At 35.6% G+C, this 144,179-nt stretch overlaps 5 protein-coding genes and 1 long non-coding RNA gene across 7 annotated transcripts in view; 3 read left to right on the forward strand and 3 right to left on the reverse strand.

The window, feature by feature from the left end:
- Positions 1 to 19,355: 19,355 nt before the first annotated feature.
- LOC121412177 lies at positions 19,356 to 22,800 on the reverse strand. The gene is made up of 3 exons (XR_005969563.1): positions 22,761 to 22,800; positions 20,040 to 20,159; positions 19,356 to 19,499 (listed from the first exon to the last, which is right to left on the reverse strand). It is a non-coding gene; the product is annotated as an uncharacterized LOC121412177 (long non-coding RNA).
- A 1,198-nt stretch (positions 22,801 to 23,998) lies between these two features.
- On the reverse strand, positions 23,999 to 30,551 carry LOC121411962. Its single transcript, XM_041604872.1, has 6 exons — positions 29,813 to 30,551; positions 29,324 to 29,584; positions 29,116 to 29,190; positions 28,854 to 28,973; positions 25,662 to 28,713; positions 23,999 to 24,012 (listed from the first exon to the last, which is right to left on the reverse strand). Exons 2-6 carry the CDS (start codon positions 29,576 to 29,578, stop codon positions 23,999 to 24,001), a joined length of 3,516 nt encoding a protein of 1,171 aa, XP_041460806.1. The 5' UTR covers positions 29,579 to 29,584; positions 29,813 to 30,551.
- A 2,180-nt stretch (positions 30,552 to 32,731) lies between these two features.
- Positions 32,732 to 68,496, forward strand: LOC121410202 (5-aminolevulinate synthase, erythroid-specific, mitochondrial-like). The gene is made up of 11 exons (XM_041602129.1): positions 32,732 to 32,882; positions 60,132 to 60,383; positions 60,795 to 60,926; positions 62,222 to 62,320; positions 62,998 to 63,229; positions 63,703 to 63,887; positions 64,066 to 64,245; positions 64,584 to 64,748; positions 65,596 to 65,735; positions 66,595 to 66,723; positions 67,791 to 68,496. Exons 2-11 carry the CDS (start codon positions 60,215 to 60,217, stop codon positions 68,133 to 68,135), a joined length of 1,776 nt encoding a protein of 591 aa, XP_041458063.1. The 5' UTR covers positions 32,732 to 32,882; positions 60,132 to 60,214; the 3' UTR covers positions 68,136 to 68,496.
- Positions 68,497 to 77,577: 9,081 nt separating this feature from the next.
- LOC121410203 (mitochondrial potassium channel-like) lies at positions 77,578 to 88,303 on the reverse strand. Its single transcript, XM_041602130.1, has 2 exons — positions 87,970 to 88,303; positions 77,578 to 79,511 (listed from the first exon to the last, which is right to left on the reverse strand). The coding sequence occupies exons 1-2, from the start codon at positions 88,159 to 88,161 to the stop codon at positions 78,708 to 78,710; spliced, it is 996 nt and encodes a 331-aa protein (XP_041458064.1). The 5' UTR covers positions 88,162 to 88,303; the 3' UTR covers positions 77,578 to 78,707.
- Positions 88,304 to 88,373: 70 nt separating this feature from the next.
- LOC121410205 (protein ABHD14B-like) lies at positions 88,374 to 112,003 on the forward strand. Its single transcript, XM_041602131.1, has 6 exons — positions 88,374 to 88,468; positions 96,494 to 96,719; positions 104,409 to 104,564; positions 106,356 to 106,497; positions 107,014 to 107,234; positions 109,498 to 112,003. Exons 1-6 carry the CDS (start codon positions 88,374 to 88,376, stop codon positions 109,681 to 109,683), a joined length of 1,026 nt encoding a protein of 341 aa, XP_041458065.1. The 3' UTR covers positions 109,684 to 112,003.
- An 11,102-nt stretch (positions 112,004 to 123,105) lies between these two features.
- The window catches only part of LOC121410206 (protein arginine N-methyltransferase 6-like), a 21,149-nt gene continuing 75 nt past the window's right edge, over positions 123,106 to 144,179 (forward strand). The window contains exons 1-14 of one of the 2 annotated variants that reach the window (XM_041602132.1): positions 123,106 to 123,255; positions 126,438 to 126,503; positions 127,008 to 127,073; positions 127,551 to 127,618; positions 130,724 to 130,765; positions 131,809 to 131,909; positions 132,817 to 132,864; positions 133,461 to 133,529; positions 135,806 to 135,879; positions 136,606 to 136,688; positions 138,682 to 138,791; positions 141,293 to 141,420; positions 141,839 to 141,949; positions 143,805 to 144,179. The exon at positions 143,805 to 144,179 is cut by the window's right edge and continues 75 nt beyond it. In XM_041602132.1, the coding sequence (XP_041458066.1) occupies positions 123,191 to 123,255; positions 126,438 to 126,503; positions 127,008 to 127,073; positions 127,551 to 127,618; positions 130,724 to 130,765; positions 131,809 to 131,909; positions 132,817 to 132,864; positions 133,461 to 133,529; positions 135,806 to 135,879; positions 136,606 to 136,688; positions 138,682 to 138,791; positions 141,293 to 141,420; positions 141,839 to 141,949; positions 143,805 to 143,889 (1,116 nt within the window). In that variant the 5' untranslated portion in view covers positions 123,106 to 123,190 and the 3' untranslated portion in view covers positions 143,890 to 144,179. The remainder of the gene's footprint in view (positions 123,256 to 126,437; positions 126,504 to 127,007; positions 127,074 to 127,550; positions 127,619 to 130,723; positions 130,766 to 131,808; positions 131,910 to 132,816; positions 132,865 to 133,460; positions 133,530 to 135,805; positions 135,880 to 136,605; positions 136,689 to 138,681; positions 138,792 to 141,292; positions 141,421 to 141,838; positions 141,950 to 143,804) is intronic. The other variant, XM_041602133.1, reaches the window with a different exon arrangement.

Below are 144,179 nucleotides of genomic sequence, written 5' to 3' on the forward strand. Positions count from 1 at the left end.
TGGTTCCCTTGTGGCAGCATCATTTCTGACGTCATAAACCACATCATCCTTTTCACTTAGGTCAACCTCTTCATAATGACTTATCTCTTATCTAGTGCATGAAATAAAGATATCATGTTTGGTATCAATTCAAAGCTTCTATGGAAAATTGAATGTACATTTATACAAAAATAAAACACATGCCAAGTTCACCTCTAGGTCATTTACGCTCGTGAAAGGTCAAAAGAAGGCAGGGGTTTATCAGTACATAGAAAGTGTAACATTTTTTGTATCTAAACAATCCATGTGATTCCAAATAATAATATACAATTAATGTAACATTTTAAACCATATCATATGCGGGTTCATATGTCCCTCGCTCAACTTTTCTTTGTCCAATGCCTCTTCGTTCACACTGCAAAAACTCCAGTGTCAATTTAACACCAGCCCGGAGTCTATACAGCGCGTATAAAATCGGACAGATACTTTTTTGTTTCAAATCATTATATATATTTTGGTGTCAATAGGTGCGCTGAAGTCTTATCCTTCAAATGCCATTAAATAATTTTGTTTCGTTCATGCTTGAGCGAACACGGAATGTTTCTGTCTGGGGCTAAAAAGGAGAGTTGCGCCAAAATGGCATGAAATTATGAATAAGATGGTCGGACTTCTTTCTCTTAACCTTTTCATTATCTTTGCCATAATTTTCGAATTATGCGGTCAAAATTTATTTCCAAACCTATTTATTTGCTTAAATAGTTCTGTTGTTGTTCCATTTTAATGTGTTTTTTTAGCTTTGAATATTCCTTCTTTAGGTCTTTAGGCAAGAACAATCTTTTTAACCCGAAGTATGGGAGAGCGTGTTTTTTTTCTTCAATTCCTTTCATTGTGTGCTACAAAGGTTACGATGTCTTTGAACAATGGCATACTGATGGGTAGGGGTCGGGGTGCTCTCCCCCCCCCACCCGCACACACACAAAATAATAAAATAAAAAATCATGACAAAGAAAAAAAAGTGGAAAGGAAAATAGCAGAAAACATAGAAAGTGAAATGTGATATCATTTTCTGAATATTATGTCTAAATCACAAAATTTGATATTTAAATAAAAAAGTGGAAATTTTTGCTTGCTCGCTTCACAACTTTTCAGTACATTTTACAAGATCTGCCATATCTTGCTCCTTCAAAATTGACTCAATACACCATTGCCATTGAAAGACATTAATCCTTTCCCGTTTGTCCTGACAAGCACATAATTAAATTTGGTGAAGGAGTCAATAACCCCTTGAAAATAGCGCATACATTCGTAATTCCGAAGCTTCGTTATCTCGAAGGTTCGGTTATTCCGAAGGTTCGTTAATCCGAAAACGAAACAAGGATCGTAATTCCGAAGGTTCGATAGTCCGAAAACGAAATGAGGTCCGCAATTCCGAAGGTTCGTTAATCCGAAAACGAAATAAGGTTCGTTAATCCAAAAATTAAATAAGGTTCGCATTTCCGAAAATTAAATTAAAGGGATAAGCTGGGCTGAAAGTATGTAGACAGTAATAAATAAAGTAGAATTTACTGAGCGAAATGCCAAATATTTCATCAAAATCGGATAACGAATAACAGTTACTGAATTAAAAATTTAGCAATATTTTGTGAAATCAGTCGTCATGAATATTGGTGGGCTGATGATGTCAGATCTCCACTTGTTCTTTTGTATTTTACTGTATGAAATGAGGTTTATTCAATTTTTTTCCTACAAGAACCAGGCAAATTGGATTGACAACTGATTTAGTGCATTAGATACATGTTATTCACACAAGAATGAAATAATGCAAAAAATCTGGTTTTATATAAAGGCCTGGTCACACCGCCCAAGCGTTGTTAGAGCGGTCGTGGAGCGGTAAGGAGGAGAGAGGGTCGAATTTCGCTCACAAAAAGGGGGAAAAATCGAAAGAAAACAAATCGAAAAAAAAACAGTCGAAATCGCAAGTGGTGAACGGTAGCGAGCGGTGATGATCTTTTCTCTCCGCTCCACGACCGCTCCAACAACGCTCGGGCGGTGTGACCAGGCCTTAATAACATAAGAAAACGGAAAGTGGAGATGTGACATCACCTAATGAATATTCAAAACAACTGTTTTCACAAAATATTGCTAAACTTTAAACTGCAATAACTTTATTTTTGTTATCCGATTTTAATGAAATTTTCGCCATTTTGCTTAGTGAATTCTACTCTATGCATTAAGAGATAGTTTTTTTTTCATCCGGACCATCCCTTTAATTCATTTTGGTAACAAAACGGTGTTGTCATTACAAGATAACACGATATTATGCAATAATTTTTTTGTTGCAATAATTTTTTTGTATTGAGTAGTTTTTATTGACAACTTCAATTCATATACGAAATAAAATATATATATAACAAATAGAACTTTGAAACATAATATTTTCATGAATGTTACAATAAAACACAATGTCAGACATCTTCCAATACATAATTATAAATAACATTGGTGATAATTAAATGCATCAAGAAGAAACTTCTACAGAAAATTCCAACATATTGATTTTTTTCCAGTGTCAAATAAAAAACATAAGAGAAATTTTCCAAATACAAAAGTAAATAAATAAATCATTAATAAAACCTAAACGAATTGAAGCCATCAGCATATATATTTTTAACCCATCACCTCGGCCTCTTCACCCAAATAAATTCAAACACAAACTCAGCCCTTGTCATTTTTATACAACAGCTGTTCGTATATTTCTATTTTTTTATAAACATTAAATTAGTCGTTTTCTTACCCTAATTGAAATCGATTCCAGAGTTATGCTTTGCATTTATTTCAATATTGTTCTTCCAACTATTCAATTCAAGTTCAATTCAAGTTTATTCTACCATAAAAATGTGTATATATAAATCATACATAATTATGCAAACAAAATATGGCTATAGGACCATAAAAAAGCAAACTGCTTGTAGATAACTAATAGGTAAACATGCATAAATATGCTTAATCTTTTCAAAATCATTTGCATCTAAGTTCAAATTAAGAAACTGTGTATCACATTTTAGTTTACCGTTATCATCCAAAATATGATGCAGTCTATAAACCCCTATATCGTATAGAATCTTATCAAATAGACAACTCCCTTTATATCGAATAAGCTTATTATCAAAAATCACCACTTTCCCAAACTCTGTACTTCTAATACGTCTTATATTTACCCACTCTTCTAATAAGTACATGTAAAATTTGGAAGCTGTTACTTTCAATAAACCTGGTATAGTCACATGAAAATAACAAATCTCCACCCAAATGTTTAGTGGCAAAATTAAAGTACCGTTTCCATTTCATATCTCCATCTTTATTTAAAAGTCTTTTAATCCACATTATTCGCTGTGCCTTTACCTGTACAGGGAAGTTTAACATCTTTAATCCTCCTTGCTTATAGTCTAAAAACATTGTATTCCTATTAATTTTGTCTTTCTTACCTTTCCATAACAAATCAAAAGTTAATTCATCCAATGATTCATAAACCCACTTAGGAACAGGAGTAAGAGACGCTCGGAAGAGGACTTTAGAATAGATATGCACCTTCAATAGTTGAATTTTCCCCATGAGCGTTATATCCCTTTTAGCTTCCAAAAGTTCAAGAGTGTTTTAATTTTGCTTTATAATTTTTCTTTGTAATTTAGATCTTCTTTCTTATGTTCATCTAAGGTGAAAAATACTCCTAAAACTTTAAGAAAGTCCACGGTCTCGCCGAAGGAGAAGTTTAAAAGTTCTGTTCGCGCTTCTTGCTCGCAGTTATTATCTAGTTACATAGGCATCTCGTTTTGAAGATCACAAACATATTGCCCATCATATTAAAATAAGAAATATATGTAGTTTGTGCTTCGCGCTCGCGTTGTTTAAAAAGGACTTAATATGATGTTATTACATATTTACTTTATTTTATAAGAATAAAGCTAATTAAAAAAAAAGGACTAAAAAAAGGACTACCCTTTCAAAGAAACAAAACAAAAATCAACTTTGAGCTGCTGATCGGGGAAAATATGGTGAAAACATTTCGCACCCCCCCCCCCCCCCTATTGGCAAAAGTTGGATCCGCGGGGGGTCAGGGGGCATTTTTACCTCAAAAAGAAAAAAACAGGGAAATTATATTTTCCAAAATTTGAAATACCCTTTGAAAAAAATGTGCCGTTTTTCGAAATGAAATACTCTTTTTAAAGTATACAATTTAGATTAGTTTTCAGGCTGGAATATTACAAATTTCCAGCTCACGCTTCGCACTCTCATTTATTTGATTGGTGGCATTGGTGTATCCCTTTTCTGGTCGTATATTTAAGCTCGCGTTTTGCGCTCGTTTTTAATGACAGCAGAACTTGAACCTGCTAGGATTTTTTTTCTTCATTTCTTATTGAAATGCCCTAAAGTTTTGGCTCGTGATTCACGCTCGCAACACCTCGCAATTTTAAGAATAATTGACCCCCAAAAAGACTTTACAACTTAAGCTTTGATTTTTTTTTCCAAGCCGCTCGCTCATTATACTCTCTCGCGAAAAATAAAGCATAAATATACATCTTTCCGTAATCAGAAGTCACTTCAAAAAGCTTTCTCTTCTTAATTACTATATAACACACAATGACTTCACGCAGATGATAATCTCAATTAAGGTGAAAACATCACCAAAGTGCCCATTTTGACGTATGAATTTCATTTTTGGCTTTGCCCCCCCCCAATGAAAATTCGTTCGCCCCCCCTTGCCTTCCCATCCTTAACACAATTGAACAGCAACGGTGTCACCCCCCCCCCCCCCCCCTCCGCCTCTGCCTCTGCTTTCTCGGTTTTCATATTTCGGATCAACGAACCTTCGGAACTACGAGCCCTATTTTGTTTTCGGATTAACCAACCTTCGAAACAACGAACTTATTTCGTTTTCGTATTAACGAACTTTCGGAACAAAGAACCTTATTTTCAGTGGCGTAGCTAGGATTTTTTCCTGGGGAGACACTGGGGGTCCTTGCTTTTTCAGGGGGGGCACCATTTTTTCCGATGTGTGTATGTGTCACAAGGGCGGATCCGACTTTCGCCGATAGGGGACGGTGCCCGAAATTATCTTCACCTATATTTTCCCCGATCAGTCACTTCTTAGTTCTATTCTTATAAAATAACATAAACATGAAATCATCTCATAAGCCTTATAAAAAGTGCGAGCGCGAAGCGCGAGCGATTTTTTTTTACTTTCATGTATTTTGTCTTGAAAATTTAACATTCTGGGCAATGTTATGTGTGATCCTGGACAAGATTCGTATGTAACTAGATGGTTACTGCGAACTAAAAGCGCGAACAGAAATTTGTATTAATAGCATTATCAAAAAGGGACCTGTTAAGGACTGCTTACAGTCACCCACGAAGACGGTTTATATTTCAATAATGCGAGCGTGAAGCACGAGCAATTTTTTTACCTAAATATAGTCATTCTAAGCACTTTTTGTATTAATAAATGGGATAGGTATGTAACTAAACAATTGATGCGAGCGCGAAGTGCGAGAGGAAGAAAATTGAGATTTTAGATATAAAAGCGGGACACTGTCTCTATTCATATTTTGTAAATCATGAATAGGATATAGTTAATTGGGTATCATTAATAATGCGATCGTGAAGCGTGAGCAGACAATATTATTGATATTCTGATGTGAAACTGGAAAATTTAAGGACATTTTAAATAAAGAGCATGCAGGCTATCGCGCAAGCTTTAGATTTAGACCTCGAATCTGGGCATTCTGAATACATTCGTTTAATGGAACATTATGGAATACACGAAGACTATATATGTATTGGCAAATCAAACAATATAGGGGCATTCTAAGGCTTGTATGTAGGAATTCACTAAGACCCTGCGTATTTCACTAACCAAATGATGCGAGCGCGAAGCGTGAGCTGAAAAATTTTGATATTTAGATTAGAAAAATTTACATTTTAAGGACTGATTTTAGGAGTTCATTGAGAGCATAAATCTCCCCAATCGACTAATGCAAACGGACAGGAGATTTTTATATCAAGACCTTAAATAAGTAGTCATGAAAAAGAAGAATATGTCAGTACATAAAACAATAACTCGAATTGGGAGGAAATATATTTGTTGTATATTGATTTGAAAACGGGAGGTCTCAGAACAACGGGATTATATCTCGTTAAACAGTCTAAACGAGCACCAGGAACAATGAAGACACAATGAAGCAAATAATGTTTCATAAAGTTATGAAAAATGCTTCTTAATATGTAATATAACATGATATAATATAACATTATAATGAACAATAATTTCTTCTTTCCCCACTACGTTTCTCTTCCTTTTCTCCTTTTCCCCGTTTTTTTTTTGGCCAGCCGATTTGGGGGGGGGGGGGGGGCACGTGCCCCCCATATACAAGCCTCCAGGACAAGTCTATATCATAGGACTATATTAATAAAATGCCAAGCAATAAGCGCCACTTCATAAGCTGATTACGCAGCGTAAATTTCTCCTTTTGGATAATGTTTCTGATATTGGTGCAAAACCAGAGGCGGTGGGGGCAGTCAACATCCTCTCCTCCATATAAGTATACATGAAAACCAGCCCCCCCCCAAAAAAAAAAAAAAAAAATAAAAAAAAAATAAATAAATAAATAAATAAATAAAATAAAATAAAATAAAATAAAAAATAAAAAAAATAAAAGATGAAAGAAATAAGACGTACATAATGCAAACAAATTAAAACAAGCAAAATAATGAAATTTCCATTTTTTCAATGTACGTTACTGAATATTCAAATTTTGGATATTGGACGTTCCAAGTTGGCTGTTTAAGGTAACATCTTAGGGAACCAAATAATGCTGGGACAGGCATAGAACCCTCTCAGAACATTTTTTTTCTGAAACAGGGTTTCAGGGGGCCACAGAACGGTTTCCAAAGTGGGGGGGGGGGGTGGCGGAGGCTGAGTCAAAAGTAGGGGGGTTGCTGACCATGCTAAAAATCACAATCATATGGTCATTTATACGTTTTTGTACACGGTTTGGGAAAAAGTGCCCCCCCCCCAGCCCCCGGTTCCGCGGGTCCTGGTTTTAACATGATACTAGTACTGTAACTTATTTCATTAAAATACGGCGTATATAGAAATAAATAAGTAATTATAAGATTTGATGAAATAAAATTTGGAAAAATGGAAAATGAGACAAGTCACATGTACACCATCAATTCATGAACATGCATGGTGATAACATGATTCCAAAACTAATTGAATTTACAAAACTTGGTTGTTTCAAAATCGGCGATTTCAAAAGAATGTTCAGTGTGTTGCTTTGTGTGGGTTTTACACTGTTAACATGATTATGCGCATTTTGTAATTTCTACCTAATTTTAGATTAACATTTTCGGAACACATTCGCAGCCCAACTCTTTCAAATTCAGTTGTCTTTGAGTCTACTTGATTATCTTTAATAAGTACAATTAAAAACCCCTATAAGTTATTCTAAGATGGGGGAGCATTGACCCCCTCCCCCACGAAAAAATATGAATAAATAAATAAAGAAAAGGGGTCACACTCAATTATACATTGCGCTTAAAATATTAAGTTAAAGGTTAATCCATCCCAGAAAAAAAAGTTGATTTGAATAAATAGAGAAAAATCAAACAAGAATAATGCTGAAAGCTTCATCGGTTCAAATTCAAATTCAATTCGGTTTTATTAAACAGTACTCATCAAAAAGTCCGAAGACTAACAATGTGAGTTTGCACTTTAAAAAATACATAACATAGAAATAAATAAATACATAACATGCAGTGACCATTTAAATAAGAAAACATAATATACATTATGTTTAAAATGAATAACAATACAAAAAAGAAATAGAATGAGCAGATGCATGTATATAAGACAGATTTAATTTATATATTAAAAAAAGCAGGTGAGGAGCAAGAAAGGGGAGCAAGAATGGCATGAATAAGCACGGCGTGGAAAGGGTGAGAATAGAGAGGGAGATGTTGCAAAAAATAAAGGAAAGAGGGGAAAAAAGGAATGAAGGAGGAAGAAAGAAAGAAAGACTCACAAGTAAAATAAGGTAAAGACATTTTAAAATGTCGCGTATTTTTCACAAAACAGTTCTATGCTCAACTCAGTGACATGCAAATGAGAGTCGATGATGTCACTCACTCACTGTTTCTTTTTTTTTTATTGTTTGAATTATACAATATTTCATTTTTTACGGATTTCACAATTATGACCATCTTAATTGTTAGAGATTTAGGAAGTCCAAGTAAGTGCACAAAGGGCAAATTAGCATAACAATGGAAGATGACGTAATAGTTAATTTGCATAACGATGGAGTGTATGAATGGCAAGATGACGTCACACGATGAATATTCATGAGTAGAACAATGGATAAACAAAGGGAACAATGGGAGACCTCCTCGTCCAAGTAGGTGCACAATAGAGGGTCTAATGAATATGCATGAACAGTCGAAAATGAAAGTAAGTGCACAATAGAGGGTGTAATGAATATGCATGAGCAGTCGAAAATGAAAGTAAGTGCACAATAGAGGGTGTAATGAATATGCATGAGCAGTCGAAAATGAAAGTAAGTGCACAATAGAGGATCTCATGAATATGCATGAGCAGTCGAAAATGAAAGTAAGTGCACAATAGAAGGTGTAATGAATATGCATGAGACAGGGTTGGTGACATGTCCAAGGTATGTTACCTAGCAACAAGATAAACAAAAACCTAGCAACAAGGTAAACACAACTGATGAGATGTATTTTCTGATGCTGTCCTTTCATCCCAGCATGCTTTTGTATTTGGAGTTGACTCTGTATTGACCGTAGAGATTATTTCCACCCATCAATGTTTTTGTATTCGAAGTTGACTCTGTATTGACCGAAGAGATTATTTCCCTCCATCCAGACATGGGCGAAGGGAAATGACCGTAACCAATCTTCTCTTACATGTATGACAGGTATTTCAATCATTGTAATGTAAGTTGGTTGATAGTTGTCAAGGGTGTCTAGTGCCTAGTAACAAGGGCTGTGTATTGACGATGGTTTAGTCGAGAAGTTGTTTGTTAGTTGCCAAGGGGGTCAACTGCCTAGTAACAGGGGCTATATATTGTCGAGGCATTATTCGAGATAGTCACATTCTTCAGGATAACTGCAGAGACAAGCGAGCTCCATCCATCGTATCAAACCGTATCTACTTTTTTGACACTTGCAGTAAGTAGGAATTTTACTTTTCTATCTTGAATTACCGATTACTATTTGAAACAAACTATTTAGAGTCGATTTATTATACGATACTGTTTTAAATATTCTGTGCACAACATGATTTAACCCGAGAAGATGGAATTCTGTAAATGGATGTTACTTTGTATCGATATATTATTCATAAATGTCTCATCTGCATTTCTAAATCCTAAAACAAAATATATATGTCTGTTTCAGAAGACCATGGCTAGTCAGTGGACATCTCAGGATGAACATCAATATGTTCAAGCTAGGCAAGTACTTGCCAGCTTGGAGGAGCGACGCAAACGACACCAGGCAAGGAGGGCCAATGAAAGGGCGGAATTGCTAGATGCAAGACGCGGAATTTCATCCGTTCGGTCCTCGCCTTCTTTGACCTCGGAGGAGTATCCCGTCATCCCTGAAACTCCCGATGACGAGGAGGAATATCCTGTTATTCCTGAAACCCCTTCTGAAATGGTAAGTTTATCATTTAATATTTGAGTCAGTGTATATAGAAACAGAAAAAGATAAAAGCTTGAACAATAAAAGTAAGTGTTGATGTAACCAGTCTTACCTGTCTGTTATTTTTTTTCTTTATTTCTACGTTACAGATGGTGTCTGAAATCACTACAAGGGATGAAGAGGAACGCATGGAATCCGAAAGAGATCCCTCAGATTCTGAAATGGTACGTCCCTATCCTTGCTATTGTATTACCGTTCTTGAAAACTATTTTGGGAAAAAATATTTGAAAAATGTATGCAATAGATATGTAAGCTTTAGCCTTGTAATCTACTCCCGTTTTATTCTTTTTCATTTATACAATTTAGATTCTGCCACATAGTAGTCCGGATCTGTTTGACTCTCAGAAAAGCAGCGCCCTCGATTCGAATACTCCCGAAAGTGAAAACAGCAGAGCCCCTGAATCGGATAACACTGCCTCCGAAGAAGTAAGTAATTTCAATTTTTTAAATGGACGTTACCTAACAAAGCAATGCTAGAGAATATCAAATGACTGAAAATAAGAGTATCTAATATGCTTACTCTAATTCCGCTTTCTTCCTTTTTTTGTGTGTATGCATATCCACAGGTAAAGATGGAACATTTTTACGATGTTGTCGAGGAGCAAGAAAGAGATGCACCCCGCTTCGGAGGACGCGTGACGGATTTTAACATCGTCGTGAGGCCGTTGCATCGGCTTGTTGAGGAGATGGGCTCCCTCGAAGTTATAGGTAGATTATTTTCGAGTATTATTTCACGTCTAACGGAGGGTTTTTTGAACGGTGATCTTGTAGGTTTCATTCTGTCAGGTTCCAATCTACGTCAGGATGTAGGCATTCCTCTGACTCGATATGATCAACTATCAGTCGATCGAATTTTAGCTTTGTTGGAGCAAATTTTACAATCCAACGAAGATTTTAACATCTCGGAAGGATTCAAAATACGTTTAGTCCATATTCGTATGCCGCGAGGAGGTAAGGGATCGGAAAATATGATTCTCCTTGACAAATTCATTCACGAAAAGGGTAGATTTATCCAAATTACGAACAAAGATGAGCTTTGCCTTGGTAGAGCACTGGTAGTAGCCATGGCACATGCTCATAAAGAGGAGGAGCCTACTAATTTTCATCAAATCACTCACCCTAAAAAATACACGACCCAATTTGATGCGGCAAAACAACTCTTTATAGACTCTAACGTACCGGAGGGTGTTTGTGGAATTCCGGAAATAGAAAAATTTCAAAATATCCTGACAGAGCGAGGGTACCAGATTGCCGTCTTTGTCAATGGTGGAACCCACGGCCGGATATATGCCGGACCACCCAATAGGCATTTTCTTTCTTTATTCTATCACAACAACCACTTCGATGTCATCACTAAGATGCCAGCGTTTCTTCGCAAATCCTATTTCTGTAATACCTGTCTAAAGGGATATGATATGAAGCCCAGGCACAAGTGCAAAGATACATGCAGTGCCTGTAAGAGTGAGACAAATTGTGTATTGATTAAGAGAACAATGTGTGAACGATGTGGGCGTGTGTTCAAAAGTCAAGAATGTTTCGACAACCATCTTAAACCGGTAAGTGGTAATAGGAGTATATGTCAGCTATTTTTCAAATGTAAACAGTGCAATGTAATGTTAGATAGGACCCGAGGCAGTGACAAGACCCATGATTGTAGGTTCGGGTATTGTGAACGATGTCGTGATACGGTATCAAAGGAGGGTCATCGATGTTTTATGACTCCTCTGCCCAAGAAAAAGAAGGACGAAGCAAAAGATCAGAAGAGAGGAAGAAAGGAGACGATACCCAAAAGTTTATTTTCTACGACTTTGAATGTCGTCAAGATGACAAAGTCGATGAAAATGATCACGGTTCAGTCTTTAAACATGTACCCAATCTTTGTGTAGCAATGAGAGTGTGCGGGCAGTGTTTTGACAAACAAGATGCATGCCCTGATTGTGGGGTACGTGAACATGTTTTTAGGGGGACAGACACTTTGAACAAGTTTGGGGAATGGTTATTTGGCATAGAGGAAAATCACAGGGGGGTTATTGCCATTGCTCACAATGCTCGATCCTACGATTCGCAATTCATTCAGGAGTATTGTCTAAAGTCGGGGGTGGTACCTCAAGTCATCATGAATGGTGCTAAAATTCTATCACTCTCTCTAAACGATGTAAAATGTATAGACTCACTTAGTTTTCTTGCCATGCCATTGTCTTCTTTTCCTTCAACCTTTCAACTGAAGGAATTGAAAAAAGGGTTCTTTCCTCACTTTTTCAATACCCTCGAAAACCAAGATCATGACGGACCGACCTTGCCAGCTAAAGAATATTACGATCCAGATGGGATGTCAACCGAAAAACGGGACGAGTTTGACGTTTGGTATTCGCACCATCAAAACGACAATTTTAACCTTCAAAGAGAATTACTAGAGTATTGTCGTTCTGATGTCCAAATTCTGATGGAAGGTTGCATGGCTTTCAGACGTCTCTTTATGAGCGTCACGGATAACATCGACCCCTTCCATAACATAACGATTGCCTCAGCTTGCAATACTGTATTTCGGACGCAGTTTTTGAAGGAAAATTCCATAGGTCTCATCCCGGTCCAAGGATACAGACATAAAGATCGACACTCAATCATTGCCTTGAAATGGCTCGAATGGGTTAGTCATAACGAGGGAATTCAAATAGAGCATGCGCGTAACGGTGGTGAACACCGAATCGGAAACTACAGAGTGGATGGTTACGATTCAGCAACGCGGACTTGTTATGAATTTTTAGGGGATATTTGGCATGGGTGTCCACGTTGCTACAAAAGGCGTGATATACTTGTTCCTGGTTCCAGTACCACCGTTCAGGAGGTATACGACCAGACAATGTATAGAATAAATGCATTGAAGAAACAGGGATATCGCGTCATCACGATGTGGGAGTGTGACTTTTCAAAATTAAGACGCGAAAACAAGACGCTGCAGACGTTTTTGGAAAAACTACAGTTTCGGGATCCTCTCAATCCTCGCCATGCTTTTTACGGGGGGAGGACAAACGCGGTGAAATTGAGTCATAGAATTCAGGGTAATGAGCGAATCAAATATGTAGATGTTTGTAGTCTGTATCCTTGGGTTTGCAAGTACGGTAAATATCCCCTGGGTCATCCCGACATTATCACAAAGGATTTCGAGGATATTCAGCGCTATTTTGGATTGGTGAAATGTAAAGTCTACCCTCCTCGACAACTATTTCACCCTGTTCTCCCATACAGGAATGAGGAGAATAAGCTTCTCTTTCCGTTGTGTCGCACATGCGCAAACGAAAAGCAAACTTCAAAATGTTTGCATAGCGATGAGGAAAGGGCCCTTGAATCTACGTGGGTTACGGAGGAAGTAAAGAAGGCAATAGAATTGGGGTACAAGGTTGTAGAACTGTTTGAAGTGTGGCATTATCCTCACTTTGACCAGTACAATCCTCGAACCCAGGAAGGAGGACTCTTCAGGGACTACATAGATCTGTTTTTGAAAGTCAAACAGGAATCAAGCGGATGGCCCTCCGAATGTCATTCCAATGACGACGAGGTATCCGCCGATATACAAGAAAAGCGCGCAAATTATGTTAGACAATATCATGAAAGAGAAGGTGTGCTCTTAGACCCTTTAAAAATCAAAGCCAATAAAGGACTTAGGGCTGTGAGCAAGATTTGTCTTAACAGCTTTTGGGGCAAGTTTGGGCAGCGAAATAATCTTCCAAAGACAGTCTATACGGTGGAACCTGAAGAATTCTTCTCACTGATGTCGGACCCCAAATTGATCATTAAATATGTCGACTTTCCTACCTCCTATATGGCGCACGTGCAATATGTTGAAGAGGATGACTTTTTAGAAGTCCTCCCCAACACAAATGTGGTAGTGGCTGCCTTCACCACGTGTTGGGCTCGTCTGAAGCTCTATTCGTACCTGGAAGAGCTTCAGAAGAATGTGCTGTATTTTGATACAGATTCTATCATATACCTCAAGAATGATGAAGTAGAAGATGTCCCCACTGGGAATTTCTTGGGTGATATGACGGATGAATTAGAAAAGGATTTTGGGGTGGGTAGTTACATTACGGAACTTCAGGCCTTGGGACCAAAAAACTACAGCTACCAGGTTTTCTCAACCAAACACGGAAAAGAAATGCCCGGAGCTTGCAAAGTACGTGGTATCACGCTAAATTATAGAAATGCGAAGCTGGTCAATTTCGACACACTCAACAATTGTTTTTATTTTTAGACATTTTGAATTGTCAAATATACAATGTATAAGCACAGGGTATAAAAATATATATCTTGATTACATATAACAATATACATATACATCGTCGTTCAAATTGAGGGTGGTGGATTATTTTCAATACAATATTTCACGTCTAATCGAAGGCGAATAAGGGATACGATTGAAAAACCCTCTCTCTCTTGTCCTAAATATGCAAACACACACTCGCAGAAGTATGATCAATTAACTGGCAAGAATTTTCTTAGTATATATTGCACCATTCTGAAATCCTTATATTATTATTATCGTTTAGACACTACACCAATTATCAGGTAGCACCGAGTGCTTACAATAATATGACACAAAATTTGGCATTGAAATATTGGATTTATAAAGTATTCTTTGTAGCGCGTGAATTAAATATAACATGGGAAAATTTGGAGGTGAGATACAATGCAAATATAGAATGTTAGAAGGTAAAGAGTATCAAGGGTAGAAATACAACATATATATCTTAATACCCATATGGAACAGTGTTAAAATCGGAGAGACGTACCCTCTTATCATATACCATACGATGGATTTTATTTTCCACGCGGGATACAATATTGTGGGTACGCATCCTCGCGATTCTATGCGTGTTTGTTACGGTGGTGTGAGTGCGTTCACCATGCACGAGCTCGTTGAGTGTGTCGAAATTGACCAGCTTCGCATTTCTATAATTTAGCGTGATACCACGTACTTTGCAAGCTCCGGGCATTTCTTTTCCGTGTTTGGTTGAGAAAACCTGGTAGCTGTAGTTTTTTGGTCCCAAGGCCTGAAGTTCCGTAATGTAACTACCCACCCCAAAATCCTTTTCTAATTCATCCGTCATATCACCCAAGAAATTCCCAGTGGGGACATCTTCTACTTCATCATTCTTGAGGTATATGATAGAATCTGTATCAAAATACAGCACATTCTTCTGAAGCTCTTCCAGGTACGAATAGAGCTTCAGACGAGCCCAACACGTGGTGAAGGCAGCCACTACCACATTTGTGTTGGGGGAGGACTTCTAAAAAGTCATCCTCTTCAACATATTGCACGTGCGCCATATAGGAGGTAGGAAAGTCGACATATTTAATGATCAATTTGGGGTCCGACATCAGTGAGAAGAATTCTTCAGGTTCCACCGTATAGACTGTCTTTGGAAGATTATTTCGCTGCCCAAACTTGCCCCAAAAGCTGTTAAGACAAATCTTGCTCACAGCCCTAAGTCCTTTATTGGCTTTGATTTTTAAAGGGTCTAAGAGCACCCCTTATAAAAAAATTTGAATGGTATACCATTGACTACCATTTATCATACACCATTGATATACCATTGGAATACCATTCGCACAGCACCCACCATACACCAATGGTATACCATTCAAGCCTCAATGGTATACCATTCAAACTAATTTAAATAATTCGGACATTACTATTACCATATTCATGAGCACCATTTACCATTCATATACCATTGATCAAACACCATTCACCATTGATCTACCATATGGCCACTATAGACAGGTTTACCATTGACCACCATTCACCATTCAGCCACCATTCACTGGCCTACCATTTACCATTCAGCCACCATTCACTGGACACCATTGGCCTACCAATTACCTTACACCATTCACCATACACCATTCGCCTACCATTCAACATACACCATTCGTGTACCATTCACCATTCGTGTACAATTCACCATCCGCGTACCATTCATCGTACACCATTCACTGTACACCATTCGCCGTACACCATTCGTGTACCATTCACTGCTCACCATACACCATTCAACTACCATTCGTCGTACACCATTCACGTACCATTCAAAGTACACCATTCGTGTACCATTCACCGCTCACCATACACCATTCAACTACCATTCGTCGTACACCACACACCATTCACCATTGATTGACCATTCACTTTACACCATTCTACCATACACCGTATACCATTGACCTACCATTTACAGTACACCATTGGCCTACCATACACCATTGAACTACTATTCACCGTACACCATAGGCTTACCATACACCATTGGCTTACCATACACCGTACACCATTGACCTACCATTTACCATACAACACTGTCATACACACTATACTATTAGTCAACCATTCAAATAACACCATTGGTCATACACTATAGACCACAAGTTCAATGGTAGACCAATGGTTTACACTGAATGGTAGACAGTAGAACAACGATGCGCAATGTATAGTAGGCTAATAAAGTACAGTGAATGGTAGACCAATGGTGAACAGCATATCTCTGGGGTTAGTGGTAGGCTTAATAATGGAATAAGTATACACAAGAAAAAAAATGAAAACAGTTACTTATTTCAAGAACGTCAATAAAATGTTTTTACTATAAGAAGTTTAAGTACAGCATAAATGGCACAGAGTATTCACAAGTATAGACTTTATAATTAAAGCACATAAGTTATTAATATATATGACTTAGCTACTCGTTGATATCTATACTCTGTCAATCTTGTTATCTAAAAATAAACATGCATCAAGACAGAGTTTGATTGAAAAACACAACAAATGAAGGCTAACATTTCCAAGAATAAACCTGTTCTCTCATATTGCTTTTTACATGGATTGAGTACTTGGCAAACCACTGTTCTGCATACAAACCTGATACTTGTAATACAATAAACTTGATGTTAAATCTGTTGTGTGTAATTGCTTTCAACGACATTAATAAACATTTTTTACTAATAAGTTCAAGTACAAAAGAGTATTGACAGGTATGGCATAAAAGCACCATATTATGAATACATGTGACTGTGCGACTCCACAAGAGATCAATGATTGCACTCCACATAAATATTATGTTAATCTTCCTATAAACAAATTTACATGTAAGACAGAGTTTGGACAAAAAACAAATGAACACCAAATTTCGAAGATTAAACTCAAAATGTGTGATAGCCTTCACATGGCCAAATGAATAAAGGGTACCACACCTAGAAGAAATGAAATATCCCCAAAAGGGGGGAAAATAGTACTCCCAAATTGGTCTCTTTTTTCTTTTCACCTAAAAAGATATATCAATGGCATGTTTCTACAAAGAATTGTTAAAAGGTATTACCCGCCTAAGTATCCAGAATCCCTGATAACTTTCCTGTAGAAACAGACGCGATGCGGTTTATTGATAAATTGCATCGCGCAAAATACGGTTTCTCATAACCATCTCTCTGAGAGGCGGTTATTGCCATGTTAATCTGTTTAACTTTTCTGTATAAAACACGGGGCAAAATAGCATACGTGTCTGGCTTAAGTGCTTGAACCAAGAAGTGCGATCTCACAGTAAACATATATTCTGGCCGTTTTTTATCTCGCCAGCTGATCGCAAAACGTGTACCTGCTACAATGAGTGAGATCTACCATGAATTTTGAAAATTTTCCTAACGAGATGCAATTTTTGACATACCAAAATGCAATGTGAGGTTATAGGTTGAATTTCCGATTTCCACCGTATTTGCGACGCGAAATGCAAGTTAATCAGATTATTCAGTCTGTAGAAACAGGTTGGTTTAAGAACGATAAGGTTATTCGAGTCCGGAAAAGATAAACTGTTTTTTAATGATTTACTGTAGAAACACGCCAAAAGTTTATCATAAATACAATAATGATACATTAAGAAATAAATAATATATCACACATAGAAAAAAAATGTAATGAAAATAAGGAAAGAAAATTATTCAATTTGGAACACTAAAAAACAGAAGAAAAATAGAGACCTTTTTTGCAAAATATATAGAAAATAATATATACAAGATACCAACTTATTTCTTTTCTGTCTATTTTTGTTGTGTTAAATATGTGTGAAAAAGATTATAGTCTTACACAGTAAATTAGTAGTCAATCGTAATTCGAGTCCGGAAAAGATAAACCGTTTTTAATGATTTACTGTAGAAACACGCCAAAAGTTTATCATAAATACAATAATGATACATTAAGAAATAAATAATATATCACACATAGAAAAAAATATAAGGAAAATAAGGAAAGAAAATTATTCAATTTGGAAAACTAAAAAACAGAAGAAAAATAGAGACCTTTTTTGCAAAATATATAGAAAATAATATATACAAGATACCCACTTATTTCTTTTCTGTCTATTTTTGTTGTGTTATATTGTCTTACACAGTAAATCAGTAGTCAATCGTAACTTTTTACAACCGAGCTTGGACAAAATTTAAATTCATATAATACAAAAAATATATAAATTGTGATCTTGTATATTCATGAGGACTTGCAGAGAACAGTTTTAGCAAAAATAACAACTTTAATTCGTCAAAACTTTGTTAATCCTAAACAAATTTGGATGAGATTTTCAGTGTTTTTTGTTTGTCTGATGTACACTTTGAATTATATCACATAGCTTTCAGTCTCGAGTACCTCTAGCCCTTCAATCAAATTGGTTGGACGACCGGTTACACTTTACATATAACATAGTTATAAGGAGAATGAAGAGGACCATAGAAAGAAAGCATGAGAAAAGGGAGATTTTGGTAGGGAGAGAATGAATCAGAAAAGGATCATGCTGAAAATTTCATTAAAATCTGATAATAACAAAGTTATTGAATTTGAAATTTAACAACATTTTGGTAAAAAATTAACCCAATGTACACACGATCGTCAGGAATATTTGTTAGGCTTATTCTATAAAATGAAATAATTATTTCATATTTTCATACATGTGTGTATGATATGTCCCAAGTATCATATCATTATTTCCAGCAATGCATATCTTCACATTAAAGGTCTAGTCCACCACAGAAAAGATTGTTTTGAATCAACAGAGAAAATCAGGCAAGCATCATGCAAAATATTTCATCTAAATCGGATGCAAAATAAGACCCTCACTTTTTGTTTTGGTTTTCATTGTTTGAATTGTAAAATATTTCAATTTTTTACAGATTTGACAATAAAAAAATAAAAATAAAACTTTATTTCATAGGACAATGAGGAGAAAATTATAATATTTCATATTCAAAAAACAAAGAAAAGTGAATGAGTGATGTCATCAGTTCCCTCATTTGCATACCGACCTGGATGTGCATGTAACTATTAAGTGAAATTGAGCGAAACTTAAAAATGTCATACCTTTCTTATTTTTCATCCGATTTTTATGTTTGATTTTTCTCTTTTTAATCAAATCAACTTTTTTGTTAGGGTGGACATGTCTTTGAAATAAATTTTCACTCCATTTTTTATAGTTCTCGGAGGACAAAATGTAAATTAGCGCGACTTCTTGTAATAAAATACAAAAGAACAAGTGGGGATATGACATCAGCTGGGAACGTCGTGGTCTAGTGGTTCTGACTCTCACCTTTCAAACAGAGGGTCGTGAATTTGAGTCCTAGCCATGGTGTGTTTTCCTTCAGCCCGAATTTCATTCACACTGTGCATCACTAGACCCAGATGAAGTGAATGGGTACCCGACAGGATTAATTCCTTGAAGCTGTAATAAGAAATATTGGATGAAAACAATGCAAAGGACAGTATATTAGCTAAGGGTTCAAAACATCAATGCTTGTCGTGTGTGTAAGCTTTCTTTAGAAGTTCATATATTTTTTTATATATTGAGAAATTTGCAGTATACTCTACCATTCAATTGAATGATACCAATTAACAAATATCAACAAAACATTTTGTAAAATATGATAAATAAATTTATGTTTAACCATAGATGGGTAGACAATAACCTATTATATAATGGGAGGTTGCCCCAATGATGACAAATACCACAACAAATGAATACCTGGGGAAAAAGTGTCCACCCTTCCCCCCCCCCCCCAGCCAACATACTGATTTTTTTCTGGGGGGGGGTGTCAGAAAAGACGTGTGCTCCTCTAAATAGGGATGACATTTGTCCTTTCTAAGGATTTTTTACCATTCCTGACAAGGTTTTTTTTTCAGCTATGCCACTGCAGGAATACAATCTGTTTTATCTCATGAAGCTTTGCATTTTTTCTACTGAAGAAAATTCTTACACACCTACCTTTCATAAACTCCAATTGTTTCTTGTACACGGTACGTTTTCTCTGTTCAACACCCGTCGTGTCATTCCAAGATAAGGCTGGATCATCTACCTTATCATCCAGTGTATCCGTCGTCCAAACTTTGAAAATGAAATAAAATCAATTTAAGTGTTGTAAAATCTGCATGTATGTGCAGATACAAACAAAAATAGAATACTAATATAGTAATAGAAAAATAATGATCTTAGAACTTTAATGTTAAAGATATTTTTCATGGACCTCTGATTACCAGCCCAGAATTTAGGATAAAAATAAGGAAATGTGATAGTATTTCAGCGTAGTTCAGACAAGGCTGTATTATAACTGTGCATGCTTTATACTAGTAATAGCTATGTCATCTGAAATCAAATTTCTAGAGCAGCAATTTTCAAGAGGGTAATCGATGACATAAATTCCATTTTTCTGGTATTGACAATCGCAGAAGCAGATCCAAGTGGGCACATTTGACCTGTGCCCCCACTTTGAGAGCAATAGTTGATGTGTTTGATAAAAATGTGGCTTTCTTACACAAGTGTTCTCCCCCCCCCCCCTTCGAAAGTTACAGCAAATATTTATATTAAAAATATTGTCTCATACAAGAGGATCTCCTTTTTGGTTTGCTTGTTATTTAAAGTTTCCTTGGGAAAATGTGCCCCACTACCCCTTTGAGAAATCATGGATCCGTTCATGGACAATCATATGCCAGTGGATGAACTCCAGACGTTTTTTAGGCAAGTTTTGATCAGTAAATAAATAAAAACAGATAAAATGTGATCACAGGACAAACTTAACGTTAAAAGAGGATAAAATTTACTTTAAAAATTGATATGCCTAGCCCCATGAAAGGATCTAAGAATACCCTTCGGCACTAATGCAGTTTCACACCAGCCAACTCACAGTGAACAATTGTGTACAACGGATAGCGGAGCGTGAACGTAGCGGTCGTGTACATTTTTGCTTATTACATGACGTCATCCAGCCACTGCCGAGAACCAATTTATGAATGAAAATATAGTAAGCATGCGCAGTGCAAGCCTTTTGTTTCCCCACACAGAATTCCACCAAAACAAGTGTGCAATTCCCTATCACCTCGTACCAAAATCGACCTAGAATTTCAATTTTCCTATATTTTATATGAATTATGAAAGGTATTCTCGGAGGATCTATTTTCTCACCGATACCGCACAGGTAAGCGAATTTTGAATACTTCTTGCTTTTCCGTCAAAATCTTACGAATTAGCGTCTATATGTCATCGTGTTCCTTGGAATTTGTAGAGTCTATCGCAACGTGCACAAAGTCAATTGGCTTCCGGGTTTCGGAGCGTCGCGTGAATATGCATGAAATTGCAGTTTCGATAATTTTCAATCGATACCGGAGCGATCCGATCACGAACCAAGACCATTTACCGTGTACACAACATGACCGGATATCGTTATCGATACTTCCGCACGCAGTCCAAAGGAATTATTTTTGGGACCACGTGGTCATGACGTGATCTGCGCTATTGACCAATCAGCGGTCTTCGAATCGCTGTGCGGAGACGATCTATCCGTTGTACACAGTCTATGGACAATTGTTCGTTGTGCATGCAACTTCAAGCAAAACTCCCCACCAGAATTGTCTACACACATTTTGAGATCAATACACAATATGCCCACCACTTTTCAAAATATTGTGGATTGCTTGGATTCGCCGTCATGTTGATATGGACCGAAGTTATGCGATCAAAAGATTCGCATGCGGCATGCTGGCAGTTTGTTTGCCACATGTTAGCATGATTTGGTTGCTAACTTCAGTCCATATAAACATTACGGCGAATCCGAGAGATCCGCGAAGTGATGTCTACGGATTAGATCAACGACGTCGAGATCGAAGACTAAATACAGCCATTCCCAATATTTTGAAAAACGGTGGGTATATTAACATCGAAATGTGACTGAGAGACCTGTCATGACATTTGGGAACAAGTTTTGGTGATGAGGTATGCTGGTAATCGGCCGGTGCAAAACTGCATTAGTGCCAGTTTTCTCTGCATATTTATTGCAGCCTCTGTAGAAAAATTGAATAGGAATCGTTTGTCACTCCGTCCAGTCACAGTTCCACACACAAAGTGCACATTTTACCATTGAAATAGTATGTGCAATGAGTGGTGTGTACAGTGTAGCTAAGTTATAGACCTGCGTAGCCTTTATCATTTTTTAAACTTTAGGACCCTTACCATGTTTCACCTCCATTTTATCTCATTTACCAACATCTATCAACAACAACAACAACAAATTATAGGCCTAATTTCAAAGCAATATTTGTCGGCAAGTTTTCAATTTCAGTAAATTAACGTGTGCAGTAACGGTCTATTTATTCACAATTAAAACTTTGACAGTCTTGACATTAGCATTAACAAATCATTCATTCACGAATTCAATGTATTCAGAGATGGTTTTTGTAAAACATTGACAATAAACATCAGGCAATATGAGCGAATTACTATTCAATGCTCGCCGATCTTAACTCTGCCAATACAAAGCATAAACCATAAGCACTCCCTATCGTCAAAGCCACGTCCCGGCCCGTAGAGCAGCGGCCAGCGCTAACGGGGCAGTGACGGTGGCAGTGCAGTGGTCGTGCATGTCGTGGCAGTACGACATCTAAAATTTTGAGACAATTTGAGAAATAAATCAAAGAAAATTGTTATAGAACTTACTGTTATAGCCTTCTACAAATGACTTTGAAGTCGCTCTCCGAATCTGACCCGTGTTCCTTTAGTTTTTGATGAATTATCGACGGACTTATCAACAGCAAAACGGTAGTACCGGTAGATCGAGTATTCTTTTTCAAATATTGCACTTGGCGGTTAGACGTTCGCGCGTGCGTAGTGCGAGAACAACACGTATAATAGAGCTACCTGGCAAGCAGCCAAGCGGCCCCTCTCGCCACAGCATATGGGGGGGGGGGATAAATTATGACAAAATATGGGGGGGAGGGGACTTCTTCGCCAAGATAAATACACATCCCGATATGGGTGGGGGGGGGTGAATTAAAACCAAATCAGGGGTGTCTTCTTTTTCCTCTCGATTGGTTCTGTGTTGGAAACCATGATGGCGTAAGTGCATGCCACTGTTTTACTTGGATCTTGGAATCTATGAAAAAAGTTTTCGATCCCTTCACTTTTTTTTCCTGTTCTCTCTCTTATTTTCTTTTTTATTTTCGTTTTCTTTTTTTTCTTTTCTGTTAATCTTTCTTTTCTTTGCCTTTTTTCTTTTCTTGTTTTTCCCCTTTATATATATATTTTTTACTCACTCCTCTTCCCTTTTAATTTGCTTTTGTAATGATTGAAATTGAGATTTCATTCAGTAGATTTCTTTTCTGTTACATTGTACTATACCCTGTATGGCGGCAGGGAATTTTGATAGGGGTGAGGGAGCAAGACCATGTGGATAAATCATTTCAATCAAGTAATGCCGGCCTATAGAATAGCTCTCCTCTTTATAAACGCCGTCCACAAGTGGGAAAGAATATTTAGAGCCTAAAATAGAATTAGAATTTTGAAAATATCATTTGTAAAAAAAGGGTGAAATAATTCATGATTGGAAGCAGCTATAATAGCGTACAAATGGGTCAGATGGGGCTTTTGACGTTGCAGACAGACCAAATCAGGGTTTGCGGATGGGAATTTGATAGAGGTTGGGGGACCAAGACAACCAACAGTGAATTCATTTTGAGCAAAATATGGGGCATTGCAAGAAACTTGCAATCGAAGCAATCGAACGCAAATCAATTTCAGACTCCAAAATCATGAGAGTCATACTTTTCATTGCAAACTTGCAACTGATCCATAAAACAATCCAAATTGATATGTTCTAAATAAACTTAATGTATCATCACCTGTAAATTTGCATCTGATCGAATTTTGGCATTGATTGCAAATATCTTCTCGGAACACTAAATATATAGTTCTTTTTATAAAAAGCGGCCATAAACAAGCAAAATGATTATAAAAATTGAATAAAACTTATTAATTAAAAATTAAAACCCTTTTTATCAAAAAAGATTTCATTGACCGATTGATTTTATTTTTGCACCCATTGCATCAGATTTAAATTTATGTACAATTGTAAAATATAACAAATTTATAATATTGTATCATAACCACTGGATCAATAATATTTAAACACATATAGACCTTTTACTTAATAAGGACAAAGACAATTTAAAAGAATGCAAGAGACCATGTTTACAATCATGAGCGATTACACTTGATTTGGGGAAGCTGCTCGCATAAAAGTCACAGGTCAAATATTTAATTAACTCTAAATACCTTTTAATCTTTGATATATTTTCTTTAAATCTTCGGAATTATGTTAATGGGTAATGCAATTGGGCATATCATTCACCATTAACACAAATGGCATTCATTAGGCAAACACCACTAAGCCACTATAGCTTTACAATTATCCAATATGATTATATTATATTACCACTAGGCACATACTACTAAGACACCATATTGATACCAATCATACCATTATAGAGGCACATACTACTGAGACACCATTGAATACCACTGAGACACCATTGTATACCACTGAGACACCATTGGGTATATAATGGTATACCATGCAGTCATACCATTAGAGGCACATACTACTCAGCACCATTTGACACCACTGAGACACCATTGGGTATATGGTATACAATTCATCATACCAGTGATACCATTATAGAGACACATACTACTGAGACACCATTGAATACCACTGAGACACCATTGTATACCACTAAGACACCATTGGTGCATGGTATACCATTCATTATACCAGTCATACCATTAGAGGCATATACTACTGAGACACTATTGAATACCACTGAGATACCATTGTATACCACTGAGACACCATTGGATGTATGGTATACTATTCATCATACCAATCATACCATTACAAGCACATACCACTGAGACACCATTGAATACCACTGAGACACCATTGTATACCACTGAGACACCATTGGGTATATCATGGTATACCATGCAGTCATACCATCAAAGACACATACTACTGAGACACCATTGAATACCACTGAGACACCATTGTATACCACTGAGACACCATTGGTGCATGGTATACCATTCATTATACCAGTCATACCATTAGAGGCATATACTACTGAGCACCATTGTATACCACTGAGACACCATTGGTGTATGGTATACCATTGATCATACCAATCATACCATTACAGGCACATACTACTGAGACACCATTGAATACCACTGAGACACCATTGGATGTATGGTATACTATTCATCATACCAATCATACCATTACAAGCACATACCACTGAGACACCATTGAATACCACTGAGACACAATTGGGTAAATGGTATACCATTCATCATACCAATCATATCATTAGTCACATACCACTGAAACACCATTCGGTATATGGTATACCATTTACCATTAAATAAACTACCAATTACCATTAAGAACTTACCATTGAAACACCACTTAAATACCATTCGCGTACCATTTACCATTCAGATTACCATTCAACTACCATTCGGCACCATTCAAATACCATTGGCGATTTTTATAAGGGACACCTTCTCTTTCATGATATTGTCTAACATAATTTGCGCGCTTTTCTTGTATATCGGCGGATACCTCGTCGTCATTGGAATGACATTCGGAGGGCCATCCGCTTGATTCCTGTTTGACTTTCAAAAACAGATCTATGTAGTCCCTGAAGAGTCCTCCTTCCTGGGTTCGAGGATTGTACTGGTCAAAGTGAGGATAATGCCACACTTCAAACAGTTCTACAACCTTGTACCCCAATTCTATTGCCTTCTTTACTTCCTCCGTAACCCACGTAGATTCAAGGGCCCTTTCCTCATCGCTATGCAAACATTTTGAAGTTTGCTTTTCGTTTGCGCATGTGCGACACAACGGAAAGAGAAGCTTATTCTCCTCATTCCTGTATGGGAGAACAGGGTGAAATAGTTGTCGAGGAGGGTAGACTTTACATTTCACCAATCCAAAATAGCGCTGAATATCCTCGAAATCCTTTGTGATAATGTCGGGATGACCCAGGGGATATTTACCGTACTTGCAAACCCAAGGATACAGACTACAAACATCTACATATTTGATTCGCTCATTACCCTGAATTCTATGACTCAATTTCACCGCGTTTGTCCTCCCCCCGTAAAAAGCATGGCGAGGATTGAGAGGATCCCGAAACTGTAGTTTTTCCAAAAACGTCTGCAGCGTCTTGTTTTCGCGTCTTAATTTTGAAAAGTCACACTCCCACATCGTGATGACGCGATATCCCTGTTTCTTCAATGCATTTATTCTATACATTGTCTGGTCGTATACCTCCTGAACGGTGGTACTGGAACCAGGAACAAGTATATCACGCCTTTTGTAGCAACGTGGACACCCATGCCAAATATCCCCTAAAAATTCATAACAAGTCCGCGTTGCTGAATCGTAACCATCCACTCTGTAGTTTCCGATTCGGTGTTCACCACCGTTACGCGCATGCTCTATTTGAATTCCCTCGTTATGACTAACCCATTCGAGCCATTTCAAGGCAATGATTGAGTGTCGATCTTTATGTCTGTATCCTTGGACCGGGATGAGACCTATGGAATTTTCCTTCAAAAACTGCGTCCGAAATACAGTATTGCAAGCTGAGGCAATCGTTATGTTATGGAAGGGGTCGATGTTATCCGTGACGCTCATAAAGAGACGTCTGAAAGCCATGCAACCTTCCATCAGAATTTGGACATCAGAACGACAATACTCTAGTAATTCTCTTTGAAGGTTAAAATTGTCGTTTTGATGGTGCGAATACCAAACGTCAAACTCGTCCCGTTTTTCGGTTGACATCCCATCTGGATCGTAATATTCTTTAGCTGGCAAGGTCGGTCCGTCATGATCTTGGTTTTCGAGGGTATTGAAAAAGTGAGGAAAGAACCCTTTTTTCAATTCCTTCAGTTGAAAGGTTGAAGGAAAAGAAGACAATGGCATGGCAAGAAAACTAAGTGAGTCTATACATTTTACATCGTTTAGAGAGAGTGATAGAATTTTAGCACCATTCATGATGACTTGAGGTACCACCCCCGACTTTAGACAATACTCCTGAATGAATTGCGAATCGTAGGATCGAGCATTGTGAGCAATGGCAATAACCCCCCTGTGATTTTCCTCTATGCCAAATAACCATTCCCCAAACTTGTTCAAAGTGTCTGTCCCCCTAAAAACATGTTCACGTACCCCACAATCAGGGCATGCATCTTGTTTGTCGAAACACTGCCCGCACACTCTCATTGCTACACAAAGATTGGGTACATGTTTAAAGACTGAACCGTGATCATTTTCATCGACTTTGTCATCTTGACGACATTCAAAGTCGTAGAAAATAAACTTTTGGGTATCGTCTCCTTTCTTCCTCTCTTCCTGATCTTTTGCTTCGTCCTTCTTTTTCTTGGGCAGAGGAGTCATAAAACATCGATGACCCTCCTTTGATACCGTATCACGACATCGTTCACAATACCCGAACCTACAATCATGGGTCTTGTCACTGCCTCGGGTCCTATCTAACATTACATTGCACTGTTTACATTTGAAAAATAGCTGACATATACTCCTATTACCACTTACCGGTTTAAGATGGTTGTCGAAACATTCTTGACTTTTGAACACACGCCCACATCGTTCACACATTGTTCTCTTAATCAATACACAATTTGTCTCACTCTTACAGGCACTGCATGTATCTTTGCACTTGTGCCTGGGCTTCATATCATATCCCTTTAGACAGGTATTACAGAAATAGGATTTGCGAAGAAACGCTGGCATCTTAGTGATGACATCGAAGTGGTTGTTGTGATAGAATAAAGAAAGAAAATGCCTATTGGGTGGTCCGGCATATATCCGGCCGTGGGTTCCACCATTGACAAAGACGGCAATCTGGTACCCTCGCTCTGTCAGGATATTTTGAAATTTTTCTATTTCCGGAATTCCACAAACACCCTCCGGTACGTTAGAGTCTATAAAGAGTTGTTTTGCCGCATCAAATTGGGTCGTGTATTTTTTAGGGTGAGTGATTTGATGAAAATTAGTAGGCTCCTCCTCTTTATGAGCATGTGCCATGGCTACTACCAGTGCTCTACCAAGGCAAAGCTCATCTTTGTTCGTAATTTGGATAAATCTACCCTTTTTGTGAATGAATTTGTCAAGGGGAATCATATTTTCCGATCCCTTACCTCCTCGCGGCATACGAATATGGACTAAACGTATTTTGAATCCTTCCGAGATGTTAAAATCTTCGTTGGATTGTAAAATTTGCTCCAACAAAGCTAAAATTCGATCGACTGATAGTTGATCATATCGAGTCAGAGGAATGCCTACATCCTGACGTAGATTGGAACCTGACAGAATGAAACCTACAAGATCACCGTTCAAAAAACCCTCCGTTAGACGTGAAATAATACTCGAAAATAATCTACCTATAACTTCGAGGGAGCCCATCTCCTCAACAAGCCGATGCAACGGCCTCACGACGATGTTAAAATCCGTCACGCGTCCTCCGAAGCGGGGTGCATCTCTTTCTTGCTCCTCGACAACATCGTAAAAATGTTCCATCTTTACCTGTGGATATGCATACACACAAAAAAAGGAAGAAAGCGGAATTAGAGTAAGCATATTAGATACTCTTATTTTCAGTCATTTGATATTCTCTAGCATTGCTTTATTAGGTAACGTCCATTTAAAAAATTGAAATTACTTACTTCTTCGGAGGCAGTGTTATCCAATTCAGGGGCTCTGCTGTTTTCACTTTCGGGAGTATTCGAATCGAGGGCGCTGCTTTTCTGAGAGTCAAACAGATCCGGACTACTATGTGGCAGAATCTAAATTGTATAAATGAAAAAGAATAAAACGGGAGTAGATTACAAGGCTAAAGCTTACATATCTATTGCATACATTTTTCAAATATTTTTTCCCAAAATAGTTTTCAAGAACGGTAATACAATAGCAAGGATAGGGACGTACCATTTCAGAATCTGAGGGATCTCTTTCGGATTCCATGCGTTCCTCTTCATCCCTTGTAGTGATTTCAGACACCATCTGTAACGTAGAAATAAAGAAAAAAATAACAGACAGGTAAGACTGGTTACATCAACACTTACTTTTATTGTTCAAGCTTTTATCTTTTTCTGTTTCTATATACACTGACTCAAATATTAAATGATAAACTTACCATTTCAGAAGGGGTTTCAGGAATAACAGGATATTCCTCCTCGTCATCGGGAGTTTCAGGGATGACGGGATACTCCTCCGAGGTCAAAGAAGGCGAGGACCGAACGGATGAAATTCCGCGTCTTGCATCTAGCAATTCCGCCCTTTCATTGGCCCTCCTTGCCTGGTGTCGTTTGCGTCGCTCCTCCAAGCTGGCAAGTACTTGCCTAGCTTGAATATATTGATGTTCATCCTGAGATGTCCACTGACTAGCCATGGTCTTCTGAAACAGACATATATATTTTGTTTTAGGATTTAGAAATGCAGATGAGACATTTATGAATAATATATCGATACAAAGTAACATCCATTTACAGAATTCCATCTTCTCGGGTTAAATCATGTTGTGCACAGAATATTTAAAACAGTATCGTATAATAAATCGACTCTAAATAGTTTGTTTCAAATAGTAATCGGTAATTCAAGATAGAAAAGTAAAATTCCTACTTACTGCAAGTGTCAAAAAAGTAGATACGGTTTGATACGATGGATGGAGCTCGCTTGTCTCTGCAGTTATCCTGAAGAATGTGACTATCTCGAATAATGCCTCGACAATATATAGCCCCTGTTACTAGGCAGTTGACCCCCTTGGCAACTAACAAACAACTTCTCGACTAAACCATCGTCAATACACAGCCCTTGTTACTAGGCACTAGACACCCTTGACAACTATCAACCAACTTACATTACAATGATTGAAATACCTGTCATACATGTAAGAGAAGATTGGTTACGGTCATTTCCCTTCGCCCATGTCTGGATGGAGGGAAATAATCTCTTCGGTCAATACAGAGTCAACTTCGAATACAAAAACATTGATGGGTGGAAATAATCTCTACGGTCAATACAGAGTCAACTCCAAATACAAAAGCATGCTGGGATGAAAGGACAGCATCAGAAAATACATCTCATCAGTTGTGTTTACCTTGTTGCTAGGTTTTTGTTTATCTTGTTGCTAGGTAACATACCTTGGACATGTCACCAACCCTGTCTCATGCATATTCATTACACCTTCTATTGTGCACTTACTTTCATTTTCGACTGCTCATGCATATTCATGAGATCCTCTATTGTGCACTTACTTTCATTTTCGACTGCTCATGCATATTCATTACACCCTCTATTGTGCACTTACTTTCATTTTCGACTGCTCATGCATATTCATTACACCCTCTATTGTGCACTTACTTTCATTTTCGACTGTTCATGCATATTCATTAGACCCTCTATTGTGCACCTACTTGGACGAGGAGGTCTCCCATTGTTCCCTTTGTTTATCCATTGTTCTACTCATGAATATTCATCGTGTGACGTCATCTTGCCATTCATACACTCCATCGTTATGCAAATTAACTATTACGTCATCTTCCATTGTTATGCTAATTTGCCCTTTGTGCACTTACTTGGACTTCCTAAATCTCTATTGTTCATGTTATTTGAACCACAAAATGTTAAAACAATCGAATTCCCCATGTTTAGGAGGAAGGACTCTTTGTTCACATGACAATGAGAAAAATTCAAATATTTCATATAATAAAATACAATAAAAGAAATGGTGAGTGGGTGATGTCATCGGCCATCGGTCCCCTCATTTGTTTCCTCACCAGGAAGTGCATATAGTGGCGTACCGTGGGTCACGGCATGGGGGGGGAACCAGAAAATGAGTCACAGTTGCCAGGTATGCTGCCTTAAACTGACTTAATAGAGACATTTTAATGAGAGTGCCATTAAACAGATATGTATCTCGCTAAACAAACAATGCGAGCGCGAAGCGCAAGCTGAAACTTTTGTATATATTGACCCCAAATAGGGACATTTTAAGGACCATTTTTTAAGGAATCCATTAAGAGTACACATATCTCACCATAGTCATCTAAAGCGAGTGCTGATTTTGTTAGAATTACTAAACACATGAAGCACTTCTTGTAGTCATTGTAATACGCATCTCATTAATCAAATATTGCGAATTTTGGAAATTCAGACCTGAAGAGGGGCATTCTAAGGCTTGTTTGCAGGAATTCACGAAGACCATGCGTATTTCACTAACCAAATGACGCGAGCGCTAAGCACAAGCTGAAAATTTTTAAAAATTTAGATCAGAAAAAGAGACATTTTAAGGACTGATTTTACTCCATGGAGATCAGATATATCTTACCAATCCGCTAATGCGAACGTAAGCACGGACAGGACATGTTTTATATTAAGTCCTTAAAATAGGTCTTAATAGCATAACGCTGTTTATTGAACTACATGAACACTTTATATTGACTGGACAATTGCACATGGAAACAAACACTCTTTATTATTAAGTTCTTTGTTTTGATAAGTAATGCATCTAAACATATTTTATACCGATTTTATTTTTGTATATTTGTAAACCCCGAATAGTGAGGAGGGCTTCATAACAGAAACTAGTTTTTCTTTTAGCTATCCTCAGGCACTATAGTCGGTGGTAATTTATTCATCGTCTACATATTCTTGTTGTCTTTTGCCTGAAAATAAAATATATAAATAATAAAATAAAAATAGGGCAATCACTTTAAGTAGTCATGAAAAAGAATCATATGTCACTATACATAAAACAATAATAATTCGAAGTGCGAGGAAATATATTTGGTGTATATTGACTTGAAAACAGGATGTTTTAGTACAACAATATTATATATCTCGTGAAATAGACAATGCGAGCACCAGGAACAATAAAGACATAGGCCCTGAGCAAATTACTTTGTTTTAATTTTTATCATGTAAAATAACATAATTAGATTATAATATAATAATAAACGATAAGTTCTTTTTTCCCACTACGTTTCTCTCCCTTTCTCCCTCTTTTCTCATTTTCCCCGGTTTTTTTTTTTTGGGGGGGGGGGGTACGTGCCCCCCATGCCCCCCCCCCCCCCCCCGTTGCGCCACTGTCAGTGCATATATTGTTTTGTCATGTGAAATTTAGCAGAACTTTAAAATGTCATAACTTTCATATTTTAGATCAGATTTTGATAAAACTTTCAGTGTGAGTGTTATTCTCGTTAGATTTTTCTCTTTCTATTCAAAACATCTCTTTGTTGGGGGGTGGTCCTTTAAAAATTTACTCAAAGTTTTTGTTTATGTTATATCAATTTCTACTCATTTTCAAGCCAATTAAATTATGACAGATTATTTTTCTTTAAAAAATAATTAACATTATTCAATTGACTTTTCTATTCGAGTCTTCAAGGCCTTGTATTGGAAAATAAATGACCTCGACATATTTTGGACAAAACATTCTGCAAAACATGATAAAAAAAAATGCGAAGTGTACTTTCACGTACGTACGCACCGTACGTAGGTGTGTGCGCGCGCGTACCGGTCGCGTCGCGCGCGCATCAATGCTCATTTTCGATGATTGATATGATGGACAGATAACAACGAACCGAACCACAGGATTCTGAAAGAAAAACCATTGATTTCGTCGTTCTCAGGGAAGGACACGAAGTGGTTTTACGAATTTCAACATCTCATGTACTTTGTAGTGCTGAAATTCGGTAAGTTGCGTTATGATATGCCTGCAATCAATCTGTTCTGTACGAGCAAATGACATGTAGCACTCAGGTACCGTACCGTGGGGTCCGGACAGCCCGACCACCAGACAGCCCGACCATGGACAGCCCGACCCGCTGCCCTGGACAACTCGTCCCGGTCGAGTTGTCCAGGGTTGGCTCTGAATCGGACAACTCGACCACTTGAATTCTTCTTCAAAATTTCATTAAATAAAATTTCAAACTTTACTTCAAAAGTATTTTCCCGCATAATCCATGTTTCTTCAATACATTCTCGACAGAAAAATTGACATTTCAGTGCACTTTGAGCTATTTTGAAAGAAAATATAGCGAGTTCCCTTGCAACGAGAATAATCCGATACCGCCGGCTAGCCGTGTTCATTTAACTTGCAACTTGCAAATTTGAGTTGATTTTTTCCGTCACTTTACATATTTTAATGGTAAGTGTGTGCTATTTTGTATTTTCATATTCCATTTTCACATTTCCTGTACTTATTTAAAGTTATTGCATTTCACAAAACTGATAGTTAATGCAAACTTTTTGAGATAGTTCACCTGGAAAGGACACCGATGCGGTGCTTTTCCTCGCCGGCCAGCCAGCTGGGCGACCGGGTGTGCTGTGATTGTGACTGAGTGAGGCAGTCGGCTCAAGTAGCTATGCGAAGTCAACTTAGGCCTACTTATTTTAGTTAATTTTTCCGTCTCTTGACATATTTCCCATTTTCCAATGGCGAGAGTGGGCATATTTTTACACTTCTACTTATTAAAAAGTTTTTTTAATATCACTAAGCTGATTATCATTAGGACAGTGACTGCGTGGTCTGAGAATGCGCTTCCTAATTAAAGTAACCATCCTTGACGCCCATTTTTGGAGGCCTTAAGGCCGCTGCTTCCAACCAACATCTAAACCAATTGCTTGTGCGATTGTTTGCGATCACTTGGTCACAATATATGTTGCACAGAATTGCAACGGTGAAGGGTCGTAAGTAGTCGCGCAACCAATTGTGAAAGGGGCTTTAGACAAAATTAAGCCTGGGGCAATTGTCGCAGGAGCAAATGTTGTGTCAAATGGTAATCAGATGGAGATGATTGGAGAGATGAGATGGGGGGGGGGGGGGGGAGGATGAAGATGGTGAAAGGTGGGATGGCCATGAGTGATGGAGTTGAGAGGGGTGTGGATGATGAGTGGATGGAGATGATGAGAGGAGGGATGGGGATGATGCAAGGATGGATGGAGAGGATGCAGGGAGGGATTGAGATAAGGTTTAGAGATGAGGATGGAGATGGTGAGGAGTGGTGGAGATGATCGAGTAGAGATGATGAGGTGAATGGAGATGTGGAAGGGTTGACAGGAGTAGGGGGTGGAGATGAGAGGAGAGATTGAAATGAAATAGGGATGGAGATGCGAAAATGGTTGGAGAAGACGGGAATGGAGATAATGGGGGTGGAGATGTCAGGAGGCGTGTTGATAATGGAAGAAGATGAAAAATGAAAGGGCGGGGGGGGGGGGGGGTGGTCATCATCACAAACATTATTGCCTCCACCAACTTCATCATCATCAATATCATCGTCATTATGACATCATCATCACCACAAACTTCATCATTATCATTGGCGTAGTGAGTAAAAGATTTTGAGGGGTAAGATATGGCCCATCATGCCAAAGTTATTTTTTTTAAATTGTGAATGAGTAAAATGTTTGACATTTTTATTACACAAACTCATTTTTTTTTTATTATGACATCATACTAAAACTCTTCTCTCTTTTCGTTTCTCTTTCATTCTTTTATTTTTTTGGTATTTTATCTTCTTTTTTTGAGGGGGAGGGGGGGGGTGCTCTTGCCCCAAGACCATGATCCCCCACCACCTGTATTCCACTGTTCATTACCAACACCATCTACTATCGTCATTCATCATCATCAACACTAGCTTCATTACCATCATCGTCATCACTAACATCACCACCACCATCATCGACATCTCTATCATCACCACCTCCCATCTCATAACAATCACCAGTCCATAGTTATCTTCATCACATCATCATTATCTTCATCACCACAACATCTTGATCGTCATCATGGTTATTTTATCTGTGATTTCATACACAGATTCTAGTACTTATGTCACATTATTCATCTCTTACTGTAAGATGGACTTTACGTATCACCCAAAAATGACATTTCAATCATTGTTAGTAAAAATCAATGAATTATCTCCCTTATCAAATCAGCGCGTGTTGAAAACGCTTTGAAAAGGGAACCAGATAAATAATAATGTATTTCATAACTATTAATGGGAATTAATGAAAAGTAAAATGTCAAGATTCAAACTCGCAGCTAAAGAAGTCATATTTGCGATTGACAAAAGGAATATTTCAAGCTAAAGCTGTTTGTTGGAATTCTTGTAGAGAGTTGGTATGATTATCATTAAAGGGGTGGTCCAGGCTGAAAATATATCTTAATACACAGAGTAGAATTCACTGAGCAAAACGCTGAAAATTTCATCAAAATCGGATAACAAATAATAAAGTTATTGAAGTTTAAAGTTTAGCAATATTTTGTAAAAACAGCCGTCATGAATATTCATTAGGCGAGCTGATGATGTCACATCTCCACTTTCTGTTTTCTTATATTATTACATAAAATCATATTTTTTTCATACTTGTGAGAATAATATGTCTCCCTTATGATGAAATAAGTTGCAGCAATAAATATCTAATGTACTAAATCAGTAACTGGTCAATCCAGTTTTTCTAGTTCTTGGAGGAAAAATTTGAATAAACCTAATTTCATATAATAAAATACAAAAGAACAAGTGGAGATGTGACATCATCAGCCCACCTAATAGTCTGGTCTGTTAGCGTCAAAAATGCCCTACTTGTGGACACGGTGGACAAAAGCATGATTTTTTCTCCAGACCTTTGTTTATGTATAAGAATTAAGAATGGGGTATGCTCCAAAAAATCTGGCTGCAGGAACAGTGAAAAAATGGGTGAAAATGTCAGAATTTATGAGTTCAGATTTGTCTGATATATAGACTAGCACTAGTGCAAAACTCAATAGCAGTGCATTATTTTGCATTGGATTAGTTCTTGAATTCAGACCCTTTTTGAACAGATCTTCTGTTTGTCCTCGCATCTCAATGCACCAAATATGTGAATGAAGATGCTAACCAAGCCGAAGGGTGACGGTGGAGGGGGTTGAATGTTGGTGTGTGTGTACATATTTTGGTCTTGGGGTAAAGGTGGGCAAGACACATTTTTTGCATGTGTTGGAAATTGTGTTGCCATGGTAACAGTGTATTATTGCAAAAATAAGGTAAAAATCTTGCAGTTAGAACCACTTCCTCTGTTTTAAACCGATTCTCATGAAATTTGGCACACACATTGGTCTTGAGGTTAAGATGTCTAAGACACACTTTTGTGTGTCTTTCAGAAATCTTGTTGCCATGGTAACAACATATTATCTGGTGAAAATTGGGGAAAAAACCTTACAATTCAAACTGTTTCATCAGTTTTCAATCAATTTTCATGAAATTTGGCACACACATTGGTATTGAAGTAAAGATGTACAAAGCACTTTTTGTGTGTGTTTTCAAAATTGTGTTGCCATGGGAACAACATATTATATGGCAAAATTTAGGTAAAAACCTTGCAATTTGAACTACTTTGTCAGTTTTTTGTTGTTGTTGTTTTGAACCAATTCTCATGAAATAATTATGGCTCACACATTGGCCTTGAGGTAAAGATGTGCAAGAACCTTTTGTCAGAGAGTGCATTGCCTTGGTAACCACATTTAGCCAGAAATATGGGGAAAACTCATTGTGGATCAGTCTACTTCTCAGTTTTCAGCCTGTGCTCATAAAAGTTGGCACAAATATTCATTTTGGGTAAAGATTCATATTCAGTATTAAAAGGGAATCAAGCCTTGGTCATAATGTTGTGTGCATGGAAAAAGGAGAAAAATAAGAATGGTGAAAGTTTTAAAGAAATCGGACAAGCAAAATATAGTTATGGCTGCTTTAAAATTAAGATCCCTAAGGATACTAGTATGTAGAATTCAAATTGGCAACTGAGTAAGTAAATTATGACAAGAGGTGGGGCCGCAAGGACAACTTTCCCTTAAGACTAGTAGTTATCAGGATTTTTGGTTTTCTCCTTAAATCCCTATTCCATTGGGGCCGTAATATAAACCCCGGTAGTATGTTTTATGTCCTCATGAAAGAAAGATATAATTTGAAGTAAAACTTGTGAAAAAAGAAATTTTAGCTAATTAATATTCCAGTACATGGAAGAGTGGTCCTTGCCTTCTTAAATCACTGTGACATCACATATGCAGTCAATTTGAAGTCTTCATGAGTATAGTGATTACCAATGTTTATAACTTTAATATGTTCACATTTTTGTTATGGTTTGTCTGATATTGTTCAAACTTTGACCTATAAACTTGTCTGATTTTTTATTTTCCTCTAAAAACAAGTGTTTATTTGGGTTTGATTCCCCTTTATAACGTCATATAATAGCGCAGGGTATTAATCATCTTCAATAATATTTATAGGCTTTTTTTGGGGGGGGGGGGGGTGGAGAAGGTCCTTAAAACCTGACAACATAAAAATATAGAAGGTTAAAGGCCATGACCATGAGGAACTTAAACACTCTTAAAAAAACACCCCTTACATTTTTTATTTGGGGGGCTTTAGAAAATTGCCACATAAAGATTAAAATGAAATTATAACTTAACCCCCCCCCAAAAAAAGGGAAATCCTTTACACTTCAGCATATTAATTTAAAGCCTCAAACATTCTGCTTTGAAAAAAAAAGTTTCCGGTGTCCAATTAATGTTTTATTTGAAGCATGAAGCAGGGGCTGTCACAGAAATATACTGAAAAAATTAAATGAAAGAAAATATAAGGCTAAAATCTATTGTGCACATAGGTGTATTTTTGATATGGTATGTTACTGAGTCATGGATTTGCAAGTGAATTTCTAAAACAAGTGCAGATATTTTTGTATATATTTATATTTCTATAATAATTAGTTGCATGATTAAAGGTACACTTTAAAATATGTCAGAAAACATATACTTAGAGACAGGAAACAGAAGGAGATGGCATGGTGAAGCTCAAATTCAAGAGTGATGTGAAAGTTAAAAAGAAAGAGTAGGAATGGAATATGAATAAAAGACTGAGTAGGAGAATATAAATAAACAATGGTTAATTGGGTACTGTAAACATTTTTTTTATCATATCAGAATGCATTAAGCTTCAAATGAATGGTCTGAAGTGCAGAGGACTCTTCTTACCTTTGAAGGGGGGGGGGGCATTTTCTGCTAAAAAGTATTGTCAGCCCCCTATTTTTTCGGGGGGGGGGGGGGGGGGGGTTAAGTTCCTAGTCATAATCCTTTAACTGTAATTTTAATGAGGTCATTTTCTAAAGACCCCACCCCCCCAAAAAAAGAGTAATGTCTAGCTTTAAAAATGCATTGACCCCTGAGGGACAAAGGTGTAGACTGGTTTGAGCATGGGGAAGTAGAACTAAAAGTGGTATGGGGAGGGGTGCACATCTTGGGGAGGTGGAACTAAGGTTTGGAAAATCAGCTGTTGAAAGTAGAAGGGGTACACATTTTGTTTGCTTGCCAGTGTTGGAACTCCTCTGCTTCAGCGGAAGGTTTCATATTCACCCAGTGTACCTCCAGCCTATATGCCCATAAGGGGATGCGTTTTTTTAAGAGTGTTTATCGTTTTTATGTTTCTAATGGCCACTGCCTTTAACCTTCTTTGATGTCAGATTTAAAGGACTAATCCTGCCCCTTCCCCCCAAACCCAGAAATATTAATGAAGGTGATTAATACCCCCACATTTTAATGCAGAGAAGACATTTAGAATTTAATATGAATCTTTACCCTAAGATGAATATTTCTTCGAATTTTTATGAGCACTGACTAAAAACAGGGGAAGAAGTTTGATCCACAATAAGTTTTCCTACATTTCTGGCTATCATATGTGGCTACCCTGGTAATGTACTCTCTGACAAATGCAAAAAAAAAGGTTCTTGCCCATCTTTACCCCAAGGCCAATGTGTGAGACAAATTTCACGAGAATTGGTTCAAAACTGATGAAGTAGTTCAAATTGCAATTTTTTTGCCTAAATTTTGCCATATGATATTTTGTTACCATGACAACACAGTTTCTGAAACACACACAAAAAGTGCCTAGTACATCTTTACTTCAATACCAATGTGTGTGCCAAATTTCATTAGAATTGATTGAAAACTGATGAAGCAGTTTGAATTGTAAGTTTTTTCCCCAATTTTCACCATATAATATGTTGTTACCATGGCAACAAGATTTCTGAAAGACACACAAAAGTGTGTCTTAGACATCTTCACCTCAAGACCAATGTGTGTGCCAAATTTCATGAGAATCGGTTAAAAACAGAGGAAGTGGTTCTAACTGCAATATTTTTACCTTATTTTTGCAATAATACACTGTTACCATGGCAACATAATTTCCAACACATGCAAAAAATGTGTCTTGCCCACCTTTACCCCAAGACCAAAATATGTACACACACACCAACATTCAACCCCCTCCACCGTCACCCTTCGGCTTGGTTAGCATCTTCATTCACATATTTGGTGCATTGAGATGCGAGGACAAACAGAAGATCTGTTCAAAAAGGGTCTGAATTCAAGAACTAATCCAATGCAAAATAATGCACTGCTATTGAGTTTTGCACTAGTGCTAGTCTATATATCAGACAAATCTGAACTCATAAATTCTGACATTTTCACCTATTTTTTCACTGTTCCTGCAGCCAGATTTTTTGGAGCATACCCCATTCTTAATTCTTATACATAAACAAAGGTCTGGAGAAAAAATCACGCTTTTGTCCACCGTGTCCACATAATTCCGCTAACTGACCAGACTATAATGAATATTCATGACGACTATTTTTACAAAATATTGCTAAACTTTAAAATTCAATAACTTTGCTATCTGTTGTCCGATTTTGATGAAATTGACGGCATTTTGCTCAGTGAATTCTACTCTATTTATTAAGCTATAAATACTTTCAGCCTGGACCACCCCTTTAATCAAAAAGTGGCACGAATATTCATCTTTGGATAAAGACATGCAAGATTCATTTTCTAAATGTGTTGGAAACGGCATTACCATGGGAATAACAAGACAGGGTATTAATTTCCTTCAGTTCAGTGGTATCCCTTTTCTGCACTTTTATTCCTTTGCATTATTTTTTCCTTTTTTTCATTTCTTTATTTGCGCCCCCTAGATACGACCCTGACTGACCTGGGTACAATACTAGTTTTATCTACTTGATGGTAGCTCCCCAAAATCTATCAACTTTTGACATGGCTGCCGAATAAAAAAATATATCACTTTGGGGGGGGGGCCTACATATATGATAAAGCCAACTTTCAAATGACACCAAAATGTGTTGAGCGAGCACTTCCCACTTAAACAAAGGGTATATGAAAATTAGGCTGGGCAGGAAATAGCCTTCCAATTTCAGTCAGTTTTTGAAAGGCAAATCCGTTAGAACCTGCAAAGTTAAGGGCGTTGTGATAAATTAATGATCAATCGTGGCAAGTTTTGGTTGTTAAAGCAAATTTCATAAATTATTAAATTGAACTTTAATGCATGAGTGAAGTTCAACACACATTGCATTTTTGGGGGCAGCATTTTAACTTTATTATGTGGATCTCAGCAATGTGATCAAACATTCATTTTTTCAATAAATTATTTAATAAATCATCATCGGCCTAATCAGTCAATTTCTTGGTAATCATTTGGCACCCCCTAGATCAAACATCAATTTTGCACTCCTACATGGATAGAACATGGCAGCGGATAAGGTTTTAATATCAATGACACCCTTAAAAATGTTATGAGGGAATGTGGTGACCGGGGAGAAAATCTTTGAATAATTTGAATAGTAAAAACTTAATTGATTCTAGAGCAAATTGATGACATGAATGGAATAGTACATTAATACATAATATGGCCCATTATATAGCGATCATTTTTCTTTGTGGTCGAAAAATCTTGGTAGGGCTTGAGCGATTTTTTTTTTTTTTTTGGGGGGGGGGCTTTAATCCCCCCAAAAAAAAACGCACCTGAAGAAGAGAAAAAGGGAGGGAAAAAAGAAGAGAAAAAGTGGAAAGACATAGCGAATGAAACAGTGGAATGGGGGAGAAAGGAAAAAGAAGGGGAAAGAAAAAAAAACAGAAAAGGCGAGAGAAGAGGGGAAGAGAGTGACGATCCTACTTAAGGCCTTTTGAGATATCCTAATCGTGTTTTTGAGAATGAAATTATGATTTTCTTAAACTTTGGTCTGCAGGACTATCCCCACAACATATTTATCTTGGTGCCCCCTACAAAAGTTCAAGGCCCCCAGTGCACCCAAAGCTGAATAAACCCAGCTACTTCATGCACTGATGAGATCGAGTCAATGGATTGCATCATTTCCAAGAGGTTCTCAATAATATTCCTGAGATGATGAAAAGGATGTTGGTGGCGACGGTGATAATGATGAACATTGGTGATGACGGTGACGACAGGTGGTGATGATGATATTGGTGATCATGATGATGATGCTGATGATTATGATGGCGATTATACTGGTGATACGATGACAATAATGATGGATGATGTTGTGATGATGGTGGCTATGATGGTGATGTGATGAAGATTATGGTGATAATAATGATGGCGATGATTATGATGGATGAGAATGATGTTGGTGGTGATGATGATGATAGTGGTGATGGCGATGATTATGATGGATGAGAATGATGTTGGTGGTGATGATGATGTTGGTGTGATGATAATATGATGATGGTGATGATGATAGCGATAGTGATGATAAGTGATGATAATGATGGCGATGAATATAGCGATAACGATTGTGGTGATGATGATGATAAGATAATGGTGATGATAATGATGGCGATGATAATAGCATAGTGATTTGGTGGTGATGATGATGATGGTGGTGGTGATGGCAATGATTGTGACGATCGTGATGGTGGCGATGATAGAGATGATGTTGGTGGTGAACTGGTGATGATGTTCCATTCCTCCTCTACATCCCCTCATCTCCATCGCCTCCTCATCTCTGCTCCTCTCAGCTTCATCTCTCATCGTCATCCCCTCCATCCTTTTCTTCATAATTTCAATCCCTCCTCTCATCATCTATTCCTCTCACCTCCATCCTTCCTTTCATCTCCATGCCTCCTCTCATCATCTCTATCCCTCTCATCTCCATCCCTCCTCTCATCATCTCCATCCTTCTCATCTCCAACCCACTTTTCATTACCACCCTTTTCACATCACCGTCTCCATCCCTCCAATTTCAACTTCATCTCTCCCAAAATGTCCACCTGATCACCACAGCACTTAACAGTGAAATGTTCAGCAGAAAAAAATACATGGTAGTAATAGAACCCAATATTCACAATACTTTTTAGTAGACTCTTTATTTTCTATGTAACAATGTGATAAACTTGATCACAACTAAAATTACTAAGTAACACATAATTTTCTGTTATATCTTACATACAGTATAGCATAACAAAACATGGTCTTGTTATGCTGTTGAAAAAAAAACATACATAAAGAAAATCAAATAGAGCACCATTCCTGGTATATTTGTTTACTATTTATATATTCACAAATTCATGTGTGCCCAGTCATACTTTTGCCTCTTAGTATAAAAAGCAATTGCCAGTCCAACTTCAGACAAATAATTCCTGCTATACTTCCTTAAAGCCTGCTATATTTGTATACTATTTGTACATAATCACATATTCAGGTGTGCCCATACTATATTTGTTGATTTGTAACTCTGATTGAGAACAATATCCTCTGCTTTGGGTGCAAATGTAACAATATAGACAATCTAAAAACTACAATAGTAACCATACAAATTAACATGTAATAATTAATTGCCCCTTTGGTTTAAGAATATACATTTCAAAATTTATTGCATATATATTTGATTACCATGACAACTAACTGAACCCTAACTTACGTAGAGGGCTCTTTCAAGGTTAATTAAGTCCACCCCAGAAAAATGCTAACTTGAATACATAGAGAAAATCAAACTACTATAATGCTAAAAATGTCATCAAAATCGGATTTGAAATAAGAAAGTTATGACATTTTAAATTTTCGCTTATTTTTCACAAAACAGTGATATGCACAAATAGGTGAGTAAGTCGATGATGCCAATCACTCACTATTTCTTTTTTTTTATTGTTTGAATAATGAATATTTCATTTTTTAAATAGATTTGATTTGACAATAAGGACTAACTTGACTGAACCATATTAGCATTAAACAATGATAATTCCACATGTTCAGGGAGGAATTAACCGTTGTATCACTTGACAATGAGGAGAAAATTAGATAAAATACAAAAGAAATAGTGAGTGGATAACGTCATAGTCTCCTCATTTGCATACCAGCCAGGATGTGCATATGACTGATTTGTAAAATTACCAGTAAGCGAAACTTTAAAATGTCAAGACTTTCTAATTTTACATCCGACTTTGAAGAAATTTTCAGTGTTATGCTTGTTGGATTTCTCTCTTTTTATTCAAATCAACTTATTGTTAGAGTGGACTTGTTCTTTCAGCACTTCCTTACAATTTTGTTTTATAAATAAAAACAAGTGAAGTACGGTTTGCAATCCATGTTTTCTCAACTAAGTCAAACAGCTGGAAAGATGAAATGAAGTATGAAATGAATTAATGACAAAATTATTGTAATTTCAAATATTTGAAGACAGGGGCCTGTTGCATAAAACTTTTTACCTGAGAAAACTCTGGTAAAAACTGAAAACTAAGGTTAGTCTCATATCTGCCATTGACTTTAATACAGGGCAAAAACTCTGGTAAAAACAACCTGAGTTTTCTCAGGTAAAAAGTTTTATGCAACGGGCCCCTGCAGTCTGCACCTCTTGATAATAAAAGAAATGAGACCATTTTCAATCTTCACCTTGTCTTGAACAATTTAGAAGGAAATACAATTTTAATATATCAAAGTTAAGTTAATTTGCTAAACACACTAGAACCATACCTGGTATCTTCTGGAAGATTTACATAACATAAAGGATCCACATAAATTTCGCATTACCATACCCAAAAATTGATTTGAAATGTTACAACTTCTACGAAACCTATAAGTAAATTTTTTGTTCAATTCAAACAATGTATAAAGAAAAAAAAGTAAATTCATTATTCAATTCAATTGTCCTTTCTTTCTTTTAAAGAATTTGAAAATACAAAAAAAAAAATCCACTTTGATATGCCTGCATGAAGTGCGCAAAAATTGATTTATTGTATCTATAAAGCTGTTATTTATCTCATCGATCAGGGGACTGCCGCTCTGATGCCCAAGTCATTGGAACTCGGTAATATTTCTGCTCGTGAAAGAAATGGAAAGGCCATCGCTTGTCGAGTATGAAACCTCTTCTCCTCATCCCTGGTACAGCCCAAGTGCTTGTATCCTCCAGAAGACCCACTGTTACCAATGGAAGTTGCATTAAAAAAAGCTGCGACAGTAATCGATAACGAAAAAGCAAGTTTTTAGATTTTTGATAAAAAGTTAAATTTTTCAATTTCGGCAGAGTACATTTCATTTTTCAATAAATTATTCAATTTTGATAATTATAAATACCCAATATATTGTCAGTTGTTTACCCCCCCCCCGCCCTTCAAAACTTCGAAAACAATAAAGAAATTATAGTTATTTAAGAACAAAAATAAACAATGACACTTTCCTACAAAAATTGTAAACTTCATAACTAGTTACATGTACATATGCCGGCTACTGAGACATTTTCAAATCTATTTCCTTTTTTTAGTTAGAGACATAAAAAAAACCTTTTTAATAAGTGGAAGAAGCGTAAAAATACAAAAATAGCACACTCTCGCCACTGGAAAATGAGCAATATGTCAAGAGACGGAAAATTAACTGAAATAAGTAAGTTGACCTCGCATAGCTAGCTAGTTGAGCTGACTGCCTCACTCAGTCACAATCACAGCACAGCCGGTCGCCCAGCTGGCCGGCCGGCGAGGCGAAGCAAAGTACGTACCGTATCGGTGTCCTTTCCAGGTGAACTATCTCAAAAAGTTTGCATTAAGTATCAGTTTTGTAAAATGCAATAACTTTAAATAAGTATAGGAAATGTGAAAATGGAATATGAAAATACAAAATAGCACACACTCACCATTAAAATATGTAAAGTGACGGAAAAATCAACTCAAATTTGCAAGTTGTAAGTTGAATGAACACAGCTCGCCGGCGGTATCGGATTTTTCTCGTTGCAAGGGAACTCGCTTTATTTTCTTTCAAAATAGCTCAAAATGCACTGAAATGTCAATTTTTCTGTCGGGAATATATTGAAGAAACATGGATTATGCGGGAAAATACTTTTGAAGTAAATTTTGAAATTTTATTTAATGAAATTTTGAAGAAGAGTTCAAGTGGTCGAGTTGTCCGATTCAGAGCCAACCCTGGACAACTCGACCGGGACGAGTTGTCCAGGGCAGCGGGTCGGGCTGTCCAGGGTCGGGCTGTCCGGTGGTCGGGCTGTCCCGGAACCCGTACCGTACTGTGTACCGGTACCGTACCGTATTTTTGATTGTTGCGAAACCTTCGAGTATCGTACGTACAGTACTACTACAGTCCGCAGCCCTTGCGAAACGCGTATGCCTCCGTGGTCATGCATAGCCAGGCCCAGGAGGCTTCAATGTTCTACATAGTAAAAATCATTTAACTAACGTATGCTTACTCTCAACGAAGCCAGTTAATTATTCCTTCCCATCCATCTGCATGCCATGGGAACCCAACAACCACACCTGAATTTAACGGCATTATTATTATATTAGGAACCACCGTTCACTTGATACAGCACTCGGCAGCGCTTTTATTTTTAAGACTTAAGTCACACGCACGGTACCCTAGTATATTTCCACATCCATTCACTTTGTACACTAACCCAGGGAACTCCCGCCCGCATAGCGGGCAGGAGCCCAGGACCTTACCGTGTAATTGACCATACTCACGAGACTAGCGTGAAGTATGGTCAAAATAATTCTCCGAATAAATAATTAAAACAGAAATCAAGCACTTACCACGATTATATGGATGAAGGTCTAACAAGAGGCAGTTTCCTGACATCTGGGCACAAACTGGAACCTAAAAAAAACGAAAAGTTATCTACTGTACCCCCATCTCGATTGGCCATTTTTGTTGTGAAGCGTAACAAAATGTCCGATCGAGACTGGGGTAGAAGGAGAGAACTTTTCGTTTTTTTGAGGTTCCAGTTTGTGCCCAGATGTCAGGACACTGCCACTCGTTAGACCTTCATCCATATAATCGTGGTAAGTGCTTGATTTCTGTTTTAATTATTTATTTGGAGAATCATTTTGACCATACTTCACGCTAGTCTCGTGAGTATGGTCAATTACACGCTAAGGTCCTGGGCTCCCGCCCGCATAGCGGGCGGGAGTTCCCTGGGTTATTTGTACACAAGTGCACGAATACAAATCGACGAGTGGTTCCCAAAACCACGATTTGGCCAATTTAACTTTCACCCCCAAGATTTTTACTTTCCTTCTTTAAATAAAAGATCTAGGGCTAGGCTAATCATGTATTGTAATAGTGGATTGTATTCTTCTTCTTCGGGTTAAATCTGCCTCCTTCAGGATTGAAGATTCTTGCAGATGGTTGGTATGACCGAACACTTTTTATGAATTTGATCATATCAAACACATTCCTTTAAAATTCACCATAAATACCCATACCTACAAAATATATGATGGGGGGACCTAAAGCTATGCCAGGCCTGTCTATGCACTTTGTTTTCAAACAATAAAAACTGTCCCAGTTTAATATAATTATAATTATATTTAACTAATTTGTGGTAAACACTCTAAAGATCATTAACCAAGAAGAAAATATCGTAAAACTCACTAATTCGAAAATCCTGCCGTGTTTTCCGAACACCTTGATTTCGCCGTCCGATGTAGAAGGGGTCCTAAAGCTACGCACTCGATTTATCATGCAAAAAAACAGTATTTCCTGTGCCTCAATTTCTAAAATATATTCAAATTATTATAGGCTAAAATGAAATTAAAGGGGAAGTTCACCCTGAAGAAAACTTTGTTGTAAAAATAGCAGAAAAAATAGTAAAAAATATTGGTAAAGGTTTGAGGAAAATCTGTTAAAGAGTAAGAAAGTTATTAGAGTTCAAAATTTTGGATTTGTGACGTCATAAACGAGCAGCTGCCCCATGTGTTATGTAATATAAAATGTATGAATTTCAAATTTTGTATGGTTCCTGATGACTTAATTTTGTTTTCTTTTCATGATCGGGTGTGAAATGATTTGTCTATTGATATACAGAAGTTACAGTGAAAACCATTTTCAATTTTCTGAGAAAATGACATTTCATTGATTTTTTACTATTCGCTATGTAGGAATGCTGCTCGCATATGACGTCACAAAATCAAATAATTGAAATTCTAATAACTTTTTAAGTATTTGATGAATTTTTCTCAAACCTTCGGCAATATTTTTTATTATTTTTTCTGCTATTTTTACAATAAACTTTTTGTCAGGGTGAACTTCCCCTTTAAAGTGAATATAACTCCAAAATTCTAAACAGTCGTTGGTTTTCTCTGCATTTAGAGATTTACTGCAGCCTCTGTAAAAAAAATTGAATAGGAATCGTTTGTCACTCTGCAGTCACAGTTCTACACACAGAGTGCGCATGTGCCATAAAAACAGCATGCGTGATGAATGGTGCGTAGCTTTAGGATCCGCGCAGCTTTAGGACCCCCTACCATAAATATGCAGAAATTTTGCGGAAATTGTTTTTCACTTTTATGACATCAGCTTCCAATCAGACCTCTCTTCGTAAGTGAAATATTTTGTTCACTTGAAAAAGGTATGATTGTGGGCCCCAAGTCTGCGCACCTAACAATTTGAGTTAAGATTTAACATGAATTTCTTCTTATTTCACAAAATCTTTTGGTTAATAGTGTTCCTTATTTCCTTATATTTTTAAGAGTAAGTGTACCAAATTTGTCATTAAAAAATGAAAGAAAATATAAGATTTTCTTGGAAAAAAACTTCGGGCAGTCATTTTCAGATTGAAAAAAAAAATGGTACCCCATGTCTAAGCACTCATTCACTTTGCACATGATTCGGGGATTTTAAAGAGAAAGGCTGCATTTTGAGGCCATCACATGAAATACCCTGAATTTATTATTTTTCCACCATTTTGAGTCAGATTTTTTTATGAATACCTGTCTATGTATATCATGTGTAAAGTTCGTGCTCGTTGCGTATCTTCATTTACTAGAATCGCGCAGATACGCGGGTGCGCAGACATGGGGGAACTGATGACCATATCATATTACCGAACATGTGTTTCCTATGGGAAAAGTTGGGAAAACAAAGTCGCTGATGAGCTATTTTGACCATATGTTATTGTTTTGAGGATATAAAGACTTCGAAATTGTGTATTTGATCATTTTTATCATTTTTCTATTTTTGGAAGGCTGTTGCAAAGGTGTGAGCGTATTTGATTATTTTCTGACGTATATGATGCGCGCATTCGGTAATACAAGACCAGTCGGTAATAAAATCACTCACTATACATGTTACATGGTTGACAAGAATAACCATCGTTTCTGGGGATTTATCTTATTTAACAATTTCTGACATTTTACTATGATAATCCCCATTCACTAACGGTAGTGTGTTAGTGCGAGTCTGCATATGTAATCAGGTCACCTATTCGAAGGATGGGTTTTGTCCAGATTTTTATTTTTTTTATTCTAAATGACATTACGGTATATTATCTTGAACAAAGGCCCACTGTTTTTGTTAGACTCCAATATTTCTTTTGATACTTTATAAGTTCCAAGAAAATAACGAAAATATACGTTACCGATGATTTATTCCTTATTTTTTTTAATTTTCTGCCAGAGAGGAAAAAATGGCAGCCATGTGTGTGTGTGTGTGTGTATTTGAGTTTAGTCAGACGTGTATCAATCAGATATGATTATTTACCTTTAACGTCACCATCCGAAAGACGTGACCAGGGCTCGAACTTCGAACCTCTGCATCAATTTGTAACTTCCCCACAGCTTGGATTACAGGCGCACGCCACAGCGCCCAGTTGTGCAGCGTGTTGCGTTCAACATGTTGGGCTTTTATCAAGGCTTTCCGATTAAATTTTCGATATCCTGGCCAATCAATGCGAGCCACAAGTTCCGAACGCACGCACATCTGCAAGCGCTTGTAATCTACGTGCGTGCGTTTGGAACTTGTCGCTCGCATTGATTCGCCAGGATATCGAAAATTCTAATTGGAAAGCCTTGATAAAAGCACAACTGATTGAACGTAGAGGGTAGCAACACACGGCTGCCATTTTTTCATCTCCGGCAGAAAAATTAGAAAAATAAGGAATAAATCATTGGTAACATATTTTCAATATTTTATTGCATTTGTATAGTATCAATAGAAAAATTAGAGTCTAATGAAAATAGTGGGCGTTCTTTCAAGATGATATAATGTCATTTAGAATTTTTAAAAAAATCTATAAACCTGGTCTCCCGAATTGGAAGAAATGATTAAATGTGCAGGCTCGCACTAACACACTACAGTCGGTGAATGGGAATGATAGTAAAATGTCAGAAATGGTTGAATGCCGTAAATCCCCAGAAACATTGGTTATTCCTGTCTAGGATATAGTGTTAGGCTCTACGTGTAGCTACATGTAGAGCTTAGGCTAGCAGCCCTAGGCTCTAGTAGATCTAAATCTAGATCTACTTTTATTCAGGCCTAGAGTCTAACGTTAAGTGCTAGCCTAATGCAGATTGCCCGGGGGGGGGGGGGGGGGGTAGCCAGGAAGCTTCTAGAAAGTAAAAATCATTTACTGACAGATGCTTACTCTCAACAAAGCCAAATACTCCTTCACATTCATTTGCACCCTCAGGTTTTAGGGCAGTGCATGCAGATGAATGGGAAAGAATACCTGGCTTCGTTTAGAGTAAGCATATGTTAGTATACGATTTTTACTCTCTAGAAGCCTCCTAGCTAGGGGGGAGTCAAATTCTAAAAATTCTCAAATTATTTCCAAACACCCCTAACCCAGGGAGCTCCGGCTGACTTGTCTGTGTAATACTAACGAAGTTAGTCAAACAAATACTCTCCAAAATGGGTTAGAATTGGGTCGCAATTGCACTCCAAACAAATTTATTTTTCCCCCTTTTAGTTGGAGTACTATTGCAACCCTGTTCTACCCCATTTTGGAGAGTATATGTTTGACTAATATTACACAGACGAGACCTGGGCTCCGGCCCGCTTCACAGGAGCTCCCTGGGTTACCCCTAAACAAGTGTTTTTTTGTATGCAAAAAAAAAAAAACCCTGAACAAGTTTTTTGTAAGCTTCATTAACACATTTTGGCCCCTAAACTAGTTTTTGACAGAATATTACCCCCAAACTAGACTGCTGGCAGCCGTCTGTTCTGAGGAGTTTAAAATTGTTTTTATAATTTTCTCCTTGACACGGACGGCTCGCGATCGTGCAGCCGCCATTAGAGGATAAACAATGCAAAATCCCCCTGATTGGGCTCATCGATTTTTGTCTTTATTTCATAGCATTATATGAAAAGAACTGGACCAGAATAAAGATTATTATTCCGTTTTGGCCTGAAATGCACCAAAACAGAGAAACTTAAAAGGACAAAAACAATGACTTTGGCTGTCACGCAACTCCCACTTTGCTGGTTTATCCAAACTTAATACATAAACATTTGGCCATTGAATCCCTGTACAGATCGAGTTAGAACTTCGGTCTCTGTAATTGGTAAGTGGAGCCAACGGAGTTCAGTGGAACAACCAGTATAACACTGAAGCTTTTGGACTACCCCTAAACAAGTTTTGTCTTCTTGCTAAGCTTTTGAATGTAGACAAAACTACAGGGTTGGCGATTTTTTTGATTTTTTTAAAAAAATAAAAAAAATCAGATTTATTTGATTTAAATCAGATTTTTTTTATTTAAATCAGATTTTTTTTATTTTTTTGATTTTTTTAAAGTTCCTTCGAAAAAAAAAGGGAAATTATCCCCCCCCCTTACTCTAACAATGACATCAATATTGATGTTATACATTTCACCCCTAATATTGTTCTTAACCACATATTTTGTAATTAAAATCCAGTAAAAATGGACAATTAAAAATAAATTTGAGGAATCATGTATCTGAACTTAATTCTATCATACATAGGCCTTTGAAGGAATATTCCATAGGGAATTCCCAGTGAGTAGAGAAAATTCCCCTCTGGGATTTTTCATTCAAATATTTAAAAAATCCCTTATCAAAACTGCCAACAAACCCTTTGCCAATTGCTAGTATTCATGTATATTGTAAGTGAAATAATTAAAATCAATGATTTTTTTTCAATTAGTCACAGCTTTACAATAGTCAAAGAGACTACAACTGTATATGTTTAGGATCTTTGTAGTTTGATAAAAAGCTCTTCTCTTGCTACAGATATAGATGCAAAACTCTCAGTTTTGGAGAACAATATATGAGATAGCTTAGTCAAAGGGTGACTATACTACATTATGTTACTGTGATTTTTTACATTAATCTACAATTTTTATTCCCATATTCTCTACAAAAAAATCTGTTTGATCCATGAAGTATGAAAACAAATCTACTTACTTTTAACTTGAAGGATAAAAACTGCAAAACTGCTTAAATTACAACATATGTATTACAAAAAGTATCTTATTTTAAATGAGACACAGCTTACAACTGCCAATGATTGTAACTGAAGTACCTGCATCTTAACATTTAAATGCAGTGTTAAATGTTTATTCTGAGTTTTGCAAATTGTTGTTATAGAGCTCTTTCCATTATTACATGCAGATACAAAACTTCCATTATTTGTAGCACTGAACATAAAATGGGCTGCAGTGACTTAAAAGGTTTATAAGAGAAAGCTTTTTCTCAACAGTCAAATTATGACTGTACTACATTATGTTAATGTGATTTTTATGATTATTATTTAAAACATCAAATGTATGATAACAATACGAAATAAGAGGCATTCTCATTGACTTTTATATATTATATATTTTTTTTACAAATTGCTCTCTGAAAAGTCTTTGGATTATGTAAAAACTTTATGTTAAGAAAGAAATTGACTAATAATAACTGACAAAGAATGTAAAATTTCAGAAGAAAAACTCGACATAATTTACAAAAAATGAGTACCTAATGACAACATACATGTACCTCTGTAGTTTTTAAGGAATTACCTGATTTTATTAATTTGATTTTAGTTTGTTTTAAGTAGATATGAAGACTTTGTTGATCTTTTGTTGATATAAAGTTAATTCAAAGTTTTTCAGTTGACTTGAAGAATTAAAACTGCATTGAACAAATACTTTGTCCATAATTTGTACATTTTTCAATGGAAGTGATTTAAATCAATGATTTTTTTTTTTAAAAATCATGGTGATTTAAATCGCGATTTAAATCATGATTTAAATCAACGTGATTTAAATCCGCCAACCCTGCAAAACTATATTCATGGGTATTTATACTTGCATAAATGCCACAATCAGGAAGAACCTGAACACTTTTTAGAAACGAGGAGGAAAAAGCTCCGGGAAAAGCTTGGGGAAAAAACATACCCTTAGCACGTGTGGCTAGTCTTAGAAAAAAAAACACCTTAAATATTGACCCCATGATTGACCATTGACCAGTCTTTCATAATCACCCTTAGTTTTGAAAATAGGTGTTTTTGATACCTTTGAAAGAAACCAAAATACAAAGAAATTCTATCTTATCAGAAAGAATGAAATGAGAGGAGCAATCTAAAACTTGTTTTATCAAAATTGGATATAGAATAAGCAAGTTATTGAAAGTATGAAAACATCTGTTGTACATGTACTTCAAATGTGCTTCAAAATGGCCGATTTTGTGGACAACTCTCCATTTGTTTTGTGCACAAAATTTTCAGATTTTCCTCATTATCTTGCATCTTGCCTCTATCTGAGCACAACATATGTCATGGGAAAATATAATTCATACCATGTGGGTGTTTTGTAAAGCTGTTCGTAAGATACAAATGACTTCTTGCACAACTGGGGATCCTTTCTTGTGCTATGTGATACATGTATCCCTATGTAATTGAGATATGACCTGAGAACATGTTCCAGTCGTTCGTAACTTTACGAACAGCTTTATGAAACACCCACCATGTCAAGGTCAGGAGGAGATAATGTGAAATATGTAAAATAAAGGGGAAAATCTGAAAATTTGTGTACAAAACAAATGGGAGAGTTGTCCACAAAATCACCCATTTTGAAGCTTGTTTGCCAATATTAGAATCCCAATAGAAAGTATAAGAAGACCTTTTTAACGTCCATAACTTGTTTTAAATTGTTCCTCACATTTTACTCTTTCCAAAAAGATCGATTCTCTGCTTGGGTTTCGGTTTCCTTTAACGAGTAGGGGAAGGCGGGGTAAGTTGTGACAGTTTTTGCTTTTTGCATGTTAGAATTGATATGATTAATAATCTTGTCGAAATAAGTACCTTGCCTTGAAATTTAATTCTTCTGAAATATTTTCCACCTATATATAACTTTCTATCCCCACACTGAAAGTCATCGTGACCTTTGAAAAAAACGATGTCAAATGGCTCAACTTGCCCCATATATGGGGTAAGTTTGAGCCACCTTCTTGGGTAAGTTGAGCCACAAAAACTATGTACAAAATGTATGAGGGGAGAACCAGCATGTCAATTTTTTGTTTAAAGTCTTTTCACTTGCTAATTCTCTATAAATACTAACATTCTTTAAAAGGAAAAGAGCAGTCATGTAAATTTGCTCCTTTCAGCCAGCATTTCAATCGATTTTTATGGTTTGTTTGTTTTTAAGATACATTACCATAGGAATTACCATGGCTCAACTTGCCCCATGCTGTTTGGCTCAACTTACCCCAGTCCGAACTTCGTGCGATAATTTCCACACATTTATTATGCATCCATCATATAAAAGACTATGACAAGAATGAAGATCCATACCTGGACTAATAATGTTGTTATCATGTCTTTATTATATTTAAAGACGTGTGTGTTTATAAAGCACTTATCTATTTCACACTCTTTTTTTACTTTTTTGGCTGAAATTCATATTTTTCCCTCTAAAAAACTACTTTTTGTTTCAAAGTTGAAAACAATGTGGTGGGGTTAGGGGTTATGCTATGGGTCTTTAATACATGACACCACCACAATGTCTGACTCATTCATTATTGGCCTGGGGCTGGTGGCTCAACTTGCCCCTATGCTCAACTTACCCCGCCTTCCCCTACACAAGCAGCCCGACGTAAAAACTGAAAACACCTTTTTAAATATGTGTTTGGGTCATCATGTTTACAGCAATATATTTGACTTCCCCCCCCCCCCCCCGGGCAAATTGTAGTTTCACAATGGCTGACTTCGAGCAAATTTCCCCACCAAAATGCAGAAATTGTTCCCATATGTCAAATTCAGAGAGCCCCAGAGGGTGAACTTAGTCTAGGCTTAACGTTAGATCTAACATTAAGTTAGTCCGATCTAGATAAGTCTTGATCAGGGGGGGGGGGGGTAGTCAAATATATTGCTGTAGAGTCTACACATGCGTGACCCAGAAATGTGGTTATAAGGGTGTTTTTTCAGTTTTTGGATACGGGCTGCGCATGCACTCGTTATTAAGGGTATCAAAAACACGGATTTTGAAGAAACGGTGGTTTTGAAAGACTGGTCAATGGTCAATCATGGGGTCAAACGTATTTAGGGTATGTTTTTTTTTTCCAAAGCTTATTTTTTTAAGACTGGCAAAACGTGTTTAGGGTATGTTTTTTTCCTCAAGCATTTTCGGGGGTCATATTCTGGTGACAACTTGTTAAGGGGCCAAAATTAATAAAGTCCTCCCAAAATAAACTTGTTAAGGGGGTTATTTTTCACAAAGAGAAAAAGCTCATTTGTGATGGTTTTTTTACATTGGAAATAATTTGGTCACCATGTGTACAACAATACATTTGACTGCCCCCCCCCCCTTCCCCCGTTTAGGTCTAGATCTATATCAAAATTACGAATCTTGATGTAGACTTACAATGTAAGTTAGCGACTAAAATTATGCGAACAAATGGATAAGCTGCTGCGGCCAGATCTTTTGATCGCTAAAACTTCAGAAGATTAGAATTTGTTCATGCGCCCATCGGTTTGGTTAGCCATTTCGTGAGCTTTTTAAAAGGGAGAGAATTTTTTTTTACTGCCATTTCTATTACATATTTTCAAAGGTATCCAATGATTTTCTTTCTTTACTACATGTACAATATATAATCTGCATTTACTAATACGATGAGTTGACCTAAATGTTGATGATTATTACAAATATTAAGGTTAAATTAAATCTACATAATTCTAAAAATGGCCAGGAATGTAGTAGTCAAGAGATGTAGTCTTGTTGGGAGTTTCATTATGAACAAACAAATAAAAGAAATTATATATAGTTAAGGAGATAACCAGGAAAATTATTCAGATATGACGATGTTACTCATTTGATGACATCAAATAAACCTTGTGAATTGGTCATCAATATTCCTGGTGGCCCCGAAAACATTACTGACAAAGAAATTGCCGACAAAATTAATGATGGCTTTTTGGAGATTGCTGAACAGATTCCCTCATTATCAACATCCAATCTCCCAGCATCCTTCCCAAGAAGAGAGAAATTCCCTTTTCATGTACAACCATGGGATGTCTATCGCGAGCTTCAGAAACTTCAAGTAGGAAAGAGCGCTGGTCCAGACGGCATTTCTACCCACTTGATCAGAGAATATGCCCTCGAACTTTCCACACCGATCTGCGAAATAATCAATGCTTCACTGGAACAAGGTATTGTACCACAACAATGGAAAGAGTCAACAATAGTGCCTGTTCCTAAATCTTCCCCTGCAACCATTGATAAACTGAGACCGATCGCCCTCACCAGCCATTTTGCAAAGCTTGCTGAAAAATTTGTTTGCAGGTGGCTACTCCGAGACATAGAAGGCACATTGGACCCTCATCAATATGGAAACAGGGCTAAGACATCTACCACGCACTACCTTGTCAACTTGTTAGACTTCCTCCATTCCAATGCTGACAAACCTGGTTATACCTCAACAGTAGTACTGACTGACTTTTCAAAAGCATTCGATCTTGTAGATCACAACATTGCTATTTGCAAAATCTTTTCTCTTGGAGCTACACCTGAACTAATCCCATGGCTGTTGAGTTTCCTAACCCAAAGAACCCAACGGGTGAGGTATAGTGGTGAATTATCAGACCAGCGAGTAACACATGCTGGCGTCCCTCAAGGGACACGATTGGGCCCCTTGCTCTTCCTCGCACTCGTGAATGATGCCCTCCTTGAATCATCGGTCCCTAGGTGGAAGTACGTTGATGATCTTACACTGGCAGAGAGTCGACTATCAACATCCACTGGCATCATTTCAATCGCTGTGCACGAACTAGAGACTTGGTGTAGAAACGCTAATATGAAACTAAACCCTAGCAAATGTCAATCCCTTCAAGTGTCTTTTGGTAGAAACCCCCCATTGCCACAAGCAATTATCATCTCTAATCAAGTCATCGAAAATTCAAATCATGTAAAACTGTGGGGTGTCTCAATCCAAAATGACTTGAAGTGGAGTCTTCACATCACTGACATCGTATCCAGAGCAAGTAAAAAACTGTACATGATTCGTAGTCTGAAAAAGTTCAACCTCTCTAGAAAAGACCTACTAACTATCTTTACATGCTATCTACGACCCATACTAGAGTACTGTGCACCTGTGTGGCACTCGTCCATAACAGCCAATGAATCAAAACAAATAGAATCTATCCAGAAAAGAGCATTGCGTATCATTTTTGGCAAGGATTATCACTCATATGATAATGCACTTTCAACTTCTGGCCTTACAACCTTATATGACAGACGTGTCACTTTGTGTATGAAATTTGCACTGTCCCTTGAAAAGTTCTTTCCTCATTGGCTACCGCCCAAACAATCTGAATTTAGAGCCCTCCGAAATAGCGAGAAATATAGACTGATGAAGTGCCGCACAGAAAGATACAAGAAAAGTACCATGCCCTATCTAATCAGGCTTTTAAATGATAGATGAGTAACACATATGTTTCTATGAAGTTTAAACGTCCTATGTATTTCTCGGAATGATCTTATAATGTATTAATTACCCTTTTTATATCCATGTTGAATATTATCAATTTCCTACATGTATGTATGTTCAAATAATTATATAGTCATTGTATTCCATACACCAGATGAACGAAACAATGACCAATTTTACCAATTATGACTTTATCCTATTTTGTAACAATGCCCCATCTATTTTGAAACTTAAATAATAATTTGCTGAGCGAATAATTCGCTCTTCCATATATATCATTATTCCCATTATGTTGAACCTTTTCGATTTTGTGTTCAGCAGGACCGTTTTTTCCTCTTTATGTTCTACTTGTAAATGCTTCCTTACAAACACACTCAAATTATAATTTCTCTTATTTTTGAATCATTATTGTTCAGTGAAATAATTATGGTTAATCGAAATTAGTATTGCAATTAGAATAATTATTTTTGAAATTTGAATTATCACTGTATATTTGAATTATTATGGCTATATATTGAATTAAGATTATTATTGTAATTGAGATTTTATCATGATTATGTGCAATTTATATGTTTTTATTGTAAATTCAATGTCAATTCAGCCTTCGTAGCTGCTAAATTGAATAAAACATATCTTGAATCTTGAATCATTTGATGTGGACATGATTTGAGGGTGTCCACCATCTTGTCTCAAACTAAAAAAGTTTACTTACATGTATAATCGATACTTTAAGTTAATTCTGATCAACAATCATAACTAGTTGGCAATATTATTGAATTCTTATTACTCATAATACTGCAAAATAAAGCAAGAAGTTTTCTTACCTTTTGCCATGGTTCACCTTTGTGAGGATGTTATTCTGAATCACAAAGACATGTCCAGTACTGTCTCCAGTGACATCCAAATTGTAAAAGCCTTTTCGGAATTCAGATCAGTTGCAAACTTCCCTGTTTACAGAAAGTTGAGTATTAATTTGTAATGATTTTGTCATGTATATGGAGTTTTAAAATTAGTTTTGATTCGGTCTGACATGATACATATACATGTTCCATTTTTTTTTCAAATGGCACATACATGTTACTGAAATGTCTTAACTGTTTATTTTTGTTTTAATATATTTTTAAATAAATTTCTTATAGATTTATTTTGTAAATACATGACTATTGAATTATAGTGATGATTTTTTATTCCTTGAAAGTGTTGAAATTAATTTTATTTTTATTCCAGTATTTCTAAATGCACAGTGCTGCAGTTTTTCATCCACAATGTGAAAATACATGTACATACATTGTCGTACGGTAATTTTTTAGAACACCTTTGAAGGTTATAGAGTGTTCTGTATTACAAGGTAATTGTGACAATGCCATATGCTTGAAAAAAAAATCAATATTTGTAGTGCTATAGCAAATTTAATAGAAAAAAATGCAAGAAAACAATTATTAATGCTGCCATACATTTCACTTGAATTTGTGTCTATAATACATGTACATGTAAATGTTGCATTACATGTATTTGTAACTGGTATTGCATTTTCTTCATTTTGTACATTTTTGGAAACGCATGTAGAGATCTAACTAAGTTCATTAAAAACAAGTTACATTGATAATCTGTACACAGCTGCAAGTACATGTACAGTATATGAGATATGAAAGTCAAACTTAAAATTTCATGAGGTGTGTTGTGCTCTTAAAATGGCCTGTCATACAGGACACATACTTCTGGAATAAGTTTTCATATAAATTTGAATTTCCTGTTGATTGCTACAGCTATTGAGTACAAGCCACAAAAAAAGTTCCTGTTTCCTCTGAATTCTGCTGATCATGTCTGCTGAAGCGTACGTTTGTTTTGTGCTTTGTCATTGACACATTGTGAAGTTTAGATTAAATGCAATGTAGAAACCAATGAATAAACAGGAGTGGTCCCTTTTCATAATGACTGATAAAGTACACGTTTACATGTGCCTGTGGACTTCCCAATCTTTCAAATGACCTGATTTTATTAGGTTACTTCCTTGTGATATTCCCAAGTGATATCAGTACAGTTAATGAATTATCATAGCACCATCATGAAATGACTGCAATATACTTGAAGTCTTATGAATTCTTCCTGCATTATAAATAGTCACCAAATTTAAAGATTGCACACATAAGTTCAACTTTAATGTACATGTATTGTTTTCATTTATTTGGATTGATCCATTCAAAATGGATTTTTATGTATTTAAAAAAAAATGTTAAACTTGAATGTAGGCGAGGTGCTAAATTGAATTCTTTTCTCCTCTGTGCTTGGACTCACCAATCTCCTTGGACTCACTGTATACAAGATAAACCTTCCTTTGATGCAATGATAGTCACTGCCTTCTAATTTGATATTCTGGAGACAATTTAGCAACTTACATGTAGTTTGTCTCTTTCAAAATTATTACAAACCACATTAACACAAACCACATGAATGGGATCTGCACTGTAAGTTCTCCTGATTAATCTTTATTATTTCCTGAGCTTAGGATTCATTATTCAGTTGATTTATTTTTTTAATTTTGTCAATTCTCACTTACGATCCATAGTATCCTGAACATGTATGTCTTTAGAAAAATACTCTACCTACAAGTTTCTCATGATAATGAATGTTTGTGGTGTATTTACATGTACTTGTATACCTAGTTGTTGTGTGTCCGAACAGGATGTGTGTCTGGACGATCAATTTTAGAAATTCATATGGAAAAATTTACAAACAAAGTTTCATCAATTTTTAGTAAAAATGTTAGGAAATATTATAGAGAACAAAAGAACATGATCACAACTATTGAATTCATATTTTTAGTGTAACCCAAAGACAAAAAAGAAGGCTTCAAAAATATAAAGTGTCCGGACACCCGACCCACCCATCCTACATGTATTATAAAAGGTACAAATTCAGAACAAAATTCTTATTTTCATATTCTTATTTCTTTGAATACAGACTCTAAACACTGCCAGGAAATAAAGTAATGTCAAGCTGCATGAAGATCTCAGAAGACAATTGATGAACTAAATTTAACAGTCATGGCCCATATCGCCAGAATGAAATGTCCATTTTTGACCCGCCTACCAAGTGGGTTTGCAAAACGAGCAGGCAATGCCCTATTTTCTTATGCTGAGAAATGTCCAGTGATGAATCAGTTGCTCTCTCGTCATGCTTCCACTAATCAGCAGGATTCAGAAAATAAATCAGGTAAGAGCTTAAGATAAATTCACAGTATTCTTAACTCCATACTGTTACTTGCATGTAGTTTACTACATGCATGTACTGTATTAGATACAAAACCACTACATGGAGCATATTGATTGCGCAGTGCGCACAATGGTTGGTTCCTCCAAAGGACATGTATTCTTATCTGACAACTGTATATACATGTGTTACAAATGTTTTTATGTACATGGAATAAGCAGATTTTAATTGTTATTTTAGGATTATTACATCTAGTATGGAGTAATTGATGATTTCACTTATTCTCCACTTCAAAGATCTTATACTGGATTATAGATTTCTCCTGTACATTAGCTCTATTTCACAATTCACATGATCATATTTAAAGGTAGACTCTAATCTTCCCTCTTTAATCATTTACATTTAATTCCACAGATGAGACTGAAAAACCTTTGAGAAAGTGTCCCTTTTTAGCGCAGATGGAAAGTATGAAGAAATTAGCTCCTGTCATAGACACTGACATCATCTCAGAACACTCTGAGACCCCTCCAAAAGATATAGCTGTTGGTAAGTAAACACAAAAGTTGAATTTAAGCCCTTTTTCATTGATGTCGAATTGGATTGCTCTTTTTTTAAAGAAAACTTTTTCACAAATTTATCCAATTGCTTATCCATACTACTTAAAATTTAGAATGTAATTTGCTTTTATTATTTGTAATCAAAATGCCAATGATGATAGAATGGTATAGACCTACTGTTGGTAGGTGTCTTAGTTTATCTATATTTAGAAAAATCTTAGCTGGTATGTGTGATATGTAGTCTGACCTTTGTACATGTAACTGAAGTCTCTAGAAAATTTAGGTAGGCTATGTGTGTTTAATGTCATTTGTACTTTGTGTTTAATCCTTGTCTTTTCATGATCTATTATCCTTGTTCTATTTACTTAAAGTTACCCTAATACTCTGGGAGGTTTTGATATTTTCAGTGTTACACTTTTTGCATTTATAAATGATTTTTTGTTGGGTGGACTTTTCCTATGATTTCATGAATAAAGTATGGTAGCATTATTGTATATAAAATGTAGTAAATACAATCACATATTGTATGTGTAGATTACGTCCCTCTCTACCATCATGCAAATTTTCTTCTAGAGTTTGCAATCCACGGCTGAGATCTAGAGGGGTGCCATAATCACAAAAAATAACATTTTTAGAGTGTTATTTAATGAATCAAAGCCAAAAATATGATTTTATGAATAAATTTGAATAATTAACTCATATAAAATATACAAATTTAGTCAATACAATTGCAGAGACTATATGTCATTCTCTACACCAACATGCAAATTTTTTTCTCAATTGACCGATCCATGGCTGAGATTTTGAGGGGGGCTGTAGCTTTAATGTTTTTAGCTCAATTTTTCTTTGTAAAGTTCTTTGTGTGTTTTTTCTTCAATTTACTTATTTATTTATTCAATTTTAAGATAAGTATTCATTCATTTTTTTTGGGGGGGGGTTGGTGGTAGGTCATTCGTGTATTAAAAAAATTGTTCAACTACTAAACTGATGTTTAATGTAAATTATGATATGTAACAATTGTTATCATGATGGATGCATGCTATCAGTGCAACCTTTGTACAGCAATCCAATGAAATCTCAAATTCAGTCGTATTTTAACCTTTATGTTCAAGTAAAAAATATTGGATTATGTATTATTTACCCTAAGCAAATTGAATTCTTGTAAATTTACATTTCTTATGTTATAGGGTAATGTGATTTCACTAAGCAAGCAAGCAAATGTAATGGGTCTGTGAGTTTGATATTATAAAGATATACATGTATGTCTTTCTTCTCTGTCTCAAGGTTGTGAAGAAAAGACTGCTTGCATGAGTGAATCCATATTTGTTTCACCAAAACAAGACACAAAGAAAAAACAACTCAAGAAGGAAAACTTTGCTTCAGGTATGTTTTTATTTCTTTTTCATCAACTTGTGTTTATTTAAAAAAGATTGATGCTTTTATATGATTTATGCAGTGTATAATATATGCAATATTTAAACCCCTATTTGTATGCAATAGCAATCACATTGGTTTCTTTCTTTTAATTTTTTTTCTTCTTGACTTTTTAAGGGATTTTGAAAACAAATTGTCAATGCTTGATTCATTTTAAATAAATGTACTCACTTTTGTGTGTCTCCATTATTATACAATGTACAATACATGTATATTTCAAATATGCAATGGATTTTCCTAACCCCATACTATTGCTAACCCTGTACTGTTTCACACATGCCAAATAATCGTGTACTATAGGTGGGTTAGCCCACTTTGCAAAACACTGTTGTTAAAACACTGTGTAAAAAGAAAGTGGGCTAAGCTTAACTATAGGTGGGGTTCTATGGCAATTTAGGCCCACTTACATGTATAGTACAGGTTAAGAAAAATTTCATGAGTGTAAAAATCAATAACAGTGACTACACCTCATGTAGAAAAATTATATTATACATGTACTTCAAGTATAAGAATTTTTATCAGTCATTTTTTGTGTAGATATATTCCAGAAATATTGACAGTATATATGCAGTAATAATGCTTGAACAAGACAGTCATAAAGCTTGATTTGTATTTTTTTTTTACAGAGAATGGGCATTTTAGCTACAACAGGTACTTTAAGAACTTAGTGGACAACAAGAAATCCAACCACACATACCGTGTATTTAAGAGAGTTAATCGTGAAGCTGATAACTTTCCTTATGCCTATGACTTCTCTGGAGATCGTCATGTCAATACTGAAGGGCTTCCAGTCACAGTCTGGTGCAGTAACGACTATCTAGGGATGAGTCGTCATCCAAAGGTCAAGCAGGCTGTTGTGTGAGTCTTCTACTTTACTTGAAATTAATTAAATGCAAAGCACGTCGCATCTGAGGGAGACATTTTTAGAGGCTGACATGCTACACCATCTGAAGTGTTATATTTTGATAGAAATCATTGAATATAACATCTTATCCAATATAGGTTTAATACTGGGTGTACCAGGTTTCCATATGCAAAAGATTAATGTGGGTTTATTTTAAAGCTACATGTATGTGATTGCTTCTCATTAAAGTGTTAAATTAAGATAAAAATTAGCAATAATAATATTATTTATAACAACAATAATAATGATAGTAATAAAATCATATTTATCAATGATAGTCACTTCAGTTCTAAAAACTGTTCTTAGCATTCCCTGCTCAACATGATAATGTTATTACATGTACCTCAACTTTAGCTGGTCTGCATGGCACTCAAGCTTTTGTGAGTTTCTTCCTATGATTATTGATTTTTTTTTTCTGTAATTGCAGTGATGCATTAGCTAAGCATGGAACGGGTGCAGGAGGAACAAGAAATATAAGTGGGAACACCACCTACCACGAAGATCTAGAAGCAAGGGTAGCACTGCTACATCAGAAGGATGCTGGTCTTGTATTTACATCATGCTATGTAGCAAATGATTCAACTCTTTTCACATTGGCTAAGTTACTTCCAGGTTAGTAGCATTCTTTGCTAACATATCTTTCTAAGTCTTTACTGCACATATACTCTTTACTCTATTTTGTGGCTGTCTGTCTGTATAAGTATGAGATAAACATGTACTGGTAGTTTGTTTCAGACTACATAATATATGTGGTTATTTTCATCATCTATTGTAAAATTTTCTTTTATAGGATGTGAGATTTATTCTGATGAAGGAAACCATGCCTCTATGATACAAGGTATACGAAACAGCCAAGCACCAAAGTTTATATTCCGGCATAATGACCCAACTCATCTTGAAGAAATGTTACGGAAAGCAGACCCTCTCACTCCTAAGATAGTTGCATTTGAGACAGTCCATTCAATGACAGGTAAATTATTTAAAATTCTAACACTTTTATTATTATTTTTATGTGGACTTATCAGAATGTTCATCGGTATGTAATAAGTTTAATTTTGTTTTCCTTTTTTTCATTGTTTGATTTATTTTTATGTTGACAATAGGGAATATGAAATTCAATTTTGGCCTTGGGATAATTGCTTGTAGAAAACATGTGATTTTTTTAACTTGGAAAGTATTCATGGAATTGCTGTAGTACTTAATATATTTGCCATAATAATGCTGGTTACAGCACATCCAATTCTTTGTAGATGTGTCAGTATTGCCTCTTGATAGTGTTGTCATTTATTTGTATTTGATTGATTACAGGAGCTATATGTCCATTGAAAGAGATGTGTGATGTAGCTCATAAATATGGAGCCATCACATATGTTGATGAAGTGCACGCTGTAGGATTGTATGGTCGTCATGGTGCTGGTGTAGGGGAACGTGATGGCTGTATGGCAGATATGGACATTGTATCAGGAACTTTAGGTGAGATTTCAGTAATATCCAGTGGAACATTTTTGTCTTGCCTTCATAGCAGAATGAGACTTTTCTGACAGATTTTGACAGCGGCGGCATCAACATCAAATCAAATCTTTACCTTAAGGTTAAGTTTTTGCAATGTCATAATAACTTATGAAGTATATGTATCTAGTTCATGAAACTCGGACATAAGTTATTTATTAAGTATAACTGAACATCCTGCCTGAGATTGAGGTCACATTACCATGGTCTGAGGCAAGACTGTCAGAGGTGCTCCACTCGTTAGTTTATAGAAATACAACCAACTAGCTCTACAGTCAAATCTGCTGGGATTGAGGTCAAAGTTGAATTTAAACCTCACCTATAAATGTCCATGACATATATGAAAATATTGATTAACTAAAGAGAAATTTCTTGTGTGTATAATCAACCTTAATACAAGAAGATTTTGGGTTGGACTTTTATAAGGTTGACTAAAATTTACATTCTTGTTTATATCTTTATTTCAGTCTAATATTTTTTAGTAAAAATTTGTTTCATAAAGCAGAAATATCCATATTTTTATTGATTAATGTTAATTACGTTTGTAACAGATGTTTTTCACGTCTCAGTATACAAAATGAAACAATAGTGATCATGTTGAACATTTGCATTTTACAATATTCATACTCGTTTTTTTTTCCCAATCATTTATTAATCCTGTAGATATACAATTTTTTTGCCAGTTTTCAAAGCATTCATACCTTTTCATCTTGCCATTACATGTATATAGATTGAAAGAAAAGTTCTACAGGACTCCATGTTTTCTTTTCATGGGAATCTTAACAATTATTTTATTTCTATTGATCTACAGGGAAGGCATTTGGAATGATAGGAGGATATATAGTTGGTGATCATGATCTCGTGGATATGATACGTAGCTATGCTGCTGGATTTATCTTTACTACATCTCTACCCCCTATGGTCTTGGCTGGAGCTATTGCTTCTATAGATGTAAGTATGTTGCTAGGGTTACCATTTTCATGGGAATTACTTTTATAATAAGGAATGGTCTTCTTTTTACTTAACATATTAGCTCCAAAGACACAGGCTACAATCCTGGTATTTTATCTTAAAATTTCTCTACAGTCAATAATTCAGAGATTTAAAGATATTGAAAAAAATCATTTATTTGTTTATTTCTATTATATTGTATTTTAAAGTTTTTATTATCATTATTATTAGTGGAAGTACTTTTTTCTGGAAGGGGGGGAGGTTCGTTAACTCTTAGGTCCTGTAACACTAAAAGATAATGATTGAAACTGTAAGACTGGTGATCATGTAACACAAAGAGTACTAGTATTCAAAGAGTTATGATTGATTAGAATTTTTAGAAATATTAATCTCATGGCCCTTTGGAGTTTTATTAAGAGAGTTGGGGAAAAGGTAGATTTTGGATATTACTTAATAATAAATTAGCATTATCAATTAATAACAATTTGCTTGAAATTACTATATAATCTTGTAGATGATGTCCTACATGTAGGCAACCTATATGCCAATTTTCAGTGCGATCGCACGGTCGAATCCCCCCCCCTTCATTCTGAGCTTTAGTGACTACCATTTGTACTTCTCAAACACAGAGAGTAAATAATATATTTAATACCATTCTTTGATCTAAACTAAGCATTGGCTAACTTTAACGTACACTTTCATTTTTCGCTAGATGCTTGTTTTTATAAGGATGACACTTTGTGTATAATCCATCACTTTTGGTGGGGGCAGTAGGGGATGAAATTATATTTAAAGTTTTCAAGTATTGAGTTCATTAAATTCATCAAATGCTGAAGTTGATTGTATTGTTGTTTTACAGGTGTTGTCTAGTGAAGAAGGTATTGCTCTCCGTGCCAAACATCAGGATACTGTATCTCTGATGAGAGGCAAACTTATTGCTGCTGGTTTACCTGTAGTCCATTGCCCTAGTCATATCATTCCTATACATGTAAGTTGATAGAGAGAGCTTTGATGCTTCATTGCATAGGCTATTCTCTCACTTTAAAAAAAAAAATTTGTATCACATCAGGTTCAAATAAAATTCAAATTGATTTTTAACCAATCAAAAGCATGTATTTTGAATATGCGCCTGAATTTGGAGGTGCATTCAAATCCTTGTCTTTGTGCTACAGGGCCTTCGTCACACAGATGCACTAATGCAATATTATTTGTTTGTATCAAAGGTGTACCTTGATCATGTAATTTCAATTTTTTTTATGCATATTAGCAATCTCTTAGTAATATTTTTTTTTCTTCAATTGAAATCATCCTCATCATCATATCTAAAATTTTCTGTCATATTTGGCTAAATTTTGAGGTAATTTTATATCAATTTTACAATTTATTTTATCCTCAATGGCAGCTCATGCATTAGAAATACCATATATTGTAATATTGATTGTGTATAATATGTATATTAGGGTCTGTGTATAATCATCTAAAAAAACATATTCAAGAAGCCAAACTTCAGAACAAAAGCCAGACTTCAAAGCATATATATTAAAAGTGTGGAACATTGTGGCCCAGTGGATTAGTCTTCTGACTTTGAAACAGAGGGTTGTGGGTTCGAATCCCAGCCATGGAGTAATTTCCTCTAGCAAGAAATTTATCCACTTTGTGCTGCACTCAACCCAGGTGAGATGAATGGGTGCCCAACAGGCTTAATTCCTTGAATGCATGAGAGCTGAAAGGCAGCTCAAGCTAAAGTCATGGGTAATAATAATAATAACGCACCTCGGAATAGAATATTTCTAGATAGATGGTGCTATTTAAATGCCTATTATTATTATTCAGAGACTAGACTCAGAAAGATGTATTTTCTTTTATGACCTAAGTGTATCAAAGTTCATCATATATTAATCATATTTAACTAATCAAATTTACCTTAAGCTGAATATAAAATCTTGATTTTTCATGTTGTATTATTAACAGTGATCTTGTGGTTGAGTTTGTACAAGATTTGTTTTCCTTTTTTGACTTATGATTAACCAACACTTTGTAAATCTTCTTTTCTAGGTTGGTAATCCACAAGCAAACACCAATATTGCAAATGAACTCCTTGAAGACCATAACATGTATGTTCAAGCCATCAACCAACCAACAGTTCCTTCTGGAGAGGAAAAGCTGAGAATTGCCCCATCTCCATATCATACCGCTGAAATGATGGACCAATTTGTTAGCTCCCTGTCAGAGGTATGGGCTAAGAGTGGTTTACGCTTCAATGCTCCTGTCTGCCCTAAAGAGTGTGAGTTCTGTAAGCAACCGAAGAAGTTTGAAGAGCTGTCTTCTCGTGAGAGAATCTTCGCTGAGCAGAGTTGTGGGTTACGTATGAGTCAGGGCATGTTCTGTAGCAAAGCTTAAATGTTGCTTAGATGATGATCTTCAGGTACTTGCCATTATCTCAGCTTTTTTAATGAAATATTATGATTTGAATATATGTAAACCTATCCATCCTTAACACTCATTTTATGTAATATTAAACTTTGAACCACCAATGTATTTACCTGTGAACTCACTGGTGGTCCACTGTAGAAAATTTTGAAAACTCTAGAGAGATTACTGATAAATGTCTTGTATGCAAAGCAAAAATATCATCTTGGCATATACTCACAAGCACATGTGAATATGCCAACACCTGTGTCCTGGCAAGAGACAAAACTATACATTTGACATTTACTGAGTGTTTCACTAGAACAACTTTAAACCATTACTAGTTGTGTTGTATTTCCAACTGGCATTGATGATCTCAGAGAAATGTGGCTTTGGTATTTTCACAACATTTTATCCTAGATTCCTTTTATGACATAGGATACACCCATGTTAATGGTCATTTATGTGAAAGGAATATAATATCAAAAGATAATTATTCCTATTAGATTTGGTGTAATGAATGTCATTTGTTCTTTATTGGTGAAGGAGCTGTGATAAACACTTCATTTGTATATTTCAATTCAGTTTAAAATTTTACTTATCCATTGGCTTCTCTGAATTTTGCTTCATTAAGGCTTTTATATTTGCAATTACTTTGATTCAGTTTATTTTATTTATTTGAATTTTTTATGAAATTGGAAGGAAGCCTCTTGATTTAGAGATGTAAATCTACTTAACCTTTTTTTTAAAAGTATTTTTTCTGTTTTTCTCCTGAATGTAAGGTAATATTAGTAGTTTAGTAGTAGTAGAAGTAGTAGTAGTAGTAGTACTAGTAGTAGTAGTACTAGTAGTAGTAGTAGTAGTAGTAGTAGTAGTAGTAGTAGTAGTAGTAGTAGTAGTACTAGTAGTACTACTAGTACTAGTACTACTACTACTACTACTACTATTAGTAGCAGCAGCAGCAGTAGTAGAAGTAGAAGTACTTGGTATTAATATTACTATACAATTAATTTTATATGCTTGTGTAAGTTTTCATGCATTGGAATAAAAATAGTTAATATTACCCTTAGATTACAAGGATCTTTGCATGTGTCAGTAATATTACTTTACATGTATATTTGAAAGGGAAGAAAAATTTATTAAAAACTCAAATTAATAGAAATTATAATATCTTTATAAAGGGGGAAAAAAGTATATTTTGAAAGTTTTGTTTTTGCTGAAGATTTAGCTAATGATATAAAGGAATTTATGCTTGTAAAGTATATTCTTTGATTTAAGGTGTGAAATTCGTTTTTTAATATTACTTTTAAGAATAGAAAGGGTAGTTTAAGATTATTTCTTTTGCAAATAATTCATGTTATTTCATGATAAAGGAATTGTTATATGAAATATATGTGAAATTATCAGTCTTAAAGTCAGTTGATTCGTGTACTAGTAGGATTAATATGTGGTACTTGGATGGCCCTGTATTTTTGTATACTGTTGGGAAATGACTATATTTGTGATGAAGTTTTTAGTTTAGGCAAACTTCATGAATTGATTTTTATCTTTTTTACCTATCTCCTTTTACATAAATGGGGCTTGGATTTATATTTTTGTTCATGAATGTCACAATATAAATGCCCTGTTAGAAAAAAAAAATTCATGGCTGAATAAAGAGCATATCTTTAGTATTAATGTAGTATTCATATTTCCTAGGATTTATGGAAAGTATTTCTAGAAATCAGACAGACCAGTGAATGATTATTTTGGGGAAAATATGTTGCATCTTTGTATCAATATATGATCAAGTTGTTATCATAACTGACTCACTAAACAAAAATGTTTACCATTAAAAACTTTTTGTCATGTACCATAACCTTTTGCAAACTCAGATAATGATTGTCCTGTTCACCTCTGTAGTATATATATTCTGCACTGTTGCAAATGATTTGTGTTAAGTGTTACAGTATTTTAATAGTATTCAGTTGTTTGAAATGAGAGGTTTTCATTTTGTATGATTTGATAATCTTTATGTTTCATTTCTAGTATTTTATTGCATGGCCAATGTATTAGCATTTGCAAGAGGTATACATGTATGTGCATAGAGAAAGTTATATCTGCCTGGGGGCCGTTTCATAAAGCTGTTCGTAAGATAAGAGCGACTTTAAGAACGACTGGTGAACCTTTCTTACGCGCTTAACCATCGCCAATGTATATACCATTTACCACAAGAAAGGATCACCAGTTGTTCTTAAAGTCGCTCTTAAGTTACGAACAGCTTTATGAAACACCCACCAGGTATGAACAGGATTTTCCTTTGATGTTACTTTATATATATTTACACATGATGAGTGTAGTATTACAGACATTTATGTGTTGTAAGAATGAAATTCATTGTATTTAGTTTAAGTTGGACATTGTTATTTCTTGGGGAAAAAAATCCTTTAGAGAAGGGTTGATAATAGTATAAAAAAAAATCTATATTATAGGAACTAATAATGAAAATAAACATTAGAAAAGCAATAAAAATATTTAGAAAATTATTAGTACAAAAAAAACTTTCATTAAGGAAGGCCTATTTTATGGGGAGAGGGTAGTTACCATCATAATTTGTTCATATTTTGTTAGCTCCAGATCTAAGCAGTAATTGCTTCTGCCTCATATTCTTGAAGATAGTATAGCCCTGGGTTAGCAAATATTGATTGTTATTGAATAATAAGAATTACATTTCTTTATTTTTTAATAGCATTGTGTATTTGATTATTTGTAGAGGTTTTATTACAGGATTTTGGCTTGTTTTGAAAACATTTGATATGACTACCTGAAAGATATACTTATTTGTTTTTGTGGCATGAAATATTATGTGAATGTTTGAAGCTTCTCTATAAGTATTACTAAATACTGACTATGATATGCTTTTTAAACCTTGAATGAATGATCAAAGTAACTAGTGTAGTAGATTTGTTATACTCTTTATCTTTTCATCATGCAGTACTTCTGTCTCATGTAATCCTCTCTCCTTTCTATTCTCTTCTTCTTTTTTACTATCCTTTTCAGCACTAGTACATGTTCATTTCTCCTTGAGGTATGTGATATTTTTTATAATATTATATCATAGGAGCATTTGTGTGAGTTTTTTTCTGTTTTTTTTTAGCATGGGGATGGTTTCACAAAAGGACCCATCAGCTGTTTTATTAAATAAAGTTTGTTTTATTTGATGGTTACCATAGTATCACTGTTGCTTCTCAGCCAATCCAAGTCAGAACAATTTGTCATACTACATGTACAATCGTTGATGAAACACCCAATACCAAAGTCTAGTTGTTCATTTCATGTTATATATTTTGAGCTCAATCTAATATGATATCATACAGTATAGTGCTAGGAATAAAGTATTTAGTGTTGGGATATATTCCCGTTATATATTTTCCCTTTATATGTTTTAACAAAATGATATTGTAATAATAATTATTATTGTAAATGTATATGTAGTACCTAGTCTAGCATCAGGTTTATAATGTTGTTTTGATTGAATTTTTTGGTGTATTGAATTGATGATGTTAATGATTACCTTTGACAATCCCTCAAAGGCCTGGGGGATCTGTCCTCCCTCAACATTTTCTGTTATAAATCTGTAACGCATTAGTAACACCTTGGTGTGTGGTTGAGGGGGGCTGATTCAGCTCCCCCCTCATCATTTTTCGTGATAAATCTGCCGCTCAAAATTTTTTGACCGTGTCGCTCGCTGACTTTTTACTTTCAAATCTCGCGCAACTTTTGAGACCAAAATTGTGACCCTCGGGTACTCGGTTCCGAAATAACGCAACATTTCGTAAGTGCATGTAGACATGAAATTACTAAAAAAACATGAATTTGTGTACAAATCCAATGCAAATAGTGTTTTTAGCCAAAATTCATAAAATGAATAATTTTTTTTCTTTTACTGCTTGAAATAGATTAATTTCATCTTGTTTATGGTCAAATAAAGTCCCAACAATTTCCAGTTTTCCAGTCGAAAAACAACGAAATAACATAAGAAATTCAGAAAACAATAGAATACATAAGAAAACAAATGTGATGCTGAAATTTTTAAAAAATTTAATCAGATGCCTATCTAGAGTATGTGAAACAAATATTAACATTTTAGGGGCATTATTTTATTAATTAGAGCAAACTTATTATTTTGCACATAAATTAGCATAATTAATGAGCAATGAGATTCTTCGGAAAATTTGATGTTATAGTTCTTGTTATAGTTTTTGTATTGCCATGTGTAACGTGCGTGCCAATTTTCATCGCAATTGCGAGGGGGAATCAGCCCCCCCCCCCTCCAGTCTTCTTAGGCGTTGAAATAGCCCAGTCTATTTAGGGTTAAGACAGGTCAAAATAACATGGCTCTGTTAGGATTAAAGTCATGTAAAGCTTTGAACATGCATGGTGAGTAGTTTAATACTTTATTTACTTTTACTACATGTTAGCACTTGTGTAATATTTATGATTGGTACCTCATAGCTATTAACATAATTTAGTTGAAATGAGTTGGCATTGATATACTTTTTTATTTCTTTTGCCTGTACTTAAAGAACATATATACTGTCCTCGGAAGCTTACATCTACCTGGAAAATACTGTAAACAATTTTTACTGAAGTTATCGAGAGACACATTTTATGAGATTATTGCTGTACATTAAACATATAATCTGTTTCTAAAGTGAAAAGTTAGGAATGAGAGGAGGTGTCATGCTTTTGACATTGTTATTGTAATCTTTTAGCAAACCTGTAATTGTATATCATTGTTAGGCTAGTCAATCCAGATTGCTTTAAATATTTTTTAGTGTTATTACAAAGGTAGCAATCCCTTTTTCATTGGGGAGGGGAGCAGAAGGGTTTCTCTAAAGGAGGTTGCCACTATTACCTTAAAATATAGGTTTTACAGAGCATTCAAAAAAAAAAAACCTAGAGGTTTGAGATTTTAACAGCTAGTGGCATTGACAATATCTTAAAGATAAATGCTGTAATCTTGGAGAGAAATGCTGTAATTTTTTTAATGTGATTTCAGCACAGATTGGTAAATGGAATGGAAAAATTTGGTATGGATAGATTATTACTATCATTATTTAATGTTGTGTAAAATAATTTTGCTCTCCCCTCAATTATAATGTATTTATAAATACTATGAAGTGATATTGCTATGCAGTACCTTTTGCATGGTCTGTTAAACCGTTTTTCCAATAATTATTCCTCCTTAATGCATAGAAACCAGACACTCAACAGTGTCAGAATAGAGTATAAATAAGCAATTAAGTTAAATTTGATGTGTCTATAATCACTATACTTGATGATATTTCATCTTGTTTGAAGTAGTTTTACATTGACTGTGCCTATGGAACTCTTGTTTCTCCGCCACTATATATTAGGCAATTGATCCTTGATTGGAAAGAGTGAAAATGGCCAAATCCATAACAGTATATCGTAATTACAGAGATTTATTTTATGAGAGAATAGAAATTATAATAAAGATTATTAATAGAATGACCAATAGAATTGTCTGTTTGGAGCATAGTTTTTATTGTGTATGTTGTGTCATTCAATGATAGCATAGGTATTCAGCTTTGTCATGATCTTAGAATAATTTGGGCTCACACAAAAAGTGTAAAAATAGCAATTTTTGTCTGAAAGTAATTATTTTGTAGCATATTTTAGATAAAAAGTTTCACCTACATTACATAATCTTTAATTAAATTCAAACACATGACCTAAAACACAGATACTACAAGGGGAAGGTCGGACAGTACATAGACTGCGTAATGAAACGCTTGGGAAGAGCGCCCTACAGGGTTAAGTAACAACCTTTTTACCGTTGCGTATTGCGAGATGGTTGTGTACAAAACATGAGAGAAATGATGGTTAGAAGGAATAGACGATTTTTACATTTCAATTTTTTTCTTCAATTTTTTTCCCCTTAAATTTGAGATGAATATATTTCAGAGGTTTCTTGGTAATAAAACGTGGAATTATTCCCATGCACCACCCTTGAGCCTTCTCCAAACTCCCCTCTCATTTTCCCCATATGTTTTATACACAGTCGCATGCCGATATGAAGGTTTACTTACTTAACGCTATTGGGCGCCCTTCCCCATAAGCATTGATTTATCGAGCGTTTCAAAAAATCGTCAGTGTCTGATCTTCCCCTTGTAGTATCTTTGCCTGAAAGAATCATTCTTCCTTACAATAATGTCAAAATCTTGAAATTTGATGTATATTTAGAGTAGCAATGATGGGATTAAGAGGTGTTTTGGTCTGCATCAAACTCATTACATATATGCAAAACCTCTCTCATGAATATCACTTGGATGAAAGAAGCCACTTTTTTTAGACCGGTCTGCCTACTGACTGTAGTGCCTACTTTAACTTTCATCTAAAATGCTGTATCTATTTACAGCATTTTATGATTTTTGTTTCTTCATTTTTTTTCACTCCTAACTCTGTTTCACGCACCCCCCTTTATCTCTCCCCTCCACCCTTTCTCTATTTCCCTCTGTCTTTTGTCCCTTATTTTCCATTCAAATTTTACCCCATCATTATATGTGGTTATTTTTTATTTCTTCTTTTCAAATGAGGTGTACACAAATAATTTCCCAACTCCTTAACAAGGACACCTAAACTTATCAACAAATAACATCTCAAATCTTATGTCTTCAGTTGTTAGACTGGCTAGTACTTCCCAGTTTTAATAATACATATATAATACCATATTAACAGCATTTGAATTGCTTTAGCATAGTAAGATGCTTTACACAGCCATACATTCAATATGTTTTTCTTATCTACACTTAAAACATCTATAGTACTTACATCAATGTTGAATGTAATGTGTAATTACTGCAAAATAAAGAAGAACAGCATACTGATCAAGATTTTACCTTTATAATAAAGTATTTGAGGGATGTATAAAATCAATGTACATGTAAGTTCATGTGGAAGACATTCCTTCTTTGGTTTAATATTAAACTAGTCTATTATCACCTCATAAGAATTCTATACAATATGAATATCATCAGCCCAACGTACTTGCACAAACTGCACATGACATGAGAAGGTAATATCTCCTACACATACATACATGTACATGTAGCTGAAAATTTATGACAGTGAGTAGATTGAGAATGAAATCCCCTTAACCCTAACTAATACCCTGGTCACATTTGCTCTCCGGCGGCCGTATGGCGAGTCAAAAACAGCCGTTTTATTAGTTTTAATTCAAACCACCTAATGTAGTTGGTACAAAAAATGTTGAAACGGCTGTTTTTTACTTGCTGTACGCAGGCCGCTGTAGAGAAAATGTGACCATGGTATTACGGGGGAGGGGGGGGGGGCTTGATATTTTTTAAATAAATATATCTGCTGCACAAATATTTTTTACCACACTGCTCTCTGACTTATTACCTTTTAGTCTCACACAACTTCTGAGACCAATTTGAGATGCATGGTTACGGGATTACAGAATTATGCAACAATATGTAAGGGCAAGTCAGTCCAAAATTGCTAAAAAACGGTCATATCATGTACAAAGTCAATACAAAATCTGTTTCATCAAAAAAATCATAAATGAGTGATTATTCTCACTTTCATTGACAACAGTTATTTGATTTGATGCTATTTATGACTGAAATAATGTTCCTGATGTATTTTGTAAAAAAAAAAAATAAGATAAAAAACAAAGAGATCCATACATAAGAAATTTAAAAATTATAAAAATACATAAATTGATTTTGGTACCAGATTTTTTTTTCATTTATAGTTGTTATGAATGCCATAAAGAATATTTTCACAAACAGTTTGCATTTTAAGAGCTTTATTTAGTGAATAAGAGCAATAAGTATGATTATATGAATGAACCTATCAATTCATATAAACAAAAAATAAATGAATTTAGTACAATTAATGCAATGGCATAGATTATGCTACATGTATTCTATGAAAACAAATTTTTCTCATGGTCGCTTGATCTGCGGCAGAGATCTTAAAGGTGGGTCCTAAAAGGCCCCCTTAAACTCCCATAATAGCTCAGGTAAGTAAGGGTTAAATTGTTGACAAGAAATTTAACATCATTTTAAATCCTATCAAAGATGTAGAAAAAATAATATAAGAATGCATTAAATGCCATCATTATTGTATACATGAAAAAGTTAAGTGATTTCAAAGATTGAATACATGTAGAACAAAGACCTGAACAGTGTTTACATTATATCAGGTAAATTTATACATGAATATCATATTTCAGTGTAAAATACCTTCTCAAGTCCACCCCAACAAAAAGTTGATTCGAATAAAAAGAGAAAAATCCAACAAGCATAACACTGAAAATTTCATCAAAATCGGATGTGAAATAAGAAAGTTGTGACAATTTGAAGTTTCGCTTATTTTCACAAAACAGTTAACTGCACATACTGGCTGGTATGCAAATGAGGAGACTGATGACATCATCCACTGATTCCACTCACTATTTATTTTGCATTTTATTATATGAAATATTCTAATTTTCTCCTCATTGTCAAGTCAAACAACAATGATTTCTCCCTGAACATATACATGTATGGTTCAGTCAAGTTGGTCTTTCTTGTTAAATCTGTAAAATGAAAAAATGTGTAATTCAAACAATAAAAAACAAAAGAAATAGTGAGTGATGGACATCATCGACTGTCCCATTTGCATGTCACTGAGTTGTGCGTATCACTGTTTTTTTTACTAAGCGAAATTTCAAAATGTCAAAACTTTGTTATTTTACATCCGATTTTGATGAAATTTTCAGCATTATGCTAGTTTGTTTTTTCTCTATTTATTCAAATCAACATTTTCCTGTGGTGGACTTGACCTTTAATAACCCTTTAAAAAAAGTACACAAGTATGTACTTGTGTAAAATTATGTAAAAATTTACATAAAATGAATCATTGGTTAATTTTAGTTGCTGTCATAAATACTGCCGATGAAAGACCCTGTCTATCTGCCACTATTATTAGGCAGGCAAGAATAGTTCTATACAAAATGCATTTTACATAGCTTGAAATCTTCCATTCATCAGAATTAAAGTCTGAAATATATCCAGAAAAAATATCATAATTAAATATTAAGAAAATAACTGATGCCATAGCATTTTCCAAAAAGTAAAATACATGTTATTATTATTATTTTATTCGGCATTTCAACAAAAAAAGTTTACAATCAATTTACAGGAGAATATACAATTACAAAGTGAAAAGGGATGTTTGCAGAACAAGTATACAATTATTTAAGCCGAGATTGAGGACAGAATTAAGTAACAGAATTTATAATTTCATAAACAAATAGACAAATTAGTACATGAAGCATAATATCATCATTATTTCCAAAACAAAAGAATACATTTCTTGTGACTTAATTCATGTATCTCAATTGTTTGTAATGCAAACATATGATTTGTAAATCTAAAGTGCTGTGATATTAATCCATTTCGCTTGTTAAAAAATACATGAAGTACCGGTATTGCAAAATCACAAATGAAAATTAAAATTAGCTTTTTTTGTGTCGATATACAGAACTTATTTGGTGGTGATGTTGGCCAAAAAATGGTCTGTATTCAATTGGATTATAATTCAAAGAAAAATCTGCATTTATTAGAAAATTGCACATTAAATTGAAAAAAAAATTATGTATATTGCAGAACATTACACATGTAGTAGTTAACTTGTATTTATTCAAAGATGTTACACTGTATTCACTGAAGGCCTACTGTAGATAGATGCTTCTTATTGTATCATCAATATAAAAGAACAGTATGATCCATCTCTCAAAGCAGTCCACCATGAATGCAAGGTTTAATTCCAACAGCACCATGTGTCATTTGGCAAAGTTTTTATCTACATTCGGCAATCTCCACCCCGGTGTAGTAAATTGGTACCAAGTTGCAAGTTATTCATTGAATGCTTAAATACAGTGCGCCTGATCAGGGTAGCCTAGCTACACAGCCAGGGTAGCCTAGCTACACAGCCAGGGTAGCCTAGCTACACAGCCAGGGTAGCCTAGCTACACAGCCAGGGTAGCCTAGCCACACAGCCAGGGTAGCCTAGCCACACAGCCAGGGTAGCCTAGCTACACAGCCAGGTTAGCCTTGCTACACAGCCAGAGTAGCCTAGCTACACAGCCAGGGTAATTTAGTATGCAGCACCTGGAAACATTGTGGGATAAAACTTTGCAAAGCAAAACATACCGATACTCTTTGAATTTTTGTAATAACAAACAATTTGATTTAACTGAAAAAAGGAGTGAGAAAATACAGGGATGCCCATTAAAGTCATTTCTAAATGTATTAAATACATTAAAAATGTTTTCAATGGTAAAAATATAAATAGGATCTTAATACATCCTTTCATTTGTCTGAAAAGTGGTATTCCTGGACAATAGTCCTTTTTTATTTAAATCAGTCTGACTCATCATAGACCCAAGTAATTGCATTCAGAGTATTACAAGTTAAAATACTATATTTAGCAATGAATCGGTGAGGTCTCAGGATCTACATACAGCAACTAATACAGACTCTGATATCACTTGAATATACTATACAATATAGGTAGAGTTAAAGCAAATGCACCATAAATAAAGACTACTGTTGATAATGTACTCATTTTCATCTCCCATTCTAGTTTCTGTTCTGTATCACTTAATAACTCCTCAAATGTGCCTGTGTCACTAACCAAGCCAACATCAGTCATTCTCCTCATACCTTTGATCTGATCACTCAGTTTATGATTCCTTTCATCCATCAACTTCTCAATAGCCTTCAGCTGTTGACTCAACAGCTCATCGTGCCTCTCTAGTGTATGGTTCATACTGTTCTTTACATCTGGATGCTGCATGGCATCACTGCCCTGACCCAAAGATTCCTTGAGTTGTTGAACAATAGCAGCAAGTTCTTGACGGGAGCTCCCTGATCCAAGGTCTCCAGCACTAAGCTCAGAGACCAATGTTCGTAATTCATGCATACGTTTCTGATTCACAATGGATGAGCCTATGATACCTATAAGGGTCCCTATGACAGAGCCTATCACTGACCAGTATTTTGTACGTTCCTCTTGAGCCCTTTGTTTCTCATGGCTCTCCCGAACAGCATTAGAGAGATGGGAAAAGGTGTCTCTTTCTCTTGCTTCTACTTTTTGGAATTTCTCCTTGAGACGAGTTTCAGCTTGTAGCATGGAGTGTTCTTCAGTAGCTAGTTCAAGGAACTTAGGGTCATCTCTGGGAGTACGGTCCAGTTTTCCTCTCAAACTATGAAGCTTTGTTTGGAGACCACTCACTTCCCTACCTGCTTCAGCTACTTCCTCTCGTACTTTGAGAAACTCTTTCTCTACCTGTATTAATGACACAAAAGCAAATATCTTATCAGTTTCAATCAAAAACGACTATTTCCATTACCTTGACCAGTGGATATCATGTGTGTCTAAGGAGCGTTACTGTTCAAATTTGCTAACCAATACATGTACAATGTATTAAGTACTTTTCTTCACCTTTATAAAGAGTACTATCTATTTGTTTGTAACACATGTTATTCATGAAAAACTTCCATTTCAATTCAATTTGGTTTATTAGATATAAAACAGAGTACAATGCTGTAGTCCGAAGACTAATGTGCAAAGTTTACATTGAATATTATTTACATTTGAAGATAGTATATACACTTTAAAAATTATTCACATATGAGAAACAGTTGATTAAGTCAAGTGAGATTTCAGTATATAATAGTAGTAGCATGGGATTCAGATAACTGTGTATTGGGGAAAAAACTGTTTTATACTTAAAATCATACAACAAAAAGGTCAGAAATATAATTCAGATTTGATTTCTATGATGAAGTTCTGAAATAGAGATTTAGAATCAAGTCATTGCAACACAATTAATCACAGTTATAGAACATTTGAAAAAAAAAACATTTGAGATATGAAGTTCATTAAGAACGGAACAGAGACTACTTTGAGATCATTCATGATACTATTACATGTGCATGTATATGAGGTCATTTAGTGTTTCTTTTTTGTACAAAAGGTGAACACAATACTCAGATACTGTGTAAGCTGTAATTTTCGCATATTTTGCAAATTGCCAATCAGCCAAGAATTTAAAAACGTGCAAAAATATTGACTCATTATCAGTGCCAATGTCCCAAACAGCAAAGCTTCACTATTGCAAATATCCTGTGTGGTGAAAATTTTGAGAAATGCACCTAATACAAAAAAAAATAAGGTTGAGAAAGTACATAGTAATTCAACAAGTTAGATAGAATTTCACTTTTTTATTTCTCAATCAAAATCAGAGCCTAAACTATTTCCTAACATATTTTTATCAACATTTATTCACTCACTGTAACATTACAATGTATTTTCCGTGAAATAATTTAATTTTGTCATCTGATTGACTATACAAAGGTACATTGGCAGCTATTTGCATACTCATTAATATTCATAAGTCACATGACCAGAAGTTTTAAAGGTGTAAAATTCTGTTCATAAAATTCAACATTTTTGCACTCACAACCAACTTTTTAAAAAATGAATTAACAAAACACAACTTCCAAACATTGCTTTTACAGAACAAACTGTGACATGGGCAATTCCACAGGTTGGTGGACATGAGCTTAAAAAATCAAATTCAATATTTTCTTGAATTTTTTAATACTTTAAGTCCTTCATGCATAATAGTTTCAGGAACAAGAAATAAAAAGTTTATTTTCATATGTATACTTTGGGAAAAAATGGTCAAAAGTTGTGTCTTCCATTCTGTACCAAAATACAAGAAAAGTAGTGAAATATGCCTTATTACCATTTTGTTATTGCAACAACATACCACTTTATATATTTCTGAAGTTTAGAAGAGTCAAATTACCTAAAATACACAACAACTTTTCAAGTAAATTTGTAGTACTCATTCAAAAATGAATATTGCAACCTGCTCAGGTTATGTAACGTGAGTAACCCAAAAAACTGACTTTTTATTTCTGAGAGAAAAATTCTTCACAGTTAATTTGTGGGATTTTAAATTCTATTCCTTCAAACAATCTTTGACACAGTGATGACTATCAAAATCATTAAAAAGTACAATTTTTTATAAAAATAATGAAGAAAAACTGTAACATAAGTAACTTTGTAACGTGAGTAACCATCATGTAATGTGAGTAACCAGTAAAAATTATGCAGTTAGGTAACATTTACTGTGGGATGTCAAGTTTTAAGTCTCATGGTGAGTTGTGAAGTTATTTTTGATTAATTAAAAGCAAAATGAGGGTACACCTCTTTGATGTTACTCTTTGTTCATCAAAATATCAGTGGCCATACAATCAAACAAAAAATTGAATATTAGTAGAAGTATTCACAATGCGAAAGTGCATTAGTAAGACTTGGTTTCGATTAACCAAACTTTAAAGAGTGTTCGAACAACACATTTAATGTCCTTACCTGTAACCCTATCTAGGCTAGGGTATTTTGGGAGTTGATATGGCCCGGGGGGGGGGGGGGGCTGGGTGGGGCCTCCCAGGCTCCCCTTGAGATCTCGGCCATTGGCCGCACGATCATGCCGAAAATTTGCACGCAGGTTGTCTTGGACATAATCTACAATACTATACAGTAATTTATTTCATGCAAATTGGTATTAGGAAGCGATTATGCTAATTTATGCATAATTAGTAAGCAAAATCATACTTTTCCCTCTTACTCCCTAATAAAGCTCCAATTGTTCAAATTTTGGTATAAAATCTCTTTTTAATGTTCCTAGCAAAGAATTTTACACACATTATTGAATTTTTAATGACATTTGTGTTGTTAACCATACATGGACAAAATGTAACGTGAGTAACCATATTATCTGCACCCCAAGTAAAACCATGTGTTCTTTATTTTCTTAATTATGTACAAAGTTTGTCTCCTACTAGAATATACTTCTTTGAAATGGATATAATCAATTTTCACAAAAGCCTCGTATGAGAAGACTTTTCACTTATGTCGACTTTACCTTTTTTTGCATGTCCAAATCATGTAACGTGAGTAAGCGACACATTCCAAAGATTTGCCAGGAGCATAATGAAATTTCAAAAAAAAATTTTATACAAAGGATAGTCAGACTGTGTACTTTGCTGTGATAAGGAGATGTTTAGTTCCTATCAATAATAATGGAGTTACAGCTCCAAGTATGAGTCAAGGTGTCTCCAAATGTAACATGAGTAACCGTGGAATAGCCCACATGATGAATTTCCAGAAATAAAGGTACAAAAAAGTGAAATTTAAGTAACTTTTATCACACTTTCTAACTTTTCTTTACAGGGACATATTTATGTACAAAAGACACATCAGCATGGGGGCATTGTGGCGTGCGCCTGTAATCCAAGCTGTGGGGAAATTACAAATTGATGCAGAGGTTCGAGCCCTGGTCACGTCTTTCAGATGGTAACGTTAAAGGTCGGTCCCAGACGTAAATAATCATTTCTGATTGATACACATCTGACAAAACACACACGTTTTGAGACTTGACCTATGAGGGTCATTTTGGGTACTTTAGACATAACTGACCATTCGCACAGTGTTACATAACAAACTGTGCACACAACTAGGAATTTGAGGTCTTCAGCATGTTTATCCTCTTCCTGGCTTATAAAATGGGAATGCATTCAAAGGTCCATCTTGTGTAGAATTTTATGCTGATTCTAAATATTATGGTCATTTTGGCCACTTATGGCCCTCAAAATGACCAATGACATTGGTTCAATTTATCCAAAAATGCTTCAAATTTTACCAGAATCGTTACAATGGAGTGCTATGACACCCGACACCAGTTTTTTAATCCTTAGAATTGAGCATCCCCAAAGTATTTTGTTCATTTTGGCCACCTTGACCCCTACTCAACGTGTATGTTAATTCAGGCTACACGTATATCGAACATGGTGTGGAGAAATTCAGGATTGCGTCAATATCAGCATCAATTATTGTTAAATGGGGAAAGTTTGAAAGCTTTTGGGTGAAAATCAATGAAATGATTCCACACAGACCAGTGTTTTTGGCCTAACTATTGGACCCTCTTGTCATTTTGACCACTTTTTCCTCAATAATGACTAGTGACAACACATGCTTTGATGATTGAAAAAGGCCTCAAGTGTTGGTCGGTATCATTATCACCATGAGCTACCAACAATCGGTGAAGAGTGCTGATAAATGGGATAAAATCCTTTACATGTACAATTTGTACATCGAGCATAATAAGGTTGTTTGACCATGCACTGTAGTCATTTACATGTACATGATTTTAGCCACCTTGACCACATAGTAAATGTTTATGGAAACTTCACATATGGGGCAAAAAAATTCAAGAATGGGACATTTTAGCATCATTTCATGTAATGTTCAGACATTTTTCTAAACTTTCTAAAGTAGATTAATGATTCCAAATATACATGTATGAGTCTTAATGACAATTTAATGAGCTAGTGGTCATTTTGGTCGCTTTTGGTCCCCGACGATGACCAATCACATTTGCGTATCAAAAAGGATTCAAATGTTGTATTGTTAATAAGTTGTATTATATCAATTATTCATTTCAATAGTAATAGTAGGCCTACATAATCAAAACGTTGTGACCATTTTGCCCATTTATCCAATGTATGGCTTTTGTAAATAAGCACGACTGAGCCACTGAGGAGCAGTTGTGGAAATGCGTGCAATCCCTTTCGATTGGAAATATTCCAAGCTCACCTTGAGTAAAAATTGTGCCAAATACCTCACCACTGTCTAATGTGGCCCAATTGGTCACTGTATGGTCCCTAAATAGCCATAACATCAATCCCCTTTTTTAATTTCAATTATACAGCGTACTATGTTCTGGAGGAAGGCATTAATCCTCAATTCAAAGCTTCGTCATTACAAAGCAATTGGTCAAAGTGAATTTCACGAATAGATTTGACCATCATGCATTTTTACTACCTTCGCCATTTGTATAATGTTTTACAAACCTCACATTGGCATGATTGGTGAAGTTGAAAGTGGAAAACTTGTCCTAAATTGTTAACTAGTGGCCAAAATATCAGCACAGAGAATGACTTCATAAAGAATGCATTATACATGTACATACTTCTTCAAAAGAATTAAGAGTAAATTTGTTACTCACCAATCATGCCAATGTGAGGTTTGTGAAGCATTGTACAAAAAAATACAAAGATGGTCAAAATGAATAGTCAAAACTCTTTTAAAGACCTTCACTGTGGCCAATTTTGCTTTGTAATGATTCTCAGTATAAGTGGACTATAAAGAGGGAAAATAATGCTGGCTACATAGGACCCTACAGTGACCAAAGGGGCCATAGTAGACAGTCACAAGATATTTGGCACAATTCTTACTCAAGGTGAGCCTTGAGTAAGAATTGTGCCAAATAATATTTCCCATCAAAAGGGACTGAATGCATTTCCATGGACCTACAAATTCTGCTCAGTCATGTTTACTTCAAAATTCACACATTGGATAAATGGTCAAAGTAGCTAAAATGACAAAATGGTCACATTTTGACTATGTATTATTAGTAATAATCATATTGAATTAAATAATTTGTCACTGATTATGATTGATATAACACATCTTACAAAAAATACAGAGCAACAGCATTGGAATCCTTTTGCAATTGTCATTGGTAAACGTAGGGACCAAAAGTTACCAAAATGACCACAAGTTAATAAATAGTCATTAAGACTGATATACTTGAAAGTTGAAATCATTGTGATCTACTTCTGAAAGTTATGTACATAGTATGTCCTATCTAACATTAAATGATGCAAAAAAAATTATCATTCCTGAATTTGTTTCCATGAATGAATTTACAAAATGGTCAATGCGCCTAAAATTGTGAAAATGACCAAAGAGCATGGTCAAACAACTTCATGTATACTTGTTGTTAAGGTTTTTATCAAATTCATTAATACTCTTGATTATTGGTGTGGTAGCCTCACACTGATATTATTGAGCAACATTTGAGCCCTTTTCAAATCAAATAATGTGTGGTCACTAGTCATTATTGAGAAAAAGCGATCAAAATAACCACATTCTCCAATAGTTGGGCAAACAATAATGGAATCATTGCATTAATTTCACCCAAAAGCTTTCAAACTTTTCCAATTTAATAAAAAATGTTATAAAACTCTTTGAAACAGACAGCTGCCAGCTGTCTTTGGTCATGTTGGTGAGTGGGGCCAAAGTAGTTCAGCGGAACAACCAAATTACAGAGAAGGAACTTGAAGCTTAACTTTTTATGCCTTGGCTTGGCCTAATAAAGTTAAGTTTTGGTCTACCTTAGGAGTAGGACAAACAAACAAGATAGATCATGAGACCCATGTTCATGATCTAGTTAGATCTAGACCAAGAGCTGCAGTCCCCGTGGGGGGGGGGGGGGCACTTGAACAAAAAAATGGTGGGGGTGTGCCGTGGGCGAGACAAAAAACGGGGGCCTTGGAGCGGGCTAATTGTAAAAAGGAGGCTCCTCTGAATGGGCTTCGGAACTAAAAATGTTTGTGAAAACGGGGGTCCTTGGAACAGATCGCCAGCGTGTGAGTGCGTATGCATCCCTACAGAACGGTCATGTGTGCATGATGCAGCTAGCGCGACCTCCACCAGGTGCGCTCACGGAGAGCCGAGGCGATGGTAGGACTGCCCTCTGCGGCCGCTTTTCACCAAAATTACAGCAGATCAATGCGATCCGAATGGCATAACGAAATATGCGAAGCTTTGGAGCGGATTTCTTTCTTCTTTTTTCTCGATAAGAAGAAAATGCTATGCCTTGGAGCGGCTTTCTTCGTTCTTCTTCTCAATAAGACAAAAATGCTATGCCTTGGAACGGAAATTTGAGTGTAAAAATGGTCCCCTCCGCAGCACATACCCACTATGCATTATATAATGAGTGCCCCCCCCCCCCCCCCCGGGCTTCAGTCTCTGTTATGTTGGTTGTTCTGCTACAGAGACCAATGTTCTAGCTCAATGTATATAGGGGACTCAATGGCCATATGTTTATGTATTAAGTTCGGATAAAACAGGGAAGTGAAGTTGCACGACAGACATTGCACGACAGACATTGAACCAACCAGAGGACATTGCCTACAATTCAAACAACAATTGTAGAATTCTCTCCTACCAACACAGCTTTTTCCCAAGTACATTGTACCATCTGCTTGTGGAATGTCTTGCCTACAACAGTGGTTTTGGCTCCTTCAACTGAGTCTTTCAGGAGCCACCTGGGTCCTGGAACCACTTACCCTCCATTAGCTCTCCAGTTGAGATGCATCTTTTTACTTGCACTTTAGTTTTGTTACTTTTTTCAACTGCACCAAATGTCATGTGCTTTTGTGAATGCGGCCTCAGCCAAGTACGACAATACTCTGTAAAGAGGACTGTACTAAACAGAAGAAGAAGTCACCGTTTTTTCCCCCTTTTAAGTTTATTTTCCCCCGTTTTGGTGCATTTCAGCCCGAAACGAAATAATAATCTTTACTTTTTTTATTTTCGGTACAGTTCTTTTTATATATTCTTATGAAATAAAGATGAAATCAATGAGCCCCGTCAGGAGGATTTTGCATTGTTAACCCCCTAATGGTGGCTGCACAATAGCGAGCCATCTATGCACGAGGTCGAGGAGAATTTTTTTTAACTCTTTGTTAGCTGTGCACGGAATCCCCTATTGCCGGATTAATTCTGTGGATGCCAGAAATGGGTGCTCTGAATTTGCATGCATAGTTTACATGGCTGTAATTTTGTTATGCTTTATCCTACAGAAAAATGTTCTGCAGTAAAGTTGTAGAGTATAAAATTAGCTTTATATTCATGTATATATCATAATCTACTCATGTTTAGAAGATATATGGAAACCTTCAAGTTTCAATTGGCAAACTACAAGTGTACAGGCTATTCATTCCCAGATTTTTATAAGAGAACAAGCTACTTATAACCCATTTTTCAAAGAATAATAGCACAGGCCCAATAGTCACCTAATAGTTGACAATGGCAAGGCAGGAAGCGCAGCTTAGGGAGCTTAGCTTTTGTGATTGATAGCATTATTTAAATCAATGTAATGGGATTGTCATGAGTTTGTGCCGATTGGCGTACTTGGCGAAGCAGCAAGTGTGCCAATCCGCGAACTTGGTGGGCAAAGACTATGGTCAGTTCCCCCATGTCTGCGCAGTCTCCCAAGTCTGCGCACCCGCGTATCTGCGCGATTCTAGTAAAAAGAAGATACGCAATGAGCACGAACTTTAAACATGTAATACATAGACAGGTATTCTTTAAAAAAATCTGACTCAAAATGGTGGAAAAATAATGAATTTAGGGCATTTCATGTGACAGCCTCAAAATGCAGCCTTTGTCACCAAAATCCCTGAATCGTGTGCAAAGTGAATGAGTGCGCAGACATGGGGTACCATTTTTTTTCAATCTGAAAATGACTGCCCGAGGTTTTTTCCAAGAAAATCATATATTTCTTTCAATTTTTTATGAGATATTTGGCACACTAACTCATTATGATGTAAGGAACATTATCAACTGAAAGATTTTGTGAAATAAGAAGAAATTCATGTTAAATCTTAACTCAAATTGTTAGGTGCGCAGACTTAAGGCCCACCATGACCATCATACTTAAAATGTTGAAAAATCCTTGAAACAGACGGCTGCCAGCTGTCTAGTCATGCTACTTGCTAGTTAGATCAATCTAGTTATTAGGGTTAAGGTTTTAATATGGCAAAGGTTAGGGGCCTATATCATATAGGGAATATATACACAACTAATCAATACATAAAATCACCTCTGTTACTCTATTCTGAGCTGCCTTCACATCCCCGATGCCTATAATTTGTTCGTAGGCGGTCATGGCACTGGCTGCTCTGCCGTTAGTTAAGGCGTGCACGACCTTGTCCACCCGTTCATTCCCAGTGTGAATTTCGCGAAGTTTCATCCGGATCAAAGTCAACTTTCTGAAGTCGAATTGACGCGACATTGTTTCTGAAGTAACGTATCTCTAACTTTTGATTTAGCCTCGACCTTTAATATGGTGTAGACTATGAAGATTTACTTGCCGTTATCCGAAATTTGTCTTGTTCCCGAGGCCGAGTCGAGAGCTGATTATGACTGGGAGTAGGAGTGAGGGCATCCTGCCGTATACAGTATACCGTAGCAGACATGTCAAATTATTAGGCTTGGCGGCGCGAGATGGCGCTAGACCTTCCAACATTTCATAAGCTCCTCCATCGAACGTGGCACTCACTTCGAATTCGACATCAAAAATATTTCAAAGACAAGTCAAGGTAAACAAACTTTTTAATGAAATACAGCTACAGTGATTAAATCATACGTTTAGACATATCACAGGTTATATATTGTTTCCAAATTCATCCCGGTACCTAATATCACCGTAGATCCACTGCCGTTAGGCGTTACTTAGGGACCGATTCTGGCCCGTGCAGCTCCAGCTGGGAGCTGCTGGGCCTCGGCCGGTGTCTGTCGGACTCCAGGGGCCTGTTGCATGAAATGGTCTTTCGTAGAACCATTCTACGTAAGAACGAGATATAGATATCGCTCAACTGTTTCACAAAGCCGATTTGGGCGATACGAAGAATGGTCCTTGGAAAGACACCTCCAGACATGTCCTACGTAGGCATGATCTTCTTTGCACACCGCCCGCCACCGTCGGCATTGAGAGAAAATGCGTTTACGGCAAGCCACACTGACATATCACCTCTAAACATTTTTTTAGGGGGTTGATGATGCATTTTATCTGGGATGGCGCCAAGTTATTTTTTATATGGGGGCTAGTTGTCATCAATTTCAGGTCGACAAGACGACCGAAACGGATGTCATTTTAACTTCTCTGGGTATGGAAGCTTAAAAGTGCCACCGAGATGTTGAGATAATTATCTCGGGAAGTCGACATCTTGATAGCAAAAGATAAGATGACGAGATCCTGGATCTCATCATGTCGACATCTTTTAGAAGAGATGTTGAGATGACAAGATCCCGGATCTCATCATGTTGACATCTTTTAGAAGAGATGATGAGATGACAAGATCCTGGATCTCATCATGTTGACATCTTTTGGAAGAGATGATGAGATGACAAGATCCCGGATCTCTTCATGTTGACATCTTGTAGAAGAGATGATGAGATGACAAGATCCTGGATCTCATCATGTTGACATCTTGTAGAAGAGATGATGAGATGACAAGATCCTGGATCTCATCATGTCAACATCTTAAGAAGAGATGTTGAGATGACAAGATCATCTCATCATCTTTTCTACAAGATGTCAACATGATGAGATCCGGGATCTTGTCATCTCAACATCTCTTCTAAAAGATGTCAACATGATGAGATCCAGGATCTCGTCATCTTATATTTTGCTATCAAGATGTCGACTTCCCGAGATAATTATCTCAACATCTCGGTGGCACTTTTAAGCTTCCATATCTGGGGGCAATGTAGGCCCAATTTTTAGTATGTTTTCTTTTATTCTCCCTCCATCCTATCCACTCATTCAATGAACAAGGTTATAATATAACCTTGTTCTCAGTTATATCTCCATGTGTGGCAAAATAAGGGTGGCAATGTTTGGCTAAATTTCTCTTTTTGTTTGGGGCAAATGCTTTTTTTTTTACACTGACAGTTTCCATTACACCTATTATTTATACAACTTGGCTCTTATTTAAATTTGATACTTTAAATCATTTTTTTCTTAATTAAAAATAGAGATCAAAAAATGAAAATTTTCTTGCCATATTACTTTCCACCAATAGAGGGCGTACACAAAAATATGCCCAAAATTCAAGTTTTTGAGCGCTCTGGTGAATACAAAAATTATTCCCAAGTTACTAATGAAAAATAAATTGCAACTGTACAGAAATTAGTAATTTTGGTCACAAAAGTGATATTTTAATGACTTTTTAAAGTGTGTGCTCTGGACAACATTGGCATACCATAGTCCTACCTGTAGATTTCCCACAGGCAGGGTAGTAGCAGTGAACAAGTGATCCTATCCCCACCCCTATTCCATTAAAAAAAATAAACTTGAACTATCGAAATGGGCAGCACTGCACTATCTCTCTGACCGCTCATGCTTTCTCATTGTAGACAATTAAACAACTTGAAAACAATTTCTTTAAAAGAAATTATGTAAGGAAAAAAGTATAACGTTCAGCTAAAAAAAAGGAATACAAAACTAAGATGTTAAACATGCTAAATCATTTATTTATCTTTATTTCATTTTCATTATGATTGGGATACGTCATACGGTGAAACAAACAAAATCTGCAGTATAGCTAATTTAATTTAAGATACAGATTAGACATATAGCTTACGAATCCATACTACAATAATTACAAATGAAGATAAGTTTATCAAATGAAATATTATGGAAAGTCCATGCGAATAGGCGCATTTCAAATCGTAGGGTAGGCCCCTTTCGGCTCCTATATATTATGTCATGTTAAAATAATAAATGTTGAACATATTTTGTATATTCTTAAATCTTATATTATTATAATTATAAGCTTCTATAAATTAAGTGATCAACTTTAAATATGACCACGTTTATGGTCGTTGTAATTTTTAGCGTTATTTCTGTTAATAGTATTTTTTGAATTCCATTGCGGATTGCACAACTTTTTCTATGTTTTAATTATTATTGCAAAGCAGGACTTTATTCACTTGGACATGTTTGCAGCAATATTCATGTTCCTTGTCTTCGGTTAGTTATCATGCAACTGAGGTATGTTTATACTCTAAATACTCACATTTGTATTCTTGCATTATATCTAACAAATAAAATAAATAAATTTGATTTTTCACACGCAGCCTCTCATATTTTCCTTTTTAGTCTCATACAATCAGACACTGTTGATTTTGTTTACTCCATTCAAACCCGATTTTTACCTCTACAAATAACATATTAACACGTAATTTGCAAAATTATCACTGTATATAAGTATGCTATAAAAATACAGAATATTGAACAAATAAAATGTTGAAATTACTTAGTAAATAAAACATTTCATCTCCTTTTATTGAAATAAATGAATTTATGAGAAGTCGTCATTCCAAAATAAAAAGTTCAGGTGACGATGAAGACTAAATATTTTTTCGATACTATCGATATTAAACGATGTCGCGGACTTGAAAGACAACATTGCCTTCGTGAAACGGAAAGCGCTGATTTGTCGCCAATCTTCCTATCTCGGAAGAATGGTCCTAGGACGTTCCTACGTATCGCTCATCTCGTCATGCAACAGGCCCCAGCTCCTCAGGATCAGGCGCAGACAGACGTTGAGACAGGAGAGCTCGCCTCTAGTCGGACAGTTGAGTTGACAGCCCGGGGGGGGGGGGTAGTCTCACTCTAGGCGACACCGCAATACTTACCCGTGTTAAGAAACTGGGACTTTACTCACGCGCATTTGGGCCGCCCTAGCTTAGAACTAAGCTTTCTTTCCGTAAAAAATCTTTATTCTTATGATTCAATAAATGTTAATGAATACGTAATTACTGTTAAATCGGTACTCACCGGTTCTTTTCTTGAATTTTCTGCAAATTTCCCACGCTTCTGGCAACAATTCTGCCTTAAATTTTGTCGCCATAGACAGCTGTTCATGCAACTTTATTTTTAAATGGAGCGCCCCTTACGAGAGTTGTTAATGCCGCGGAGAAATCGTTAGCCATTTTGGCCTGTAATCAAGGCATAGCAGTTCAATTTTTTCATATGTGTGAGATCGAAATCACAGTGAGTAAACACTCTTCCATAGCTGTGATATGATCCCGATAGGGAGGTGCAACACCCCCACCCACATGGGCGCAAATTCCAGGGCCGGGGACATGTCCCCCTCACCCAAAATAGTAGGGGGCACATTGAAATGTCCCCCTACTATTTTTGGTCATTTCATTCAAAATCGAAATAAAACATGTATTTTGGAAGAGACGATCTTACTTTTGGGATGCCCCCTTTTTTTTTGCTTGTTTGCTTGTCAAATTTCTTTTGGTCAAGATGACCTTCTTTAGGGGGTGATAAACCTTCTTTTTTTGTTTGTTTGTTTTTTGCTTGTCAAATTTTCCAACCCCTGGTCCCCCCTACCTTTGGGGAGAGATTTCCACCCTTGCAAGTAGACATACTCTTGATATTGTTTGCGAATCTGCACGGGCGTCGGAGGCTGGGGGATGAGGAAAAGCGGTGAGACGAGAACAAAAATAGAAGGGAAAAGAGGACAGAAAAAAAGTGAAAGAAAAATTAATGGAAAATAAAAGGGAAGAGAAAATAGGGAGAAATGTGATGGGTAAAAAAAATTATGGGGAAAGAGGACAGAAAAAAGTGAACGAAAGAAAAATTAATGGAAAATAAAAGGGAGGAGAAAATAGGGAGAAATGTGATGGGTTACGTCGAGATTTTATGTGCCCGTGCAAAAAGAAATGTGTAGAGGTTGAGATGTTGTCCGTTTGGGCAAATGCCTGTCTGTTTCTCGGACTGGCGCCCGTGTTGCAAAAATTATTACCGTAAGCTGATGGAATCACTGCTTCATGTTTACCGACAATGACAGGATTTAGTGGTTGTAGGTATAAATCGCGCTCTAACACTTTAACTGTGTTCTTTATCAAAAACTGTATATTCATTTCCGCAAAAGAATATAAAGTTAATTTCAATCATTGTCTATAGTTATCCTGTTTATGATAAAAATACTTAGAAATTGGGTTAGGTTAGGGTTATCAAATTATCAGGGCAGAAAATATTTTTTTTTCTGATTTTGCGCGTCGAGCTGGCATTATTTGATCTGTGAGATTATGTTTTTGATGACATTCATTGCATTCACAGCAAAAATTTATTATTAAACATTGCGCACGCGCCGCATGAATTATGTAGATCTTGGCTCCGTAACACAAAGATTAGCGATCAATCGCTAAATGAACTGACCAATCAATATCAATGTTACACGCGCATTTGGTTTAAAATGCTGACCAGGGACCAATCAGTGCGCTTCTTTCATATTTGCAATCCATCGCAAACCTTTGTGTTACGGAGCCCGGGGGAGCGTTTCATGAAAGGACTTGTCGGACGTTGAAATGAAATAAGAGAAAATAAGGAAAGGGAAACTAAGAAGAAAAAGAAGGACTGAGGAGAAGAAAAAAGAAAGCCAAACAAACAAGAAAAAACAATATCAAAATTTCGTTGTAAAGTCTTCTACGTGAGTTTAATAATTATGTTTTCAATGAAATGAGAACATAAAAGAATTGAAACAAGTAAGAAGGGCTATACATCGTAGCAAAGAAATAGAGGGAAGCTCCGAGACAATAAAAAGGGTGAGAAAAAGAAAAGACTTTGAAATACTCACAACACGAGCATAATAAAAAAATATGGAATAAGCGAGGACAAGTAGCTGAGGGACCCCCCCCCCCCCCCTCTCTCTAGTTATTTATCTATCAAACTCGCATACACAAGAACTTCTTACTAATCAAAATATTGCAAGCAAAAAGCACGAGCTGACATTTTTTTTTTAATATTCAAAACTGATAGAGAGACACATTTTAAACAATTCATGAATCATAACAATCATTCATTAGCTTACCAATCAAATCATTCGATTGCGACAAATGATCTGAGAATTAATGTTTTTAGGAATTCATTAAAAGCATAGTTGTATCTGAACATTAAAATAATTAAGGCGGGCGCAAGGTATCAGCTATAGCTTTATACACCGATAAATTTTTTTTGGACATTTTAAGTATTTTCGGTAATCATGAAAAAGATTGATATTTCATCATGATGAAAGCTCAAATCCCGAGGAGGAATATTTTTATTAATTGACTTTGAAAAAAAATGTTCTAAGCCCCATTTAATATTTGACTATAAGTTGATGCAGTAAAAGCTGAAAAAATAAAGTATTTTATGTTCCTCTATCATAATTCTCTTTCTCTTTAACCCTGGTTCCTTTTTTCTGGGGGGAGCCGAGAAAAAAGATAATTGCTGGCTTGTGGACGGTAGTGGTAGGGACACCCCCCCCCCCCCCGTAGTTATGCCAATATGGGACCAAATGATCCTACATGTCCGAGGCGAAACTTGTGCAATCAATTAAACGTTATTTTTGAAAAAATTAAAGCTTGCGCTGTTTAACTTTAATCTCTTTCACCTAAATTTGCGATGAACGCTGCGTTATGAAATATATAATTATCAACATCTGGCGAAAAGAGTAACCATCCGATCACCTGACGAGAACGCGTATCACGTGATCTGCATATCAGCTTCGATCGCGAGTCAGCAGTGAAGGGCAACTGCCAAGAAAATCAGGAAAAAGTCATCAAAATGTAAGTTTCCCTTATTTTCTTTCATTTTTTGTTGTTGCTAACAATGCTTTTACACTCGAAAATCAAGCATTAAAGAAAAAAAACCAATATAACTTGTACTTGTGATGTAAATATAGAAATATCTTGTGCTCAAACTTTTCTAACCCAAAAATAGTACTGATGTCGCCTATGAGGTCCATACATGTAATGTTTGGACCTCATTGGTACTAGGAGTGCTTGTCTGCGATATCCTACTGCACTGTTGAAACATTCAATTTTTTTTTTCTTTAAGATAAGTTATTTGTACCAGATGGGCACTAGTAGTATTCAACCCGGCATAATTCAAGATTTTGACATATTCCCCAAAATATCACTTGTTCACTGCTACCATCCTGCCTGTGGACACTTGTTCACTGCTACCACCCTGCCCGTGGTGAATCTACAGGTAGGACTATGGTATGCCAATGCTGTAGGATGGGGGGGTTGGGTGTCTGGACACTTAATCTTTTTGAAGCCTTCTTTTTTGTCTGTGGATTACACTAAAAATATGAATTCATTACTTGTAATCATTTTCTATTTTGTTCTTTATAATATTTCCTAACATTTTGTACTAAAAATTGATGAAACTTCGCTGGTAAATTTTTCCAAATGACATTCTACAATTGATCGTCCGGACACACAACCCGTCCGGATACACAACAACTAGGTATACATAGCACACACCACTCATTCAATGAACAAGGTTATGATATAACCTTGTTCTCACTTATATCTCCATGTGTGGCAAAATAAGGGTGGCAATGTTTGGCTTATTTTCTCTTTTTCTTTGGGGCAAATGCTTGATTCTTTTACACTGACAGTTTCATTACACCTATTATTCATACAACTTGACTCTTATTCAAATTTGATTCTTTAAATTATTTTTTTCTTAATTAAAAATAGAGATCAAAAAATGAAAATTTTCTTGCCATATTACTTTCCACCACTAGAGGGCGTACAAAAAAATATGCCCAAAATTCAAGTTTTTGAGCGCTCTGGTGAATACAAAAATTACTCCCAAGTTACTAATGAAGAATAAATTGCAACTGTATGGAAATTAGTAATTTTGGTCACAATAGTGATATTTTAATGATTTTTTTTAAAGTGTGTGCTCTGTACAACATTGGCATACCCTAGTCCTACCTGTAGATTCCCACAGGCAGGGTGGTAGCAGTGAACAAGTGGCACACACTTTGAAAAATCATTAAAATATCACTTTTGTGACCAAAATTACTAATTTTCATTAGTAACACCGATGTCGTGTAGATCCCTCGATCCAAATACACAACGCAAATAGGGTCATCCCTTGAATCGCTTACATATGATGTACATCCACTTAGAGATGCCGTTTTGAAGAACAATTTATGGATGAAAATTATCATTTCACAAATAATAAAATTTATTAGGTGATTATAGATAATTAGCAGTATTATTATAATCATGTAAAAAATACACGAAGAAGATCTAATACCTAAAAAAAATAAAAGTAGTGCAGTGACCAACCAACCCTAACTCATTTTGAGGGGAGGGAGGGCTTATTGGCAACAGTATCAAAATTATCTAATTTTTCATTCTTTCACTCCATCATCTCGTTCCCTTGTTCTCTCTATCCATCACTTGTCTACCGATTCCCAAGTGTCCCAAGTCATTAATTAAATAGTCTGCATCCACACTGATGCCACATGTTCTATAGCTTTTCTTTAGAAAAGTCAGCTTGAGTGTCAATTTATTGATATATTAAAGTTTGAACTTCTAGTACACAAAACCCATCATTTATCTGTCTTAAATATTTCAGACATCAAGTATATGACTGTTTGAACTAACAGGAACTTGTGATTCCAAAGTTTATCCAAACTAGTGACTAAATATCAATTCTTCCTGCGTGTTCAACCTTTAGCCTTATCAGCACACAATGTTCATGTATACCACTCAGTGCCTTCCCAGGTAATTTCTGATGTCTTTGGACTTTGTTCTTTCAGCAAGCTAATGCATTCAGCCAATCAGACTGGGAGGATGGGCTCTATGCTACGGCATGTATCATTCAAGACAGCAGCACTTGGATTTACCTCCCTTTTCATAGCAGCCATCATCTTTATTTACTACCCTTCAGAAAAGTCTGACCAAAAAGCTTCATTAAGCAAGATATTTGCCAAGAAAGAAGACTCATCTGAAGATTTATTCAAAGGAGCACAAGCCATAGTAGAGGTAAGAATCATAGTTAATACTGATTCTGGAATAATTAAGTATTACATGTACTCAATGCTTCAAAATATCACAGATTTCATATTTAACGGTGCAGGGGTTCAATTTTGCAAACATAATTACCGGTATGTTTATTTACCTGAGTAAGAACTACGGTTTTTATTTGCATTTTTAACTCTTCATGTGTTTCGTTGGCATTACTGCATGCCCGTATACATGTTTGGTTCGTATTTTTGCATCATGCATTCATTGACAGCCCTTTGTCCCGGTAGTTTTTAAGTTTCAGAGTTGTTTTGTTTTTAATAAATTCGCTTTCAAAATCACTTAGTGGGAGATTATCTACCTTCTTTACATGTAAAACAATCAAAAATCCTCCAGCAGACCTAGGAAGTTTATTGAAAAACAAGGAGAGAAAAGAATCAATAATATCCTTCTCACAAACAATGCCATGGTCAGGTTCATTGGTAGGAGTTAGGACTCATAACACCTATATTAAATATGCGCTTTTTTCGTAATAAAAAATGATATTAATATTATTAGAAGGAAATAAATATCTCTAAGTTTGGAATCTAAAAAAGCAAAGCCTAAATCTTATACCTGTTCATTGACATATTAAATCACAAAGATCTTCAGCAGTCAGTCCGCAGCCCGTCCGAAAGTGCTCTATTTTATTCAGCGGTATGCATAGCCGTCCGTGGTTATGCATACGTAATGAGCTGTGAAGACGAACCTTCCGATCGGTGTTTTTTGCTCTTAGAATCGTTTATTCCTCACAAAATTGGTCTTATTTTATAGATAAAGCTTTGAAATTTCTGATCAATTGAATAATACCCCTTTCATAAACCCCATTAAAATGAATTAGGCGGCTAATAGCAGCATAATTTGGTCGTAAAATTGGAGGAGGACAAGAGTTATCCGCATTACTCTGATGCTGCTATTATCCGCATAATAGCAGCATCGGGATAAGATTTTGAGTTTATGAACGCATTTCCAAATTATGCGGATAATTGCCATGGTGCGGTCACAAGGTCACCCTTTTCCAACACAACCGCATCGGAGGGGGCGTGTCCAGTTGTCATGGCGATTATCCCCCTTTTTCAGGACGGGCGCTCGTAAAAATAATGCGGCTTATTTTCGGAGTTTATGAACGCAATTTTTATTGAATTATCCGCATTACTCTTAGGCGGCTAATTGGAGGATAGGTTTATGAAAAGGGTATAAAATGCACATTTGACGTATTTTGAAGACCAATATTTAGCTTAGAAAAAAGGATTTTTTTCAAGAAATATGTGTGAATAAACGGAGCGTATTTTTGCATAAAAATCACACTTGCGTCAAATTGATATTATAATCAATGTAAAGCGTAGACATTCTTCTTTACGACTAAAAAAAAATTATGAAATTTCATGATGTAGCAAAGTCAGGAACCACAAAAAACCACGGCAATGTCCATCACAAAATGATTGGAATTGCAGTACAATTGCCGACGCGTTCTGATTGGTCAACAGCGGCGCACAAACTTACAACATTTTATATAGCATAAAAAACCCGGAAGTGGTACGAAAGCGATCTGTGGCGACTTGCGTAGGCACTTTGGTTGACGTGTGCAGGGACCCTGGTTCGAACCCGAAGGAGTGTTTTTTTTTCGGGGGGGGGAGATATTTTGGCTTTTTCTTTAAATCATATTCCTCCCCCGTTCCTACCCTGCTTTATTCTCTTTTTTTTTTACTTTCACGTGAATTTCTATTTAGGGCTGTATTATTAAATCATGGAGCTATGAATAAATCTTACTTCTTCTTAATCACTTGATTTTCAGGTTCTTGATTACACTTATTTGGGCAGAGGTGGGAAGGGAAGTGAGTTAAAGGTCTAGTGCACATCAACAAAAAATTCTTTGAATAAATAGAGAAATTTCCCTTTTTTAACACAAAACAGTTATATACACAAAACAATGGTATGCAAATAGAGTTGATTATGTCATTCACATCACATTACTTTCTAAATTTTGGTTGCATTTTATTATATCAATTTTAGCAAATTTGTTATAAAAACTCTTCATCGAGTCACAATAGGTTACATTCATGGAAACTACAAATGTTAATGGAGGAATTAAAATCTCTCAAAATTTGTCAAAGAAAATCAAAATAAAACATACATGTCATGAACTGTGAACAGGTATCAAACAAAAATATACACAAATGTGTATGTGTGTGTGACATAATCAGTTCTGTAATTTGCACCTTGACCAAGATGAGCATATAATTGTTTAATGAAATTAGGCAAATTTCTAAATGTCAAAATTATTTTTTAAATTTTGAATCATAATGTTTATTAAATTTTTTGCAATACTTTATTTTTCTTTAAATTCAAATTACTTTTTTGTTGGGGTGGACCTCACCTTTACTCTTTGCATGGAATGTAGGGAATGCACATTAATATTTATCCACGAACAAAATTGTCTTAAAGTGTGCAAATCAGTAATTGGACACATGTTCACTTTCCTTTCATCCAGGCCACTCCTTCACATCCACCAGGTTTACAGTCTTACAACAAAAATGATGAAGTAATCATAATACCATCACACCATAGCTCCATGATCACACAACATTCACACAGTGCTTTGCAACATATATTTCACTTCTGTGCGCACATGCAATAATTACTGTGGAAAACAAAAACAAAGCGTAACCACATTTGAATACCGTTTAAAAGGACAAATATAACTTGAGAAAAAATTGTGAACATACATAAACACTTAAACCTTCAGCACATTGGATAACATTAACAGAGTTGCTTGAGAACAAAATATAATTATGGGGCATTGCAAGAAACTTATGTTCAATTGCAAATCAACTACATGTTTGTGTTTAAGCTAAGGACTTACCCTTGATTTTGGAATGTGTGAATGAGTAGAAAGTTTCTTGCAATGCACCATTAGTAACATCAAAACTGTTCTTTGGTTTTAAATTGTGTATTCTTATTTTTGTCAAGCTGTATTCCTATCAAAGTCAGTGTTCTTAGTCCTCTCCAAAACTGTGCTCGAATTTTCTTGTTTCCAATATCGATAAAGATCAATTTTCTGTTGTATCATTATCACTTCAAAATTTGCAAACGAAAATTGGCTTTGTCCAAATCAGTCCGACCAGTACATGATGGATCATCTCCCAGAATGAAGTAGCGAGCAGGGACCAGAGTCAGCAAGTGTGCAGATCTGTGTGGAGAAGAGACAAAAAAAGAGATAAATAATCTAAATTAATAAATAATCATTCAAAGTACATGTATGAATCATTTTACATGTAAGAGCTAGACTAATACACGTAGTACTGTACTGTCTGCGACAGCCACATTTTTTTTATTTGAACAAAATGGTTCATAAATACTACTGAGTACGGTAGTACCAAACTTTTTAGTTGACTTTAAATTGTTTATTTTCTATAGAGTAGACTGTCTAAAATAATCATCATTTCATTCTTAACCGCAGCCTGTGGCAAAAATCATCATGGGACTCAACTTCGACTAGGCCTAATTATTAAGAAAAAGGTTAACTTTTTTTAAACATAAATCAAGAAATATCTCAATCTATAAAAACTTGATGGAATTCGGAAACCTGATAATCATTAAATAAATTTTAGAAGACATCTACTTATTGAGCTTCGTTTATATTAAGTCTTAATTACAAATAAAAACAGGTCCACCGTCCACAGTCACATAAATAATGCGAGCCATCTGTCATCATTACAGAAGTTTCAACGTATGGGACCAAAGACGAAATCCTACCAACCCGCGACGAACGCAATTTTAGCATTATTTCGCGCCATCGTAGAGTGAACGCGAAGGTTACTTCCGGGTAAAACGTAAATTTCTTGATTTTTAGGGTATCATTTTCTCTAAAATAAAAATATAAGGTGAGTTTGCGTCAAATTGGTTCTGACATATTTTGAACAGTGACTTTTCTTCTTTATAAAAAACCCCGATCGAAACAATTTGGTTATGTAGCAAAGTCAGGAACCAAAAGTGAAATTCCGACTACAAAATCGTAGTTAAAATATTACTAAAATAAGCATCAATTAAACAGGTAAAAATGGTAGGTTGAAAATGTCGAAATATGAAAAATTATATATCAAAATGTAGATGAAGGCCTTGAGAATAACTTACCACAATTCGTTTCGACGTAAACTGAAGTTAGCGACCAGTACAGAGCTATAACTTCAGCCCCTCCAAATCACTGGGAAAATCAAGCCAAATTGATCGCACGTTTCCTTCGGAGACCGCTAGAGGGCCGCTGAATAAATCTTCGTGAATATGCTCATTATCGCGCGAGCTGCGGTCTGACTGTCAGGCTTTTTGATATCCTCAATTGAAATACCCCAAACATGCCTCTTCCATGAGCGTGAAAACTCCGAGTCATAAATGGGCTAGTTCGTGTGACGTCACATCATGGCATTAGAATATTGATGTCCCTGGCTGTGCACACAAAACAATGCAAGAGCTATGGACTAACTTTGTAGTACTTATGTTTTTAAAAAGGATGAAAGTTATATCCCGAAACAATATGTACGATTGTTCATATCATGTACATGTATGTAGTTCACACTATGAATAACAATTTGCTGACTTAGAATTGTGAAAAATGTGTTTACGGTAGGTTATATGATGTTTTTTCTTTTCTTTCTTGCTGAACGGAGAGATTGCACATGTTTTTGTATAGATCCCGTTGTTGTTATTTTTTTTGCTTGCACACGTAACTAGCAGTGTGCTAGCATCCATATGCACTCAGGCGCATTGTTTACGTGGAAGATTAGAGAATGCTCCTTTCCCTTGTCCTGATCGGGCCCTTGACATGACGATCCATGTCTTAATTGTATATTGGTATAAAAATAAGTCAAACTAAACTTGTTTCCCTTTTTATTCCCTTGGCAGCTATTTGTTAATAATCTTTGTGATGATATACTGTACAAAGGAATATCCATTGCATGATATTACTTCCTTAATCTTCCTCTGATTAAAGTAAAAATCTTAGACTTAGAAATAACCACGCTTCCAGGGCAAAATTTATGTTGGGAGAGGACGTTGGTTTGTACTGTGCCTGTACACAACCTAAAAAACACAATGCCATTACATGACGTCACATGAACCGTCCCTTTCTCCATGAGTAAAATGGCATTTCCAGCTCTCAGATTTGGATGGCGTTTCATTTATAGTTAAATTTGTTATTTTGTTTTTGTATTGTTACCTGGATGGAGATAGGGTTGAAATCTTGCTATTGATGTGAAAATCTCAGTTTTTGTGATCGTCTTCTCATGTCTACCTATGTTCTATACAGTGATGTTCTAGGTATGGTTTAAAAACCCTGGTCTGGACCCAAAAATGAAATTGACAAATCATATGTCGGATAAAATTAAAAGGTTATAAACTTAAAACACAGCACACAAGTTTGAAACACACCAAACTGTACACTGTACAGTGCATATCAAAAAAAAGTTTACACTTAGAAAAAATCCTGTAAAATTATACATTTGTAAGATCCTGAAGATTTTTCCACATTTTAACATTGGTACAGGTCCATTTAAGCAAATGAAGATAAAACTGTCGAAAAATATTTCCGCTTGAGTGAGCACCGCTTACTTTTGAAAAGTTAGTGAAAAATGATTTGCGCAGAACTTTGAAAAAGTTATGCGAATGAAAGTAGACCTTAATCATGAATAACACGTGGAAATCAGCTAGTAAAATTGATTTGAAGATATCTTTTACCTATTTAACTTGTTTCTTTGCCCAAACCACTTCGAGGAGTGCATTGTGCCACACCCCACTCCCCACACACTAAGGCCGTCTGCACCATCCCGAGTTTTCAAATTAGCGCGCTATTTCTGATCCGGCAAATTATCCCGATCTGAAAAATCTCGAGATTGTTTGTAATGCAGACGCAATTATCGCGCTAGTTCGTAGGATTAATCTCGAGATTGCAATCCCAAGTCAACTCGGGTTTATTTGCAAAATAGCGCGCTATTTACGAATTATCGCGCTATTTCGTAGGTGCAGACGCACTCGGGTTAATTTATTCATGACCTTCAGTCCATAATGCAATTCGCGTTCCATTTCCGCCTTGGTCAAAACATAAACACATCGTGATTGTACCGAACGCTTGCGAAAGTCAACTTTATCGCGAATAGCGTTCATCAATTCCCCAATCAGCAACGATGGTGTCCAGCCCCCCAGTGAATGGATTTTGGGAGAGACCAGACCGATGGGGGAGGCGCGGGGGGAGGCGCTCTTTATCGACGATGGTCATAGTCAATAACAATACTGACAGCAGTGTCGTCTTATTCCTTCGCAAAATGTGAGCAAATAGCATTTCTTTCCTCCTCCTCCTCCTCTCTCTCTCTCTCTCCCCCTCTGTCGTTGCCTCCTCCGCCATCATATTAAACGAAGAATACTTCACTCGGTTATAATTATAGCGCTGCTGAGCTGAGAGGATTGTTGCATAACAACGGTCGAATTCGGCGAAAGTGCTAGTGAAAAGAGTACATGTACTTGGTTGCATATCGCGGGAAGTTATTCAAAAGCACGGGCAGTTGAAACTCCAAGATCGAAAGTGCGCATGCTCGGAATATCGGGCTTTTTTTTTTTCATATTGTTTTATTCTGATTCCATGAACAAAAATATATAACATTTCAAATTAACATTTCAAAACACATAATATTTTACATTTCATATTTGGACATTTTTCACTAACTTAATACCAGCATAAATCATATATAACTTAAAGGAGAAACAATGAAATCAGTTATAAAAATGTTTGAAACACCACTCCTCCCCCCCCCCCCCCCCCGCCCCAATCAAAAAGGCTTGTTGCCTCGCTCGAGCAGAAATCGCTCTTCGTGCGATGGTGAAGACGGGGTTTCTTGAATCTCGAGATTAATCGCGAAGAGGGCTGATCGGGCTAAAATCTCGAGATTGAGCAAACTCGGGATGGTGCAGCACCGCCTATTGAGGCCATCGGGACGATGTTTGCTTTACACTGAGCTGTGATTTACATTAAATGGCTTAGGCTTGATTTTCATTTTATTAATCATTGTCAAGCTTGGAAAAGGTGTGGAGAAACAAGTATTAAATAAAAAATGAAATGTAAACCCACTTTACATGATAAAAACTTAGTGAAAAAGTGCTAGAGATGTCTGATATAAACTTTGGTTCAGATTCAGTTATGTCCTCAGATCCAGCAGGCACAAAAAGGGTAAAAGTTGTGTATACTAAGTGTTAAAATGTCAATTTGGGTGGCAAAATTGTTAGTAAATGCTTGAATGTATCCGTTTTATTTCAACTGACTAAAAGTGCAAGGAAAAGAATGAGAAATGTTTTGCAGGGTAAGTTTGATTTCACCCTTTCCCCTTGACACAGCGTACAAACGGGCATTTCTGCGCAAACAGATTTCTGCGAGCTTTACAAAAATGGACAGTGCTCACTCAAGTGTAACATTCTGTCAAAACTTTTACTTTCATTGGATAGATGAGACGCAAACCCAGTATTGTATGTGAAAAAATTACCCACATGTTGTATATTTTTAAATTCCCAGGGCTTTTTCAAAGTGTAAACTTTTTTTTGATACGCACTGTATATCTGTATGTGAATTTTCCCAGAGAAAAGTGTAGAGTGGGTGATATGCACTAATGTTTCTCTGTTATACTAATGAAGGGGAAAGCAGACTCCAGTCAGGCGTGTAAACAGATTGATTTAGAAGCAAAGATGAACTGGGAAGACCTAAAGAGTGAAGCAGTGAGCAATGTTAAATTAATTCAGAAGAAAGGATTCTTGGATGTATTTGATAATGCAGTTATTTATTATAGAGAGGTAAGTTATCTGTATAAATCATGTTAATTATATGAAAAGATATCTTTCAATTTTTATTTCAAAATCATAAACAACTGCCACTATCAACTGTCATTGTGTATGTGTTTTTAAATATGGAATATTTAGGTTTACTGCAAGAAACAGAGACCAAAGTCTCTTGTTTACCCTTTGTATTTGTATTGATATTTATGAAAAATACATATTATTTTAGCTAGAGGCTGTACATTTGGGGTTTTTCCTGAAACTTCTTGATTATCTCTGAAATTTAGTATAAAAATAATAAGTCTGTCCCAACAAAAAGTTGCCTGGAATACAAGAAAAATTGAACAAGCATTACACCCAAAATTTCATAAAAAGTTGATGTAAAAATGCAAAAGTTATGGCATTTTAAAGTTTCGCTCAATTTTATAAAACAGTCGATGACAGCCACTTACTATTTCTTTTCTACTTACATGTATTATCAGAAATGTGAAATTTTCTCCAGAATGTCATTTGAAGAAAGTATGAATACTCCCTGAACATGTGAAATTGCAACCATTGTAACTTATCTTGATTTGATGACGTGTCTGCTTGTCAATCTGCCAGACCCTTATTTCATCTTTGATACACAAGACTAGCACAAATCCTACTTTCTGTTAAAACACAAGGGGGCTTAGGCCGCAAATTCAGACTACTTTCCTTGAGTGGAGGGTTTACTGTGCAGTAGACTAATCCCCAGCAGCTATGGCACAGGCTTGTTTGTTTGATGAGAAAACTCAAGGTCCGGGAACCAACCATGTTGTTTACTAACTAGTTTATTTCTGAGATGCCCATCCACCCCTCCCCCAATAAAAAGGGGGGGGGGGTGAGAAGAAATAACAACATTATGGGAGACCTCTGGCAGTCTTGCCTGCATTATGCAATTTCATATAGCAGCCGTGTTGACTTTGAAAGCAACCAAGATGAATAATTTTTCACAAAGGGAGAAAAAACATGCATTACATTGATGAACTCAAATGACCTTTGAACTTGATTGAGAAACTTGTTATTAATTTTGTATATCTTTTGTGATATCAAATGACTGTCTCATATCTGTTTCATTTAATTTGATCTAGTATTTCCAAAATAATGAACAAAATATTTATTCCCATATTTATAATCCTAACAGGGTTAATATAACTAAAATAAACTTTGACCTTGAACCAGCAATCTGTATTTGTACTCATCAAATTAACGCCACCAACAGCATTAATTTCTCACTTTAGCTATACAAAAATAAATGAGAAATTAGATAATGATACTAAAATAATATTGATAATGTTGATGATTATTATAATAATGCTAATAACAATTATGATGATTTTCAACATCTGCAACGAGATCAGCATATCTAATAGGTATCATTCCATGAACACTGTATTTCCCTTGTGTAAAGCATCAGCAGTGTACTGCTATCACACATACATAGCATTCAGCCACTATAGAGTCTAGAGTAAATCAGCTTTTACACGGTATTCATTAAAATTCTGTCTTGTCCGACTGTTTTAGCATAATATTTGGCTGGAAACTTGCTGACAAAGCACAATCAAGCATTATTTGCCAGGTTACTCATTTCAATTCCTGTATATGAATATTAGTGAAAATTCACATTTCTTGGAAATTCCTGAAAATTTTCCAATATCCCACAAAATTTCTGTTTATTCCATGGAAAGTTTCCACCATGAAAATTTTGGGGGATTCTGCAACCCTGTAGCAAAAAAAAATTACCATTAATCAAAACTATTTTTGACTGCATTTCAATTATTATTGCAGGTTCTTCCACCTACAGAGCCTATTAAAGGCAACCTTTTATTTCTCCATGGAATGAAATTTAAATCATTGACATGGCAAGACTTGGGTACATTAAACTACATGGCTTGTCATGGTTACAGGGCTGTTGCTATTGACCTGCCAGGTGAGTGCTTTACCTTTTTCAGTGAAAATTCATATAATCATAATAAGTTAACTAAATATAATGCATAATTTGTGTTTGAAAAATGTTACTAATAAAAACCTTTCCAGAATATAATATTGTTATTTGTTCATTAGTAATATGTATTTCTTTGTTAGTCTGAGTGAGTGATATGAGAAATGTCAAACTTTTATAGTGCGTACAAAGATTTATGGAACACTATATGATGGGAGTGGATGAAGCTGTTGTTTCACTAGGCAATAACAATATGTATCCCTAGTGCAAAGCATACACTTGCAGTGAACCATTCTGACACTGAACACTTTATACACTATTTAACAGACAACAAAGTGTGAAATAATGGGGGGGGGGAATTCATATTTAGGAATTTGCAAGTCAAGAGCAAAGTCTATTAAAAACCAAAGTCCATATCAATATGACAATCAGGTGGGGATTGGGGGAAGAATCACTGCATACTTTATTACTAATGGTATTATCTGTACTATTACTTTGCTTCAGGGTATGGCGAATCTAAGAAAGTTCATGAAAGCAATGACAAGTTCATGGAAGAATTGATGAAGAAGTTGGACATGAAGCAAGCAGTTATCATCAGTCCATCGATGAGTGGATCTTTCTCCATCCCATTCCTCAAGTCAAATGAAGCTGCCTTCAAAGCTTATGTCCCAGTGGCTCCTGTTGGAACTTCCAAGATTTCAGATGAAGAATATAATAAAATTGAGGTAAGAACTAAACTCAGAAATGAATGAAGAATATGATAACATTGAGGTAAGAACTAAACTCAGAAATGAATGAAGAATATAATAACATTGAGGTAAGAACTAAACTCAGAAATGATTGAAATCTCTGTGATAAGTTAGATTTGTAATAAGGTTGCTTTAGTAAGGGCATATTTATGGCACAAGATCCATAAATTTGTAATAAGATTGCTTTAGGAAGGGCATATTTATGGCACAAGATCCATAAATTTTATGACTGCAAGACCTATCACAGTTTATGATTTGGTTGTTTTCAGTTGTCATTTGATGATTGTTGTAGTTCAGTAGAACAGTCAAAGGATTTTTTCTTTTGATTTTCAAGAATTTTATCCTACCATTATACTTTGTTATTAAATCCTACCCTACTGAGGGCAAGAACTAACCTTGGTGAACTGAAATCTATCCTAAACACAATTTCTTTTTATGTAGGGGGGAAAGGGAAACCAGAAACCCCCCCACTCTCTCTTTGCTACCATAGATTGGAGTTACTCAAGCAGTTATTTAACCCTTATTAAACTGGGGGGGGGGTCGATTTGACCCCCCTCGACAAATTTCATCACTTCGCCGTGGCGCAAAGTTTTTTTATTGCGCTGCTCTCTGACTTTTTACTTTCAAGTCTTGCGCATCTTTTGTGACCGAAATTGCGACGCTCGGGGACGCAGTTCTGAAACATTTTGTAAGTGCATGTCAGACCCAAAATTGCTCGAAAACGTGATTCCATGTACAAAAACAATTGATGCAAATTGTGTTTTCAACCAAAAATCATAGATGTATGATTATTTTTACTTTTGTTGGTTTAAATGGATTTATTTTATGCTATTTATGATCGCAGAATGGTCCCCAACAAATTTCATTAAAAAAAAACAATAAAAAACAATGGTTTGAAAAGCAAGGAAATACATAAGAATTTAAAAAACAATAGAATACATAAGAAATTAATTATATTTTGCAATTTTTTTTAGATATTTGTTAGAAATGTAATAATTGATGCTCCAACCAAAAATCAGCATTCTACTAGCTATATAAATTGAGTAAAAGGCAAAAATATACACAAAAAACAAAATGTAGGGCAAATTTCATAAGCTTATTTGCATAATGAATTAATAAAAAATATAAAGAATTAATTTAAAAAAAAAATTACCATACAGTCTTGTAGTTTACATCCGGCTCTACGGGCATGCAAATTTTTGCGGCGACCGTGCGATCAGTGGCCGAGATCCCCCCGTATATACTGGTCTGAAATAGCCCAGTTAAGATTTTCCCCCCACAGAAACTGCTTATAGGTTGTACTCATGTATGATCCAAATTTCAGAATAAAGGGAAATATAAATCCAGCCAGGGCATTTTAATAGTGGGGGGGGGGGCAACTGGACTGGTGGTAGAGTCGCTGTGACCGGCAATCAGTAGATGACAGGCTCAAATCCTGCTGGTTCCAAGATGTTTTCTGCCTTATTTATGAGATCGATCAGTGTGATCATATTTACTGGGTGAAAGCCAGAAATTGTATTTTTAACAAAAATGTAATCAAACTTCCACATCGAGCCTTTCACTTTCTATTTTTGTTTTGTTTCATAATTATTCAAATGAAATTTTGAAACTCATTCAGTCAACAAAAGTAAATGTGAAAAATAAATACCAATAAAAGTACATTACATAAAAATAACCAATTATATATAATGAAAGAATAAATTCTTGTTTTACAAGTCTTCATTAATACTGTGAATGCTTTCGACCAAATTTTCACAAAATACTTGGTATTGATTTGCCTAATTTGGACGAAAATATAATGGAAATAGAATGTTTTTTTTAGATAATTCACTATGATAAATCACCTTTTTAAGTAGGCAAAAAAAAACCCAGAAAAGTAACACTTGTCTTTATGTGCATACTGAGCTCTCCAACTTTTAATATTTTGTGCAGGAAGTATTACTTTTATGTATCAGAATTTTAGTATTCTATCAACAGATTATATGCTTTTTAATGCATGTCACACACTTACAATTCATAATAGCACATCCTTTTTTTTTTTTCAAACAATCAATTACACTATTTAAAGATTAGTCCATTAGAAAGGAGGATTGTTTGATAATTAACTCAAAATCAATGGTCCACTATTGGATTGTATAATGCCTGTGATTTTTTTAAGTTGCATTGAATTTCATAGACTGTGTGTCTTTTTGATTAGTCACCTGTTATATAGAATTCGTGTTTGATTCCTTTATTTCAGGTACCTACCCTTATTATTTATGGAGAAAAAGACGAGTCGCTTGGACTGGAATCACTGAAGGCTCTGAAGAATCTAAAGAACAATGAGATAGTTATGTTGAAAGATGCTGGTCACGCTGCTTACCTAGACAAACCACTTGAATTTCATCATCACTTCTTGAAATTCTGTGATAAATACCATACTTAAGATCTGTATACACTGTTGCCAATCAAATGCTAGGTAGAATACCTTGTAATACTAATAGAAGTTTTTTGTAGTTCAACATCGCTTTTTCAGTTTTTTTTTTCTTTGAAATTAGTACTGTACTTATGAATAACACAATATAAGAATCTGGTTTTCTTTGTACATAATATGCAGATGGAGATATCAAAATATACACAGTGAACCAAACCTTCAACATGGCCTCAAAACCATAATATAACATGGAATTCTGCCTAAGTCAACCTTCCATAAGTCAAATAATTGCCTAAGTCAAAGTATTTTTTTTTAACCAGATTATTCAAAATGTGTGTTATATCCCTTAAGTACCATATAATTTTCCCCAAGTCTATCAGATTGCTCTGGTCCCAGGAGATTTGACCTAGATAGAGTTACCTGTGTACAATCATATATTATGTTGCTAAAAATTCTGTCAGTCCTGACCCTAACTTTTTGTCTAAACTTGAACATAAAGCGATCTTTAATGTTTCTTCTCTCCTATGTGAGTCTGAATTTTCTTTGAAATAAAAGAATGATTTCAGTCTAATGTATAGAAGGCTGAATGTCTCTTCTTTCTTTTATCAATATTCACAATGTATTTTTTATATTCAAAGATGAATGAAAATAGTTACAGTAAACACTGATTTTATGAGAAAGTCTGTAAATTGAGGTTAATTGTCAATAGAATTTCAGATCTGGTAGAGTTAGATTAACTGGGGTGGTATTCTGAGGTCATTTTATATTTAAAATATTTTATTTTATCTCTTAAAATGAATTGGTATTCTGAGATGACATTTTATCTCTCAGATAAAATTCAAAATTTTATCTTGCGTATCTATGATGATACGCAACAGAGCAGTGGCTGCGTAGACAAACTCATTGTGTATCTTGAAATTGCAACGCGGGTGATGTGCTTGCGCCCAAGTTACTTTGAAGAAAAAAATAAAATAGACTTAAAAGAGGGTAAGGGCTATTTTATCTCCGCGACGTTGATTTCGGCAATATTTGTAGGTGAATTAACTTCAACTGTTGACATGAAAATGAAGAAAAATTATATATTTATTGAGAACAACACCTTAACGTTATTCCTCTTCAATTAGGAAGTATTTCATAAGACATTTTGACTTATATTGTCTTTGAAATGATGCTTGAAAAGATTCTATATAGACTTCGATAAAAGATGAGTGTATTGTCATTTCTGTTAAAAAGAAATCTCTGTAAAGATGCGCAAGCGTGTAGTGCAAGCGTGTTTGAAGTCAATACATCGATGCAATCTCACTCCTTCGCCACTCCTCCTAGTAGAATGGATTTCCATTGGTTGAGTGATATGAGAGAGCTATAAAAGTGCGTTTCTAATTGGATATTGATTAAAAAATAGGTGTGTCTTACAGAGATAAAATGAAGATCAATTCGGAGAGATTTTAAGGTTTTTTATCTCACTGATTTTAACGGAGATAAAATATTTTATTTTATCTGAGATAAAATGGATCTCAGAATACCACCCCTGAACTTTGTGAAATCATGGAATCTAAACAATCAGACTGAAGATCACCAATACAGATAGCACATGTGTGATATTGTATCATTGTTACGTAGAAAAAACACCTGAAATCGTGCTTTAATTTTTATGCTTGTTTTGCTGATTTCATCTAGAATCCTTTTGAAGATGTTTTTTATTCATACATATAGACACTTGAATGGTCATTAGATTGGATTCTCTTTTTGAACAAAATTGGTACTACAACTGGCATTTTCACTTGATGTAAAAGTCTGTTCGGAAAAGACTATAAACTGGTGTTATTTATACTGCACGACATATTTTTTTCTATTCTTAACAATAGCAGCCTTTGCTCAACCAAGTACTAAATATTGACATGCATTTGGTTCCATACAGCAGTGAAGGTCTTTAGATTTCCATATATTTATATGATTTGAAACAGGGATGAACATGCATAAAATCACACATATAGTATTGCTCACATTTTTGTACAAAATTAGTTATTGAAAATAGTGGTGAAGGCTGATTTGTGATTGTGAGTTAGCCACATCAAAATATTTGGCAATATGCATGCATGTTTATTTTGTTGAATTTTGGTATTGTTGCATTCTTAAAGTTATTAAGAATAAATGAATGAAAATATATATGAATATATTTGCTCTGATATTAATGTATAAATGTGTGTAAATATACTTCGAATTTGTACCAGATGATTGATTAAAATGTGTATTCAAATAATGTTTTAAAACTTATATTTTGATGTTAAGATGATGATGTGTAAATCTAATAAAAAATATTCTGTTACTACCAGAGCTACCAAGTCTCACGCATTATGCGTGAGACTCAAGCATTTGGACTCTTGTTCATCCCCTCAAATCTCTGTCTCACGCAACTATTACAGCCTATCCCCATATACATTGTACACAAAGTCTGTGATCTCACTCAGATTCACAGAAAATCTCACGCATAACTGGTCTTTGAACTTGGCATCTCTGTACTACATGTACTTGGATAAAAAAGAAGCCTTTGAATCAATATTAGTATTTCTTGAGATTTGTAAGATATCTCTACTTTCCAAAGTTGACTGCTAGTCCTCCATCAATATGTTCTTATTTGTGGGCGGTGGTATGCTTGTGCATATAGGAGCTTGACAATTATCAAATTCGATTGAAAGGACCATGAGTTCAAAGGTCATGGATGGTATTATTCTAGTAGGTGAAAATTGGTTTCTCTTTTGATGAATTCAGAATTATTAGACTACTTGAATGCCCAACTTCTTTTGTATAGGACTGCAATGCTGCAACATGATTTGTAAAATGGGAAATCCATTAAAATATTGCATACATTCATAATTCTGAATCTTCGTTATTCCAAAGGTTTGTAATTTCGAAGGTTCATAATTCCGAAGCTTCGATAATCCGAAAACAAAGTGGGGTTCGTAATTCCGAAGGTTCGATAATCCGAAAACAAAGTGGGGTTCGTAATTCCGAATGTTTGTTTAAAATTCTGAAGGTTCATTAATCCGAAAACGAAATGATTTTCGTAATTCCGAAGGTTCGTTTACTTCGTTAGTCTGAAAATGCAATGATTAACAAACCTTATTTCGTTTTCGGACTAATGAACCTTCGGAACAACAAACCTTATTTCGTTGTCGGATTAACGAACCTTCGGAACATCGAACCTTATTTCGTTTTCGGATTATCGAACCTTCGGAATAACGCCACAAATGTTCGGATTAACGAACCCTTTTACGTTTTTGGATTAACGAACATCGAGGTATAGGCAATTTGCGTGTTTCGGAATTACAAACCTTCAGAATTACGAAGTGTATCCAAAAATATCCATGTTTTCAAACGTTACATACATGTATGTGATCAGTGAATTTATGTTAAGTGCAATTCCTGTCATGTGATTAAAAAAAGATATCAAAATAAAATGTATATGTATTTTACAGTTTGTATTCAAATCGGGTAAATTACTTTTCAATTACCTAACTGGTACAAGGTTTCCAACACCAACAGATTAAATTTATTTATTTACTTATGTGTGCATATCCCTTATGTAGTAGTCTTGTAAAAATGTTCTTCTCAAGAGATAACCAATGTAAGAGACAATTGTATAGCAATATATAGTCAATGAGGAAGGCAATTGCAAGAAACTTGTAAGAGGTCATGGGTTAGTATTTGAAACATCTATTATGTACTAGATGTTCATGCATTGTTTGTTTTTTGGGGGGTGGGGGATGTTAGATATTCTGAATGTAGAGTATTAATAGTGGTGTGCACAATTAAATCTCGCATCAACCTTCTTTTTTTTAAGCCAAGTCATAAACTCAATTCAGTCATAAGTCCACGGGTAAGTCCATTGAGGAAAAAGGGGACATAGTCTTATTTGTGTAAGAATTTTTTTTCAAATTGTAATGTACTAAATTTTATGTGTATAAACATGAAATTATGGGTGAGCTTGAAGATTATTTTTGGCCCTGTGAAAAAGAGAGGACATCAATTTTGCATAAATTAGTAATCACAGGTAATGGCATACCATGTAAAAGTTAGTTACAATTGATTGCAAGATTTGATAGTGTTTATATTGGCTCGGTGTAAAAATGGCAGAGGTAATAGTAGCACAGGTAGAAATGGCAGGTATAAATGGCCAGTCTTAAACCCCCATGCAAAAAAATTCCAAAAACCCATGTACAGTAGATTGAATAAGAATGGTTCTAAGAAGAAAATTAGAATTTTAATAATGTTGGACTAGTGGAAAGGGTAACATTTCTCAATCATACTGTAGATCTTCTTTTTTTCCCCTGGACTTACATGCACGGCCTTCTCATGTCAAATCGCTCTTCTGATATTCAAATTTGAAGCGCACTTTGGATCCCAAGTGTTGTACTTAATTCATTATAGGGTAAATTCACCCTGACATACAGTTTATTGTAAAAATAGCAGAAAATCAAAATGCTATTGGTGAGGGTTTTAGGGATTCCATCAAAGATGAAAATGGTTTTTATTGTACCCTAAGCATATCAACATACAAATTATTTTACACCTGCTCCTGAAAGATTTTTTAGCAATCATGAACCACTGATTAAAAAATTGAAAAGTAGGCTTATACATTTTGGTTCATAGAATACGGGGCAGCTGCTCGTATATGACGTCACAGAAACTCAAATTTGTAATAACTTTCTTAATCTTTGATGGGTTTTCCTCAAACCTTCACCAATATACTTTTCTGCTATTTTTACAGTAAATCATTTGTCAGGGTGAATTTCCCCTTTAAAACAGGTCGATAAAATTGTACCCAAGAAACAGTTATTTTACCTCTGCTATTAATCCCTCTGCCATTTTTACCTCTGCCATTTTTACCTTTGCCATTTTAACCTGACACCTTTATATTAATGGGTGACGATCTAGGATAGCTGCTGCGTTATAATGTTCGATCATTATTAGTTTGAGTCAATTATAATTATTAATAGTAACAAAAAGTGATAAGTGTTCCAGGCTGAAAACTGTGCTTCTGTATTTGCATATTATTTTGGCACAGTTTGGATATCAAAATAGTTCCTTACAAATAAATATTCTGCAAATAAAATGAGTTGTATGGCTTATTTAACTGTAAAATGGTTAAATCTTATATTTTGTTTTTTTTACAGTTCAGCTTTAATTATTATAAATAGCTTTGAATTGAATTTGAAAGTGAAGCAATATTCTTCAATAAAGGTAATAGAAATTTTTATTCATTTCTACATTTGTCATGTTTCTTGATACTGTTGCCTTTTCCATCAAACTGATTTAAGCAAAAATTCTTTTCCATGTTTTTACTTTTTACCGCGAGTGAGCAAGCACATGACTTGACTTTTCAAAATAAAAAATCAAATTTTGTAATTGTTTCTTTAAATAATATTTTTCTTCTTTTCTTTTCCATTTTTCTTCTTTTTCTCCTTTTTTCCTGGGTAGTTGAAATTTAGGGGTTCATGGCTACTATCTTTACGCTAGTGGCAGTGGCAGACCGTGACCTGGTGGAGACAAAGCATTGTTCACAAACAATACAGTGCCCCTCCAATCATTGTCTCCTCCGATTCACGGTCCGCCACTGGCCAGTGATATCACATATACTTACAACATCCTTATTTGGCCATGAAATTGAACCCAACTGAATTATTAGTGAAAAACCTTTAGTTCGGGTCATGAAACTCGGACAAAATTCACAGAGTTGGTTTAGAATCTGATTTAAACCATGGTGTATGCAAATTTAATTTGATTATGCCTACCTCAGAAGCATCCAAAAATAAATGTATGCCTTTATCTCGGGGCACTTAATTGATGCTTGTTGCTAAGATTATGGTATTAATGAAACAATTGGCTCATTAATGCTCAAACATAAGTAAAAGGCGTGAAATTGATTCCCTGCTTTAAAAAAAAACACAAGTATAGGTTTTCCCGTCCAATTTCGTCAAAATTTCAACCGATTTAATGATGTAATAGTTCAATTTGCAACTAATTCGAATGACCTATGAGATCAACATTTAAATACCCAAATACTTTATTTAATTTAATCATATTGGCACGCGATTTCATGGTTATTTCATTAAAACAAGTATAAAGATCGATCAAATTCAAATAGCCGAAGAGGTGTTTTCAAATTCGCAACGGTACCCTCCTTGCGAAGGTTTAGGAATTCAAAATCATTAATATGCGATCACTTGTAGGATATGCACAGTGTTTTTCGTTTTTTTTTTTTACTTCATTTGAATGATTATGGAAATGGGTTTTACTTCTTAATTGGATGTTTACCATTATACTGAAATGTATCATCCATCTGAAAAACCATCATCGGAACAACAACTCGTTTTTCCACTTTCATAACTATAGATGGCTTATGTCGAAAGGGTGGGTGCTGTCGCGTTAGGGTGCGTCAACGCGAACGCAAAGATTCGTCCAAAGCCCCCCCCCCCCCCCCCCCCGGTTTGGCCGAAAGGGTGCGTTGGGAGCGCCACGTCGCGTCGCTTTCACTGGAACGCGTCCTTTCGTCCAAAGCCCCCCCGGTTTGGACGAAAGGGTGTGTTTAATAATAATGAATAAATAAATACAAATATTTATAAGAAAGCTGAATATAAGGTATTTTGTCAAACATTGCCAATTTGCACGTAAAATAGTGGATTTTCAATCATTTAAAGCATTGACAATTTGAGGAAAAGAAAGAAAAGTTCAACTAAGAATAATAATGATAATAATAATAATAATGATAATAATAATGATAATAAAATCAGATACCCACCCTTGCAATAAGCCACTTGGCGCCAATTTTTCACTCCAAATTCATTTCCATAAATTCACTCTTTGGGGTGAAATTATTATTATTATCATTATTATAAGTATTATTATTATTATTGTTATTATTTTTATTATACAAACAACACGTATATATTATTATTATTATACACACAACACGCACACATACACAACAGATACATCTCACAAAATATACTGAGGCAAGGTCTCAAGTGTAAAATATAGTAAGGTAGGGTCTGAAGAGTTAAACGTTGTGAGTGCTGACCCGACATCAATTTTGGCCTTGCCCTTCCAGGACACATCTGCCGTAAGTTTTATAATTTGGGGGACACCAAATATCTCCAGGTATACGAATGTTTTCCTTTGTAATAAATACACACCTGCAAAGTATAAAATTGAAGGTAAGTTACTTTTTTTTATTTGAAAGAACCTTGAAATCAGTCATAATTTTTACATGTATCAATATTACACCATAAAACATTTCCACCGAAAAATCCTCATGCAGCATGCCGTCATTGTTTTTTTTTACCTTAAAAAGAATGTGTGTGCCATATGATGATTTATGTTCCTATGCAAATTTCACATATCACTCGTCTTTTTTGTTTGTTCAGCTTTCTTATAAATATTTGTATTTATTTATTCATTATTATTAAACACACCCTTTCGTCCAAACCGGGGGGGCTTTGGACGAAAGGGCGCGTTCCAGTGAACGCGATGCGACGTGGCGCTCCTAACGCACCCTTTCGGCCAAACCGGGGGGGCTTTGGACGAATCTTCGCGTTCGCGTTGACGCACCCTAACGCGACAGCACCCACCCTTTCGAAATAAGCCACTATGGATCGTGGTCAATACCATCCCTTCCCCACAACGATATAATTTACAATAATATGAAATAAAAAAAGAACAAGATGATGAAAAAATACCTACCATTGGCAGAGGTCATCCACCCACTCACTTTTGGATCCAGGGAGGGGGCACACCCAGCTCGTGTCCGTGCCCCCCCCCCCCTTTTGAGAGCCACAATTTTAAAAAAAATCGTGGACCGTCCCTTATTCTTTGGTTAAAAACCTTCTGTTTTGCTCGTCAAATTCCTAGGGAAAATGCCCCCCCCCCCTTTTTGGAAATCCTTGATCCGCCCCTGCACCCACTCATTAATCACTAAAAGAATAACCGTTCACAACCATGTCCTATAAGTGTTACATGAATTGCCTCTTTATCAAACATAATGGAATAAAATTATTCTAAAACTGAAAGATCAGAAAAAAAGATAGGGTAAAGTTTGGAGAAAAAAAATTGTATAACGTTATAAACGAAAAATGAACACAGAAACATGTTATCTGAATTTGGACGTTTATTGTGCAAATATGTGTGCCGATTAATGAAATTGAAAATGGTATTTTGGGTGAAATTAAACGATCAATTCGTCGTTGCGAAATTAAATGACAACTTTTGGCCATTAATTTGAGCGAATTTCTCCCTAACTTGAATTTCTACCAAATTCAAAGGAATGATATAGAACGGAATTAAATGATGAATAAATGAAAATGAACCATGTGTGCAGAGGGTTGACAATATATTTCGAATTTGAAAGTCCTTTCATTAATTTAAATGCAACGCTGATGAAATTGGACGGGAAAACCTATATTTATGTTCTATTAACCACCATATTTTAAGTGTAAAGATGCCAATTACTGTTTGTACAGGCTGTTTATGAGCTTTGATCACGTTTAAACATGTTTGAGTTCTTTTTGTTTTGTTTACTTTTTTGTGTAATTCAAAAAGCAGAAAATGGTACTTCATATAGGGACAGCAATTGAAATTGCCATTTCTGTTTCTGAAAAGCAGTAATTCTTTTTGTCACAGAAAATTTAGCAAAAACATATTTTTGTTTTGCAAAAGTAAAGTCAATGAAAAGTAAAGAACCAATTCAGATTTTCTGCCAGTAAGCAGAAAAGTCACTCTTTACGTTCAATGTGAAATGGGAAATCTTGGATGAAAAGAGACATTATTCCAAATATTAAAAAGGACACATCTTTTACTTATTTTTTGTTCTATTTTAACCCTAACCAAGCTGGGCCTTTTTGGGGGTATTAATTGGATGGGGGGCATGGGCGCCGGAAGCGGGGGGGGGGCAGGCGTGCACTTGCCCCCCCCCCCCCCAAAAAAATAAAATAAAATTTGGGGGGGCAAAAATAGATTTTGCCCCCCCCCCCAATGTGCCCCCCTGAAAGTAGAAAAATGATAAATTATTTAAGGACAAAAGTAAACGAAGGCACTTTTCCGCCTGAAAATTGTCATTTCCATTGTCAAAAATGAAAAAAAATGTGCCCCTGACGGGGCAAATACATTATCATAGTAAGCCTAGCGTCTTTTGACGAACAGTTCCTCTGTGAAACATACCTTTGATAAGCCCATTTTCCATCTTATTTTACAGTGTGTTAACGTTTAACCTTTTAATGAATACATTTCAGACTAAAAGCGAATGGCAAATTGATAGTGGTCCACCAATGATTAGGTTTTTAATTCTATGATGACTGTGTCTTCTAACAAACGCGCGGTCGCCCAGAAACGCTCAGACCGGACCCGATATCACTAACGCACGTGAACACTAGTTACTCGAGCAACAAATGAAATCTATGTCATAGCTGTCAAGCCCAGAAACCATAACATCTCGAGAAACTTGTTTCAATTATTTCATTTTCAACTAAATATAAATTGAGTTAATACAGTGATAACAAGTCAGTGCCCTAAAGAAAATACCAAGGTCATTTCAACTCAATATAGACATGTTATCAGAAAATTACACACAGAATAATCATGTTTAGAGGATTATAATTTATAATTTGTGAAAATGGTGAATTCCACTCGAAAGCAACTTAGAGATAATGTTTAGACATGAAAAAAATAAAATCATCTGTGAAAGTGTCTTCTTGACCGGACTCATATTATCCGAGATATGAATAAAAATGTAAATAAAGAATATAAAAGAAAAAAAAGCGTTACCGTACTGCTCTACAATAAAAAAAAGTCTTAAGATATTTTCCCAGCCCCGTATTTTCCTCTATTCCTTTTCATTGGCATGATTGGAAGGCGTTTTGTCTGATACTATTTCAGCTCATATGATATAGCACTTATGTATTTCAAATTCCAAAACTTCTTCCCATTTAATACCTGTTACTAATCAGATCGAGATGGCAGCTATGTTCTCTGGTTCATCTCAGCTTTTGTTATTCATGGACGTTTGCAAAAATAAAAAAAAACAATCCGGGAGTGGGTGGGGCTGCAAGACCTAAATTTTCGAAGAAACTTAAGAGCGAGGGGTTTGTGATGGGGGAGCTTTTGCATTTTCTAGAATAAAATTAAAGCATTTCGTGCACACTTTTGGTAAATTTTGTGAATTTTGCCCTCTCGATCGGCGGCCCCCGGCTGCGTACGGTCATGTTTGTCATCTTAAAGTCTTTAAAAGGCTTATATTACATTGGTTTGTTTGAAACAATTTCGTTTGCAATAAGGCTCGTAATTTGCTGGAACTGCGACCCTGATCATGAAGAAACACCATTCTGGGTCAGAAGGGAGGAAACAGAAGGAGCAAAGAGAACTTCAAGACTGTTTAATTCTCAAGAAATTTATGTTTGAATGCTTTTAGAAACGCAACTTTTATACTCCATTTTTACACAAAGTCCTTACCGTGGGGGTCCCACAGCCTCTCCCGCTCGCGCGTTTCCGTTTTACACCCTGGCGAAGGCATTTTCCGGAAAAGTAGCTAAAAAGCGACTAGTGAAGAGTCTACGTCTACGTTTGTTTACATTATCAGCTGGGCGCGCGATCCAAAGTCCGCACCGAAGTTATCCGCAGAACATACCGTACTGTCTTGCAAATGCAGCTGCATGAGCTTATACTTTCCAGGTTTGATCCTTTGCCTTGCCGACTTGCTGATGTCTGTCTTTCTCTCTATCTGTCTACATATCTATCTCTCAAATTCTATCTCTATCTATCTATGTAACTGCAGTATCTATCTATCTAATAATCTTCTCTGTCTCTCTCATTCTTTATCTAACATCTATCTCAAATTCTCTATCTCTCTCTATCTATCCATCCATCTGTCTGTCTTTCTCTATTTCTCTCTCTACCTACCTATGTAACTACAATATCTATCTGTTAATTTTGTCGCTCTTCTCTCTCATTCTTGATCTATCTGACATCTATCTATCTCTCAAATTCTCTATCTGACATCTATCCATCTATCTATCCATCTGTCTGTCTTTCTCTATTTCTCTCTATCTATTTATCTATTTTTTAACTAGAGTATCTATCTATCTGTTAATTTGTTAATAATCTTCTCTGTCTCTCTCATTCTTTAATTATCTATTTAATATCTCTCTCAATCTATCTATCCATCTGTCTCTTATTCTCTCTATCTATTTATATATCTATTTTTAAACTTATCTATCTTTTAATTTGTTAATATTCTCTGTCTCTCTCCCTCTTTATCTATCTAACATCTATCTATCTCTCATCTATCTATCCTTCTCTCTCTCTTTCTCTCTCTCCCCCTCTCCCTCTATATATCGACCTCTCTGTCTCTCCCCCTCTCTCTATTTATCTATCTATCCATCGATCTCTCCATCTTTCTCTCTCTTTCTATCTATCCACCTCTCTCTCTATTTCTATCTATCTGTCTATTTTGTCTCTATCTATTTATCAGTCTTCTATATCTATCTTTCGCGGGATCTTTCGGCAGCTTCTCAGTGTATCAATCCATCAAACTTCAATTTGTCTTTCCTGTGTCGCACGCTGCATGCAACCAGCGACGTGTGTAGACTCTTCACTAGTCGCTTTTTGGCTACTTTTCCGGAAAATGCCTTCGCCAGGGTGTAAAACGGAAACGCGCCTCCCGCTCGATCGCTTCGGTATCTCAAGCTATCAAAAATATTGTGCCCCCTTCGGGATTTTGCCCCCCCAAAACTGAAAGTGTTCCGGCGCGCCTGGGGGGTATATGCCAATAATATGATTTAGGGGTCAAAATGAGTGACACCAGTAGAAATACATATGGAAATAAAACAAAATTTTAGACCGAGAGAGGACCAAAGTGAGTGAGTCTCACTCTCAATGCATGAGTGAGAGTTGGCAGCCCTTGGTTAACTCAACCCCCCCCCCCCATAAGACGATATCCGATGATGATCAAGGAAAGTTCAAAACTGATATAAGTTACCATAAAGGGTTAACGCTAGTAGCAAGAAATTGGAGAAGGGTGTGCTTGATTGCAATATACGGTTTGAGTAAAAACAATGGACACCTCACAAATCTCTAATAAAAGGAAAAATTATGTCATGAACACAAAATTTTCATGGTATGGCCTGAAAGTATGTTCTCCCAAATAATTTGATACCATATTTATATATATTTATGTATGTGTTAACGCTAAGATGATCAGGAGGTTTTCCTTGCGGTGGTGTAAATAATGATTATAGCGCCAAAGTAATGAATGAATCCAGATGTCAATGATGTCATAATCATACAATGCTTGCATTAACATCCATTTCAAAACACCTTTTCAATAAATTTGCATTATAATTGCTTTAAACACTTTTTGTTATCAATTCTCAAGTTAAATTCATTTGCAAATATATTTTCTAACTTATGAAAGATTATGACATCATTGGCATCTCGATTCATTCATTGCAGTCTTGCCTTACTCTAGCTTAAGTCAAACTGCAAAGAGTGATTATCTAAATGTTGATACACCAAATAATCTTTCCAACCATAGTAATGATTATTCTTTCATGACATATTTTTCCTTAACATGGGAATTTGTGAATGCAAGATGTCAAGTTTTTAATAGGGTGGGGCGGGTAGGGCAGAATATGTTAAAGTGATGCTGCGGACACGTATTTCAATTGTAAATGTAATCTAAACTTCTGACACCTAATCTTAGATATTTTAGTCCAATAAAATCTTTGGGATTCCTTGGAAGAATTTGTTTTTTAAATTATCAATAGCATTGTGATAATATAATGAGGCATTGCAAGAAACTTATTTGTAATTGATTGCAAATTAGTTTATTGCATGCCCAGCATTAACATTTTTGCGATCGGTTTTATCAACATTAGCTCTGCCTAGTCTACAAATGTAGACCCACATCTGCAGTGTGTATACCTCAGCTGATTCAACGAGTCTGCATAGCAGACTATGTCTACTGAGGCCATAGAGTTGACTGAGGCTCAAATGGCTCGCTTCGCTCGCCCTTTCAGGCTGGTTTGCTTTAAGAAGCAGATCCCACCTCACGAGCCATTCAGAGTCTGCATAGCAGACTAAGCTCTGCCGCTGAGAAATCAATTTTTACTTTATTTTTCGTAGGCTGCAAGAATTAGGCCATCAGTCATATTCAATTAATTGAAAGATTTACAATCCAGCCTGGGAGGTAAAATTGAATTCTCGTTGGTTGAAACTTTCATTTATCATGACACAAGTCAAGTTTAAGCTAGTTAAGATGAAACAATATAAATTATTCCATTGTGTAAATCAAATCATTGTGGCAATGAATAAATTATCACACAATTTTAAAAAATAGATACTGATGAGATCAAGACTAACAGAACATGTGTTCTCTTTGAACGAACATGCTATAGCTATCGCTACGAGTACGAACAAAATTTAACGTTGGAAATTTTATTAAAAACGATTGAGAAGAGAGGTCCGACGAGACATGGCAGCAACTAAGAATTATGGGCTGGATGCAGGGAAAGAAGGCGAAGAAGCACCTTCCAAAAGGTATTTTACTGTAAAAAGACCAAGATTTGGCGCTAAAATGTTGAATTGACACAGCGCTGTTGTTCCCGATCAGAGACTCCACTAGGCACTACCGAACCCTTAATCGCCCCTCGTCCTTCCCGTCTGGAGCTGGCGGCTTCGTCGTCGGGCGCTCGGCGCTAGCGGAGTAATTGCGCGCAAGTGCACATTCGTTGCGAATTTATTGTCATGATTGTGGTCGTGATTAGCCTATTATTTGTAGGATGGGGGGTCGGGTGTCCGGACACTTAATATTTTTCAAGCCTAGTTTTTTGTCTTTGGATTACACTAAAAATACGAATTCAATTGATGTAAACATCTTGTATTTTGTTCTCTATATATTTCCTAACATGTTGTACTAAAAATGGATGAGACTTGTGATTTTTTCAAAATGACTTTCTAAAATTGATCGTCCGGAGACATGACAACTGGGTATACAATGCCTACTTAGCTTGTTGTACGCGAGCAAATGGGAGGCTCAATGTCACACATTGTAGGATGGGGGTCGGGTGTCCGGACAGTTTATCTTTTTGAACTTGAAGCCTTCTTTTTTGTCTTTGGATTACACTAAAAATATGAATTAAATACTTGTAATCATCTTCTATTTTGTTCTTTATAATATTTCCTAACATTTTGTGCTAAAATTGATGAAACTTTGCTTGTATTTTTTTTCCAAATGACTTTCTAAAATTGATCTTCCGGACACACAACCTGTCCGGACACACAACAACTGGGTATACCGTTGCACACAAGACGCACTCACACAACATGCGAGGTTAGTAATACTAACCTCGCACAACGCATGTGGTTTCATAGTGGACTTTGACGTTTTCATTCATCACACGAATGTGAGGGAATGAAAAACGCCAAACGTTTCAGTATTTCTCCACTATCGTATTATTATTTTAATAATTTAAGTTTGTCTTAAAAATGAATTGGAAATTGTTTATAAAAGTGTTTTTATCGCTTACCTCCAAGTCTCAACCAGGATACTCCGTTCTATCCGTCCTTAATACTGCGGTGGAAAGTACGCAAACAAGAGAAAAGCAATTTTTCGTATCGAACATTCTCAATTCAAGTCGTCAGCGCATAATAGGAAATTGTACCAAAAATCAACAGGTTGCATCTCATGTATATACTTATTGGTAAAGTACGCCATCTTTTGACAAGATGATGATGAAAGTGGATTGAACGAGCAAGAAAATAATGCTGATCGCCTAGAATGCAGCTAGCTTGCAAGACCGTAAACAAAGGTACGGTAGGCACTTAAGAACCAAGTTTGAAAGGACACTCGTAAAATTACGTCACTGTCGCGATGAATATTCATTAGATCGTGGTCGTGCGTGTTCAATACAAACTCTGCATGCATGCACTCAGTGTGTATTGAACACGCACGACCATGATCTAATGAATATTCATCGGCGAGAGTGACATAATTTTACAAGTATCCTTTCAAACTTGGTTCTTAAGTGCCTACCGGCTTGGTGAATAATATCGCGCGCCCTCTTTAGGCAAAAATTGATATCCACGCTGAGCAGAAGTTATCTACGTGAAGATCACGAAAAATGCTCTTATTTTATTAAAAAAAACAGCAAAGAGAATTCAACGAACGATCCATATGGTTCGGTAAGTGTTATAGAACAAGTAGAATTCTTAGCTATGATGTAAAGTCATAGTTATTTTCGTAAAAAGGGTGTGAAAGATTCGCGTGCACCAGGTGCATATGAATCCTTCACACACGAGACGATTTGAAACCATGAGTGCACAAGACGTACCATCCAAAATGTACCGTTCCAAAAATGTACCATTGCACCGCTTTAGGAGGTGACGTCATAATGCGATTTTATTGAATAAGGTGACAATGCGCGTACAGGCCGCTGGCTAAATAAATGCACAATGCAATGCTGTCCAAGATCTAACCCAGGGTGTAAAGGCATACTCACCTGACAAGCGTGAAGTATGGTCAAAATAATTCTCTGAATAAATAGTTAAAACAGAAATCAAGCACTTACCACGATTATATGGATGAAGGTCTAACGAGTGGCAGTTTCCTGACATTGGGGCACAAACTGGAACCTCAAAAAAACGAAAAGTTCTCTCCTACCCCAGTCTCGATCGGCCATTTTGTTACGATTCATAACAAAAATGGCCGATCGAGATGGGGGTAGGAGAGAACTTTTCGGTTCATTTCAGGGAATATTTGCCAAGAGTATCGTTTTGTTTCCAATACTTGTTAAGGGTAGGGTTTCACGCACCAATACTGGTTAAGAGGTGCATTTTCAGAATATGGAAATTACGTGTTTAGGGTGCTTTTCGAGACCCCATGGTCGCGCATGGTATCAACTCGTGAATGGAAGTGCCCCCCCCCCCGGGTTGTTCCGCTGAACTCCGTTGACTTCACTCACCAAATACAGAGACCAAAGTTCTAGCTGACAGCCTTCTGTTTCGAGGAGTTTTTATGAATTTTAACATTTTTATTTAAAAAAATTTCTCGTATACAGACGGCTTGCTATCATGCAGCCACCATAAGGGTTAACAATGCAAAATCCCCCTGGCGTGGCTCATCGATTATTGTCTTTATTTCATAAAAAATGCTGGTATATAAAAAGAACTGTACCAAAATAAAGATTATAATTCCGTTATGGCCTGAAATCCACCAAAACAGAAAAATAAACTTAAAAGGGGGAAAAAACAGTGACTTACTTTGGCTGTCACGCAACTTCACTTCCCTTTTTTATCCGAACTTAATGCATAAACATATGGCCATTGAGTCTTTAGTTCAGCGGAACAACCAACATAACAGAGACCAAAGCTTTTGGTGTTATATCAACCTTCATCTGAAATACGGCTCCTACAGTATTGGTCGCAGATTCAAAACGAGATGTCAATGACCATCTCGCTACACTCGGTAACCTTTGAGGTAGCATATCTAACAGCAAATGACACGGAGTCTGAGTCTTTGTATTGTATGGTCCCTCCTTTTTGACCTTTCTTTTAGCTGCTTGCAATGCTAGTTGCTCGACAATGAAATCTTGCAAAGTTGACATTGTCATCATGAAACACTAATCTACAGTAGATCTACATGTACGATGAGTCCATTATAATCCGCACTATGTGGTTAATCTTCTTACCTGTTATTACTCTCTTAAAATTAATTTCAACAGAATATGCATCAGAAGCTCTGAAGAAACAGAAGGAATGGCTGAAGAGATAGACACATCTTATTTCAAGTAAGTTATTTCTTTTTAAAACAAAAAAAACATGACCCTGTTGAATAATTCAGGGTCGTGTTGACTAATATTGTCTTCAAATGTGTTTGAACAAATTTTCATTTTCATTTGAGCAGTATTACGCTTGAACTTTCTATTGGAAGTAGCATTATCACTTGGTAAGTTCTATGAAACAATGCCAATATGGCTTGAGCTTGCATGCATGTAAATGCATTATTTGTAAGTAACAGATTGCATATAATTATTATTCTATATCACTAAAAAATTATACTTTTAATTTGCATTAATTACAAATTAAAAAAAAATGTTATTTTCTATGAAGAGAGATCTTTGTGGTTTATGAATCTGAGTTTTCCATCAATCTACCAGCTGAAATCTACCTGGCTGAATCAAATATGAAAGATTTAGAAAAGAAATGGACCCTTATGAATTCTTGTCAGGCACTCACATAAGGTAATCAACTAATAGCTGAACTAGCTACCTTGGGTTATTTTTCTTTCACAGATCATATGAACACATAGGGATTCATGAAGAAATGATCAGAGATGTTGTCAGAACAAATTCATACAGGTAATATATTTTTTATATTTCTTTTCTCTTTTTTTGAGACTTAACAGGATGCTTAATATGAAGAATTTAAGCTTCTTGAATATACCAGGATGTTTTTTAACCATGTAAGAAGTACCTGCTTGATATAATTTTGAAAATGCAGAGTTTAATGTTTGTTTTTGACTAGATAGAAAAATATTCCTGTGATAAAAACTGAAATGGTAACATATCTGTAATATCATATCTTAGTATCTTACATATCTGTATCGTAAATTGGTTACTTTTTTTTCAATATACCCTTCAAGAGTGTTTCCTTTTTCCATTTTACATGTTGCATGTATTCATATGCTACACTGGTCTGATTTATAATAATTCCTCCGTGGAGTAGTGGTAGTCCCTATTTCAAACCAATATGACTCTTTTAAGATGTCATCCGTACCTTTTCATTTTGTTGTTCATTTCCTATACTCAATGTTTTTGTTGTACCTCTAATATTAGGTTAGCCATTTTACGGGCTAGTGATGCACTCATTGGGAAGGTGGTTGCTGATGTTGGAGCAGGTACAGGTAGGTCATATGATCAGGTGTTGATCCAGTCGGATTAGACACAATAGTTTTAACCCTATGTTAACTGGGCTATTTCAGACTAGTATATACTGTGGGATGTAAAGATTAATTCTTTATATTTTTTTGTTAATTATGTAAAGAAGCGTATGAAATTTGCCCTAAATTTTTTTGTTTGTTTATGTTTTTGCCTTTAACTCAATTCATATAGCCAGTAGAATGCTAATTTTTGGTTGGAATATCAATTATTACATTTTTAACAAATATCTACAAAAAAATTGCCAAAATGTAATTAATTTCTTATGTTTTTTCCAATGAACGTTGTCGGGGACCCTTCTGCGATCCTAAATAGCATAAAACAAATCCATTTAAACCAACAGAAGCAGAAATAATCACACATCTATGATTTTTGGTTGAAAAACACAATTTGCATTGACTTTGTACACAGAATCACATTTTTGAGCAATTTCGGGTCTGACATGCACTTACAAAATGTTGCGTAATTTCAGAACCACTCCCCAATTGCAATTTTGGTCTCAAAAGATGCGCAAGACTTGAAAGTAAGAAAGCAGTGAGCGGCGTGATCAAAAAACTTTGCGTGACGGTGTAGTGGTGAAATTTGTCGAGGGGGTGGGTCAAATTGACCCTCTCCCCCTAGTTTTAGAAGGGTTAAGAGGTCAACTATTGTGCAAAAACAATATGGCCACTAAAGTTGAATTGTATTCAACTCAATTCAGTTCAATTCAGGTTATTTGCAAAAAAACATAATTGCAGTCACAGAATGAATTGTACATGCTTACACAATGCCAATATATAAAAATAATCAAAATTACTAAGATTAACAATGAATATACAAATCAAAATTACATATGTGCTGTTAAAATTGGAGTTAAAATGGATAAAAATAAAATTATAGATAATACAATATTGCACATCCATTACACAAATTGCAAACTTATTTACCATGGTACTTATTTAATAATCTTGTCAGACTTGGAGGAGCACTGTTCTGAAATCTTTTTGTTTTACATGGAATCTCCTTATACAGTATTTATTCATATGTCCTATTGAAAGCGTTTGTTTTCAGTGGAGGTAACCAGTTTGTGTACAATTGATTAATTTCTAACTTTAAAGTTTAAGTTTTACTCTTCGACTTTCAAGTGATGTCAATTTTAAGATAGAGCCATTTCGTATAATAGACATTTGGTTAGCAATATTATCTTGCATGCTCTTTTCTGGACAGTTTCAATATCTTTTATCTGTTTCAAAGTAAGAGAAGCAGCAAATAGAGGTTTGCAATACTCTAGGACTGGTCTTACATACCCTGTATACACTGTTAACAAATCACATTCTGGTTAGATTGTAAGCTTTCAATCTTCTAAGCATGTATAACTTTTTATTGCTCTTTTTCATTATTTCGGTTACATGAGCTTTCCACTTTAAATCATTCGTAATTGTAATTCCTAGGATTTTCACTGTGGTTACACAATGTAATGGGGTGTTATTCATATAGATCACTTGCAGTTGAAGAGGTTGTTTTGAAAATGAAATTGACATTGTAGAAAATTTTGATGCATTGAGTTCCTTATCATTTCCATGATTCGAGTAATTCAATTTCAGTTTGTATTTTTTTGAAGTTTCATTATTTATTCTACACTCTACCATGGTTAAGTCATCTACATATTTAAAGTATGACAAAGTACTATCACTACAGGCACCATTTATCATTATAAAAAATAAAATGGGACCAAGTTTGGTACCCTGGGGTACACCCATAACCATAACACTGCATTTTGATTTCAATAACTGGCCCCTATACTTCAGTTTGTTGGCGATTACTTAAGAAATATACTACTAATGATATATAACACAGGGTCGAACATGCATTTCACATAATTTAGCAATAAGAATATTGTGATCAAATCCAGCTTATCAATACTTCATGTACTGTAGTTAAAGCCGATCTTCCGTTTTACTAAACCCCCTACAAGTATAAGAGTCACTGTACCATTTTATCACTTACATATGAACACATTTTTTGTAAAACATTTTATTGTTGTGGATGATTTGAGCTATAGGATCTATTTTGTAAGTTAACTAGAATATGATCGGGTGCCCAATCAAAATAGAAATATACAATATTTGTCTTTTTTATACAAAACTATTTTCAGTACATATACAAGCACAAAATATGAACAAATTTATGATAGGGTCCAGCATTCATAAATTATGTCATTTCTTACCATACAATATATGTCAAACATACAATATCATTTAGATTAGATTGTTGTATAAGTTTCACTTATTATCCATGACAATTTTTCCAAAATATGATTTCATGCTTCGTGTACATAGTAATTACTATTATTTCTTTCTTTTATTTCCATTTTCTCTCACTCTCTCCTAAAAAAATTCTTAGCTTGCTGTCTCACTGTAAAATTAAGCATAGTAATATACGTGCAGTGTCAGCTAATGTATTGAGGATACAATACAATCAAAATCCCACTCGAAACTAACAGTGATTTTGATTGGTTTGTCTGTGAAAAGATGGGCTGGAACTTACACAGATATGAAAAGCTTAAGGTTTTACCAATTTGTGAAAATCACAGCAGTGTCACATCTTGGGGGAAATGACAGAATTTCTGTCAAAATTTATGATTTTTCCAGACTACCACCCCATAATGGTCAGTGGCAGATCCAAGGGGGGGGGTCACATTCAGCCTGTGCCCCCCTTTGAGAGCTGCAATGAAAAACATTTAATGTAAATATGATGTTTTTACCCAACTGTGCCCCCTCCCCCTTTGAAAGTGAGGACCTTTTTTCCTGTCAGTTTTCACAAATGTAATGACATTCAAGTTTAGGTGAAAACCTTTTTTTTTTTGCTTGTCAAATTTTTCCTTGGGAAAATGTCCCCCACCCAACTGGAAAATCTTTGATCTGCCGTAGATCAAGGTGTTCAAAAGGAAGCAGAAAGAATGTCATGTCTGTATTGAACGATTGAGCTTATTGTAATTCGAACATGACCTTGTAAGCCAGATTGTTTCACAGTTGTTTTTTTTTGCACACTTTTTATTTTGGTCATATTAATTTTATTCACTTTTAATTCAGGTGTTTTGAGCTGTTTCTGTGTGCAAGCTGGTGCAAGAAAAGGTAAATATAAAGATTGAGGGATAGCAAAAAGTAATAAATCAAAAGTAATTGAACAGTCCATATTTTAAAGTTTAATTATTTTCCCTGTGGTTTCTGTCTGGCCTGTGTAGAAGAGCGAGACTATACGCACCACTTTTCAAACAGCGCTGGCATCAAGATTGAAATATTAACCCAGGTTCAGTTTTTTCGATGTCATCATAATTCATATGTACCTAGATTATGAAACTTGGACATAAGGGTAATCAGGTATCACTGATCATCTTTCACTAGTTTCAGGTCCCATGACCAAGGTCAATGGTCATTTTAGGGTCAATGAACTTGAATCATGTTAAGGATATATCATCATTGAAATATTAGCCAAGGTTAAGCTTTTAAAGTGTCATAACTTTGAAAGTAAATGGATCGATGAAACTTTGGCATGAGGGTACTCGAGTATCATTTAATATCAATTTGCACAACTTTCAGGTCACATGAGCAAGGTCAAAGTTCATTAAGGGTCAATGAAATTGATATTTATTTTGTTATATTAAATGAATGGTGTTTTTGTGAAGAACAATTTATCGTAGTTATTTTCAAAGTCAGCACTGCTGCTATATTGAATAGCATAATGCAGGCGAGACTGCCAGAGGCATTCCACTTGTTATGTAGCTTGGTATATTGTGTATATGTATACATGAGTATAATAGTGGTTTTCGTTTACTGAATAGAAAATCAATAATTGAAAAAAAAAAGCTACCGCAAAGATTTTACTTCCGAACTGGTAGTATTATGGTGGGTTTTAAACCTGTTTTAAATGAAAACAATGTTTCTTTTCTCTATCATCTACCACTTATTTTACATTGTATGTTTAAATAGCAAAGGAGAGGAGTATGTGCTTGGTTGTAATCATTACTTTATCAGATAAAGATCATCTCAGTTTGGCTATACTGCTATGAAGTTTCTGTTTTATAAAAAAAAGATCTATATCTTTTTGTTCATCTATTTCTCCAATCGACTTACGTATCATGCACTATATTGCGATAATAAACTTTTTTTATTTTCAGTGTATGCTATAGAAGCTAGTTCTATGGCCAAGCAAGCACAGAGTGTAGCTCAAGCAAATGGAGCGAGCAAAAAGATTAATGTTATCCAAGATCGTGTAGAGGTATGCAAACACTGAGTAATATCTTCATAAAATTTACATTGTCTATGTCTACTACATAATCCATTAATTGAGACCTATCTATTTATATTTATGAAGCTTTTTATTTTCAATACTTTGTCTTTCCATGGAAAGGCAAACATACAGTATCAAACATTAAATTATAAGTAGCATAATACTCTGTACACTATCCCTTCTCTTACATTTTCTTTCCTCAATACAATTTGTAGAGAAATACGGATGCATTTTTGTTTACAACATGAACAATAATTCACTAATATAATGATATGAGATTTATATAGATAAGGCAATATGAATAATGATTCACTCATGAAAACAGGAAAAGATTGTCAATTATCTTTGTCTTAGTGTCAGATACTTTGAAATATGTCCATTTATTTGTATTAATTTCATCTAATTCTAAAGCAAATGAGGAAAGTAATTGTGCCTTATTTTTCATGCCTTGTTTTCAACAATTCATAATGATAGTAAATGCAGAGCTTGTTTGTGTAACAGTATGCTTTTTCTTCAATTCCTCCTCATTCATCCATTTTCATTTGACAGCATTGTCTCTCTAACCAAGAAGTACTGACTCTCACACCATGAAGACTCTCCTCCCACCTTCAGCATCTTTCTGTCATCTTCTAAATTCAGACCAAACTTACTGCTTTTTGTCACCATCATCTATTAACAAATAATATTTGATTTTCCTTTTCCTCTCATGTCTTCCACATCAGATCTTATACTCGTGTGACATCACGTCAGTCTCAGAAAATACAAATAAAAAGATAACAAATGTGGTCACTGTTATCATAGATATACTCTAAGTGTGTAGCTTATATTGCCAATATAAACAATACATCATATTCCTAGACAATATGTATGTATTTTTTTTTCTTTACACCTGAAGAATATTGAACTTCCAGAGAAAGTTGATGCAATAGTCAGTGAATGGATGGTGAGTATTCAAATGTCACTCAGTTTTGCTCAGTTTGCTATGAAAGTTTTAGCATTATTTTGTAATTTGCAGTGACAAATGATTGATAACCATGACTGTTATGAAATAAAAGAAACTATGAAATGTAGGTTATCTATACTTACAAAAATAAACTTGCATATATATATATCTTGCATACTTCAGGAATTCTATCCTTGAATAGAGTGCTCGATGTCCTTCACAGGAAGAGCTTTGAATTATTATTATCATATCTTGCATGTATATATGATGAATGGTCTTATGTATGTATCTTACATGTATAAGTACTTGATATAAGTTGTTGATTGATACATTTAAGAAGTAAAGAAATAATATGACTGGGCATTAAGCAAAATAATAAACTTTACCAATGTAGACAGTTGACTGGGAGAGATACAGTGTGCTTCTTTGGGCATATGTTCAATGTATGATATGGCTAAAAAAAAAAGACAGATTGTAGGTATTCATACATCAAATTAAAGTAATATCAATGACATTTGCTTACTGGTAAAATAAGCTACCACAGGGGAGAGGGGAATTGACTTTTTTTTTTTATTCTTTCTACTTTTTTCTCATAGGGACATTTTTTGCTGTATGAATCTATGCTAAATTCTGTCATATCTGCAAGGGACAGGTGGCTTAAGAAGGTAAGTAATCATTCTTTTGTTCTGATGAATTATAATTAAGCCTGAGTCGAATCGATTTTAAAATCGGTGCTCGATCGATGTCATCGAACACCGGTGCAGATTTTGCAAAATCGGTGCATCGAAAAAAAAAAAAAAAAAAAAATACGTCGGCCGGCCGATTCGTTTGGTTTACACAATCAATCATCAACATATCAGTAATGTCCAACTTTACTACTACTTACTTGTTTCTATTGCCCCCAAAATGAAACCGAATGAGTAATTATGATGCTATTCACCATTAATTTGAAGTTTATTTCGATCATAGTTCGAGTCTTACTCGTCTGCTCGTGCCGAGATAATTTATGCACGATGAATTCATGAATGGAAGTCATGGCCATCGATCGTGCATGCGCAGTACTGTTCTTTAATCAAACCAGAAAATGACCGGAAATTGACGCGATCAACGTAAAATAAATCTTGCTTTCATGAACAATATTAAAATCATGACCATAGAACATTATTTAATCGTAATATTTAACAATAATTTGCATATGATAATCATTAATATGAATTTAGAGCTTGATGTGAAACGTTTGTATTTCGTTTCAATTTTCAATGGCGGACATCTCATGACGATCGACTTGACTTCTTGAGTCGAGCTAGTGCACTTGTCTAAAAAAAATAATCATCACGTCAGGATTGATTCTCGAACATTGTCTACATGCAAAAACTCTGTTCAAGTTCGTAATATCACCATATAATAACATTTTACATGACAAAACAGAGAAAATTGCGTTTGATATTTTTTTCCATCAATTTGAAGCTAGTTCGTGCCCAACTTTGGGCTCTGATTTCATGAATGGGGAAATATGTCATACGTCATCAAACACGCATGCGCAATGTGCTTATTTTCTCGGAGCTTGGAGGAGACGTCCAGAGATAAAATAGAAATAATCCCAGTGTTATTTCTTCCATATGAACATAACATACTTTGCTGACATCGTCAATTTTCTTAGTATGACCATAAAATCTTGTTAAATCGTAATAATTTAGATGAATTTAGGGCTCGATTCGAAACATTCGTATTTATTTTGATCGCATGCTCAATTGCGTCTAAAAAACTGGATTGTCATTATCAGGATTAATTCTCGAACATCGTCATAACTCATATTCCACAATCTTTCCTCACAATCGTTATATCAGCATTGAATAGCAATTCAAATGACCATCCAGAGAAAATTACGTATTTATTCCCATAAATTTATTTGGAGCTCATTTTGGATCCAACTACACAATCTCAGGCAAGTTACAGCGCTCTCCGTTGATTGCAATTGTTTGCTGGCGCTGACGTCAAGCACGCCTGTCGTTTCGGGAGAGTGAGTGTACGGAGGTGCGGACGGGGCTGGTGAATGGACTGCGAATGCTAGTCGACCGAAAATCATTCGGATCGACTCTGATTCATGTCTTTATTATTGTTTCATTTTAAACTTATATGTTGTCATCTGCAAATATCATTGTTGAAGATATTTTGGGAAGAATTCTGCTTTGGTCCCCGGCGTTTTTTGTGTGTTTTGTGATCATGGAAAATACAAACGAACTTTGCTCTGTCATCTGCTTGTGCAACGCTCACCCGGCCAACGCCAGCGCATACCGTCAGTGCGTAGTGCATATATGCAAAGCGCATCGCATCGACGCAACAACAAAAGACTAAATTTTCCCCGCCTTCAATATTCGATGCATCGATGTTCGATCGACTTAGAGCTGTCGAACACCGGTTTTCAAAATAATCGATATGACTCAGGCTTAATTATAATTATATTATAGGTTCTTTTGTGTTAACTGTATTGCTAGATCAGATGACTTTGTACTGGGAATGTTTATTGGTAAGATATGATGCACGGTGTGTATATCAGAAGTAAAATGCTTTAGTTCGCCATCAGGAGACATTTGTTAATATAGCAAGTTCATTGGTTAATTTTGTTCTATTTGTTCATGCCATGTCGATTCAGAACATTAATTGAAAATCCAAATTGATAACATAAAGTATCATTTCTTTCTTAGAGAATTCTTACTTTGAAGATAAGCAATAAACTGATGTATATTAAGAGCCATAAATCATTGCATGTAAGAGTTTGTGATCACTCAACTAGTATCGTTCTAGCGTAAAATTATTACGTCAAGCTAGGATTCTTAATGAGCACCAATGATTTAGAGTGTTTGATGATAAAGGAACCATGTGCAGTTTGTTTATTCACCATGCTAAATATGATTTAATTCAATTTCTCTTCTCTTGTTAGGATGGATTGATTCTACCAAATAAAGCCAATCTGTACTTAGCACCATTCACCAATGACCTATTCTATTCTGAAAGGTAATGATATATAAATACAATCACCAATATTCTGAACCCAAGTTTAATTCAAACCTTGGTGATATGATGATGAAGTAATCACCTAGTTAGCGTCACATTTGGTTACTGATGGCTAATTCACAATTGTAGACCATGCTTTATCCAGAGTTAGAATATGGACCAATAATTGCTGTCATCTTTGCTCTGGGTACCCCATATAATATTTTACTTCACACTAGAATGCTTGTATGATTCCAATTTTAATGCATGAAAAATGGTATAAACACATTTGTATTCAAACTTCATTATTCAAATTGTTGGAAACGCAAATGGTGTACTGCAAAATTTTTCTTTGTCTTTGTAATTCATGTCACCCTAGAATTGCTCACAATCCACCAAGTTTGTGGGCCGAAAATGCTTCTATTAGATTAGAATTACCCTTTGATTGGCTTTTGATTAATATGAATGCATGTTACATATAGGAAACCAATGAGAGATTCAAAGTATATCTCCAGATAAATTCAGTCATGAAGCTACTTTTTGTCAACATGAGAATTGGTTTAGATACTACTAGTCATTGCATGATTTATGGAGACATATCTTTTTTCCCATTCCTACACTAATCTTATTTATTATATTATACATAAGATTATGGCAAATAATTTTTGTCACTAACTTCCTAAAAGAAGAAATCCGACAGAAATGTGGAATGTATATGACTTATGACATTTCTGCTTCCATTTTTAGGATAGAATTTTGGAGTACTGTGAAGGAGAAGTTTGGGGTAGACATGTCATGTATAAAACCAGAAGCCAAGAAATCATTATGCAGTAAGTGATTACATTAATCCATCAAATATTGTATAGAAGCCAAATAATTTTTTATTGGTTTAAAAAAACTCATCTGTTTAATTGCAGAAAGATTTGCCTAAACATTACTTTTCAAAAATCAAGTGCAAGTCCCAAATATAGGGGAAGGCGGGGTAAGTTGTGACAGATTTTGCTTTTTGCATGTTAGAATTGATATGATTAATAATCTTGTCGAAATAAGTACCTTGCCTTGAAATTTAATTCTTCTGAAATATTTTCCACCTGTATATAACTTTCTATCCCCACACTGAAAGTCATCGTGACCTTTGAAAAAAACGATGTCAAATGGCTCAACTTGCCCCATATATGGGGTAAGTTTGAGCCACCTTCTGGGGTAAGTTGAGCCACAAAAACTATGTACAAAATGTATGAGGGGAGAACCAGCATGTCAATTTTTTGTTTAAAGTCTTTTCACTTGCTAATTCTCTATAAATACTAACATCCTTTAAAAGGAAAAGAGCAGTCATGTAAATTTGCTCCTTTCAGCCAGCATTTTAATCGATTTTTATGGTTTGTTTGTTTTTTGAGATACATTACCATAGGAATTACCATGGCTCAACTTGCCCCATGCTGTTTGGCTCAACTTACCCCAGTCCGAACTTAGTGCGATAATTTTGTATTCACACATTTATTATGCATCCATCATATAAAAGACTATCACAAGAATGAAGATCCATACCTGGACTAATAATGTTGCTATCATGTCTTTATTATATTTAAAGACGTGTCTGTTTATAAATCACTTATCTATTTCACACTCTTTTTTACTTTTTTGGCTGAAATTCACATTTTTCCCTCTAAAAAACTACTTTTTGCTTCAAAGTTGAAAACAATATGGTGGGGCTAGGGGTTATGCTATGGGTCATCAATACATGACACCACCACAATGTCTGACTCATTCATTATTGGCCTGGGGCTGGTGGCTCAACTTGCCCCTATGCTCAACTTACCCCGCCTTCCCCTATAGGTAGTTTTAATTGGTTAAAAATCTGCATCTGGTTTAATTGGTTAAAAAGCTGCATCTAATTTTCATTTAGTTTTGATATCAACTCTTTCCATAACATTGGCCCATGCTTTAAAATTTTTTTTACTAGTTTTAGGGCATGTTTAGCATTATGGTAATTTTTGTCTGCCCTGCCTTATAGAACGAGACTATAGGCGCCGTTTTTGGACGGCGGAGTCAACATCAAATCTTAACTTAAGGTTAAGTTTTTTAAATGACATCATAACTTAAAAAGTATATGGACCTAGTTCATGAAACTTGTATATAAGGGTAATTAAGTATTACTGAAGATATTGCCTTGGTTTCAGGTCACATGACCATGGTCAGTGTTGAGGGAATCGATATCAAAATATTAACTTAAGGTTAAGTTTTTGAAATGTCATCATAACCAGCGTATCTTTGAAAATATATGGACCTAGTTCATAAAATTTGGACATAAGAGTAGTCAAGTATCACTGAACATCCTGTGCGAGTTTCAGGTCACATGACCAAGGTCAAAGGTTATTTTTGGTCAATGAACATAGTATTTTGTTATCATATGAATGTTTTCTTTTGTAAATAAATATTCAATAGCTGTTTTCAAAGTCAACACTGCGGCTATATCAAATCACGTAATGCAGGCTAGACTGCCAGAGGCATTCCACTTGTTCATTTAAACCTACAACAAATTATTTATTCATTTTCCACCTTCGGATTAGAAAATTTGGTTTTATCCAATAAATATGAATAAATCTAATTTTCTATGGAGTCCTGGTCCAAGATCTGAGGCATTCAAACAAGGTTTGATTCCAGTTATCAATAATTCTTTAGTTTTAGGAAGATTGTAATATCTTGAATTATACCAAGAATGATTGATCAGTTTCATTTACAATGAGTTATGTAGACAGTATGAATTATACTGTAAACAAGCATGTGTTATGATTGCCTGCATTTTTCCCTTATCATTTACAGGTGCTATCCATATAGAGGAAGTATATGGTGGTGATTTATTGGCCAGGGAAAACCTAATTTCAGAACTTAATCTTGAAACCATGACTCAGGATGATCTACAGTGTATAAAGGCAAGCAATCAAATCTTGATATTATTTCAGGCCCCTTTGAATAAAACTAAATTACTGATGATGTTTTTGTGGTAATTAGCATGAAGGTAGACTAAACTTGATTTCCATAGAAGTCATTTTGACAGAATTTTGATAGTATAGATTTCATACTCTTCTTTCAAAAAGCAACTTTAGAACACTCAAACCATGACTTCTTCAATGAAAGTAGTTTTCATGACAATTTTTTACAAGGGAATGTTTTTGTGATGATCTATAGTGATGTCCAAAAATTTGAATATGATACAAATTAATCGCTAGAGGGTATTCATTTGTCTCGCAATCTACTATGGTCAACAAGGAAATTCGTGATCACTCTCGCAAAAAGTGTTCACTGGCTTTCTAGGAAATTCGTGATCACTCTCGCAAAAAGTGTTCACTAGCTTACAAGTTCACGAGCTTTAGAGTGCCGCTGCAACTCTTTATCAAGTGACACGGATTGTCTACCGCAAGCCCACTCATACAGACCAATACATACCATATGATTCTCATCACGACAAATCGGTCAAGAAGGGTCTTATTAAATGTCTGTTCGACAGAGCAGCACGTATTATAACTCACCCGCCTGAACTCCCGAAAGAAAGAGCACACATACGTGGCGCCTTATACAGTAATGGCTACCCACGCCGTTTTATCAAGAATCCTTTCAAGAAAAAACAACCACCAATGGATCAGAAGGTTTTCAAGACTTGTACAGTCTTGCCATACATAGATGGCCTTTCACAACAACTTAAACGCCGATTAGAAGGTCACGGTATCCGAACGGTTTTCCGCTCGGACACCACCTTACGCAAACAGCTTGTACGCCCCAAAGACCCTATCCCTGATCACAGACGTGATGGCGTAGTATACAACATTCCTTGCCAGGGATGTGACGGGTCTTACATCGGAGAAACAGCCCGACCGATAGTTGAACGCATTTCTGAACACAAGCGCGATGTTCGGTTACAGCGAACCGACACATCCGCGATGGCAGAACATGCTTGGGAGAAGCAACACCACCCAGATTGGGAGGGTGTACATTGCATTGCCAAAGAAAGACATTGGTATACACGCAGGATTAAGGAGGCTATTAGTATACGTCTTTGTCCTAACAATTTCAACAGAGACAGCGGGATCGACATCCCCGATTTCTGGATGCGAAACCATCCGACAGCACAATACCCCCTTACCTGGCAGTGCACGCCGACCCGATCGTTCCCGGCCCCGATTGAGGGACCGCTCAGCCAGTCAACCCCCGCCCACGGGAAACTAGCGAGCCCGCCAATTTTGGTCTCATTTGCGTATTGTCGACCCACGGCGTATTTGCATATACCCCCGGCTTATTTGCATAACTCCTGACCAATCACACAACGGATCAGTGCCCACCTATTGTTCTCGCGTTTGTGCGTACGGTCTTGGAGGTTAGTATAAATAGAGTACGATATCGGACAATCCGTGTCACTTGATAAAGAGTTGCAGCGGCACTCGAAAGCTCGTGAACTTGTAAGCTAGTGAACACTTTTTGAGAGAGTGATCACGAATTTCCTAGAAAGCCAGTGAACACTTTTTGCGAGAGTGATCACGAATTTCCTTGTTGACCATAGTAGATTGCGAGACAAATGAATACCCTCTAGCGATTATTTCAATCCGCAATAATGAACCTATTTAGTATTATGATACAAATTACTTTTCAGGAAATGCAACCCTGGTCATAAAATCATGTACTGTATGAGGGAGGAGAAAAATAAGATGAACTGAATGGTGAAAGTTTGAAGAAAAAATAGACAAGAATTAAGAAAGTTATGTCCATTTTAGAAATGAGATCACTAAGACTATTTAAATGAAAGTTTAAAGTTAACATCACCCATTCTGCCAATTTGTAAGTCTCTGTTGGAAAATTGATTACAATAATTTTTTTACAAGCTTTCAAAAATTCATGACTTTCTATAATTCAAACTTTAACCTATTTTCTTGTTTGATTTGTCTTTATTTTTTTCAAGACAATTTTGCATCTTGGTTAGATTCCCTTTTTGTGACAGCATTCTTTCATTTCTCAAAACCCCAAATAGTTTTTAAATTTTACCCAGAAACAAGATTGGTCATTTATTTTTACAGTTGCCCATAAGAACGAGTCATTGATATTCTGCTACACTTTTCAACACTCCTACATCAATACTCCCCCCCCCAAAAAAAAAGTATTTTACCATGTCTGGAAGCATATCCATTTTCTAAATAAAGGTCGAAAATTTGCAATCTTATTTTGGTATTCCCAAATCTACATTCAATATAGAATTGTGTCATGAGAAGTTTACACCAAAACTATAATCTATATCAGGAGACTCACTTTGGGATAGGGCTCCTTGGTGGACAATATGCTTTTAAAAGAGTAGCCAGATGAAACCATTTGTTAATTTCAGGTAATGAAACAAATACAAATTGAGTCATATTTATGTTCTTTGTATTATTTTTTTTTCATCTGATAGTCATCATTTAGATTCAGTTGCTTTGGTAAAGAGACATTCTGTGGCTTCACTGCATGGTTCACAGTGACCTTTGATCCAAAGGTCAAAGGGAAGGAATTGCTCACTCTGTCAACATCACCGGATGAACCGTAAGGAAAAGTTTTTTAAAAAGTCATTTTTGTTTTATTATTTTAAAATTTGATGCCTTATATAACTCTGGCTCTTCTTTCTAGTTCTGTTGTTTGAGGTAGAGACCGATAAAGATCCTGTGATGGTGCACATACTGGTACATGCAGTAGATAGCATTGCAGATATTGGACTTCATGTATCAAGCCAAAATAGGAGAAGTTATAACCGGAAAATGTCCAAGAGATAGCTTGTCATTTAATTTCAAAGCATTTGTCAGCTAGATCAATGAGTCCTTGTACTAATGATTGATAGGCTAATCAACAAAAATTAAATCTATCCATTTGATGTGAAGTTGTATTCCCATGTTCTACGTATTGTATTCTGCTAGTGTCATTATCAATATCTCTCCAAATAACATGTTTGCATACCTTCTTTCAGTTGTACACACTGGAGGCAATGTGCCATGTACCTTGATGAACCTATAGATGTTGAACAAGATACCATCATAGCAGGAACAATTACATTAACACCAGGCAAACAAAATAGAAGGTTAGTCATGATATGATGATGATAGCCAGCATACGCATCAGAAGAACTCTAGGCACCAACCTCCCTGTAACAATCAATGCATGAACTATTCAATGCATCATTTCCAATCTTGTTTAATGGACATTTCAATAGGCCTATGATTTTTGAAGATATCTGTGTCAACTTCATTGGAATAACTATAAGATCAAGAGAAATGCATGAAAACTCAAGATAATTGCTTGCGCCAAATACACATTACGTCAAACCCTCGTTGCAGATTCACCTAACCAACTCATGGCTTTACTACAATCCTATACCCCGATAACAAAATCCTCATTGAAGGAACCAAGCTGCGTATCTAATTGCGATTTAGTTTTTTTATCGGACCCATCGAGGTCAAGAAACACATGTTTTGATACTTAAATAACACGCCTGGGGTGAGTGAGGTTTTCCATGGTTTATAATCGGGATTGGCCTTCTCCAATGACAGAATTCCCTCATGACAAGAGAGTTGACAAGCTGTTCATAGTGCTGCTTTCTATTGGGCTATTGGGGTTATCATCGTTAAATTTGCCTACTCGCTGACCTGCATGGCCGTCAAAAACTTTGATTTGCAGTGTATGGTTAATAGCGTAATATGATAACCAGTGGCATAACTGCAGGGGGGGCATGTGTCCCCCCCATTGGCTGGCAAAAAAAAGAAAGAGAAACGTAATTGGGGAAGAATAAATTATTGTATATTACATTACATTAGAAATAATTTTTCATAATTAAATGAAACATAGAGCCTACGTGCTCGCATTGTCATTTTAATGAGACATATAATCTTGTTCTAAAACATCCCGTTTTCAAGTCCATATACACCTAATATATTTCCTCACACTTTGAGTTATTGTTTTATGTAGTGACAACTGACAAACACTTCTTTTTCATGACTAAAAATGATTGCCCCCATTTGAGATCTGAATATAAAGCATTTCCAATCTGTGCTTATGTTTGCATTAGTGGATCGATGAGATGTGTCTGCTCTTCATGAATTCCTAAAAACAGTCCTTAAAATGTCCCTTTTTCTTGTTTGAATTTCAAACATTTTCAGCTCATGCTTCATGCTCGCAATATTTGATTAGTGAGATACGTATCATTTACATGTCTACAATGACTACAAAAAGTGCGTCAGGTGTTTAGGTGTAATTCCAATCATAAAGATGATTATGGTGAGATATGTATGCTCTTCATGAATTCCTTTAAAAATAGTTCTTAAAATTTCCCAGTATTTGGGTCAATATTATACAAAAATTTAACTCACGCTTCATGCTCACATTGTTTGTGTAGTGAGACAGGTACACATCATGATTACAAAAAACGATTACAAAAAATGATTACAAAAAAATAAAGTTTCAGCTCACAAAAAATGATTACAAAAAAATAAAGTTTCAGCTCACGCTTCGCACTCACATTTTTTGATCAGTGAGATACATATCGGTTTAATGGCAGTCCTTAAAATATCTCTACTATGTCTGTAAGCCAGAAAATTGAGTGCGCTTCCCCCCCCCCATGCCGTGATCCACAGTACACCACTGATGATAACTATCAATTGATACTCGTTATTAGGTAGAAAAATATGTTGAGTGATTCCTTGACAAAACTCAGCCAAACAACTATTCACCATGAAAAACGAAATAAATTGTAAAGAAATTAATCTTAAATAATGTCTAATGATATTTGAGTCAATATCCAGATTGATAGATTTTATTAATATGTTATCAACATCTTAAGGTATGTTGAAGACTTTTTATTATTGTTGGAATTGTATTGCCATATATAAAAAGTAATATGTTATCCAATTTATTCTGTTTTTGTTATTGTTTATTTTTAGATTTCTAAATGTTGAGTTGACCTATCAAGTTGATGAAAGAGAAGCTGTGACCAAGAATTACTCTCTTACTGATGGATCAAGTTGACCAATGTAATACCTGTTGTGTAAGCTTTTGTTTCAACTTGAATCTGATGCTGCAATATCTATTAAGTTACAGTTCAGGTGTGTGTTTCATAGAGCTGTTTTGTAAGTTTAGAGCGACTTAAAGAACAAGTGGTGAACCTTTCTTATGCGCTTTATAATCACCAATTGATTTTAATGGTGAATATCTTTTACTACAAGAAAGGATCACCAGTCATTCTTAATAATAAAACAACATTTATAAAACGTTTAATACGCATTGTTTCTAAATGCTGCTTTTAAGTTGCTTCATAA

Source organism: Lytechinus variegatus, chromosome 3, assembly GCF_018143015.1.
Source record: "Lytechinus variegatus isolate NC3 chromosome 3, Lvar_3.0, whole genome shotgun sequence".
Classification (NCBI taxonomy): Eukaryota; Metazoa; Echinodermata; class Echinoidea; order Temnopleuroida; family Toxopneustidae; genus Lytechinus; species Lytechinus variegatus.

Coding starts and splice junctions, on each gene's coding strand:
- LOC121411962 (XM_041604872.1), bottom strand. CDS start 29,578: ATGGCTAGTCAGTGGACATCTCAGGATGAACATCAATATATTCAAGCT. Junction 29,191..29,323: donor CTGAAACCCCTTCTGAAATG/GTAAGTTTATCA, acceptor TCTACGTTACAG/ATGGTGTCTGAAATCACTAC. Junction 28,714..28,853: donor ATAACACTGCCTCCGAAGAA/GTAAGTAATTTC, acceptor GCATATCCACAG/GTAAAGATGGAACATTTTTA.
- LOC121410202 (XM_041602129.1), top strand. CDS start 60,215: ATGGCCCATATCGCCAGAATGAAATGTCCATTTTTGACCCGCCTACCA. Junction 64,246..64,583: donor GACAGTCCATTCAATGACAG/GTAAATTATTTA, acceptor GATTGATTACAG/GAGCTATATGTCCATTGAAA. Junction 66,724..67,790: donor GTCATATCATTCCTATACAT/GTAAGTTGATAG, acceptor CTTCTTTTCTAG/GTTGGTAATCCACAAGCAAA.
- LOC121410203 (XM_041602130.1), bottom strand. CDS start 88,161: ATGTCGCGTCAATTCGACTTCAGAAAGTTGACTTTGATCCGGATGAAA. Junction 79,512..87,969: donor CTCAGAATAGAGTAACAGAG/GTGATTTTATGT, acceptor TCATTAATACAG/GTAGAGAAAGAGTTTCTCAA.
- LOC121410205 (XM_041602131.1), top strand. CDS start 88,374: ATGGCGCTAGACCTTCCAACATTTCATAAGCTCCTCCATCGAACGTGG. Junction 88,469..96,493: donor TATTTCAAAGACAAGTCAAG/GTAAACAAACTT, acceptor TTGTTCTTTCAG/CAAGCTAATGCATTCAGCCA. Junction 106,498..107,013: donor TGTTGCTATTGACCTGCCAG/GTGAGTGCTTTA, acceptor ACTTTGCTTCAG/GGTATGGCGAATCTAAGAAA.